Consider the following 144,179-nt stretch of genomic DNA (forward strand, 5'->3'; position numbering starts at 1 on the left):
AAAAACAAATCAGTGACCAATATAGCCACCTTTCTTTGCAAGGACACTCAAAAGCCTGCCATCCATGGATTCTGTCAGTGTTTTGATCTGTTCACCATCAACATTGCGTGCAGCAGCAACCACAGCCTCCCAGACACTGTTCAGAGAGGTGTACTGTTTTCCCTCCTTGTAAATCTCACATTTGATGATGGACCACAGGTTCTCAATGGGGTTCAGATCAGGTGAACAAGGAGGCCATGTCATTAGATTTTCTTCTTTTATACCCTTTCTTGCCAGCCACGCTGTGGAGTACTTGGACGCGTGTGATGGAGCATTGTCCTGCATGAAAATCATGTTTTTCTTGAAGGATGCAGACTTCTTCCTGTACCACTGCTTGAAGAAGGTGTCTTCCAGAAACTGGCAGTAGGACTGGGAGTTGAGCTTGACTCCATCCTCAACCCGAAAAGGCCCCACAAGCTCATCTTTGATGATACCAGCCCAAACCAGTACTCCATCTCCACCTTGCTGGCGTCTGAGTCGGACTGGAGCTCTCTGCCCTTTACCAATCCAGCCACGGGCCCATCCACCTGGCCCATCAAGACTCACTCTCATTTCATCAGTCCATAAAACCTTAGAAAAATCAGTCTTGAGATATTTCTTGGCCCAGTCTTGACGTTTCAGCTTGTGTGTCTTGTTCAGTGGTGGTCGTCTTTCAGCCTTTCTTACCTTGGCCATGTCTCTGAGTATTGCACACCTTGTGCTTTTGGGCACTCCAGTGATGTTGCAGCTCTGAAATATGGCCAAACTGGTGGCAAGTGGCATCTTGGCAGCTGCATGCTTGACTTTTCTCAGTTCATGGGCAGTCATTTTGCGCCTTGGTTTTTCCACACGCTTCTTGCGACCCTGTTGACTATTTTGAATGAAACGCTTGATTGTTCGATGATCACACTTCAGAAGCTTTGCAATTTTAAGAGTGCTGCATCCCTCTGCAAGATATCTCACTATTTTTTACTTTTCTGAGCCTGTCAAGTCCTTCTTTTGACCCATTTTGCCAAAGGAAAGGAAGTTGCCTAATAATTATGCACACTTGATATAGGGTGTTGATGTCATTAGACCACACCCCTTCTCATTACAGAGATGCACATCACCTAATATGCTTAATTGGTAGTAGGCTTTCGAGCCTATACAGCTTGGAGTAAGACAACATGCATAAAGAGGATGATGTGGTCAAAATACTCATTTGCCTAATAATTCTGCACTCCCTGTATAACAAATAATTATATTGTAGCTATTTTAGGATTTAATTTATTTCGTTAGATAAAAATTATATTTAACTTAGGGGGGTGTTAGAGTTAGACTTAGCTTTAGGGGTTAATACATTTATTAGCGGCGATGTCCGGTCGGCAGATTAGGGGTTAATACTTGAAGTTAGGTGTCGGCGATGTTAGGGAGGGCAGATTAGGGGTTAATACTATTTATTATCGGGTTTTTGAGGCGGGAGTGAGGCGGTTTAGGGGTTAATACATTTATTATAGTGGTGGCGAGGTCCGGTCGGCAGATTAGGGGTTAATAAGTGTGGTTAGGTAGCGGCGATGTTGGGGGGGGCAGATTAGGGGTTAATAAATATAATATAGGGGTCGGCGATGTTAGGGGCAGCAGATTAGGGGTACATAGGGATAATGTAGGTTGCGGCGGTGTGCGGTCGGCAGATTAGGGGTTAAAGACATTTTACTTTAGAGCACAGTAGTTAAGAGCTTTATGAACCGGCGTTAGCCCATAAAGCTCTTAACTCCTGACTTTTTTCTGCGGCTGGAGTCCTGTCGTTAGAGTTCTAACGCTCACTTCAGCCAAGACTCTAAATACCAGCGTTAGAAAGATCCCATGGAATAGATAGGATACGCAATTGACGTAAGGAGATCTGCGGTATGGAAAAGTCGCGGCTGGAAAGTGAGCGTTAGACCCTTTCCTGACTGACTCTAAATATCAGCGGGCAGCCAAAACCAGCATTAGGACCCCCTAACGCTGGTTTGGACGGCTAATGCAGAACTCTAAATCTAGGCGCTAGTGATATACAGCGTGTAAATAAAGAAAAAGATAAGGAAAGCAGACTGGAACCCTGGAGAGCTTACATTCTAAGGGGCCGAATTATCAAGTCCGAATGCTTCAGGCTTGCCGGAAACAGAAATTATTAAGCAGTGGTCTAAAGATCGCTGCTCCATAACTTGTCTGCCTGCTCTGATGCGGTAGACAGAAATCAACCCGATCGAATACGGTTGGGTTGATTAACAACCCCTGCTAGCGGCTGATTGGTGAACTGCTTGTGCACTGATAAATGCTTGATAATTGCTTGTGCAATGATAAATGCCGACAGCGTATGCTGTCGGCATTTATCGATGTGCAGCGGATATGATACACTACATCGTATCATGTCCCCTCGCACTTTGATAAATATGCCCCTGAGTGTTATTTGGAGATAAAGTGGGGGAGTGACAGGGTATCAGGACAAGACAGAGATGTGAAATGCTAAATTAATCACACCTTTATTAAAAAATAACAAAATAATAATAAAGAGTCCAAAAGCCAAATGACAAGCCAGGAGTGAAAGTCAGTGCTGGTAGTCAGACGAGCCGGGTCAGGAGCCAAAGTGAGTAGTCAGACGAGCCGGGGTAGGGACACAAAGATCAGCGGAGTCAGGAACATGCCAGGGATCAGGAATCAGAAGGGACATTAAACAAGCCAAATTAAACACAAAATCCTGAACACAGGAACTCACAAAGAAGTCAGAGACAACACAAGGGCAAAGACAGACTGAACGGAGGCACTTTAATTAGTAAGTGATTACATCATAATTCTGGGACTGCAACCTGTCCCTCACTGATGATGTTCTCCAGTTTAGCCATAAAAGGGAGCCTGAGTGTAGTGAGCAGTTTTACACACTCTGCTTCAGACAAGGAGAGAGCACAGGTGAGAGAAATGGCTATAACAAAAAGCTGCAAACAACTAGCAAAATCATGTGAATCTCTGACAGGGAGTAGCTTGTGGTGAGTGTTGAATAAAAGCTAGGGTCAGTTCAGGATAATGAGTTTTAAAAATTGGTCTTGAATAAATAAAACATTTGGGGGTTAGCTGGTATTCTTCTCTGAAAAGATAGATTTTAACTGAAGGATATAAAGCTTTGAATGCTTGACTGGGAACGAGAATTCAACATGATAAACTTGGCCAAAAAGAAGTCCTGAAGAAAGGAGTGCAAAGTGCTGATTAGAGGTACTAAGAGGCATATGTCAGAAACAGAGTGAAGGAGACATCAAGGTGCATATGTATAGATGTTGTTTGGGATATAATGGGGTGTGTTCTTTTAAACAAATTTTTATGTTAGAGTTACAAGTTTAAGTATGACCCTGGAGGATAGTGTAAGCTAGTGTAAGGACTGACATAGAGGAGCAGCAGAAGAGTAATGATAAGTGAGGGGGATAAGCCTGGCTGAAGCATTAAGGTCAGATTAAAGTGGATAGGTAAACAGTAGTGAAGACTCATTATGATGAATGAGTAGACCAGAGGAAATAGCCAAGAAATACACAAAGGTAGAGGTCATGGTTTGAAGATGTAATAGTGGAATTGTCAACAGTTACAGAAATTTCCGGGGTTGAGGGTTCTTAGAACAGGGAATCAGTATAAATTTAGTCTTAGATATATTGATTGTGAGGTGATTTGAGGCCGCCCAGTAAGGGATGTTACTGAGACAGTATAAGACATGAAGGGAAGGGAGGAGGATAAAGTGGGAGAAGATATATAGATTTGTGTGTCATCATAGTGTAAATATTAGACTGTAGATTAGCAAATGAGTTTCCCAAGTGATGAAGAGTATAGTGAAAATAATAAAGGACCCAAAACTGAACCTTGGGCTGCATCAACAGGAAGTGGGAGCAATTATTTATGGAGATTCTGGAAGAGCAGTTAGACAAGTATGTTTGCTTACATGCCTAGAGCATTGTCATGTAGGGCGTTAAGGGAATGTTTGTCGGATCAGATCGTCAACAATATAAAATGCAGCCGAGAGGTAAAAGAGAAGTAGTTAAAATTATCTGGTGGCTTTTCCAATAAGAAAGTCATTTACATCTTTAGTGAGGGCAGTGTCAGTAGAGTTTTGCAGTTGAAAGCCAGATTTTCTAGAGGGTCAATGAATAAATTGGAGGTTTAAAAGTCTGTAAGACAGCTGCAGACTAGTCCTTTAAGTAGTTTAGAGGGAACAGGAAGTAAAAAAAGATTGGGGAACAGAGAACATGGGTCAAGAGAAGGCTTTTTCAAGAATGGAGTTACAAATTAATGTTTGAAATAAATGGCATTCTGACTGTAGTTAAAATATCATGGGACAATCTTCGACATCTCCCGCAGATCTCCCCTCACCAATTCATTCCATTGAAGGGCTCATCCTCACATTACCAGACACCCATCCCAAGTGTTGGACCTCACATGGGATCATGACAATAGGGTTATCTATACAATAATTCCACTCCCTTAACATTCAATGATTTGCATCATAAGTATCAAGTCCCTCCTCTATTATGGTTTGATTATCTGTGACTCCAAAACTTTCTGACCTTGTGGGGCTTTCAATTTGAGACCTCGCGATCCATCACTAAATGGGAGACACATTATATTGCAAGAAGGTTACAGATTAAACCTCTGTCTAAAAAGACCTTAAAATGCATCACTCTTTTTGAAATACATCTAAAAATAATCCTCAGATGGCAATATACCCCATATCGTTTCTCACAAATATCATCATCGCATTCCGGGCTTTGCTGGAGAAAATGTGGTTTGAAAGGCACACACCTTCACGTGTGGTGGGAATGTTCCATTCGCCACAACTTTTGTAAGTTGGTAATGCACTTATTATCAATTAAGGGCATTGACCTTCCCTGGTCTCTTATGACCATCCTGTTCCATGTTGACCTCCCTCATCTATCTTTACCTAAACTCCAGTTTTGTATTATACTCTTGACCAAGTTGGCAATCACTAAAAAATGGCTATCTCACTATCCCCACCCGCATCTCACAAATTGTTGAAACTCTAAATGATTTAAAATCTATGGAGCTGGGAGTGGGGTTTCTTGGACCAGGTGCATCACTACATTCTGAAGTGTGGACCATGTGACCTTAGAAGACTGCTGAGATGGTTAGTGGGATTCACCTACAAGTGAAACATGTTATTCAAATAAAAAAGTCGGGGGAGAAAGATAAAGATATTTTTTTCTTTTTCTTCTCCCTTCCCCCCTTATTCCATCCTCTAATCTTTCCTTCCTTTCCCTCCACCATTTTCTAGCAATTATTGAATCTACATAAATGCTATTGTTGCTTTATCATTATTTTAATATAATGTTCTCTTATTATTAGTGTTCTTTCTTTTCTTTTACCTTAATATATGGGTCTCAAAGCTTCAGATCCCTCAGGAGTGTGTGATAACTCCCAAATGTCTCAATAGTTCTATGAAACCTGAAGCAACACCACCAGGATACTACCTGTGGACTTTATAAATTACAAGGCTTGTGTTTAAGTCTTACTTTGTCACCTTATACACTAAAAGCTTGTTATACTTTGTATTTATTATTTGGATGTTTATGTACTAATTACTACCACAAGAAAATAAAGATTATTTGAAATAAAAAATGGTTGAATAAATGGATAAAAGTTTGAGTTAAGGTGGCAGAGAAGGCCAGAATGATGTGTGATGGAAGATGGGGAAATGTTTGAGAAGATGAGAAAAAGAGTGGACACCCGACCTCACCTACTATTATAACTGTGAAGCAGTTTAGGGTAGGAGGATATACAATGGAGGTATATCTGGAGAGACTGTAGTAAATTGAGAGCACATGTCTTTTGCTGTGGTATTTATTTATTTTTTAAGAGTGACAGCTAAGGCAATTGACTTTGATACCACATGATATGATGAGGAAGGATAAAAAAAAATGACAGTATTAAATGAAAATAACAGGCCTGTTGGTTTTAAATACAAAAATCAAAGAATGTAGAGAAATTACAGAAGTAGCTTCTAGATAATCAGAAGTCAAAACAACTTTCCCTATCCAATGACATTAGATTCCTGCAATTACATGATTGTGGAGTAAAACCTCCTCTGTCATTCAGATCTGTGGACATCTTTCTGCTGATCTTTGTGTAAGAAAAAGTTGCAAAGCTAGTTGTCAGCAACAAAATTATTGCAGACAAACAGATTAGTGTATACAAATAAAAACAGTAAATTATTCATTTATTAAATGATTTCACTTTCAGAATGCAAAATAAAATCTGTTAATAAAAGTTCAGTTAGATCTAATTGAGAATAAAATTATTTTTGTAGAAATACAGTTTATTTTTTTCCTGACAACAAAGACTTATATCAATGATGAATGAAAGTAAATTGTGGGTAAAAAAAAATGTGGCGCATAACCCTGATTCAAGACAGGTAACCAACTGTATTAGTTTTGCACCCAATTACAATAAACAATAGATTTTAAAAATAACAAGCATTAAATTAGAGGCTACAATTTCCAAAGTTCTCATCATAGGTTTTTAGTTGCCACTCTTCTACTGATTTAGCAATACAGATTTGAAGACTTGCTCAACATCAATCCAAAAGGTCTTTATAATGGGTGTAGGGTGGGGGCCCACATTTTCTTGAGTTTCTGCCAGCGCTGGCACAACTTCAGGGGTCTCTCTTCTAATCTGTTCTAGCATGCTGCTATTATAATAGGTTGGTGGTTGGTGCGGTGCTAAGCTGTACCCCTCCTCCCCATGTAGCTAGTAGCTGCCATAAGTTGAGAGGGGGCTGTTGTGGCTGCTAATGTGTATCCCCCACTCTGCCCAGTCATGGTGGTGTTGCCTACAACAATAATATTAAACCATCGGCCTGATTTATTTCAGCTGACACCAGGTCTCTGTAAGCTCAGGAGCAGGGTAATTGAGCATGGTGAGCCACTTCTAAACTATTATTAAAGCACTTCTATCCAGTTTAGGGGTTAGATTGCTGCTGTCAGTCCCTGACTTCTGATGCTGCAACCTGTGCGGGGCTGGTCTTTCCTCTTGCTTCCTGGCCTGCTCACAGCCACTCTCTTTCCCTCACACAAACGCACACCCACTCCATGTGATACTATAGAGAAGCAGCCTATTCTCTAAGAAACCCAGCATCATGCAGGCTCTAACAGGAAGAGAGAGTATATCATCAGCCAGGCAAGTAGTGATGTCCCGAACTGTTCGCCCGCGAACGGTTCACAGCGAACATAGCTTGTTCGCGTTCGCGTTTGTGGGCGAACACATGGCGATGTTCGATCCGCCCCTATGTGTCATCATTGTGGAAACTTTGACCCTTTATGTCACAGCCGCCTGACACATTAGAGTCAATCAACATCAGACACTCCCTCACAGACACTCCCAGCTACTCGGAATCCGCCATTTTAGACTCATAACGACCTTGCTTTTTTAATGAGAGGATGTGTTGTGTTTTTGCTCCTGCCATAAATAGGAAAAACATACCTAGGCTAGTGTATTTACAGTCCAGAAGGACTCCACTCATCTCTGCTGCAAGCACAGCACCCCAAAAAGCCCTATATTTCGTGCCGTTTTTTTTTTTTCCTTTTTTTTTTAATTATTTTTATTAGCATTTGCCTGGCTTTCAGCTGTGTTTAAGGCTCACAGCATATGCTGTGACTACTGCCACCACTGATATCTCCCTAACAACATTAGTTTAAATTTAACTAACCCAAAAATTTAATTATTTTTCTAGTGTAATTTTTTTTTCATTTTCTATCAGGCCAATGTCACACAGCATATACTCTGGTTCATTGCTCTGTGCCAGCCAGCAGCCACCAGTGTTAATATCCATTTATAACATTATTTTAAATTAAAAAATAAAAAAAATAAAAAATATTTTGCTAGTGTAATCTAATTACATTTACTATCATGCCTGTGTCTGTCAGGCTCACTCAGCATTAATATACCTCTTTTTTTTCAGTCTTTTGGTTAATTGGTCTGTGCCAGGCAGCCACCCAGCACTCATATCTATTCTCCTTCACCTTAATTTTAATATATAAAAAAAAAGTTTAAATTTGTTTGCTAGTGTAATCTAATATAATTTTCTATCCGGCCTGTGTGTTTTGCTGACATAGAGAGCCTACTGTGTTTACTTGCTGCCCTCCCTAGTCTATGAGCCTCGACTCATATGTGTTTTTTTAATTCCCCCCCCCAAAAAATAATTTCAATAATTTTTCTAGTGTAATCTAATAGTATTTTCTATCAGGCGTGTGTGTATCCGACTTACAGAGCCTAATGTTTTTAATAGCTGCCCTTCCAAGGCTATCAGCCACGACTCATATGTATGTCCTTAACCTTTTTCTTAAAATTTCCAAAAAAAAGTATTTAAATCATTATGCTAGTGTAATCTAATTGTATTTTCTATCAGGCCTGTGTCTAACTGTCTATTCTATCTGACTTACACAGCATACTGTTGTTATAATTGCTGCCCTACGTAGTAGCCAGCCAGTGTGACCACTCATAGAGTCATATGTGCATTGCACTTCTTAACATAATTTTAATATTAAAATCTAAAATTTTAAAATATTTTGCTAGTGTAATGTAACTTAATTTTCTATCAGTCCTGTGTTTTTGTCACTTACACAGCATACTGTGTTAAATTGCTGCCCTACCTACCATCCACGACTCATATCTGCCAGCCTGTCTGCCAGGCCCAAGTAGCCAATTAGTGGCACCAATCACAATTCTTGTAACAGTAATTAAAAAAAAATCATAATTTTTTGGACTGCAAATATTCAGTCTCCTAGTGCCATTGAATTTCATTTACCCCCTGCCTGCCACTGCCAGCCTTTTGTGCCAGGCCATCTAGCCAACTATTTACACCAATCATAATTGTTGTCACAGACAGTATAGTTATTAATTTAAAGAAAAAATTTTTTTAGTGTTGATCTTAATCCTCAGTTTGCTCGTGCCCTAGAATTGCACTTTTCTACAGCCTTCCAAGCCTGTGTGCCAGGCCTACTTAAAAAATATTTACACCAATAACATTTGTTGTGACAGTATTCTAATAATTAAAAATTAAATTTTTTGGTAATAGTTGCTGTGATTTGAATCCTCAGTTTGCTGGTGCCATTGGATAGCACTTTCCTCCTGCCTTGCAGCCTGCTGTGAGCCAAGCCCACCTAGCCAATTGTTGTCAGCAATCATATTTCTGTTAACAGTATTGCAAAAATTGTCAATCATCACTGTTTAGACTGTTATTAATCAGTCTCCTAGTGTCCTTGAATTGCATCTACCTCCTGCCTGCCATCCTTTTGTGCCAGGCCGTCTTGCCAACTATTTACACCAATCCTAATTTTTTGTCACAGTATAGTTACTAATTAAAATTAAAAAAATCTTGATTGTTGATGATCTTAATCCTCAGTTTGCTCGTGCCCTAGAATTGCACTTTTCTACAGCCTTCCAAGCCTGTGTGCCAGGCCTACTTAAAAAATATTTATACCAATCATATTTGTTGTGACAGTATTCTAATAATTAAAAATTAAATTTTTTGGTAATAGTTGTTGTGATTTGAATCCTCAGTTTGCTGGTGCCATTGAATAGCACTTTCCTCCTGCCTTGCAGCCTGCTGTGAGCCAGGCCCACCTAGCCAATTGTTGTCAGCAATCATATTTCTGTTAACAGTATTGCAAAAATTGTCAATCATCACTGTTTAGACTGTCAGTAATCAGTCTCCTAGTGTCCTTGAATTGCATCTACCTCCTGCCTGCCTGCCTTTTGTGCCAGGCCGTTTTTCCAACTATTTACACCAATCCTAATTTTTTGTCACAGTATAGTTACTAATTAAAATTAAAAAAATCTTGATTGTTGATGATCTTAATCCTCAGTTTGCTCGTGCCCTAGAATTGCACTTTTCTACAGCCTTCCAAGCCTGTGTGCCAGGCCTACTTAAAAAATATTTACACCAATCATATTTGTTGTGACAGTATTCTAATAATTAAAAATTAAAAATTTTGGTAATAGTTGCTGTGATTTGAATCCTCAGTTTGCTGGTGCCATTGAATAGCACTTTCCTCCTGCCTTGCAGCCTGCTGTGATCCAGGCCCACCTAGCCAATTGTTGTCAGCAATCATATTTCTGTTAACAGTATTGCAAAAATTGTCAATCATCACTGTTTAGACTGTCAGTAATCAGTCTCCTAGTGTCCTTGAATTGCATCTACCTCCTGCCTGCCATCCTTTTGTGCCAGGCCGTCTTGCCAACTATTTACACCAATCCTAATTTTTTGTCACAGTATAGTTACTAATTAAAATTAAAAAAATCTTGATTGTTGATGATCTTAATCCTGTTTGCTCGTGCCCTAGAATTGCACTTTTCTACAGCCTTCCAAGCCTGTGTGCCAGGCCTACTTAAAAAATATTTACACCAATCATATTTGTTGTGACAGTATTCTAATAATTAAAAATTAAAATTTTTGGTAATAGTTGCTGTGATTTGAATCCTCAGTTTGCTGGTGCCATTGAATAGCACTTTCCTGCTGCCTTGCAGCCTGCTGTAAGCCAGGCCCACCTAGCCAATTGTTGTCAGCAATCATATTTCTGTTAACAGTATTGCAAAAATTGTCAATCATCACTGTTTTGACTGTCAGTAATCAGTCTCCTAGTGTCCTTGAATTGCATCTACCTCCTGCCTGCCAGCCTTTTGTGCCAGGCCGTTTTTCCAACTATTTACACCAATCCTAATTTTTTGTCACAGTATAGTTACTAATTAAAATTAAAAAAATCTTGATTGTTGATGATCTTAATCCTCAGTTTGCTCGTGCCCTAGAATTGCACTTTTCTACAGCCTTCCAAGCCTGTGTGCCAGGCCTACTTAAAAAATATTTACACCAATCATATTTGTTGTGACAGTATTCTAATAATTAAAAATTAAAATTTTTGGTAATAGTTGCTGTGATTTGAATCCTCAGTTTGCTGGTGCCATTGAATAGCACTTTCCTCCTGCCTTGCAGCCTGCTGTGAGCCAGGCCCACCTAGCCAATTGTTGTCAGCAATCATATTTCTGTTAACAGTATTGCAAAAATTGTCAATCATCACTGTTTAGACTGTCAGTAATCAGTCTCCTAGTGTCCTTGAATTGCATCTACCTCCTGCCTGCCATCCTTTTGTGCCAGGCCGTCTTGCCAACTATTTACACCAATCCTAATTTTTTGTCACAGTATAGTTACTAATTAAAATTAAAAAAATCTTGATTGTTGATGATCTTAATCCTCAGTTTGCTCGTGCCCTAGAATTGCACTTTTCTACAGCCTTCCAAGCCTGTGTGCCAGGCCTACTTAAAAAATATTTATACCAATCATATTTGTTGTGACAGTATTCTAATAATTAAAAATTAAATTTTTTGGTAATAGTTGTTGTGATTTGAATCCTCAGTTTGCTGGTGCCATTGAATAGCACTTTCCTCCTGCCTTGCAGCCTGCTGTGAGCCAGGCCCACCTAGCCAATTGTTGTCAGCAATCATATTTCTGTTAACAGTATTGCAAAAATTGTCAATCATCACTGTTTAGACTGTCAGTAATCAGTCTCCTAGTGTCCTTGAATTGCATCTACCTCCTGCCTGCCATCCTTTTGTGCCAGGCCGTTTTGCCAACTATTTACACCAATCCTAATTTTTTGTCACAGTATAGTTACTAATTAAAATTAAAAAAATCTTGATTGTTGATGATCTTAATCCTGTTTGCTCGTGCCCTAGAATTGCACTTTTCTACAGCCTTCCAAGCCTGTGTGCCAGGCCTACTTAAAAAATATTTACACCAATCATATTTGTTGTGACAGTATTCTAATAATTAAAAATTAAAATTTTTGGTAATAGTTGCTGTGATTTGAATCCTCAGTTTGCTGGTGCCATTGAATAGCACTTTCCTCCTGCCTTGCAGCCTGCTGTGAGCCAGGCCCACCTAGCCAATTGTTGTCAGCAATCATATTTCTGTTAACAGTATTGCAAAAATTGTCAATCATCACTGTTTAGACTGTCAGTAATCAGTCTCCTAGTGTCCTTGAATTGCATCCTCCTCCTGCCTGCCAGCATTTTGTGCCAGGCCGTTTTTCCAACTATTTACACCAATCCTAATTTTTTGTCACAGTATAGTTACTAATTAAAATTAAAAAAATCTTGATTGATGATGATCTTAATCCTCAGTTTGCTCGTGCCCTAGAATTGCACTTTTCTACAGCCTTCCAAGCCTGTGTGCCAGGCCTACTTAAAAAATATTTACACCAATCATATTTGTTGTGACAGTATTCTAATAATTAAAAATTAAAATTTTTGGTAATAGTTGCTGTGATTTGAATCCTCAGTTTGCTGGTGCCATTGAATAGCACTTTCCTCCTGCCTTGCAGCCTGCTGTGAGCCAGGCCCACCTAGCCAATTGTTGTCAGCAATCATATTTCTGTTAACAGTATTGCAAAAATTGTCAATCATCACTGTTTTGACTGTCAGTAATCAGTCTCCTAGTGTCCTTGAATTGCATCTACCTCCTGCCTGCCATCCTTTTGTGCCAGGCCGTCTTGCCAACTATTTACAACAATCCTAATTTTTGGTCACAGTATAGTTACTAATTTCAATTTAAATCATAGTTGTTGTGACAGTATTCTTAATAATTAAAAAATAAAATTGTTGGTAATAGTTGTTGAGAATCCTCAGTTTGCTGGTGCCATTGAATAGCACTTTCCTGCTGCCTTGCAGCCTGTTGTGAGCCAGGCCCACCTAGCCAATTGTTGCCAGCAATCATATTTCTTTTAACAGTATTGCAAAAATTGTCAATCATCACTGTTTTGACTGTCAGTAATCAGTCTCCTAGTGTCCTTGAATTGCATCTACCTCCTGCCTGCCAGCCTTTTGTGCCAGGCCGTCTTGCCAACTATTTACACCAATCATAATTGTTGTCACAGTATAGTTACTAATTAAAATTAAAAAAAATTTGATTGTTGATCTTAATCCTCAGTTTGCTTGTGCCATTGAATTGCACTTTTCTACTGCCTGCGAGCCTGTGTGCCAGGCCCAACTATCCAATTAGTGCCAGCAATCATATTTCTTTTAAAAGTATTGCAAATTTTGTCAATCATCACTGTTTTTACTGTCAATCTGCAGTCTACTAGTGCCCTTGAATTGCATTTTCCTCCTGCCTGCCTGCCTGTGTGCCAGTCCCAACTAGCCAATTAGTGCCACCGCTCATATTTATTGTAACAGAATTGGAATTTTTGTTAATCATAACTCTTTTGACTGTGATTCTTCAGTCTCCTAGTGCCATTGAATTGCAGTTTCCTTTCTCCCAGCGTGTGTGCCAGACAGGCCCATTTGCCAAATAGTGCCAAACAATCATATTTGTTGCCACAGTACTTGTAAGTTGTAATATTTTAAAAAATTAACAATTTGTGATTTTTAAAACATCTGTCTTTTTTGTTGTTGTCAGTCTCACAGCGTATACTGTGCCCACTTTCACAGTGCCACCACTCAATTGGTGTAATAGTATTGTTAGTGTCCATTTAAAAAAAAAATGACAGGCAGAGGCAGGCCACCCCGCAGGTTCCGTGGTCGTGGTCGTGGTGCTGTGATTCCTTTAGACCCTACAAATATGCACATTGTTCAGACGCCGGGTGCCAGGGGGGACGCAAAAACTTCTGAGGAGGACCTAGTTGAATGGCTAACACAGGACACCCAATAGTCCTCCCAACCTTGACGCACCATCTAAGTCCAGCTGTGCTTTGGGCAGGTCTCAAGTGACCAGTGCCACTCCGCCGCCTGTCGCCACCACCAACACTAGCACCACAGCCGCTTCACTTGATCTGTCACAGGAGTTATTGACACATCATTTGGAAGAAATGAGTGATGCGCAACCATCATTGACAGAGGATGTATATAATAGTGATCAGTCTCAGTCAGGCAGCATTACCGACATGGAGGTACGGTGTGATGATGATGATGATGATGTTGTACCCGCTGCTGCTTCCTTTCTTGATGTTTCAGATACAAGTGAAGCGGTTGATGATGATGTGTCGGTGGATGTCACGTGGGTGCCTGCTAGAAGAGAAGAAGAAGAGGGGGAAAGTTCAGATGGGGAGACAGAGAGGAGGAGGAGGAGGAGACTATTTGGAAGCACGGGGAGGTCGTCTCAAGGAGCTAGTGGCACAGTCAGACAGCATGCATCGTCACCAGGGGTCAGCCAGACAGCACGCCGTTGCCCATCAACGCATGCTGTTGCCAGCACCAGAATGCCGTCATCGCAGAGCTCAGCAGTGTGGCATTTTTTGTGTGTGTCTGCCTCTGACAACAGTGATGCCATTTGCAACCTGTGCCAAAAGAAACTGAGTCGTGGGAAGTCCAACAGCCACCTAGGTACAACTGCTTTGCGAAGGCACATGGTCTCCCATCACAAAGGCCGATGGGAAGAACACATGAGTAGAAGCAGCACACAAAGTGAAAGCCACCCTCCTCCTCCTGCTCCAGCATCTTCAGCCACGTCAACCAGTGCTGTCCTCCTTGCCCCCTCTCAACCATCCTCCACTCAATCTCTCTTACGTAGCAGTTCCTGGTCATCTGCCCACAGTCAGGTGTCTGTCAAGGACATGTTTGAGCGTAAGAAGCCAATTTCTCAAAGTCACCCCCTTGCCCGGCGTCTGACAGCTGGCTTGTCTGAACTCTTAGCCCGCCAGCTTTTACCATACAAGCTGGTGGAGTCTGATGCTTTCAAAAAATTTGTATCTATTGGGACACCGCAGTGGAAGGTACCTGGCAGAAATTTCTTTTCACAAAAGGCAATCCCAAACCTGTACTCTGTTGTTCGAAAGGAAGTTATGGCATGTCTGGCACACAGCGTTGGGGCAAGGGTCCATATGACCACGGATAGCTGGTCTGCAAAGCATGGTCAGGGCAGGTATATCACCTACACTGCGCATTGGGTAAACCTGCTGACTTCTGACAAGCATGGAATGCGTGGCTCTGCAGAAGAGTTGGTGACACCGCCACGACTTGCAGGCAGGCCTGCTGCTACCTCCTCTACTCCTCCTACACCATCCTCTTCCATAACCTCTTCCTCGGCTGAGTCCTCTTCAACTTCTGTGTCTTGCTCCACATCTATGGCACCCCCCCAGCTCCCCAGGTACTATGCTACATCCCGGGTACGGCAGTGTCATGCCGTCTTGGGGTTGACTTGCCTGAAAGCGGAGAGTCACACCGCACCAGCACTCCTGAATGCCCTGAACGCACAGGTGAATCAGTGGCTGACTCCGCACCAACTGGAGATTGGCAAGGTTGTTTCTGACAATGGAAGTAATTTGGTGGCGGCATTGAAATTGGGCAAGTTGACACATGTGCCGTGCATGGCACATGTGTGTAATCTAATTGTACAACGATTTGTCCATAAGTACCCAGGCTTACAGGACGTCGTGAAGCAGGCCAGGAAGGTGTGTGGCTATTTCAGGCATTCCTACACGGCCATGGCTCACTTTTCTGATATCCAGCATCGAAACAACCTGCCAGTGAGGCGCTTGATTTGCGACAGCCCGACGCGGTGGAATTCAACACTCCTAATGTTTGACCGCCTGCTCCAACAAGAAAAAGCTGTTAATGAGTATTTGTATGACCGGGGTGCTAGGACAGCCTCTGGGGAGCTGGGGATATTTTTGCCAAATTAATGGACGCTCATGCGCAATGCCTGTAGGCTCATGCGTCCTTTTGAGGAGGTGAAAAACCTTGTCAGTTGCACCGAAGGCACCATCAGCGACATCATACCATTTGTTTTCTTCCTGGAGCGTGCCCTGCGAAGAGTGCTGGATCAGGCAGTAGATGAGCGTGAAGAGGAAGCGGGAGAGTTGTGGTGTCCATCACCCCCGCAAACAGCCGAATCAGCATTGCTTGCGGGACCTGCGGCAATGCAGGAAGAGGATTGTGAGGAAGAGGAGTCAGAGGAGGAATGTGGCTTTGGGGAGGATGAAGAGGAGGAAGACCGAGCACAACAGTCATCCCAGGGTGCTCGTTGTTGTCACCTCTCTGGTACCCGTGGTGTTGTACGTGGCTGGGGGGAAGAAGATACCATCAGTGAGATCAGTGAGGAGGAGGAACGCGACATGATTAGCTCAGCATCCAACCTTGTTCAAATGGGTTCTTTCATGCTGTCGTGCCTGTTGAGGTACCCTCGTATAAAAAAAGCTGAAGGAGAATGACCTGTACTGGATGTCCACGCTCCTCGACCCCAGGTATAAGCATAAAGTGCCTGAAATGTTACCAAATTCCCGCAAGTCGGAAAGGATGGAGCATTTTCATAATAAATTAAAAACTATTCTTTACCCAGCATATAAGGGTGATGTCACAGCACCACGGGAATGTAACAGGGGAAGAGATGAAATTAATCCTCCTCCTCCCACGGCGGCAAGGACCGGGCGCTTTCCTGACGTCTTGTTGATGGAGGACATGCGTACCTTTTTAACTCCCATGCACCATCAGAGCCTTTCGGGATCCAGCCTTAGAGAAAGACTCAACCGACAGGTAGCAGACTACCTAGCTTTAACTGCGGATCTCGACACTCTCAGGAGCGATGGACCCCTTGACTACTGGGTGTGCAGGCTGGACTTGTGGCCTGAGCTATCCCAATTTGCAATGGAACTTCTGGCCTGCCCCACTTCAAGTGTCCTGTCCGAAAGGACTTTTAGTGCAGCAGGAGGTTTTGTCACTGAGAAGAGAAGTCGCCTAGGTCAAAAAAGCCTTGACTATCTCACTTTTATAAAAATGAATGAGGGCTGGATCCCGAAGGGACTGACATTGGGCGATACATTTGAATAAAAAACTACTGATGATGATATGAGCTGGCTTGGGCTACAACTGGTACACAGGCTGGCCTTTTTTTTTGGTTATAAAGCCGGAGGACTTGCTTGACTTATCCGCCAACAACTAGTGTTCAAGCCACAAGCTTTTAGGGCACTTTATAAATGTTGCTACAACAATACCCCAATTTTTCAGTCATTTGTACATTCCTAATTTTTCTGGCCTCTGCTGCAGCTCTGTGGGTACAAAACTCAATTAAAAAAAATAAGGCACATAACACTAGTGATTAAACTGTTACGAATTGTACAACTTAACACACCACTCATATCCGGTGGACCATTAAATTGAACGCAAAATGCCACAAATTTGAAAGAGTAGGACAGACCAAGCATCTTTATCCGTCTCTTGGTTGCTCTAAATTATCTCCGTGTTCCATCTATGCCATACCTGTACTCTATTGTGCAAAAGGGTGGCATATGTGGTGTTTCATGCTGTTGTGCCTGTTGCGGGTCGTGGCCCATGATATAAAAAGGCTGAAGGAGAACGACCTGTAGTAATGGGTGCCCCATCCAGTTTTTAGAAAAATTTTCCTGGTTCCTCTCAATTATCTTTGGGTTTCTAAAATGGATGCCATACCTGTACTCGCTTGTGCAAAAGGATGGCATATGTGGTGGTGTTTCCTGCAGTTGTTTCTGTTGAGGGTGCTGGACCCTCTTATAAAAAAGCTGAAGGAGAACGACCTGGAGTGGGAGTCCAAGCATGGTTTTTGGGGCTATTTCACTTTTACAAACAATTATCTGTGGGTTTCACAAATCAATGCCGTACCAGTACTCTATTGTTCCAAAGTATGCCATATGTTCTCTTTCCTGCTGGTATTTTGTTTGAGGGTCCTGGACCCTCATAAAAATGCCTAAGGAGAAAGAGGTGTACTGGGTGTCCACTCATTTTTCTTTTCTATTTCACATTTGACCAAAATTATCTCTGGTTTTGTAAAATCAATGCTTTACCTGTACTCTATTGTTCAAAAGGATGCCATACGTCCTCTTTCCTGCTGGTGTTTTTTTTGAGGGTCCAGGACCCTCTTATAAAAAGGCCTAAGGAAAAAGAGGTGTACTGGTTGTCCACTCATTTTTATTTTTCTATTTAACAATTGACCAAAATGATCTCTGGGTTTGTAAAATCAATGCTGTACCTGTACTCTATTGTTCAAAAGGATGCCATACGTCCTCTTTCCTGCTGGTGTTTTTTTTGAGGGTCCAGGACCCTCTTATAAAAAGGCCTAAGGAGAAAGAGGTGTACTGGTTGTCCACTCATTTTTATTTTTCTATTTAACAATTGACCAAAATGATCTCTGGGTTTGTAAAATCAATGCTGTACCTGTACTCTATTGTTCAAAAGGATGCCATACGTCCTCTTTCCTGCTGGTGTTTTTTTTGAGGGTCCAGGACCCTCTTATAAAAAGGCCTAAGGAGAAAGAGGTGTACTGGTTGTCCACTCATTTTTATTTTTCTATTTAACAATTGACCAAAATGACCTCTGGGTTTGTAAAATCAATGCTGTACCTGTATTCTATTGTTCAAAAGTATGCCATATGTCACTTTCCTGCTGGTGTTTTTTGTGAGGGTCCAGGACCCTCTTATAAAAAGGCCTAAGGAGAAAGAGGTGTACTGGGTGTCCATCGAATCATTTTTTTGATTCAAATTTCCATTTGCAAAAAATTATCTATGGGTTTCTAAAATCAATGCCTTTCCTGTACTCTATTGTTCAAAAGTATGCCATATGTCATCTTTCCTGCTGGTGTTTTGTTTGAGGGTCCTATACCCTCTTATAAAAAGGCCTAAGGAGAAAGAATTGTACTGGGTGTCCATCCAATCATTTTTTTTATTCAAATTCACGGTTGCAACAAATTATCCCCGGGTTTCTAAAATCAATGCCTTTCCTATAATCTTTTTTTCACAAAGGATGCCATATGTCCTCTTTCCTACTGCTGGTTTTGTTGAGTGTCCTGGAGCCTCTGCTAAAAAGGCCTAAGGATAAAGAAGTGTAATGGGTGTCTATTCAATGTTTTTTTAGATTTCCCGGTTGTAACAAATTTTTTCTGTGTTTCTAAAATCAATGCCTTTCCTGTAATCTATTTTTCAAAAGGATGCCATATGTCCTCTTTCATGCTGTTGTTTCTGTTGAGGCTCCGGGACACTCTTATAAAAAGGCCTAAGGATAAAGAAGTGTACTGGGTGTCCAATCAATGTTTTTTTCTATTTCCCGGGTCATATAACTGATCTCTGTGTTTCTAAAATCAATGCCTTTCCTGTAATCTAATTTTCTAAAGGATGCCATATGTCCTCTTTCCTGCTGGTGTTTTTTTTGAGGGTCCAGGACCCTCTTATAAAAAGGCCTAAGGAGAAAGAGGTGTACTGGGTGTCCATCGAATCATTTTTTTGATTCAAATTTCCATTTGCAAAAAATTATCTATGGGTTTCTAAAATCAATGCCTTTCCTGTACTCTATTGTTCAAAAGTATGCCATATGTCCTCTTTCCTGCTGGTGTTTTGTTTGAGCGTCCTGGACCCTCTTATAAAAAGGCCTAAGGAGAAAGAATTGTACTGGGTGTCCATCCAATCATTTTTTTGATTCAAATTCACGGTTGCAACAAATTATCCCCGGGTTTCTAAAATCAATGCCTTTCCTATAATCTTTTTTTCACAAAGGATGCCATAGGTCCTCTTTCCTACTGCTGGTTTTGTTGAGTGTCCTGAAGCCTCTGCTAAAAAGGCCTAAGGATAAAGAAGTGTAATGGGTGTCTATTCAATGTTTTTTTAGATTTCCCGGTTGTAACAAATTTTTTCTGTGTTTCTAAAATCAATGCCTTTCCTGTAATCTATTTTTCAAAAGGATGCCATATGTCCTCTTTCATGCTGTTGTTTCTGTTGAGGCTCCGGGACACTCTTATAAAAAGGCCTAAGGATAAAGAAGTGTACTGGGTGTCCAATCAATGTTTTTTTCTATTTCCCGGGTCATATAACTGATCTCTGTGTTTCTAAAATCAATGCCTTTCCTGTAATCTAATTTTCTAAAGGATGCCATATGTCCTCTTTCCTGCTGGTGTTTTTTTTGAGGGTCCAGGACCCTCTTATAAAAAGGCCTAAGGAGAAAGAGGTGTACTGGGTGTCCATCAAATCATTTTTTTGATTCAAATTTCCATTTGCAAAAAATTATCTATGGGTTTCTAAAATCAATGCCTTTCCTGTACTCTATTGTTCAAAAGTATGCCATATGTCCTCTTTCCTGCTGGTGTTTTGTTTGAGCGTCCTGGACCCTCTTATAAAAAGGCCTAAGGAGAAAGAATTGTACTGGGTGTCCATCCAATCATTTTTTTTATTCAAATTCACGGTTGCAACAAATTATCCCCGGGTTTCTAAAATCAATGCCTTTCCTATAATCTTTTTTTCACAAAGGATGCCATAGGTCCTCTTTCCTACTGCTGGTTTTGTTGAGTGTCCTGAAGCCTCTGCTAAAAAGGCCGAAGGATAAAGAAGTGTACTGGTTGTCTATTCAATGTTTTTTTAGATTTCCCGGTTGTAACAAATTTTTTCTGTGTTTCTAAAATCAATGCCTTTCCTGTAATCTATTTTTCAAAAGGATGCCATATGTCCTCTTTCATGCTGTTGTTTCTGTTGAGGCTCCGGGACACTCTTATAAAAAGGCCTAAGGATAAAGAAGTGTACTGGGTGTCCAATCAATGTTTTTTTCTATTTCCCGGGTCATATAACTGATCTCTGTTTCTAAAATCAATGCCTTTCCTGTAATCTAATTTTCTAAAGGATGCCATATGTCCTCTTTCATGCTGCTGGTTTTGTGGAGGATCCTGGAGCCTCTGCTAAAAAGGCCTAAGGATAAATAAGTGTACTTGGTGTATAATCATAGTTTTTTGAGATTTCACGGTTGCAACTAATGATCTCTGTGTTTCTAAAATCAATGCCTTTCCAGAAATCTATTTTTCTAAAGGATGCCATATGTCCTCTTTACTGCTGCTGGTTTTGTTGAGGGTCCTGGAGCCTCTGCTAATAAGGCCTAAGGATAAATAAGTGTACTGGGTGTCTAATCCATTTTTTTTTAGATTTCCCGGTTGCAACAAATTATCTCTGGGTTTCTAAAATCAATGCCTTTCCTGTAATCTATTAGTCACAAGGATGCCATATGTCCTCTTTCATGCTGTTGTTTCTGTTGAGGCTCCGGGAGACTCTTCTAAAAAGGCCTAAGGATAAAGAAGTGTACTGGGTGTATAATCTATGTTTTTTGAGATTTCACGGTTGCAACTAATGATCTCTGTGTTTCTAAAATCAATGCCTTTCCTGTAATCTAATTTTCTAAAGGATGCCATATGTCCTCTTTCATGCTACTGGTTTTGTGGAGGGTCCTGGAGCCTCTGCTAAAAAGGCCTAAGGATAAATAAGTGTACTTGGTATATAATCTAAGTTTTTTGAGATTTCACGGTTGCAACTAATGATCTCTGTGTTTCTAAAATCAATGCCTTTCCAGAAATCTATTTTTATAAAGGAAGCCATATGTCCTCTTTACTGCTGCTGGTTTTGTTGAGGGTCCTGGAGCCTCTGCTAATAAGGCCTAAGGATAAATAAGTGTCCTGGGTGTCTAATCCATTTTTTTTTTAGATTTCCCGGTTGCAACAAATTATCTCTGGGTTTCTAAAATCAATGCCTTTCCTGTAATCTAATTTTCTAAAGGATGCCATATGTCCTCTTTCATGCTGCTGGTTTTGTGGAGGGTCCTGGAGCCTCTGCTAAAAAGGCCTAAGGATAAATAAGTGTACTTGGTGTATAATCTAAGTTTTTTGAGATTTCACGGTTGCAACTAATGATCTCTGTGTTTCTAAAATCAATGCCTTAAATGTAATCTATTGTTCAAAGGGATTCCATATGTCCTCTTTCCTTTTTTTTTTTCTCTGTATTTCTGTTTATTTTAGAAAATGTAATGCACTTATAGGTTCACTAAGATTATGACTTTGCACACTGCCATTTTCCATGCAGCATTTTGACATGTCGTGTGATATGACTAGAAGATTGAAGAATGGTATGTTTTGAATCTTCTGAGCATAATAATAAAAAAAAAATTAATTTAACTTGAGTTAATAACTGAAGCATGAATTCAGGAGTCAGGTGTGGTCGTAGGTAGTGGTTGTTGTTAGCTGATTATTTTTATTGCAAATTGCAATTGCCACAGCGTGCATACAATGTGCGTCACTAGTCCAAATCTTACCTTTTTTTTTCATTCAGGATTAGTTTGGGGGCCGGTGCAATATTGGAAATGCAAAAAACAGGTCTCCGTACCCGTTGATATAAGGGGTGACTACTAGTGCTTTTACCAGGCTCCTCTTGGATAGCCCCAGAAAGTGTGACTATGAATCCCAAAAAGAAAATTAAATTAAGGTTGAAAACTAACTCCTAAGTAAATTGTAAGACCTGGAGCTCCTCAAACACACGTCCTACCGCAACAGGTATAGGCTCCGCCCACCCAAATCTTACCTTTTTAATGCAAATTGATATTGCCACAGCTGGAACAACAGTAAATAACATGTGCGTCACCACAGTCTCCGAAGCTGTTGTCGGATGTATACAAAAACACTGATAAAGTATTCCTTTCGGGGCGCAAAAAGATGGCTACCGGAACACTCCAGGAACTTCCCAAGACTAAGAGTGGCTGTCTTGTGTTTCTGGTGATGTTGTAGACATCTGGGTAGTGTACAGGGAGGGCAAAAATCCTCTCTATCTCTGTGCACCACAGGACAGGACGTCCTTGTCATCCATAAGCACATGAAATTGCTGGCATTTTCGTTGCTTCAAGAAGTTCATTTTTTGTGGTGCAAGTACAGAATTAAATAAACTTTGGTTTCCTACCATACTCAAGACAATCTTGTATTTAGAGCTTCATACTTGTGGGAAACAGTGGCCTGTCCATACCAGGAAGATTTAGACAGAAGTAACGAGCTCTGCTTGCAGGTGACACATGTTTATCGTCAATCATCAAAGGGGTTGCGTGCAGAATATGGCTGATGGCCCCTTATTCACATGTTTGTCCAGAGCCACAACATTTGCAAACAGCCACAAGAAAGGTCGGTTCTCACCAGCCTTAAGTTGAGCTTCATTTACCAAATGCTGATATTCAAAAAAAATAGACAAACAGTGGCTTAAATAACACAGTTGTGATATGGATTCACCAGAGCAAGGTCATTGCAAGTACTAAGTTCCCACGATAACAAAATTAAAATGCCACAACTACGCAATCTTCACCTTCAGATTATTATTGTCACACTCCATTGTACTCCTATGCCCAGCTCCCTGCTCTTGTTTTTGTTGAGGGTCCTGGAGCCTCTGCTGAAAAGGCCTATGGATAATAAAGTGTACTGGGTGTCTGTTCAATGTTTTTTTTGATTTCCCGGTTGCAACTAATTATCTCAGTGTTTCTAAAATCAATGCCTTTCCTGTAATCTATTATTCAAAAGGATGACATATCTCCTCTTTCATGCTGTTGTTTCGGTTGAGGCTCCGGGACCCTCGTATTAAAAAGGCCTGAGGATAAATAAGTGTAACGGGTGTCTAAACAATGTTTTTTTCTATTTCACGGTTGCAAATAATGATCTGTGGGTTTCTAAAAGCAATGCCTTTACTGTAATCTTTTATTCAAAAGGATGACATATCTCCTCTTTCATGCTGTTGTTTCGGTTGAGGCTCCGGGACCCTCGTATTAAAAAGGCCTGAGGATAAATAAGTATAACGGGTGTCTAATCAATGTTTTTTTCTATTTCACGGTTGCAAATAATGATCTGTGGGTTTCTAAAATCAATGCCTTTACTGTAATCTTTTATTCAAAAGGATGACATATCTCCTCTTTCATGCTGTTGTTTCGGTTGAGGCTCCGGGACCCTCGTATTAAAATGGCCTGAGGATAAATAAGTGTAACGGGTGTGTAATCAATGTTTTTTTCTATTTCACGGTTGCAAATAATGATCTGTGGGTTTCTAAAAGCAATGCCTTTACTGTAATCTTTTATTCAAAAGGATGACATATCTCCTCTTTCATGCTGTTGTTTCGGTTGAGGCTCCGGGACCCTCGTATTTAAAAGGCCTGAGGATAAATAAGTGTAACGGGTGTGTAATCAATGTTTTTTTCTATTTCATGGTTGCAAATAATGATCTGTGGGTTTCTAAAATCAATGACTTTACTGTAATCTTTTATTCAAAAGGATGCCATATCTCCTCTTTCATGCTGTTGTTTCGGTTGAGGCTCCGGGACCCTCTTATTAAAAATGCCTGAGGATAAATAAGTGTAACGGGTGTCTAATGAATGTTTTTTTCTATTTCCCGGGTCATATAAATGATCCCTGGGATTCTAAAATCAATGCCTTTCCTGTAATCTATTATTCAAAAGGATGACATATCTCCTCTTTCATGCTGTTGTTTCGGTTGAGGCTCCGGGACCCTTGTATTAAAAAGGCCTGAGGATAAATAAGTGTAACGGGTGTCTAATGAATGTTTTTTTCGATTTCCCGGGTCATATAAATGATCTCTGGGATTCTAAAATCAATGCCTTTCCTGTAATCTATTATTCAAAAGGATGACATATCTCCTCTTTCATGCTGTTGTTTTGGTTGAGGCTCCGAGACCCTCGTATTAAAAAGGCCTGAGGATAAATAAGTGTAACGGGTGTCTAATCAATTTTTTTTTCTATTTCACGGGTCATATAAATGATCTGTGGGTTTCTAAAATCAATGCCTTTCCTGTAATCTATTATTCAAAAGGATGACATATCTCCTCTTTCATGCTGTTGTTTCGGTTGAGGCTCCGGGACCCTCTTATTAAAAATGCCTGAGGATAAATAAGTGTAACGGGTGTCTAATGAATGTTTTTTTCTATTTCAAGGGTCATATAAATGATCTCTGGGATTCTAAAATCAATGCCTTTCCTGTAATCTATTATTCAAAAGGACGACATATCTCCTCTTTCATGCTGTTGTTTCGGTTGAGGCTCCGGGACCCTCGTATTAAAAAGGCCTGAGGATAAATAAGTGTAACGGGTGTCTAATCAATGTTTTTTTATATTTCACGGTTGCAAATAATGATCTGTGGGTTTCTAAAATCAATGCCTTTCCTGTAATCTATTATTCAAAAGGATGACATATCTCCTCTTTCATGCTGTTGTTTCGGTTGAGGCTCCGGGACCCTCTTATTAAAAATGCCTGAGGATAAATAAGTGTAACGGGTGTCTAATGAATGTTTTTTTCTATTTCAAGGGTCATATAAATGATCTCTGGGATTCTAAAATCAATGCCTTTCCTTTAATCTATTATTCAAAAGGATGACATATCTCCTCTTTCATGCTGTTGTTTTGGTTGAGGCTCCAGGACCCTCTTATTAAAAAGGCCTGAGTATAAATAAGTGTAACGGGTGTCTAATCAATGTTTTTTTCTATTTCACGGTTGCAAATAATGATCTGTGGGTTTCTAAAATGAATGCCTTTCCTGTAATCTATTATTCAAAAGGATGACATATCTGCTCTTTCATGCTGTTGTTTCGGTTGAGGCTCCGGGACCCTCGTATTAAAAAGGCCTGAGGATATATAAGTGTAACGGGTGTGTAATCAATGTTTTTTTCTATTTCACGGTTGCAAATAATGATCTGTGTGTTTCTAAAATCAATGCCTTTACTGTAATCTTTTATTCAAAAGGATGACATATCTCCTCTTTCATGCTGTTGTTTCGGTTGAGGCTCCGGTACCCTCGTATTAAAAAGGCCTGAGCATAAATAAGTGTAACTGGTGTCTAATCAATGTTTTTTTCTAATTTCACGGTTGCAAATAATGATCTGTGGGTTTATAAAATCAATGCCTTTCCTGCAATCTATTATTCAAAAGGATGACATATCTCCTCTCTCATGCTGTTGTTTCGTTTGAAGCTCCGGGACCCTCGTATTAAAAAGGCCTGAGCATAAATAAGTGTAACGGGTGTCTAATCAATGTTTTTTTCTAATTTCACGGTTGCAAATAATGATCTGTGGGTTTATAAAATCAATGCCTTTCCTTTAATCTATTATTCAAAAGGATGACATATCTCCTCTTTCATGCTGTTGTTTCGTTTGAGGCTCCGGGACCCTCGTATTAAACGGGTATCTAATGAATGTTTTTTTCGATTTCCCGGGTCATATAAATGATCTCTGGGATTCTAAAATCAATGCCTTTCCTGTAATCTATTATTCAAAAGATGACAGTACTACTAAAATACAGCCAATGAAGGGCCTTAGGAAGACTGAGCCAAGGTTGGATTGTAGTATTTGGTTAGGCTAATCATGACGGCCATGTAGACCACCACCACCGAGAGTCATGGAAGTAACAGGGATGAGATGAAAGAGCTAAGAATAGTAGAACTTGAAACAACAGAGTTAGCCATGGGTGTTAGTGCAAAACCGCTTGGCTTTTTTTTGGCTTTTGGTGCGGCTCTTCATGCAGGCCATATAGAGCTGCCACCATTCGGTGTCGTATCAGCTATTAAACTAATAAGAACAGTACTACCAAAATACAGTCAATGAAGGGCCTTAGGAAGACTGAGCCAAGGTTGGATTGTAGTATTTGGTTAGGCTAATAATGATGGCCATGTAGACCACCACCACCGAGAGTCCTGGAAGTAACAGGGATGAGATGAAAGAGCTAAGAATAGTAGAACTTGAAACAACAGAGTTAGCCATGGGTGTTAGTGCAAAACCGCTTGGCTTTTTTTTGGCTTTGGGTGCGGCTATTCATGCAGGCCATATAGAGCTGCCAACATTCTGTGTCGTATCAGCTATTAAACTAATAAGAACAGTACTACCAAAATACAGCCAATGAAGGGCCTTAGGAAGACTGAGCCAAGGTTGGATTGTAGTATTTGGTTAGGCTAATCATGATGGCCATGTAGACCACCACCACCGAGAGTCATGGAAGTAACAGGGATGAGATGAAAGAGCTAAGAATAGTAGAACTTGAAACAACAGAGTTAGCCATGGGTGTTAGTGCAAAACCGCTTGGCTTTTTTTTGGCTTTGGGTGTGGCTATTCATGCAGGCCATATAGAGCTGCCAACATTCGGTGTCGTATCAGCTATTAAACTAATAAGAACAGTACTACCAAAATACAGCCAATGAAGGGCCTTAGGAAGACTGAGCCAAGGTTGTATTGTAGTATTTGGTTAGGCTAATCATGATGGCCATGTAGACCACCACCACCGAGAGTCCTGGAAGTAACAGGGATGATGAGATGAAAGTTCTAAGAATAGTACTACTTGAAACAACAGAGTTAGCCATGGGTGTTAATCCAAGACCGCTTGGATTTATTTTTGTATTGGGTGCGGCTAATCATGCAGGCCATATAGAGCTGCCACCATTCGGTGTTGTATCAGCTATAAAAATAATAAGAACTGTACTATCAAAATACAGACAATGAAGGGCCTATGAAGACTGAGCAAAGGTTGGATTGTAGTATTTTGTTCATGATGGCCATGTAGACCACCCGTAACAGGGATGAAAGTGCTAAGAATAGTACTAATTGAAACAACCGAGTTAGCCATGGGTGTTAGTCTAAGACCACTCTGCTTTTTTTTGGGTTTGGGTGCAGCTAATCATGAAGGCCAGATAGACCTGCCACCATTTGGTGTTGTAACAGGTATGAAACTGCAAAGAACAGTACTACTTAACACAACCTACTTACCATGGGTCCCAGAGCATATGTTTGGTTGTTATATTTTGTAAGGGTAATCATGCAGGCCATATAGACCTCCACCAATAGGGTGAGTATGAGTAACAGCTATTAAAATGCGAAGGACATTACTAATTAACACAACATAGTTACCATGGGTTGCAGACCAAGAGCAGATGTCTTATTATTATATTTTGTATGGGTAATCATCCAGGCCGTATAGACCTCACCAAATAGGGGGAGTTACAGAGATTAAAGTGCTAAGAATGGTAGTACTTAAAACACAACCTAGTTAAAATAGGTAGCAGACCACATGTCTTATTATTATAATTTTTCAGGGTAATCTGGCAGGCCATATAGAACACCCCCGATAGGGGGGGGAACAGGGATTAAAGTGCTAAGAAAAGTACTAATTAACACAAGCTAGTTGGGTCCAAGAACGCATGTTTGATTATTAGAATTTATTAGGGTAATTATATATCTAACAAATCTATCTATTTCTCTTCTATCGATTCTATCTAACTATCAATCTATGTATATCTATCTATCTATCTATCTATCCTATCTATCAATCCATCTTCTGTCCGGGATGTTTTGAGACAGCCACTTTGCGAATGTTAGTTGATTTAGACCCATTGTGGCTTAAAAGCAGACTCTGCATAAACTATGTAATTTTCCATGGGAGTTTTGCCAGGGATCCCCCTCCAGCATGCGACAGTCCAGGTGTTAGTACCCTTGAAACAACTTTTCCATCACTATTGTGGCCAGAAAGAGTCCTTGTAGGTTTTAAAGTTCGCCTGCCTATTGAGTTCGCGAACAATACCGGAAGTTTGAGTCCGCCGTTCGCGAACCGAAAATTTTAGGTTCGCGACATCACTACAGGCAAGTAGCATACTGGAGTACTCAAGGCTGTGCCTTCATGATTATTTATACTTCTTACCCTTTCAGAAGAGGCAGTCTGAATTATAACTATGCTGCCTGCTTTTGATAACAAGGGCACAGTACGTTCTTGATCTTGCTATAAATTATAATTAAATCAGTCATGTGATGCATTTAACAATCTATAGAGCATTGTCATTATATGTTGTTTTAAAAAATATATAAATTTATGTTCTTGTTTCCTGTCTAGAAGTAAAAACCAGTTTGTCTACAAAATGTGCCTCTTTAGGGAATATCTATATAGTAGAAAAGGGTGTAAGTGGAAAAGAGGTATTGAAAGGTAATTTTAAGGGGTTCATAGTTGTTATTGTTGCATGCATAGCCTTCAATCAGAATCTATCAGCTTCAGCTTTTTCTGCTCTTTCTGGCCCCAAAGGCTACTTTTTTAATTTGGCAAGATCACAATAGCGTGATTTTGGGTGTTTTCCACCTTGCAAACAGGTAAATAAAAGCCCTTGATAAAAAGCCCTATCTCTCCTATAGGGCCGAAGAGTTCTCTGCAATCACAATCTAGTGATAGTTTTGTCTTTTTTTAAATTTGACACCTCTAGGCACTTGATAAGTCCTCAAAAGGGCTTTTTGGACATCTTTAACACTAATTCACGGCTATTTGGAAACAGTCTATTTCTTAGTCATGTTCAAAACAATCTGAAATGGCCACAGGAGACATTCTAGAGGTTTGTTAACATATATGGTATCAATTCATCAAGCACCATTTAACCATGTTGGAGGCACAGTGAACAGGGCACGGATTTACATATGTATAGTAGGTAAATTTACATGTATTTGTGTTGAGTACATAATATCCTGTACAGCTAAAGGGATCTGAAGGGAAAGTCATTCCAGGACCCCAACATCTACAAACGGCGTTATACATTTTTAACTTAATATTTGATTGTAAGTCACACTCACACTGTCATGATTGTCATTAAAGGGATACTAAACCCAACATTTTTTCTGATAGAGCATGCAATTTTAAACAACTTTCTAATTTACTCCTAATATTAATTTTTCTTTGTTCACTTATCTTTATTTGAAAATGCAGAAAAGTAAGATTAGGAGCCAGCCCATTTTTGGTTCAGCACCTGGGTAGAGCTTGCTGATTGGTTTGCTACATTTAGCCACCAATCAGCAAGCACTACCCAGGTGCTGAACCAAAAATGGGCCAGCTCTTAAAAGATGCCAAAACATTGATTTTTTGGCCACAACCTGAACATCTATTTCCAATCAATAACGTGTATATTTCATCACTTACCTAATCTTACAGTACAACAATCTTTAGAAACACTATAAAATTAAATTATATTTTTCACAGATGACGTAATTATAGTCAACCCTCTAATATGGGCTGTGCACGAACAAACTCAATTACCAATAGTATTCCTATATCGTGCATATCATTAAGTGACTATGTCGTCACCATGCGCATGGGCATTGCAATGCGTTGACTCGCACATGTGCATATTCTATCCCTGATAAATAAAGAATTAAGACTCGTTATTGTTAGGGAGATTCTCGCAGCGCAGCGCACAGCTCTAACCTTCTCTGTTCAGCGTATTCATCAGCTCTGTCGGATTTCGATACAGTGGGTCTGTCTATTTGCTGTGAGTGACGTAGAGTATGACGTGGCCGGGATATCATGCATGCGCATAGCGTCAGAAAATTGCCATTTTGATAACCTGGGTTATCGTTCAGGATTGGAAGATGTAAAACAATAGCCGTTGGTGGGTTTGGAAATAATTAGATTTTCGATATCGGATTTCTAATAAACGGTAATACTTTGCCAAACAATCACCTTGATTTAGAGTTCTGCGTTAGCCGTCAAAACCAGCGTTAGGGGGTCCTAACGCTGGTTTTGGTCTACCGCTGGTATTTAGAGTCTTGTAGGTAAGAGTCTAACGCTCACTTTCCAGCCGCGACTTTTCCATACCACAGATCCCCTTACGTCAATTGCGTATCCTATCTTTTCAATGGGATCTTTCTAACGCCGGTATTTAGAGTCTTGGCTGAAGTGAGCGTTAGAAATCTATCGACAAGACTCCAGCCGCAGAAAAAATCCAGGAGTTAAGAGCTTTCTGGGCTAACGCCGGTTCATAAAGCTCTTAACTACTGTGCTCTAAAGTACACTAACACCCATAAACTACCTATGTACCCCTAAACCGAGGCCCCCCCACATTGCCACCACTCTATTTAATTTTTTTAACCCCTAATCTGCCGACCGCACACCGCCGCCACTTACATTATCCCTATGTACCCCTAATCTGCTGCCCCTAACATCGCCGACCCCTACATAATATTTATTACCCCCTAATCTGCCCCCCCAATGTCGCTGCTACCTACCTACAATTATTGAACCCTAATCTGCCTCACCGCTACTATAATAAATGTATTAACCCCTAATCCGCCTCACTCCCGCCTCAAAAACCCTATAATAAATAGTATTAACCCCTAATCTGCCCTCCCTAACATCGCCGACACCTAACTTCAAGTATTAACCCCTAATCTGCCGACCGGACCTCACCGCTACTCTAATAAATGTATTAACCCCTAAAGCTAAGTCTAACCCTAACCCTAACACCCCCCTAAATTAAATATAATTTAAATCTAACGAAATAAAATAAATCTTATTAAATAAATTATTCCTATTTAAATCTAAATACTTACCTGTAAAATAAACCCTAATATAGCTACAATATAAATAATAATTATATTGTAGCTATTTTAGGATTAATATTTATTTTACAGGCAACTTTGTATTTATTTTAACCAGGTACAATAGCTATTAAATAGTTAATAACTATTTAATAGTTACCTAGTTAAAATAATTACAAAATTACCAGTAAAATATATCCTAACCTAAGTTGCCATTAAACCTAACACTACACTATCAATAAATTAATTAAATAAACTATTTACAATTATCTACAATTAAATCACCTAAACTAAATTACAAAAAACAAACAAACACTAAATTACAAAAACAAACAAACACTAAATTACAAAAAAATAAAAAAAGATTACAAGAATTTTAAACTAATTACACCAACTCTAAGCCCCCTAAAAAATAACAAAGCCCCCAAAAATAAAAAAATGCCCTACCCTATTCTAAAATAAAAATTTAACAGCTCTTTTACCTTACCAGCCCTTAAAAGGGCCTTTTGCGGGGCATGCCCCAAAGAAAACAGCTCTTTTGCATTTAATTAAACATACAATACCCCCCCCCCAACATTACAACCCACCACCCACATACACCTAATCTAACCCAAACCCCCCTTAAAAAACCTAACACTAAGCCCCTGAAGATCTTCCTACCTTGTCTTCACCACGCCGGGTATCACCGATCCGTCCAGAAGAGGGTCCGAAGTCTTCATCCTATCCGGCAAGAAGAGGAGATCCGGACCGGCAAACATCTTCATCCAAGCGGCATCTTCTATCTTCTTCCATCCGGCGCGGAGCGGGACCATCTTGAAGCAGCCGACGCGGATCCATCCTCTTCTAACGACATCCTAAGTCCGAATGAAGGTTCCTTTAAATGACGTCATCCAAGATGGCGTCCCTCGAATTCTGATTGATTGATAGGATTCTATCAGCCAATCGGAATTAAGGTAGGAAAAATCTGATTGGCTGATTGAATCAGCCAATCAGATTCAAGTTCAATCGGATTGGCTGATCCAATCAGCCAATCAGATTGAGCTCGCATTCTATTGGCTGTTCCGATAGAATGCGAGCTCAATCTGATTGGCTGATTGGATCAGCCAATCCAATTGAACTTGAATCTGATTGGCTGATTCAATCAGCCAATCAGATTTGTCCTACCTTAATTCTGATTGGCTGATAGAATCCTATCAGCCAATCGGAATTCGACGGACGCCATCTTGGATGACGTCATTTAAAGGAACCTTCATTCGGACTTAGGACGTCGTTAGAAGAGGATGGATCCGCGTCGGCTGCTTCAAGATGGTCCCGCTCCGTGCCGGATGGAAGAAGATGCCGCTTGGATGAAGTTGTTTGCCGGTCCGGATCTCCTCTTCTTGCCGTATAGGATGAAGACTTCGGAGCCTCTTCTGGACCTCTTCTGGCCGGATAGGATGAAGACTTCGGACCCTCTTCTGGACGGATCGGTGATACCCGGCGTGGTGAAGACAAGGTAGGAAGATCTTCAGGGGCTTAGTGTTAGGTTTTTTTAAGGGGGGTTTGGGTTAGATTAGGGGTATGTGAGTGGTGGGTTGTAATGTTGGGGGGGGTATTGTATGTTTATTTAAATGCAAAAGAGCTGTTTTCTTTGTGGCATGCCCCGCAAAAGGCCCTTTTAAGGGCTGGTAAGGTAAAAGAGCTGTTAAATTTTTATTTTAGAATAGGGTAGGGCTTTTTTATTTTGGGGGGCTTTGTTATTTTTTTAGGGGGCTTAGAGTAGGTGTAATTAGTTTAAAATTCTTGTAATCTTTTTTTATTTTTTGTAATTTAGTGGGGTTTTTTTTGTAATTTAGTGTTTGTTTTTTTTGTAATTTAGTTTAGTTGATTTAATTGTAGATAATTGTAGGTAGTTTATTTAATTAATTTATTGATAGTGTAGTGTTAGGTTTAATTGTAACTTAGGTTAGGATTTATTTTACAGGTCGTTTTGCAAATATTTTAACTAGGTAGCTATTAAATAGTTAATAACTATTTAATAGCTATTGTACCAGGTTAAAATAAATACAAAGTTGCCTGTAAAATAAATATAAATCCTAAAATAGCTACAATATAATTATTATTTATATTGTAGCTATATTAGGGTTTATTTTACAGGTAAGTATTTAGCTTTAAATAGGATAAATTTATTTAATAAGACTTATTTTATTTCGTTAGAATAAAATTATATTTAACTTAGGGGGGTATTAGGGTTAGGGTTAGACTTAGCTTTAGGGGTTAATACATTTATTATAGTAGCGGTGAGGTCCGGTCGGCAGATTAGGGGTTAATAATTGTAGGTAGGTGGCAGATTAGGGGTTAATAAATATAAAATAGGGGTCGGCGGTGTTAGGGGCAGCAGATTAGGGGTACATAGGGATAACGTAGGTTGCGGTGTTGTACGGAGAGGCAGATTAGGGGTTAAAAATAATATGCAGAGGTCAGCGATAGTGGGGGCGGCAGATTAGGGGTTAATAAGTGTAAGGCTAAGGGTGTTTAGACTCGGGGTACATATTAGGGTGTTAGGTGCAGACTTAGGAAGTGTTTCCCCATAGGAAACAATGGGGCTGCGTTAAGAGCTGAACGCTGCTTTTTTGCAGGTGTTAGGTTTTTTTTAAGCTCAAACTGCCCCATTGTTTCCTATGGGGGAATCGTGCACGAGCACGTTTTTTAAGATGGCCGCGTCCGTAAGCAACGCTGGTATTGAGAGTTGCAGTGGCGGTAAATATGCCTGTATGCTCCCTTTTTGGAGCCTAATTCATCCATTCAGACAACTCTAAATACCAGCGTGGTTTACAAGGTGCGGGGGGAAAAAAACATGCGTAGCTAACGCACCCCATTGGCCGCAAAACTCTAAATCTAGGCGAATGCTAATTACATTTATATTGAAAATATATTGATATTTCGATTGAAGATAAGTTTTTTTCTGGGTTTAGTGTCCCTTTAAGCTTACATTTCTACTTTAAAATAAAGATAGCACGAGAACAAAGAAAAATTTACAATAGGAGTAAATTAGAAAGTTGCTTAATTGCATGCTCTATCTGAATCATGAAAGAAAAAAGTGAGTTTAGTATCCCTTTAACAGTACTGGCGTCTTTTAAAATGGTACATGATACAAACCTATTGTATTCAATTCAATCTGCACCACTGCTAAACCATTTGAATGCATCTTTTATGTTGTCAGGATAGGCAGACTATGCATCATTTTTCTATCTCTATATGGTCGATTTTAAACTTTTTGACATTGTTTACATCTATTGTTTGTGAAAGCACAGTTACCACTTTGGTTTTAACTCAAAACAAGATGGAAACTACAGGTTTCTATGCAAATGACTTATAGGGGCCGATTTATCATGGCCCGAATCGGGATAAATACTACTGTTCCGCGCGAGCCTTCAGGCTCGCCGGAAACAAGAGTTAAGCAGCGGTCTTAAGACCTCTGCTCTTTAACTCGTTTGCTGCCTCTGAGGCTGCGGACATCAATCGGCCCAATCGGGTATGATCTAGTTGATTGAAACCCACTGCTAGTGGCCGATTGTCCCCGAATCTGCAGGGGGCGGCATTGCACAAGCAGTTCTGGTGAACTGCTTGTGCAATGTTAAAAGCCGACAGCGTATGCTTTCACCATTCAGCGATGTCTGTCGGACATGATCTGCTACAGCGGATCATGTCCACCAGACATTGATAAATCGGCCCCATAATATCTTCTTTTACTGGTTTTTATGAAAATTTAAACAGTAAATTGTGAACCTGCTGCCTTGCCTTGGAGCTCCTTAAATGATATAGCGCCTTCATGAACAGGTTTTTATAGGAGACATTCCTCCAGGCACACAAAGTCCAAACACTTTCACAAGAGTGTATTTCAAAGTGCTTGCTCCTACATTATTGAACTTGTAAACTGTAATGAGCATTCAGAAAGGCACAATCTTGTTTATGGGTCTCTGTCATGCCTTGTTCATATTCCTTTAAGAAGAGGAGGGATCTCAATCAAACCTCCCTATAAGTATCTGCTCCATCCGTTATTCTTTGCTTGATATTGTTCAAGCTAAGCTAATATTCTGTCCCTCCTAATGTTTTCCTACCTTGATTATAACATATCTTGTTTTACACTTAGGCTCCTACTCAGGACTGGCTCCTTACGAACTTCGGCTAAGCTGCATTAACCGCGGCCTCCTTCACCTCTACACAGAGCTTTCTGTTTTGTCCTCTCTACAGCTGATCGGCATCGGAACCTGTGACGTCACCCGCTCTCTCTCGATGGAGCTAAGTTCAGCTGCTAGTAACACCTAGCTTTCTTCCTTCCAACTGCTCAAGTTCTAACTGGCTAATAAGGTAAATACCTAGTCCTTTTAGTGCACTAAGTTATGTAACATCTCTGCTATACATTAATGTATATTCAGTCAGTCTGTTTCCTTATTTTAAGCTCCGCTCTGCTCCAACACCTGCTGTAGCTAATAAGGAACTTAATTTATATAAATAGCTGGTTATTATGTAATATCTTTGAGTATTTATCTTATTCACCTTTTATTTATTCCACTGACATGATGTTGCCTTTGGAGTTTATTACAACCAGCTAGACAAAAATCCCTTTCGTAGATATAAAGGGACAGAACACTAAAATCAAATATTAGAATCTTAATTCAATACTTCTTAGTAAAACTACATCTGCAGTTGTGGTTCATCAAAATTCTTGATTTTTAGTTACATAATCTGTCATTTATCACAGAATATCAAGCCCAAAAAATTACAACATGGACCCAGCAGATATTGTAACTCATATGCAGACTCTTATTCAGAAAATGGATCTCCTCACAAAAGGTCTTAAGGAGTTGCAACAAGAAAATCTCAATGCCAGATCCTATATAAAAAACTCCTTAGAACCTAAGTAAGCCCCCCCGGAAACATTTTCAGGAGATACATCCCTCTATAGGAAGTTTAAAAACGCCTGGTTCCTCCTATTTGCATTAAAAAACAAAACTTACCCAAATGAGCGCTCCAAGGTTCTTAACGTCATATCATACCTCAGAGGTGAACCTCGTATATGGGCCATACTTACTTTGAGACCAATGATGCTATATTAAATTCATTAGATTCCTTTTTTGCCGCCATGTCTCAGTTATATGAGAATCCTCATAAACAGATCACAGCAGAGAATGCCATGAGATCTTTGAAACAGAATATAAGACATGTAGAAGACTACATCACTGATTTTAAAAAATGGGCTAAAAATAGCCTTTGGAATGAACTCTCTCTTAGGAACCAATTTAGGTTAGTGTTGTCTGATGCCCTCAATAACGAATGGGCCAGAAGTGACTTACCAGATACATTAGATGCTCTTATTGCTCTAAGCATTATGTTAGACCAACACTTAATGGAAAGGAGACAGGAGAAAAGCAGCTACGACTCTAGTTTAAGGAAATCACCAATACATGCATCATCTTCTTCACCTATTAAGCCACCTGAGGAAGCTATGGAGATAGGAGTTTTATGTGGTCCGCTGAACTCACAAGAAAAGTTAAAAAGGCACCTCAATAACCTTTGCATGTATTGTGCCTCTGATGACCATATTGTAAATAATTGTCCCTCTCTCGCAAAACAGAAGAAGGGTAAGCAACATTCAATTAATGACTGCTTAAGTACTCAACCCTCTAATTGTACTTACTGTTCTTTCCATATATTATTACAGTGGGATACTCTGCGAGTCAACAATGAAGCAAATGTAGACTATGGAGCTTCAGTAAATTACATAGATGTTAGTTTTGTGGAAAAAAATAAAATTCCATTGGTAAAGAGATCCAAACCTGTGAAATTACAAGTGATAGATGGTAAAGAAATTTCTACTGGTCCTGTGACTTTTCAAACCATACCCCTTTTAACCACCACTAGTACATCTCACACTGAATATATTAGTTTTGACATCATTCCTTCCCCCATATTCCCCATCATTCTAGGGTTACATTGGCTCAGATTACAAAACCCCACAATTAACTGGGTAGATTCTAAAATTGACATGGCCTCAGAATATTGTATTTCCCAATACTTCCTATTTTACTAACACCCAAATTCCACACACCCACAGAATATCTTGACTTTAAAGATGTCTTTGAAAAAAAAGTAGCCGAAACATTACCACCTGACCGTAAATATGATTGTCACATAGAACTTATTCCAGGTTCAGATATACCTTGTGGACACATCTTCCTGTTATCCCAACCAGATTTAGAACACCTTAAAGTGAAGGTCAATTTTCAGCAATGAGTGTCTGGTTTTTAAAAATACTTTTAAAAACAGTTGCACTTTCATTGATGAAAATTAACATTGCACTAGATTTGAGGAAATACTTACCTTTTACTCCTGCAAAACCGGATCGACAATCAGGTAGACCACAGCAATGACGAAACTGGCTTCCTCCAATCACAGCCGGGCATCACGAGCTGGACGCTCTGGGGTGCAAGCCATGATTGGAGGAAGCCGGTTTTGTAATTTCTGACGTCAGTACAGAGGAATTGAGGCTGAGATCGGCGATCCGGTTTTGCAGAAGTAAAAGGTAAGTATTTCTTCAAATCCAGTGCAATGTAAATTTTCATCAATGAAAGTGCCCCTGTTTCTAAAAATATTTTTAAAAACCGGGCATTCATTGATGAAAATTGACCTTCACTTTAAAGCCTATTTAGTTGAAAACCTTAAAAAGGATTTATAAGACCATCTATCTCACCAGCTGGTGCAGGCATTTTTTGTAAGAAATAAAGATAACTCTTTAAGACCCATAGTAGACTATAGGCAACTAAACCAAAGAACTATCAAAATAGGTATCCAATTCCCTTGATAACTGAACTAATAGAAAGGCTACAAGGGGCTAACTATTACACTAAACTTGACTTATGTGGCGCTTACAATTTAATTAGGATAACATCTGGAGATGAATGGCTCACAGCATTCTGTACCCGTTACGGCTTATTTGAATATACTGTGATGCCATTCAGGCTCTGTAACGCCCCTGCCACATTTCAATATCTAATAAGTGATATTTTCAAAGACATGTTAGATACTCATTTGGTCATATATCTTGATTACATTCTTGTGTATTCCAAAACCTCGTCAGATCACATCATACATGTTAGATCTGTTCTTTCTAGTTTGCAATCCCATCACCTTTTTGCTAAACCAGAAAAATGTCTCTTTAATTCCCAAAGTATTACATTCTTAGGCTACCAAATTACGCCTCACGGAGTAAACATGCAATCAGCTATTGTGAACTGGCATACTACAAAAAATAAAAAAGACGTTCAAAGGTTTATGGGATTTTTGGACTTTTATAGGAAGTTCATAAAGGTGTTTGCAGCCCTAACAAAACCCTTCACTAATCTCACAAAAGCTAATTCCACCTTTATGTGGACCACACACACTGAACAGGTATTTAACCTATTGAAGGATAGATTCACTTCTGCACCTATTTTACAACTGCCAAATCCTGTATTACAATATGTACTAGAAGTTGACGCCTCCGATTTTGCTATTGGTGCTATACTTTATCAAAGAAAAAGTCTCCAAGATCCTTTACACCCAATCGCTTATTATTCTAGAGTAATGACATCATCAGAAATAAATTATGCAGTAGGTGAAAAGGAACTTCTGGCCATTAAAGGACCAGTCAACACATTAGATTTGCATAATCAACACATGCAAGATAACAAGACAATGCAATAGCACTTAGTCTGAACTTCAAATGAGTAGTAGATTTTTGTATAACAAATTTCAGTTATGTATATTTCCACTCCCCTTGAACCATGTGATAGCAATCAGCCAATCACAAATGCATATACGTATAGTCTGTGAATTCTTGCACATGCTCAATAGGATCTGGTGACTCAAAAAGTGTAAATATAAAAGACTGTGCACATTTTTTTTAATGGAAGTAAATTGGAAAGTTGTTTAAAATTACATGCTATATCTGAATCATGAAAATTTAATTTAACCTGAGTGTCCCTTTAAGTCCTTATTGGAACACTGGCGTCACCTTCTTGAAGGAACTGCCTTGCCTATTACCATTTACACAGATCACAGAAACCTCCAATATCTGAAGAAAACTCATACGCTCTTAGCCAGACAGGTACGCTGGAATCTACAGTATATTTTTCTTGTTTTAACTATTTAATTACTTACAGACCCGCAAATAAGAACAGCAAGGCTGACACATTATCATGAATCTGTCATACACTCCAGAGCAAAATACTGTGATACCCATAAATAAAATTATAGGGTTAACAGCTGATAATACCACTTTAGTTAAGCAACACCAAAGATCTGACCATTCCATGCCAAAATGCAAACTTAGGTTAGAAAGTGATGGTCTTTATTATTACGAAAATAAATTGTACATACCGCCAGATCTACGAGACTCCGTTTTACACAAGGTGCATAAATCTCAGCATCACTGGGCACCCTAGCATCCTTAAAACCCTTGATCTAATTAAACAATCCTTTTGGTGGCCAAAACTCTCTTCAGATGTCACAAATCATCTTTTGCCCTGTAAGATCTGTTCCATTTCAAAACAAGGTAGAAGACATCCTTATGGGTACTCTCACTACCTGTGCCAGACAAACCATGGTCTGAAATTGAATTAGATTTCATTGTCGAACTTCACAAGTCATCCAATCATAATATAATTATGATTGCCATCGACCTCTTTTCTAAAATGACTAATTTTATCCCCTATCACAAAGTCCTGACTGCCCTACAAACTGCTGAATTGATGATATAATATGTATTTAAACTCCATGGATTACCCTCCAGTATTACCTCGGATCTTAGTTTACATCCAGATTTTGGAAACACCTCTGTAAATCATTAAATATCACGCAACGCTTGAGTTCATCATATCACCCGCAATCAAACGGCCAAACCGAGAAAACCAATCAGTGACTCAAGCAATATTTACGTTGCTACAGTACTTTGCAACCAGAAACCTGGTCCTCTTTACTACCTTACGCAGAATTTGCTTACAATAACACCTTCTACTCATCAATCAAGAATAACCCTTTCTATTTAAATTATGGGTTCCACCCAACATTCTATTTTTTGCCACATCGTGACACTACTTGTCCTGCTGTCAATGATTTTGTTAATACTATTGAGGAAAATTTCACCCTCATACATAAAACCCTTTCTCTAGCTACAAAATCTCAGAAGTTCTATTATGACAAAAACAGAAGACCAAGCACTCTTGCACCTATTGAGTGTAAATTGCTGTATACACACAGCATTTAGGCATTGCTAGTCAGTGATAGTGTATGTAAATTTAAAATTAATCTTTATTAAATTGGCAAATAAAAAGGTGATCCGTATCACCTCTATAACCCACACTTATTATTACCCTCAGAGACACCGCTAAGGCTGAAGAGTCTAATGTAGATGATGTACAGGCTACACAAGGAGATATGAATTGGAGAAAAATACTCAAGTCCAAATCACAATTTACACCACCCAGTAACATTTCTCACAATGCGATATCATTTCTGGATCTTGTTTGTAAAGCCATTCTTTGTCTCCCTGACATTAGGGAGTCTAGTGATGATAATTTAACATCTGAAGAGAAACAAGCTTTGAAAGAATTAACACAATGGACAGATATCCAAATCAAGCAAAGTGATAAAGGGGGTAATATAGTCCTGTGGCCTACCAATATGTACATAAACAAAGCCAAAAGACAACTTAATAATAGTAAAAACTACAAAATTCTCTTTGGTAATCCTACAGAGGATTTTCTCAGGCAGTATAACAAACTCATAAGTTCAGCACTATCTGAAGGCACCATTAATAAGAAAGAATTTAGCTTTCTAGAGACTAAGCATCGAGAATAGCAACTCTGTATCTGCTTCCTAAAGTACATTAAGACCTAACATGCCCCCCCGGGAAGACCCATAGTATCCGGCATAGGTTCTTTAACAGAAAAGGCTAGCAGATATATTGATGCCAGAATTCAATACGCAGTAGAGTCCCTCCCGTCTTACACCAGAGACACAATGCACATGCTCAACAAAATAGATCAGATTGCATTAACTCCTAAATCCCTTTTGGTGACTTGTGATGTTGAATCACTATATACTAGTATTGACACTAAATGGGGATACAAAGCTGTATCACATTATTTGTTGAAAGATAAAACTATGCCCAATGAGACAAAGGAATTCTTAATAAAACTATTGGAATTTGTCCTAGGACACAACTATTTTGTGTTTGATGATAAGTTTTATCTGCAAACATGCGGAACAGCGATGGGGAAGTCCTGTGCTCCTACCTATGCAAGCTGGTGGGAGGAAACCGTAGTATTTCATGATACTATGAATCGGCTTACACAATACATCACCCACTGGTCCAGGTATATAGATGACATCTTTTTTGTATGGTAGGGTACAACAGAGCTTTTGTCTGAGTTCATTACCACTCTATAAATATGAATCCTTTAGGTTTATTTCTCACCATAAATAGTGATAAGCACAAAGTGGAATTTTTAGATATTACTATCAGGAAGGGTGAAAATTGTCTGGAAACAGATATATACAGAAAACCCACATCAACCAACAATATATTGTGTGCCGATAGTTATCACCATCCTAACACCATAAAAAGCTTACCGATAGGTGAATACCTTAGGATTCGTAGGAATTGTTCTACAGTAGAGTCTTTTATTAAAGCAGCAAAGGACTTGAGAACAAGATTATTACAAAGAGGGTATACAAAGAAAGCTTTAGCTAAAGCGTACAATAGAGCCTTAGGAAGGGATAGGTCTGAACTTTTGAAACCTAGATACAAAGACTCCACAAACCCCCTCAGGTTTATATCTACGTACACAAATCAGAGCAAATCAATCTCCAGCATTGTTCGAAAACATTGGCATATTCTGAAAGCTGATGAAATATTAGATACTGACATTCCTGAACAACCACTTTTTACATACAGAAGGGTGAATAATCTAAGTGATTGTCTGACAACCAGTCATTTTAACAGAAATGCTAAAAAAATCCCATTATACATAGGGTCTATTGCATGTGGGGGTTGTAGTACATGTCCACACATGATAAAGAATAAATTCATATTTGACAAATTCCATAAAAAATGGATGATCAACAACCATATTAACTGTAAAAGTACTAATGTAATATACTGTGTGTCATGTGAAGTAATATTAGATCTGCCATTAAGACTTTGGAAAGAGGCAAGAAACTTACCAGTGTAGCCAGACACATTTTTACAAAAGCATAATTGTAACACAAAGTCTTTTAAATGCTGGGGATTGGAGAGTATCAAATCTGGGATTAGGGGTGGAGAAACAGAACAGGCTCTACTCAAAAAAGAAGCCAGATGGATTTTTAAATTGAACTCCGTTATGCCATTTGGCATGAATGAAAATAATAATTTCTGGGTTTACTTGTAGAATTGCTAACTTAAAACATGATGTATAGTGGAGGATACTAAATAATATGCCTACTGTTGATAATATCAGAAATTAACTATTATAGTATGGCAATGATAAGTTATGATCACTTAGATGGTCTTAATTTTAGTTACCCACCACTAATTATACATATATTTTTACACAATTGGTATGATCGTGATTGATGATTACTAACGTGGTTAGGACCTATGATGAGTACCAATGTGCACTAATGATTAGCATAAACAAAAACCCATAGATTGGGATGTGCACCCAAAATGGGCTACCATAAATAAGTAATTGTACAAATAGACACAATATTAAAAAGAAGAATTATTCTCTGTATTAATACATTTAACATTTATTGATTTGAATGGTATGAGCCCACCTATCAAACTGGAATTAATAAACATATGTTTTATTAAAATGTCATTGGGGTTTGGTTATGGTCTGTGAGCCTGTGCTACAAAGAAACTTCAAGACGTTTTTTATCAGTTTGAATGGATTAAATTCGATGTGTGCATGTCCCATATATATTATTGTATTTCTCCAATATGCAACCCTGATCGTTGTTTTCATTGCAATGGTATGAATAATCAGAACTACACCCACACCCTTAGAATCTTAATATGACAAAGATCCACTCATGAATGAATCACTAAATATGTAAGGTATTGTAATCTTTCAACATATGTCTTTGACGGAACATTGGGCTCTCCTTATAATACAGACTAATTAGCCTGTGCAGCAGCCTGTCAGACGCTGCTTAACGTTACAATAACAAGCGCAATGTTGAACTCACATTAGATCGCATACAAACAAAGAAAGAAGTAACCTGCCCTCACATTTATCGTGTGGATGCGGCTGAGTACATATGCGTACGACTGTGAGGAGAAGTCAATGTTTGATTGTATTGTATTTGTGAGTATGATATGTCAAATATAAAACAGTTTGATTCCGGACGGACTTCAACATAGGAGAGGTGTATTTGGATTATATGAGGTGATAGGATATGCGTTTTGAAACCATATCCAATCAGATTACAGATATCTTTGTCAATTAGGGCAACACATGAACAATCGTCTTTGATTGGCTATCTGAGAGGTGCGCCTATTTCCGCCTAGATGATTGGTTCTCGGGCCTAACACTAAGGGTTTAAAAGGCTAGGATAACGGGGGTTTGGCTTGTCACTTTTTCAACTCGAATCACATTGAAAAAGGACGTATAGCGGGCGAAACGCGTTTGTGCTGTTCAAGTTTTTTAAAATTATTGGTTATCCTTGTTCACTGTAAGTGCTGCTTGTAGATGTTACTTTATGCTACCTCTGACACCTAATGCCGATGTTTCCAGTTATCGGCCAGGAATATAGGGAGGTAGCACTCTTGTAGCATGCAGCCTTAGCGGTGTCTCTGAGGGTAATAATAAGTGTGGGTTATAGAGGTGATACGGATCACCATTTTTTTTGCCAATTTAATAAAGATTAATTTTAAATTTACATACACTATCACTGACTAGCAATGCCTAAATGCTGTGTGTATACAGCAATTTACACTCAATAGGTGCAAGAGTGCTTGATAATACAAGGGCTGATTTGACGTGCTCATGCACGCTTTCCCCCATAGACATCAATGGAGAGAGTGTTAGAATAAAACCTGAAGTGCGGAATGAAAAATCTGCGTAACGCAACCCCATTGATGTCTATGGGGAAAAAAAAGTTACGTTTAAACCTAACACCCTAACATAAACCTCAAGTCTAAACACCCCTAATCCACCACTCCCTGACATCGCCGCCACTATAATAAAGCTATTAACCCCTAAAACTTTGCCTCCCACACCACCTCCCACACCACCGCCACTAAATAAACCTATTAACCCCTAAACCACCGGCCCCCCACATAGCAAAACACTAAATTAAAATATTAACCCCTAAACCTAACACCCCTCTAACCTTAAATTACATTTACAATATAACTATATTAAAATAAATAAAAACTTACCTGTGAAATAAAAATAAACCTACCATTAAACTATAAATTAACCTAACCTTACTATTCTAATAAAATAAAAAAATACTACCAATTAAAAAAATCTAAATTACAAATTTAAAAAACCTAACACTACGATTTTTTTTTTTTTTAAATTAAAAAACAATTACACCTAATCTAATAGCCCTATAAAAATAAAAAGCCCCCCAAAATAAAAACACCCCATAGTCTACAATAACCTACCAATAGCCCTTAAAAAGGCCTTTTGTAGGGCATTTCCGTAAGTTAAACAGCTCTTTTACCTGTAAAAAAAATACAAAGTCCCCTCAATAGTAAAACACACCAGCCAAAACCTAAGCTACCCATTGCTCCTAAAGGGGCATTTGTATGGGCATTGCCCTTAAAAGGGCATTAAGCTCTTTTTCCATTGCCCTTAAAAGGGCATTTAGCGCTTTTTCAAATTGCCCAAACCCTAATCTGAAAAAAACCCACCCCAGAAAACCCCAAAAAAACCTAACACTAACCCCAGAATATCTACTAACGGTTCCTGAAGTCTGAGCATCCATCTCCATCAAGGCAGCGAGAAGTCTTCATCCAGGCGGCGACATCTTCATCCATCATGGGGGCGTCTTCTATCTTCATCCCGGCGGCACGGAGCGAAGCGGCGAAGACATCCAGCGCGGAGCGTCCTCTTCATACGGTCCCCGCAGTACACTGCATACCTTGCATTCCTATTGGCTGATTTGATTCTTCAAATTCAAATCAGCCAATAGGATGAGAGCTATTGAAATCCTATTGGCTGTTAAAACAGCCAATAGGATAAAACGGCTACCTTGCATTGAAGCTTCAGTGTATGGCGGGACCATATGAAGAGGACGCTCTGCGCTGGATGTCTTCGCTGCTCCATGCCGCCGGGATGAAGATAGAAGATGCCCCCCGTTATGGATGAAGATATCGCCGCCTGGATGTAGACTTCTCGCCGCCTGGATGGAGATGGATGTCAGGACTTCAGGAGCCGTGAGTAGATATTCTGGGTTAGTGTTAGGTATTTTTTTTCAGATTAGGTTTTGGGCAATTTGAAAAAGGAGCTAAATTCCCTTTTAAAGGCAATGAAAAAGAGACTGAATGCCCTTTTAAGGGCAATGCCCATGCAAATGCTCCTTTAGGGGCAATGGGTAGCTTAGTTTTTTTTTAGAGTTAGGTTTTTTATTTAGGGGTGTTAGGTTTAGTGGCTAATAGTTTAATTTAGTGTTTTGCGATGTGGGGGGCCGGCGGTTTAGGGGTTAATAGGTTTATTTAGTTGCAGAGATGTGGGAGGCCGGAGGATTAGGGGTTAATAACTTTATTATAGTGTTGGCGATGTTGGGGAGCGGTGGATTAGGGGTTAATAGCTTTATTATAGTGTCAGCGATGTCAGGGGTGGCAGATAAGGGGTTAATAAGTGTATTTAATAGTTGCATAGTGGGTGGGCGGCGGATTAGGGGTTAATACGTTTAATATAGTGTTTGCGATGCAGGAGAGCGGCGGTTTAGGGGTTAATAGGTAGTTTATGGGTGTTAGTGTACTTTGTAACATTTTAGTTATAAGTTTTGTGAAACATTTTTGTTACACAAAACTCATAACTACTGCTCTCAGATGGCGGTATAGATCATGTCGGTATAGACTGTAATGCAAGCTTTTTAGCCTCAACGCACAACCTGTAATACAGGCGCTATGAAAATCCCACACAAAAACGTAATTTTTTTTGTGCGGAATGGACATTGCGTTACAGGCTAAAATGCTTGCGGTATAGCTATACCGACACAACTCGTAATAGTGCATTACTGCCAATACGCTGAAAATTTTTTCAGCATTAAAAGCCGTAACGCAAAACTCGTAATCTACCGGTAAGTTATTTAACATCTCTGCTATACATTAAAGGGAAAGTCAAGTCCAAAACAACTTTCATGATTCAGATAAAGTATGTAATTTTAAAAAAACTTTCCAATTTACTTTTATCATCAGTTTTGCTTTGTTCTCTTGGTATTCTTAGTTGAAAGCTAAACCTAGGAGGTTCATATGCTAATTTCTTAGACCTTGAAGGCTGCCTTTGCATTTGACAGTTTGAAGAAATCATTCTATTGGCTGTTCCGATCAGCCAATAGAATGCAAGCTCAATCTGATTGGCTGATTGGATCAGCCAATCGGATTGAACTTGATTCTGATTGGCTGATTCCATCAGCCAATCAGAATATTCCTACCTTAATTCCGATTGGCTGATAGAATCCTATCAGCCAATCGGAATTCGAGGGACGCCATCTTGGATGACGTCATTTAAAGGAACCGTCATTCGTCGTTCAGTCGTCGGCCAGGATGGATGTTCCGCGGTGGAGGTCTTCAGGATGCTGCCGCTTCGCTCCGGATGGATGCCGCTTGGATGAAGACTTCAATCGGATGGAAGACCTCTTCTGGCCCGCTTGGATGAAGACTTCAGCCGGATCATGGACCTCTTCAGCCCCCCGCTTGGGCTTGGATCAGGACATCGGAGGAGCTCTTCTGGACCGATCGGTGAACCTGGTATGGTGAAGACAAGGTAGGATGATCTTCAGGGGCTTAGTGTTAGGTTTATTTAAGGGGGGTTTGGGTTAGATTAGGGGTATGTGGGTGGTAGGTTGTAATGTTGGGGGGGGGTATTGTATGTTTTTTTTTACAGGCAAAAGAGCTGTATTTCTTGGGGCATGCCCCGCAAAGGGCCCTGTTCAGGGCTGGTAAGGTAAAAGAGCTTTGAACTTTAGTAATTTAGAATAGGGTAGGGCATTTTTTTATTTTGGGGGGCTTTGTTATTTTATTAGGGGGCTTAGAGTAGGTGTAATTAGTTTAAAATTGTTGTAATATTTTTCTTATGTTTGTAAATATTTTTTTATTTTTTGTAACTTAGTTCTTTTTTATTTTTTGTACTTTAGCTAGTTTATTTAATTGTATTTATTTGTAGCAATTGTATTTAATTAATTTATTGATAGTGTAGTGTTAGGTTAATTGTAGGTAATTGTAGGTAGTTTATTTAATTAATTTATTGATAGTCTAGTGTTAGGTTTAATTGTAACTTAGGTTAGGATTTCTTTTACAGGTAAATTTGTAATTATTTTAACTATTTTAGCTATTAAATAGTTCTTAACTATTTAATAGCTATTGTACCTGGTTAAAATAAATACAAAGTTGCCTGTAAAATAAATATAAATCCTAAAATAGCTATAATATAATTATAATTTATATTGTAGCTATATTAGGATTTATTTTACAGGTAAGTATTTAGCTTTAAATTGGAATAATTTATTTAATAAGACTTAATTAATTTCGTTAGATTTAAATTATATTTAACTTAGGGGGGTGTTAGTATTAGGGTTAGACTTAGCTTTAGGGGTTAATACATTTATTAGAATAGCGGCAAGATTCGGTCGGCAGATTAGGGGTTAATAATTGAAGTTAGGTGTCGGCGATGTTAGGGAGGGCAGATTAGGGGTTAATACTATTTATGATAGGGTTAGTGAGGCGGATTAGGGGTTAATAACTTTATTATAGTAGCGCTCAGGTCCGGTCGGCAGATTAGGGGTTAATAAGTGTAGGCAGGTGGAGGCGACGTTGTGGGGGGCAGATTAGGGGTTAATAAATATAATATAGGGGTTGGCGGTGTTAGGGGCAGCAGATTAGGGGTACATAGGGATAATGTAAGTAGCGGCGGTTTACGGAGCGGCAGATTAGGGGTTAATAATAATATGCAGGGGTCAGCGATAGCGGGGGCGGCAGATTAGGGGTTAATAAGTGTAAGGTTAGGGGTGTTTAGACTCTGGGTACATGTTAGAGTGTTAAGTGCAGACGTAGGAAGGGTTACCGCATAGCAAACAATGGGGCTGCGTTAGGAGCTGAACGCGGCTTTTTTGCAGGTGTTTGGTTTTTTTCAGCTCAAACAGCCCCATTGTTTCCTATGGGGGAATCGTGCACGAGCACGTTTTTGAGGCTGGCCGCGTCCGTAAGCAACTCTGGTATCGAGAGTTGAAGCTGCGTTAAATATGCTCTACGCTCCTTTTTTGGAGCCTAGCGCAGCCTTTATGTGGACTCTCAATACCAGAGTTATTTTTATGGTGCGGCCAGAAAAAAGCCGGTGTTAGTTTTTCGGGTCGTTACCGACAAAACTCCAAATCTAGGCCAGAGTGAGTTTGACTTACAATCAAATATTAAATAAAAATTAAAAGCACGCCATCGGTAGATGTTGGGGTCCTGAAGTGACTATAGAAGTACAGATAAATCTGGCATTTATATGGTTAATGAGTATTGGGGATGGATTCTGATTATAATAGGGGGACAGTTTATCCAAAAACTTTATCTCCTTTAATTTGTTCCCAATAATCCATTTTATCTGCTGCAGTATATTAATTTGTTTACAAATTGCTCTGTAGCCTTTATATTTACATTTTAAATAGCTGATTTAGCCTGTAGTATCCCTACCTATACTGAAAGTTTATATACCTAGGTATAGGCTATTGAGAATGAGTAACTATGTAAACACAGCCAGCAGAATAAATTACACTCACAGTGGGAGGTAAAGGAGATACAGCTCTAAAATTTTCATTTTAAATAGTTCTTTCTAAGTATTATACAGAGACAGATATAAGAAAGGGAAGCATTTGAGTGATAAGATAACAAGATCTGATCGCACTGCAAGCTTAGCCAATTTAATTTTCAAAGAGCTATTTCTTTTGCAAAAAGAAGTATAAATGAGCAATTTCTCATACATTTTATATGCTGCAGCTGGTATAATAAGTCATGGGGAACACATTTAGGGAAAAACTATTTTATAGTGAACTGTCCCTTAATGTCACACATGTTAATGAATATTTTTCTTGCAGAATGAGCAAAGGGGTTGCATGAATAGATCTTTACTGTAACCTTAAGAGGTATGGATGGGCTATTGTTTGAAAAAAGGGACTTAACACACAAGATTTTCTGTTGAAAATTAATTTGAATTGGCAGGTTTTTAACAAACAAAACGATATTGCATTGCGATCACTTAGGAAACTCAAAACTAAAAGACTTATCAGTGTATACATACCGAGCATCATACCAAGCAGAATGATGATTATTATTGCATACAAATTTAGCATTATTATACAGCATAGCAAGGAGGTACATAGATACTACACGTCCAATGATCACAAATTCTTCAGCTTTGAGAGGAGTAATAGTGCAGACTTCACATGGGCTGAACTCACTGAATTCTCTAAGAAAAAGGGCATAAACTGGAATTCCCAGAGAAGTAAGAAATACTTCCTTTAAAAGTAATGAAGCTCTCTGGGATATAGAATCTCACAGGGGAGGGGTGAAGCTAACAGGGGAGCACCTGACACTAAAATAAAGTCTCAAATTTAAATATGTAACTTGCATTTACCTCTAGTTTAGTATATATTACTCTCTTGTCAGTAAAATAAGTGTATTGTGAATGTTCAGTAAACTTCCCCTGCATATAGCTGTAGAGATATATCAGTGAGATCAGCTGGTGTAAAATACCTGAATATGAGAATTATGAGAGAGATTCAGACACACCCTGATAACTCCCCTATTGAGTCGAGGGAACTCCCCTGTCCCACTTTCGGAAACTGTCCATTATATTTTAAATAGTGCAATGTAATTTGTAAAAGATACAACATAAATATAAAAATAATATCTTGTGAAAGATCTTGCAGTTCTGGAGGATCCTCTCATCTGAGCAGAGAGCTTAGGACATCAGTGTCATTATACAGCACAGTGTGCTAGTTATCCATGCCTGTATAGTACATTTACTGTATCTCTATGTGTGTGTTACAGACACACCCATACCCATATATATATATATATATATATATATATATATATATATATATATATGTATATATATATATATATATATATATTATATATATGTGTGTGTGTGTGTGTGTCTGTAACATCATTATAGTACAGCTGGTGTATTATCATAATTAATAAATTATTTGAGATGTTCCTAAAAGCAGGAATGGGTTATTCAAATTACTATTTCAGATTTGAAATTTGACAAACAATACAAGTCAGGCAAGCCCATCATGATGGTTTTTTTATAGAAAGAGTCATTAGCAGCAGTAAACGTGATGTTTATATCGCACTTTATAGTCTCTGTCAGCAAGTGTGATTGACACTAATCTAGCTGTACACTAAAATATATACACGCACACACGTTTGATTTTTGTATTGTTTAGGAAATTCTATTTGTTGCCCCTCTTGGAAAAATTGCTGTTGATGCCAATGGTCTTCATCCCTACTGCAGACCTAAAAGTCTTAGAGATCTCAATGTATTTTGTTTGTCTCAAAGTGTACTTTATCAGGATATTAGGACACTTGGATACAGATATTTTTAATCTGTGTTGCTGTCTTCAGCCTGAGCTGTAGAGGTGAGCTAACCAAAAAGCTGTGGTAATGTGTTCCCTAACTGGCAGGTTACCCATCTTCATTTTGACAACTAGTAAGGGCTAGATTACAAGGGGCACGATAATTAACCAGCCATTACAAGTGGCTGGTTATTGCTAATGCAAGCTTGCGGTAGCAATTAGCGCTCAGAAAATTAATCAGAGATCCGATCTCTAGTTCATTTTCTATAAGTGCCCCAAATGCCCTCAAAATGCACTAGGCAGTGCCTTTACATTGCCATCTATGGGAACTGTGTGTTCTCATAGACCGCAATATAAATATATATGTATATGCTTATATACATATATATTTATGTGTTAATCTGTGTATATACACATATTAACACTTACATATATATGTATATAGTCATATATATATTTAAAAATGCTGCCCATCGCTGTGCTACCCCCTTCGCTACCTGAGGTTCAGAGGTTAAAGACGGCATGAGAACATGCCTCCTATTGGAGCCTATGGCAGCACACTCTCGATTCACATTATCGTTCGCTGGTATTACAAAGTGGAGCGCTAATATCACTTGCATGCAAGCAATATTTAGCGCTCCACTTGTAATCTAGCCTTAAGTGTTTATTTTGCTTGTCAATAAAATGACTTCCCTTGAATCAGGGGTTGTACTCATTAGCTACATTGAGTGCTATCATCTCAGTCTTCTATTTATTGATTTGTACAATGTTCAAAATGTAATGAGCAGATACTGTTTATATCAATACCATTCCTAAATGATAAAGAACATGTATCTAAGTTAAAAAGTTACTATATGTTTTTCTTAATAATATCAAATGCTGTTTAAAGATTTTCTTTATAAAAAGTAAAACTGGTGAGAGCCCTGTTATAACTTTATAGTTTCAAATTCAAGCTGCACATTTTGCTTAATATTTTTAAACATGGCTTAACCCGTAAGCTGGATAAAAGGTGCAGAGCATTGAGAAGCAAAGTGTTGCCGTACTCTCCAGTAGCAAACAGTACAAAACAGCATGAAGTAAAATAGGATATTAAAGGGACAGTAAAGATGATATGAATCTCATCCTGCTCAGTTGTAAAGAAGATGGATCACACATGAGCTATTTTTTATTATGTCTGAGGATTGGTTGAAAACATTTAAAATAGAGCAAACAACCCCTGTTGAATGTCCCTGTGTGCAGTGAATCATTATGGGCCATATTACATGTGGAGCGCTATTTATTGTTCCAGTTTGCATGCTAACTCGCTAGAAGTAAGCTTTTTGCACACGTTGTTTAAAAAGTAAAAAGTTTTCACTTGTGTACTAATCCGACGAGTGGAAAAAGTCTAACTTTGAATATTGAGACTACGTTAACCTATTCCCCCATAGACTTCAATGGAGCAAGAAAAGTGGGAAAAAGACCCAACACCCTACGCATGCATAAAACCTGATCGCATTGGAATGTGAAATATTTAAAGTACAAAAACAGTTAAACACCTTAACCTAGATTACAAGTTTTGCGATATAGAGGATGTGATGAAGATTGAAGACTACGCCGGGATGAAGATAGAATATGCCGCTTGGATAAAGATAGAAGACGCTGCCTGAATGGATGAAGACTTCTCGCCCCCTGGAAGTGCGGACTTCAGAAACTGTAAGTGGATTGTCAGGAATTAGTGTTAGGTTTTTGCTAACTTTTTTGGGTGTTTTTTTTTTTTAGATTAGGTTTTGGGCTTTTTTAAAAAAGAGCTAATTGCCCTTTTAAAGGCAATGCAAAAGAGATAAATGCCCTTTTAAGGGCAATGCCCATACAAATGCCCTTTTCAGGGCAATGGGTAACTTAGGTTTTTGTTAGAGTTAGTTTTTTTATTTTGGGGGGTTGGTTGGGTGGTGGGTTTTACTGTTGGGGGGTCTTTGTATTTTATTACAGGAAAAAGGGCTGATTTCTTTAGGGCAATGCCCTACAAAAGGCCCTTTTAAGGGCTATTGTAGTTTATTGTAGGCTAGGGTTTTTTTTATTTTGGGGGGGGCTTTTTTATTTTTATAGGGCTATTAGATTTGGTTTAATTAGTTTAAAGATCTGTAATAATAAACACTAAATTAAATGTATGCTGGTTATCGTTATTTACCATATTAGAATATGAGTATAAATGGAAATAACAGAAAGAGTACTGCCACCCCAGCCCACTCCCGGAGTTGTACGAAAGTAACAAAATGTTCGGAACAGAATCACTGGCTCGGCATGCCCCCACCCAGCAGGTATCATACTAAATGAAGGCCTAGAGCAATAAAAGCAGGTCAGCGCTAACACTGCACAAAGTGGCACTTCTGATCCTTGTGATGGGCCATGGCTCACTGGCTAGTAGAGAGTGCAGCAAAGAAGAGATTGCAGGGAACCCCTTACAGAAGAGCAGATAGAAAAAGAGGGACAGTGTGGCTGCTGATTCATGCTACTCTGAAAAAAAAAAGCAAAATAACAATACGGAAAGGTAATAGGAAATAAAAGGTATTAGAGTTTTTGAAAAGAATAAGAAGACAATCAGATTCCTGAAGGAAAGAAAAAGGAATGAGTAATCAATATTATAAAGAAATACAACCTGGTGCATAACAATCCGCCACAAATGCCTTTTCGAAAGAAAAGCTCCCCAAAAGACCCTTTTCTTGTGTTAAGTACCTGTTCTGGAGATAGAAACTGGGAAGTTACTCAAAACTGATAGATACCATAGCCCTTTCATACATTTTAACATTACAGAATAGATTTTGAATTAAACCCTTTGTTCACTGTAGAAGGGACATACTCATTTACATGTGTGAGATTAAGTAATTGCAACCTGAATCTTTGCCATTTTATCTTGTCGTGATGGCCAGACAAATATACATCATGAACCCAACATCTACAAATGTCGCGTAGTAATCTCTTTTAATGTTTGATTCTAAGTCACACACTGTCATTGTTTGTCACTAGCAGTTCAGGCATCTTCATAGGTGCGGGGAGGAGCCAACAATGAACTATTGTGATTGCGATGAATTGGGAAGTGGCCTTTTCGGCCAATAAGGCCTTTGCTGATATACTGTGACCGGCCCCTATATTGCATAAATTCAGCTCACTGTTACTACTGCAATAACATATATGAACTAATAAAAGATACACATTTGTATGTGACCTGCTGTCTGAAAATAGTTACTTATTTCTAAAACTGTTTCTTGATTGGTTAATTTTTGTTACTATGTTTCTGTTTATTCTTTGCTGCTGTTTGGAAGACAGTTAACTTAAAGGGATATGAAACCCAAACATTTTCTTTCATGATTTAGATCAATTTCAAACAATTTACTTCCATTATCAAACTTGCTTTATTCTCTTGGTATTCTTTGTAAAAGACCAGCAATGCACTCCTTGGAGCCAACCAAACACATCGCCAATGACAATAGGCATATATGTGCAGCTACCAAACAGCAGCTAGTTCCCATTAATGCATTGCTGCTCCTGAGCCTACCTAGGAATGCTCTTAATTAAGAAATACCCAGAGAATAAAGCTAATTAGATAACAGAAGTACATGGGAACGTTGTTTTAAATTTCATGTTCTATTAAAATTATCAATGAAAACATTTGTATTTTATGTCCCTTTGAAACACAAAATATAAAGCCTCCTTTATAGTCTTGCTAAAACATTTGATTCTTTTGTTTATGGGTTTCTGTTTTTTTTATTATTGAGAAGGATTTCCCTCCTTACCCATGCATTGATTATTCAAACATTAAAAAAAAATAAACAAAATGTTATCTACTTCTTTTAATGTTAAAATGTTTAAAGGGAAATGAAACCCAAAACGATTGTTTCATGATTTAGCTAAAAAATACAATTTTAAAAAAGTTTCCATTTTACTTCTATGATCAAATGTGCTTCATTCTCATGTTATTCTTTGTTGAAGCGATATCTGGATAGGTAGAGTGCACGTCTGGAGCTCTACATGACAAGAAATAATGCTACCATCTAGTGCTCTTGCTAATGTATAACACTGTTGCAAAACTGCTACCTTATAGTGCTGCAGACACGTGCACACTCCTGAACTTACTTTCAAGCTTTGCATCAACATTTGATAATAGAAGTAAATTGGAAAGTTGTTTAAAATAGTTTGTTCTTTCTGAACCCCTAAAGAACATTTTTGGGTTTTATGTCACGTTAACTGCAACCTAATGGTGCAGAATTAAATAACACAGTGGGTGCATTAAAGGACTATCTAGCCATGGAACACCCCTGTTCAATTATTTAATATGATTTAACATATGTTTTCCAGATTTAAAGGCACAAAGAACCAAAACAAGTCTATCATGCATATAAAGGTGTAGTATTTAACAATATGTTGTGCATGATTAAGGGTTAAAATCTAAATTAAAAAAACACACACAAATAAAATGTGTTACATTTTACAATGCCATTTAAGATCACATATATCACAATTGCCTTTAAAACATGACTTTTCTGGCAAATACTGTGCATTCATTTTAACAAGGCAAAAATGCAATTGTGTCGCTGAAGGTGACTGAAGTTTAGGGAGTTAATTTCACAGATAAAATACCATAATTCCATTATTTTTTGACCCCTCTGATAGCTTTCATGAGATCGACCTTTTAAAATGTTCTTCACATCTGCTATAATCATGCAATCTACAATACTCTGTTAAATGCCAATAGTTTATGACATTTCAGCAATACATACATTAATAGTGAAAATCCATCTGCATTAAAACGGTCAGTTCTTTTCATGTGTAAACGATCAGATCTCACGCTCTTGGATTAGACCTGTAGGGTTATTTTTTGTCACATCTGTTAATACTTTTTGAGATTACAATTGGAAAATAAAATGGATAAGGGCCAAAGAAAATAGCTCTGCATGGAATTTGATTTACATCGTACTGTCAAGCACCTGCAACATTGTCTGCTTGTTATCTACTCCTCTTCTACATTGTCTTAAATGAAGTGATCCTTATAAACTTATAGTATGTCAACAATTTCTCAGCATCCACTGATACTTAGCCACATCTGCTGTAGTGTTCCTGGACTGAGCCGAATTCTATTTAGTTAGCTGCTAGATAATGTGCTTGATTTTTAGCTGAATTTGTGGAATGGTTCCAATGCGATCTGAACTGGCGAAACAATAGGATACAAAACTAATGGGAGTCAGATGGCAACAGAGGTGACTTTAAAGGGACATGAAATTCAAGATTTTACTTTCTTGATTCAGATAGAGAATACAATTAAAAAAAACGATCAAAGTACAATGTAAGTTGTTAAAGATGCACATAAATATACAAAGCATGATCCTAAAGTTTCAAAGCATAGTCAGAATTTGTAAACTCACAATGTTAACTACAATGCTGTATACAGAATGTAAATTAATTAAAATACAAAATAAAAAGTGTGAATCTTAAATGCAATAAAACTTAAAGAACGCAATCTAACGTAATATAAAATACAAAGCGCAAAGTGTTAATGTAACAAAATTCTCATTTCATGCAGGGTTATATTTCACTGGGCTTTTCTCTCCTTCACACACAAAAGTGCACGGAACGCCTCTTAGAGAAGTACATTAAAATCGGCCTTTTTCGAAATTTGAGAGGCATTTCACGATATTGGAAGATCATTTTACATAATTTCCTCTAAGAGGCGGGGGAACATCAGGGCCTCTGAATGCATCTCTTGGTAGCTATTAATTATTACCCAATTGATAAATATATATAGATTATCTTTGTTAAAGGGACAGTCTAGACAAAATTAAACTTTCATGATTCAGATAGGGCATGCAAATTTAAACAACTTTCCAATTTACATTTATCATAAAATTGACTTTGTTCCCTTGGTGGTATTTTTGAAAAGCTAAACCTTGCTAGGATTAAACTGATTTCTAAATCGTTGAAAACCGACTCTTAGCTCAGAGCATTTTGATTTTTTTTTTTACAGCTAGACAGAACTAGTTCATATGTGGCATATAGATAACATTGTGCTCATTTCCATGGAGTTATTTAGGAGTTTGCACTGATTGGCTAAACTGCATGTCTGTCAAAAGCACTGAGATAAGAGGCAGTTTGCAGAGGCTTAGATACAAGGTAATCACAGAGGTAAAATGTGTATTATTATAACTGTATTGGTTATGCAAAACTGGGGAATGGGTAATAAAGAGATTATCGTTTTAAATAATAAAAATTCTGGTATAGACTGTCCCTTTAAATAAATATTATAAGTATTTGATAGTATTTTAGTATTATAAGTATTTTTGTCTATAAATTTACTATGCATTAGCAGTTAATAACTACATTGCAAAATATCTGCAAAAAAAAAAAAAATGAAAAGCATTTAAAACTGTCATTCTGTTAGTAAAATAAACTTTGTTTTGCAGTCTTGGAATATACCACTTATCTTATCTGTTTCATTTGGTCCATTGGTCTATATATATAAATGAGCACCTGTTCTAATAAACCAATCACTTTGTGTAATGTTGTGGGGTCTGAATCCTGCTTGATGTACTCCATCCTGAAATTACAAGATTTTTCTGCAGTCTTGTAATGAATTAGCACAATAGCATAGTGAGTGGATTTGAAAATGGTGTTTGTTTGTTTGCTACAATTGTTTTCAACAGCCAAACTACACCCTTTACTTGTCTTATTTTGAAGAACCAATCAGGACTTGATACTGAAGTAAACAGGACAAGATATGGTCATTATGCTAGCCTTGTTTTGTAGTTCCTTATCTAATAATCTCACCTGAAGCCAGTTAGGCAGATATGTGACATGGTTAGGCTTGTGAAGTCTGTCATGTACCCTTTCAGTTGTCAGAATTCTAAAACTTAAAGGGACAGTCTATACTGTCAGAAGATGCTTTCAGCTGTCAGAAGATGCTTAGATACAAGGTAATCACAGAGGTAAAAAGTATATTAATATAACTGTGTTGGTTATGCAAAACTGGGGAATGGGTAATAAAAGGATTATCTATCTTTTAAAACAATAAAAAATATTTTTTATTTAGACTGTCCCTTTAAAGGGATACTAAACCTATTTTTTTTTCTTTAACGATTCAGATAGAGCATGAGATTTTAAGCACCTTTCTAATTTACTCCTATTATCAATTTTTCTTTGTTCTCATGCAATCTTGATTTGAAAAAGCAGTATTGTAAGCTTTAGAGCCGGACCATTTTTTTGTTCAGCACCTGGGTAGCACTTGCTGATTTGTGGCTAAATGTAGCAAACCAATCAGCAAGCTCTACCAAGGTGCAGAACTAAAAATGGGCCGGCTCCTAACCTTTTATTACTGCTTTTTCAAATCAAGATGACATGAGAACAAAGAAAAATTGATAATGGGAGTAAATTAGAAAGTTGCTTAAAATTGCATGCTCTATCTGAATCATGAAAGAAAAAAATGTGGGGTTAGTATCCCTTTAACTACGAGAATTAAATTACAGGAAAAGAAGGCAAAATAAAAAAAATGTACACTGCATATTTCATTTCACACAATTGACCACTTTGATGCACATGACGAACTATGCTCGTGCCCTGTAGGCACATGACGAGCCCTTTTCGTTGTGCAGGGGGATCGCTGTTCAAACGCTGTTTTCGAATTTCCCCCAGACAACAAGCTAGGGATCATTGGTGTCCAGTACACAAAACAGCCGCTACAGTCAGCACGCATACAAAACGCCAGTCGCTCGGCACAGGGAAATGACGTCACACGCCTTCTTTGTACACACTAGACAGTCAGGGTGCAAGTAACAAAACAAGCAGGAACCTTACTGCTTAGTAGACATAATAGGAAAAAAGGAGCAGGACTGCACCGCAGAGTGTAGATAAAAACAGCAAACACTGTGCAGACAGACATGGAGGCTGCAAACAGGCTGATGCGTTTCGCGCCCCTTGTGGCGCCTAATCATAAACTACTCAGATAAGTTACTATTCCCATTAAATAGGACAAAATGCATACACCTGATGTCAATAAGCAGCAAATGTGAACACATTTAAAAACAAAGAAAGATCAACACAGCTTAAATTTTCATATCCCTCCTTCCCCTCTATGATGCATAATAGAAAGGCTTCATGGGAGTGCCAGTGACTTCACAGCATACGCACATGGTGACTTAAAAAAGGGTCTAAACCAGGATGCGCCGGTAGCTGCAAGAGAGCTGAAGGGGGGAGGTTCTTCAAACCCCTCAATCTCAGCTCCCTTAGCTGCTACAAACCTTCAACACCCCTTTTTGCTTCCAAGTACTATGTTTAACCACAGCAATCCCCTTTATGGGGTAGGTGCATGAGAGTTAATAAACTCAAAACAGCTGTTCAGGAGTGGGTTGTCTTTGCTACACCAACCCCACAGTACTTGGAAGCAAAAAGCACAAGATATTGTATATCTAATTTGCATATCTTACCCAGAGTTCCCTGGTGCATTGGTAGCAATGTATACAGAGAACTTCTGGGGGAAAAGCAAGCTGGGATACTTGCTAGATTTGCTAATTTTCTATACAATAATTTTATAGCTCTTACTGTAATGAAATGGAGGATTTTTATCTCATGCTTTTTATCTCCACTATAACTCAAATGAAAAATAAATTAAAAATCACATGTGGATGTTACATTATTATGCACAATAATAAATAAAATAAAAACTTGGAATGTCTAGAGTCCCCTAATAAAGTACATTTTCTAGTATACAAGTCCCTCTCTTAAAAAATAAATTAATTTTGTCTGTATAGTCAGGTGATCACTGTAGTAACAGTGAACACCTTGCAAGACAAAAAGTGCTTTTATTTCAGTACTACATAATGGGCCTCTCTAATCTATATTATAACCCCTAAAAGCCCATATGGGCCCCTATTTCACATGTGGCTACACTTGATGACAATGGAGTAAGGTGAGGTCACTGGGCCATTTTCTATATCATTTTGAAAACAGTTTTTGCTGCAGCTATCTAACATAACAAGAATTATAAATATAATAATGGCATATTTTAAATCTGTTGGACCTGTTGAAAAAAACAATATATAATTTGTGTGTATAATTAGCAGCAAAAAAGTTAAACAACATATTAAAATCTACATTACATAATGCACATATATTTGTCACATTTATTTCACAATTAGTGCATACTTCCGTTCCACCAAATGGAAGACACAATAGGAGGGAATCTGATTACATTAGTAATTGAATACAAATGAGGAAGGAATGCTGTGTATTTTGCATTGTAAGGAGAAAGAATAGCAGAAATAAATGAACAATTAGAAAAAGCAAAACAAAGAAAACAAACAATAAGCAGACTCAAATGCTTCATATTTATTGTGGATTTAGGGTCCAAGCCAGATGCACTATAATAATATGTATTAGCTGAAATTATCTCCTGCTCACGAGTCCCCAATGAAATGATATCTGCCATAAAAATGTCATGTACCATAAGGTAATACCAGCACGCTCTGCCTTGGGACTCGCAAAAAATTATAACACGCAAAAGAAAAAAAGTATTTATTTTTGTTTCATTAACATTCCCTGCTGTCTTTAAATAGGTACTTTTTATATATGGAATAACTAAAAGCTGCAAAAAAAATAAATTAAGAATTTAAAAAAAAATGCTCGTTAGCTAGATAGCTCTCATTTGGGTTTGTAAAAATATATTATTCTTATGAGCTGCAGTAATTGGGACATCCATTCAAAGTCAATGTAACTAATTTTATTGGAAATCCCAGTCTGGTTAGAGTACTTGCTTGATTTGCTACAGAATTAGCGTTATTAAGCTTTTAAAGAATACCTTATATGGCGATCCCTATTATTGAAAAGAAATTACACCAGCTATGGCAAGCTAGTGTACTGCTGAGATAACTCTCACTGTTTGATCAAGGGTTGGCAGGGATTTGCTGCAAAGGAACATAGGCAAGGATGCAACCTGCTATTTTATAACCCAAATCAAATCTACTGTGTCTCATATGGAGACATAAGTTAGAAGGGGAAGAGAAGGACATTAGGAACAGTTGTGTTTAGTGGTTCTAGGTAAAAAAAATAGCATTAGATTTGTACTTGTATACCAGTCCGTTAGCATCCCAGACATTTTATTGGTAAAATATAAATACAATAGATGTGTAGAATTTAAAATGACATTAAAGTCGTGTTTTTTGTTCAATCTAAAAGATGGCATTTTAAAATATCTTAAAATATATTTTTACTTGCTGAAAAATGTACGTTTCCAAAATAAAAGTACATATTTTTCTTGCTGCATGACCCCTGCACACCAATAAAACTTCAACAGTTATCCTTATCAACCAGTTAGCAACCAGTCCTTAGGAATACACAACAATGCTTCTCCTGTTAATTTTGGTATAAATTCAACCAATTTTAATTGAAAATGTGTTCAAAATAGTCTAACTGCTGCTATTTCCTATGCATATTTCTTTAATGGGACACTGAACCCAAATTTTTTCTTTCGTGATTCATATAGAGCATGAAATTTTAAGCAACTTTCTAATTTACTCCTATTATCAAATTTTCTTCATTCTCTTGGTATCTTTATTTGAAATGCAAGAATGTAAGTTTAGATGCTGACCCATTTTTTGTGAACAACCTAGGTTGTCCTTGCTGATTGGTGGATAAATTCATCCACCAATAAAAAATGCTGTCCGGAGTTCTAAACCAAAAAAAAGCTTAGATGCCTTCTTTTTCAAATAAAGATAGCAAGAGAACAAAGAAAAATTGATAATAGGAGGAAATTAGAAAGTTGCTTAAAATTGCATGCTCTATCTGAATCACCAAATAAAAAATGTGGGTTCAGTGTCCCTTTAATTTAAAAGGGCATGTTACTCATATGCTAAATTAGTTGAAAAGTGATGCAGCATATTTCTAAAAATCTAACTAGAAAATATCACATCAATATTTTAATGTAAAAAAGGAAGATATTTTACCTCAAAATTTTCCCATCTCAACAGAGTAAGTGCTGTGTGGAAAGTTATCCCTCACCTATTCAGCCAATCAGCATCATTAGTCCCGAGGTAACCTTTGCTTTACTGTGATCTTGTGAGATTTCACCATAATCTTGTGAATAGACACGAAACGAAATTCGGACGAATTTGACAAAGTTGGAGCTTCGGATCCATTTGAATTTCCGAATTACCCTAGCAACGAAACTAAACTAATCACAATTACACTAGTATTGTACAGTATATTAGGTTATATCATTCTGCTAGCTCTGTGCAGGGCACATTATGTAGCTGGTACCTGTGAGGTTGGTACTTAGGTGGGATGTGCTATGTATTACACTAGTATTATGTACTGTATATTAGGTTATATACCTCTGCTAGCTCTGTGCATATTGTGTAGCTGGTACCTGTGAGGTTGGTACTTAGGTGGGATGTGCTATGTATTACACTAGTATTATGTACTGTATATTAGGTTAGATACCTCTGCTAGCTCTGTGCATATTGTGTAGCTGGTACCTGTGAGGTTGGTGCTTATGTTGATTCAGATGGGTTACACCTAATATATAGTACATAATATTAGTCTAATACAGAGCACATCCCACCTAACACATACCGAACTTCCGAATTTACGAATCGAATCCGAACCCAATACATCCAAATTTATTCAAATTCGAAACAAATACATTTGAATGTATCCGAATTCTAATCAATCCGAAATTGGAAAAAATCAGAATCGGTCCAAAACGAACCGAAACTAATTTTAACGCCGCGAACAAATCTACTTGTGAGATTTATTGTAAACAGTGCCAGCACATGCCAAATTCCCGTGCAAGATAATATTCTAATTGGATGCTTAAAGTGAATTTACAATGGAATGGAGCTACTAAGAAAATGTTGAGGTAAAATATCTTCCCTTTTTACATAAATATGTTCATGTGATTTTTTTTTACAGTATCAAGTGATTCAGCATTTGGGCCACATGTCTAATATACCTGATCCCTTTAATGTTAAATAAAACATAGTTTTAAAACCTTGTTAGGAAATATTAGATGTAAATATCTCAATGTGAATAAAAGAATTTGCTTTGAGATAAAGAAACCATGTGTAGAATAACTGCAGCCTTTTTTTAGAATTTAAACTCTCACAAATGGGCCCCTTTGTATTCATGTCCTAAGATACAAAAAAATGGAATTGGGGAGTTTCTTATTCTGTATAATAACTCCTCTTGGAGGGGCAATCAAGTTGCCAGTGGGTGCAGAGTTATTCATCGTGGGAGGGACACCCCTCTCTGCCACCATGTAAATGACGTACATTCTAATGTGTTTCGCAATCTGGAAAAAAAGAAAAGAGAGAAAGCTCAGTTAAAATGTTTTTATAAAACTGTGCATAGCAATATTATTCCATAATGGTTGGTGAAACATATATGATGATGTACTCACCCATTGCATAGTTCTGTCATTTAGTACAGATGTACCTTGATGTAAAGTAACAAATGACACCAATAACTGTAGTAGACAACATCTATAAAAGGGGATAATAGGGAATGAAAGCCATACGAGGATCTGGGAAAATCAAAAATAATGAGAACCACACGGACATAAATCTCATGCTAGTGAACAAGTGTTCTGGCTCAGCGCTTGTTATTTCACTAGCATATCTCTGCAACAGAGGGTTTTGCATGAGGTGCAACTGCAGTGATGAACATATAGGGCTAACTGTTGTTTTTAACCTCTTCTATTCCTTCATAGTGATGCAAAGCTTTTCTTTTGCACAGCTGATTTGGTTTAAGAGATTTAATACTGTTCAACATACATATTAATTAATTAGTTCAAATTATTTATCTAAATAGATGGACAACACTAATTAATAATTTAATCTAATAATCATTTGCTTGCAGCAAAGCTCTCTCCTACTTTTAATGTTCAATAATATTTTTTTTTTTACAGTGAACTAAGAAAAATATACTGTGGCAGTGACAGTATGTGTTGCTTAAAGGGACAGTAAACGCTTTGAGATTTTAATATAAAATGTTTAATTATGCATAGTAAAACTAATTTGCAATATATTTTCATTATGTTTATGTTATTAAGCTCTGAAATGGTAGATTTTCTAAATCTCACAACTGGAAATGCACACAGCATACATATCAAGGCTAACCATGCTCCATATATATATCTAACTAGCCTTAACAATTTTAAAACAATGTACTGTATACAAACAATATTACCGGGCTAGCCTTGTCATTTGCAGACTCAAACCTTTATTGGCTCCTCCAAATAAGGCACGTGGTAGGTGGAGTTTGGCTGTTTTGAAACAACAGCACCAAACACAATGTTAATTTGTTTTCAGCCATTTTTAGAAGTGGCTGATTTGTTACTTTATAGTAAGACAACAGAAATCTCTTGTATATGTAATGTGTTTACTTTCCCTTTAAATGTTTCTGAACTGGGATTTTCTGCTCAAACAATAATTGAGGAACTTTGAATCTTCTATACCTATAACAATAACGGTGATACACCACAGTCTATATAAAATCCTGACACACTACACATCCCATGTCCGGGGCAGCAATGGGTGCATATCATTTGTCATGGCCAGCATCTCCCAGAGAAGATTAGGTACAGCAAACTCCCATAAGGGATGCACATATATACATACATTTACTAAGGTTAATATCATCTGTGATGCAGGTGTTATTCTATATGGCCTATAAGATGTCATATTTAATTAAAGGAACAGTACAGTCAAAATTAAACTTTCATGATTTGGATAGAGTATACAATTTTAAACAACGTTCCATTTTGCTTCTGTTATTAAATTTGCTTAATTCTCTTGGTATCTTTTATTGACCAGTAAAACTATGTAGGCTCATAAAAGCTCAGGAGTGTGCATGTGTCTTTAGTACTCTATATAGCAGCAGTGTTTTCCAACATTATTTGTAGCGTTGTTATACAATGTTGCAAAAAAACTGCTGCAATAGAATATTAAAGACATGTGCACACTCCTGAGCACTTACAGTATGAGCCTACCTAGTTTTACTCTTCAATAAAAGATACCAAAAAAACAAAGCAGATAAAAGTAGTAAATTGGAAAGTTGTTTAAAATTCCATGCTCTATCCAAATCATGAAAGTTTAATTTTGACTTTACTGTCCCTTTAATATATTTTTATGAATATGCTTTGCCAGGTAATCAAGTAAATTGGTGTTTATTCTGTCTGGACAGATAAATAATTGCAGGACATTTTAAGAAGCTCTTCTGTGCTAAATGTTAGGGGGATATGAAATCCCACATTTTTCTTTTGCGATTCAGACAAAACATTTCATTTTTAAAAAGTTTGCAACTTACTTCTGTCAAGTTGTCTTTGCTCCAATGGTATTCTATGTTGAAGAGATACCTATGTAGGTGTCTGGATCACTATATGGCAGAAAACAGTGCTGCCATCTTGAAAATGGATACCATTCTTGCAAAACTGCTGCCATATAGTGCTCTAGATATGTGCCTGCTTCTAAGCTTACATCCCTGCTTTTCAACAAAAGATACCAAGAGAAAAAAAGAAAAATGATAATAGAAGTAAATTAGAAAGTTGTTTAAAATTGCATGCTCTATCTGTATCATGAAAGAAAATATTTGGGTTTCATGAAAACGAGGCTCACATTGGAACCTATGGAAGCACACTCTCATGACCGCTTGGCTTTCGGCAATGCGAACGTGATGTTGCTTTCGCATTGCGCTGCACTTGTAATATTTATGTGCGATTGTATTACTGAGTGGTGCACAAATATCGCTCTCGTGTAAGCGTAATATTGCGCTCCACTCGTAATCTGGCCCATAATACTTATACACTGAAAGAGTTTCAATTATTTTTGCAATATAATTAGCGTTTTAATTTCCTCACACATTACATCTCATGTAACTGAGAGTCTGGTAGCACTGAATTTACATTTTAATGTCCCAAGCTATTCACAAACATATATTTCCAAGAAGGTAACTTTTCCTCATTCTGTACTATGCATCCTAAATAACTGGCAACCTAAGGTAGTAGGAGACGCTCTTACTGCTGTCTCTTAGTGATACATGTCCTATTTAAAGATGATTCATAATCTTAGCCTAGCTCAATACAGTTTCCCAATCCTTCCCTATAAATATAAAATCTTATGGCCCTAAGAAAAAAGGTATTTTATTGGTTGAAGGGAATTTACATGTTGAGGATCATTGCTTTTTATTTCTATCCCTCTTGATGATAGTTATTTATTGTGTGGTCTTGCGTTTAGCCATCCCCAGTCTGCCTCCTAGAGGTCAAAGGTTGCTATAGCATCTCTACTGCTCGTGGACTGCTGAAAACCTGTACAAGCATAAAGCTCAAAGGTTTGGTACAAAAGCTAATAAACAATCTCTCCTGTTCTTAGAATAGGTGATTTGTCTTAATGATTTATTCTAATAATGTCATAGAAAACATATAACAGCATTGTGAGGGTCTGTTTCTAAGTAGAGTAACCATTATTATCATTGCCATATACCATCTCTAAAATAAAAACCCTTTGTCTCATTCTCAGTAAAACAATTAATATAATTATATTTTACAGTATTTTAGAACATGCTTTTAAACATCTAACATCTTTGCATGCTATGTCTAGCAAAAGTTTTTATTTAATGTTTATTCTTTAATGAATGGATAAAAAACAAAAACATATAAACTATAAATATTTTCGTACACCCTAAGGTTTGATACTAACTCTATAATGCTAAACATTTTCTTGTTTTTCTACATTTGTTTTGTGAAAGTTTTGTACTTTGTTCTAACAACTGGAATTTCAAACATATGTAATTTGCTTTAATGTGATATTTTTCTTCCATAAAAAAAATACTTATTAGGATAAATTTAATAAAATGGAATTAAATGTCCCTTTAACTCTTTATTAAAGGGACAGTCAACACCAGATTTTTTGTTGTTTAAAAAGATAGATAATCCCTTTATTACCCATTCCCCAGTTTTACATAACCAACACAGTTATAATAATACAGGTTTTACCTCTGTAATTACCTTGTATCTATGTCTCTGCAAACTGCCCCCTTATTTCAGTTCTTTTGACAGATTTGCATTTTAGACAATCAGTGCTGACTCCTAGGTAACTTCACATGCGTGAGCTCAATGTTATTTATATGACACACATGAACTAATGCCCTCTAGTGGTAAAAAACTGCCAAAATGCATTCAGATTAAAGCTGGCCTTCAAGGTCTAAGAAATTAGCATATGAGACTACCTAGGTTTAGCTTTCAACTAAGAATACCAAGAGAACAAAGCAAAATTGATGATAAAAGCAAATTGGAAAGTAGTTTAAAATGACATGCCCTATTTGGATTATGAAAGTTTATTTGGGACTTGACTGTCCTCTTAAAAGTTTGTATAGCAGCTGGAGCAGATATTTGATTCTGGTTGTACTTAAAATGTTTTTTTTTTTAAAAGGATGTCATTGGTTTGTTGGTTGGTAAATGTATTCAATTTATTTAAATTTATTTTTTTAAAAAGAAACTTTTTTTCATCTATTCTCATCGATATCTTTAGTTAAGGGACTATTACTATAAAATAATTGGACTGGCTTGTATGCATACTGTTACCCAGAATTCTTATCAGTTACAACTTTTACAATGTTACAACAACATGAATTCTTCAGAAAGGCCTGATAGTGAGATGATTAAAAGCTGTTTGTTTCCAGTCCTGTTTTCCGGTAAGCAGCTATTAGCAGAGGTGTATTTTTTTTCCCATTTGTATGAGGCTGCTCTATGTTTTGTGTGTTTTAGAGACTCCACTGTTCTTGTTGCTGTAACATTCTGTTTGCTGAAAAATCATTATTTTGTGCTGACCTCTTTTATATTTATTTTTTCCTTTTTTGTATTCTGACATTTTGTTTTTATTATTTTATTCACAATTGTTATTACAGTCATTTATATGTGATTATTTATTCTATGTAAATTTTGGAATCTGGGGCGCGATCCGATATAGATCGCAGTTTGCGGCGCAAGCGAGGGAACCGGCGTCGCCCGCAGTTTCAGCTCGCAACTCGAGCTATCCCATATAGGTCGCCGTCAGATGCTAACGTGCCGTAAGTCTGACAAACCAGCGATGTCCAGAAATCTGCGTAAGTACAAATTTCTGGCGTCGCCAGTGACTTGCGCCACGTTAGAAACTGCCGGCGCCTATAAAACCTGACTAAAGTCTAAAACACCCGCACTGTCTAACACGCCTCCCTAACATAGCCCGCACTGTCTAACACGCCTCCCTAACATAGCCCGCACTGTCTAACCCTCTATCCGCTATCCCCCCTCACTAGCCTAACAATAAAAAAGCTATTAACCCCTAAACCGCCGCTCCCGTACCCCGCCGCAACCTAATAAAGTTATTAACCCCTAAACCGCCGCTCCCGTACCCCGCCGCCAGCTATATTATATCTATAACCCCCTAAAGTGAGCCCCTAACACCGCCGCCATCTATATTAAAATTATTAACCCCTAATGTAAGCCCCTTACACCGCCGCCATCTCTATTAAAATGATTAACCCCTAATTGAATCTACCTACCCCGCCGCCAGCTATATTATCTATATTAACCCTAAGTATATTATAGTTAATATAGGTATTACATTATATATATTAACTATATTAACCCTAATTATATTAGGGTTAATATAGTTAATATAGTTACTATAGTATTTATATTAACTATATTAACTCTATCTAACCCTAACACCCCTAACTAAATTTATATTAAATTAATCTAATTCATTTATAAACTAAAATATTCCTATTTAAATCTAAATACTTACCTATAAAATAAACCCTAAGATAGCTACAATATAATTAATAATTACATTGTAGCTATGCTAGGGTTAATATTTATTTTACAGGTAAATTGTTAATTATTTTAACTAGGTATAATAGATATTAAATAGTTATTAACTATTTAATATCTACCTAGTTAAAATAATCACCCAATTACCTGTAAAATAAATCCTAACCTAAGTTACAAATACACCTACACTATCAATAAATTTAATAAACTACAAACATCTATCTAAAAATACAATTAAATTAACTAAACTAAATTAGAAAAACAAACAAACACTAAATTACAAAAAATAAAAAAAAGATTACAAGATATTTAAGCTAATTACACCTATTCTAAGCCCCCTAATAAAATAATAAACCCCCAAAATAAAAAAAAATTCCCTGCCCTATTCTAAATTAAACAAATTTCAAAGCTCTTTACCTTACCAGCCCTTAAAAGGGCCTTTTGTGGGGCATGCCCCAAAGAATTCAGCTCTTTTGCATACAACAAATACAATCCCCCCCCCCCCATTACAACCCACCACCCACATACCCCTATTCTAAAACCACCCAAACCCCCCTTAAAAAAGCCTAACACTACCCCCCTGAAGATCTCCCTACCTTGTCTTCACCACACCGGGCCGAACTCCTGATCCGATCCGGGCGATGTCTTCCTCCAAGCGGCAAAGAAGAATTCTTCCTCCGGCGATGTCTTCCTCCAAGCGGCAAAGAAGAATTCTTCCTCCGGCGACGTCTTCCTCCAAGCGGCAGCAAAGTCTTCATTCTTCCGGTGGCATCTTCAATCTTCTTTCTTCGCTCCGCCGCTGCGGAGCATCCATCCTGGCCGACTGCTGTACTTGGAATGAGGTACCTTTAAATGACGTCATCCAAGATGGCGTCCGCCGAATTCCGATTGGCTGATAGGATTCTATCAGCCAATCGGAATTAAGTTAGAAAAATCTGATTGGCTGATTGAATCAGCCAATCAGATTCAAGTTCAATCCGATTGGCTGATCCAATCAGCCAATCAGATTGAGCTCGCATTCTATTGGCTGTTCCGATCAGCCAATAGAATGCAAGCTCAATCTGATTGGCTGTTCGGATCAGCCAATCGGATTGAACTTGAATCTGATTGGCTGATTCAATCAGCCAATCAGATTTTTCTAACTTAATTCCGATTGGCTGATAGAATCCTATCAGCCAATCGGAATTCGGCGGACGCCATCTTGGATGACGTCATTTAAAGGTACCTCATTCCAAGTACAGCAGTCGGCCAGGATGGATGCTCCGCGGCGGCGGAGCGAAGAAAGAAGATTGAAGATGCCGCCGGAAGAATGAAGACTTTGCTGCCGCTTGGAGGAAGACGTCGCCGGAGGAAGAATTCTTCTTTGCCGCTTGGAGGAAGACATCGCCGGAGGAAGAATTCTTCTTTGCCGCTTGGAGGAAGACATCGCCCGGATCGGATCAGGAGTTCGGCCCGGTGTGGTGAAGACAAGGTAGGGAGATCTTCAGGGGGGTAGTGTTAGGCTTTTTTAAGGGGGGTTTGGGTGGTTTTAGAATAGGGGTATGTGGGTGGTGGGTTGTAATGGGGGGGGGGGATTGTATTTGTTGTATGCAAAAGAGCTGAATTCTTTGGGGCATGCCCCACAAAAGGCCCTTTTAAGGGCTGGTAAGGTAAAGAGCTTTGAAATTTGTTTAATTTAGAATAGGGCAGGGAATTTTTTTTATTTTGGGGGTTTATTATTTTATTAGGGGGCTTAGAATAGGTGTAATTAGCTTAAATATCTTGTAATCTTTTTTTTATTTTTTGTAATTTAGTGTTTGTTTTTTTTTGTAATTTAGTTTAGTTAATTTAATTGTATTTTTAGATAGATGTTTGTAGTTTATTAAATTTATTGATAGTGTAGGTGTATTTGTAACTTAGGTTAGGATTTATTTTACAGGTAATTGGGTGATTATTTTAGCTAGGTAGATATTAAATAGTTAATAACTATTTAATATCTATTATACCTAGTTAAAATAATTAACAATTTACCTGTAAAATAAATATTAACCCTAACATAGCTACAATGTAATTATTAATTATATTGTAGCTATCTTAGGGTTTATTTTATAGGTAAGTATTTAGATTTAAATAGGAATATTTTAGTTTATAAATGAATTAGATTAATTTAATATAAATTTAGTTAGGGTTAGATAGAGTTAATATAGTTAATATCAATACTATAGTAACTATATTAACTATATTAACCCTAATATAATTAGGGTTAATATAGTTAATATATATAATGTAATACCTATATTAACTATAATATACTTAGGGTTAATATAGATAATATAGCTGGCGGCGGGGTAGGTAGATTCAATTAGGGGTTAATCATTTTAATAGAGATGGCGGCGGTGTAAGGGGCTTACATTAGGGGGTAATAATATTAATATAGCTGGCGGCGGTATAGGGGGATTAGATTAGGGGTTAATAATTTTTATATAGGTGGCGGCGGTGTAAGGGGTCAGATTAGGGGATAGATAAGGTAGATGGCGGCGGTTTTAGGGGCTCACAGTAGGGGGTTAGTTTATGTAGATGGCGGCGGGGTCCGGGAGCGGCGGTTTAGGGGTTAATAACTTTATTAGGGATTTCGGGGGGGGGGGGGATCGCGGTTGACAGGTAGATAGACATTGCGCATGCGTTAGGTGTTAGGTTTATTTTAGAAGATCGCGGTTGACAGGGAGATAGACATTGCGCATGCGTTAGGTGTTAGGTTTATTTTCTAGTTAGTTTAGGGAGTTACGGGGCTCCAATAGTCAGCGTAAGGCTTCTTACGGCTGCTTTTTGTGGCGAGGTGAAAATGGAGTAAGTTTTCTCCATTTTCGCCACGTAAGTCCTTACGCTGCATATTGGATACCAAACTGCGCTGGTTTGGTATACCTGCCTATGGCCCAAAAAACTACGGGCGACGGCAGAAATATACGCGCGTAACTTCTAGGTTACGCCGTATATAGGATACCAAATCAGCGTAAATATTGGCGTCGCCGGCTTTTGCGGGCGACGATTTATATCGGATCGACCCCCTGAATTCAATATAGGAATTTGTAGAATATTGATAAATTGTAATTAACTGTGTATTACTAATGTGATTGTTTGAATTATTACTATATCACTTAATACCATTTAGTTTCTTCTGTTACTTGTTTGAGACTGTGAGTTAGAAGTCTTTTTATTTTATTTTACAATCGAGTTTTTGAAGTGTGTCCTTAGTCTTACCTTCTAATGCCATATCACTATGAGCCTGTGCATCTCCAAGGCTGCTCACTTGGAACCCAACAATCATGGAGAGAAATCATGTCAAATAGTTTGGATTTTTTTAGACCTTATATTGAAATGTCTCTTTCACATCCAGAACCCTGAATAGCAAGATCTCACCTGAGTGAAGAGCTTTGGATCTGGTTGCTGACCAGCTAGATAAGGAAATGCTGACTTCCCATTGGTAGCTATGTGATACCCCTAACCATATGCTTTTAACCCTAAACACTATCCAAACTGGAATGTATTTGATCCACTGAGTGATCTCTCACTAAAGTATCTAACTGAGGGACCTCCCTAAACAAACCCACCACCATTTGTAAATCTTAGTCAATTAATATAGCCCCACACATGATCCCCTGATCACAAATACCCCCTTAAGTCTTTAACCAATTAAGGGCTAGAATACGAGTGGAGCACTAACAGTTGCACCCAAGCGAAAAGGGGTTTATTGCAGGTGTTTGAGCGCATCAGGTTTTGCGCTCGCATTACAAGTTGAAAGTAAACGTGATAGATTTAATGCAATTGAAGTTAACGCGCATTGGGTTAGTGCAACCTCAAAGCTCTAGTGAACTGTTTTGTGAAACAAAAAAAGTGTCACAAAACACATCAAAAATACAAAGTACAGTTACACACATAATAACATTATCTAATAAAAAATATTCAAAACAATATTGCACAAAAAAGTTATAAGGGCTCAAAGATATGAGGTCTCAGGTGAAATAAAAAAAAAGGTCAGCCAAATGGCTTTAACTTAGTGATACATACATGTCTAAAGATGTATATATATATATAGTTAAGTCTATGGGGCATATTTATCAAGCTCCGAATGGAGCTTGATGCCCCATGTTTCTAACATAACAGCAGTTATAACAGCAGTTATGAAGCAGCGGTCACAAAGACCGCTGCTCCATAACCTGTCGGCCTGCTCTAAGCAGGCGGACAGACATCACCGGAAATCAACCCAATCAAGTACGTTCGGGTTGATTGACACCCCCTGCTGGCGGCCGATTGTGAGCTGCTGGTGCAATGCTGAATACGGCGAGCGTATTGCTCGCCGTATTCAGCGACGTCTGGCGGACCTGATCCGCAGTGTCGGATCAGGTCCGCCAGACCTTGATAAATAGAGCCCTATATGTGTGTACATATGTATTTATATGTGTATATATGTATTTACAGACATATATACACACATAAATACATAAATACATATGTACACACATATGTAAGTGCATTGGAGTCATTTGCAGTTAAGTATATGAAAATATGAAAAAACACATTTATGCAATATTCATATTTAATAAAGGTTACTATGTATTTACTGTAAATATTTCACGTTCCAATGTTCTTCACATAGGGGAATATGTTTTAAGTATTTTCAAATAGATATTCCTATATATATATATCTATACCGTTTTATAATCAAGTATGTATATATATATATATATGCAAAATAGAAATGGCTGCAGCACACCAAGTTGGATTTATAACATTTTTATTACAAGCAGTGAAATACAGGCGACGTTTCGGGCTTCTGTCCTTTCTCAAGCCAAGTGCTTGGGCACTTGGCTTGAGAAAGGGCAGAAGCCCGAAACGTCGCCTGTATTTCACTGCTTGTAATAAAAATGTTATAAATCCAACTTGGTGTGCTGCAGCCATTTCTATTTTGCATATTAATACCTGTCAAGGTGAGACAGAGGCTGCTTGCACCCTTACCTAGAAGTGAATTGGTGCTGGACTTTAACTTATTTTTATATATATATATATATATATATATATATATATATATATAGAGAGAGAGAGAGAGATAAATAGATAGATAGATAGATAGATAGATATAAATATTTATTGTACCAAAATACCATCAGATATATAGAAATATGTATTTAGGAATAAATATAACGTATTCTGCTATGTGAAGAACATTGGAATGTGAAATATTAATATATTCATGTCGAGTTAGCGCACTTGAGAATATGCGATCGGGTTTGCGCACATGTAGGGTGTTTTTTTCTACTTTTTTTGCTCTGTTGACTTCTATGAGGGAAAAGGTTATCGTGTGCGTGATATCCTAAGTTCGCTTTTTACGTGCATCGGGTTACTGCGCAATCAAAAACAGTTTACTTAAAGGGACACTGAACTCAAAAAATTTATTTTGTGATTCAGATAGAACGTGCAATTTTAAGCAACTTTCTAATTTACTCCTATTATCAATTTTTCTTTGTTCACTTGCTATCTTTATTTGAAGAAGAAGGCATCTAAGCTTCTTTTTTGGTTCAGACTCTGGGCAGCACTTTTTTATTGGTGGATGAATTTATCCACCAATCAGCAAGAATAACCCAGGTTATTCACCAAAATTGGGCTGGCATCTAAACATTAAAACAAATAAATATACCAAGAGAATAAAGAATATTTGATAATAGGAGTAAATTAGAAAGTTGCTTAAAATTGCATGCTCTATCTGAATCACAAAAGAAAAAAATTTGGGTTCGGTGTCCCTTTAATATGAGTGCTACCCGTCGCGCGCAAAAAGCTTACTTCTAGCGCAGTTAACGCTCGAGTGGGAATGTTAAATATCACTCCAATTGTAATCTGGCCCTAAGAGGGTAGTAGCTAAATTTTAACTTGCTGTCCTGCCTGCCACAATTCTTATTGTTTTTGATTGGTTTATTTCATATAGTTGTGAAGGCTTATTTTTCAATGGAGGATCATATAAGTGAAATATTAAGTGTAAATGGAGGCTTTTTCTTTTGGGTTAATTCCATGTGGTGGGCATAATAATTGATTGGAGGTTATTGTGGTGGTGGGGTTGTGTGATGTGGTCTTCTGAGTGTTTTGGAATGTTAGGGTGTAGGTGATTGTTTACTGGGTTGGGAGAACAGTTAGTTTTAATAGCATTCTAGGGGTTGGGTCTGCTGAAGTTATGATTCATATAAGCAATGACACCATAATATGGAAGTTCATTTATTTTTGATCATCCCATTTCCTTTTTTTTTTTGTGGGGGGGGGGAGGTACAAACTATTGTTAAATTATTTACTTCTGGTTTCACTAGTAAAATAAAAATAGCTTAGTGACCGGTGTGTAGTTGTCTTTATTGTGTAGCAACAGGATTTTGCTATGTATCTTAACTGTATTTAATAGCTGTGTTTACTTGTGAGCACATTGCAACCCATATTGTTCTGTGTTCATCAGCTCCTTTATGCAAAATACCTGGTTAGAAAAACAAGAAGCTTTTTTATGTCTGACAGTTGCTGACAATAGATAGTCTTTTGGATAAGAGAAACCACACTTTTTTTCTTATTTCATTACTGCACAGCACACGTGTGAGTTAGTATTTTAATATGATGTATAAAACCACAAAAAACTATTAATCATCTATCAATGATTAAGTGATTGTAAGTACATCCTCTTTGTACTCTTAATTATTCCTCAGGTTTGTAGAAAATAAAATAATTATCATCAACAGCAATAAATAAAAATACGGACACAGTGGAAAAAAAATAAAGAACAGTCAAAAAACATCTATGTGAGTTTGGAACTGACCTTGGTGTCATTTTAAGGGAGAATTCTATATAATTAGATAATATCAAAATGTATAACTGGTTTCCAGAGTACCATGGTTATAAGAAGCAAATTATTATCATCATGACTAATGGGGATAATTACATATATTTAGTTATCTGTAATAATTATAGTCTAGGGCAAATTATGCCATTTTGCAGGCACTTTGTTGATACTTGGCAGTGAAATAAACCTTTTGATTGTCAGTGATATCCTTACAGACTTTCACAAAACATTACCCCATGTAGTTCAACTCAAAGTTGATACAGGAAGCAGATGTTACACGTGCATAAGTGTTCAGCATGTGATGTTCCATCACCCCCTTAATATCAGAACATATGGAGGTTATACACAGCTGCATGATTTTAGTGCAATACACATATTAGGCATCACAAATGGTGCATGATATTCATCAGATATAACTAAATAATAAGACAATAAATAATAGACAATAATGACAAAATAATGACAATTTCATATATCCTAAAAGTTTCAAAGTTCATGGGAAAGATAGGAAGTATTTAAAGATGGAATATTTCCAGGAGCACACAATGTAATAGTATTGCATTTATTAAAGGGACAGTCTACACCAGAATTTTTATTTTTTTTAAAGATAGATAATCCCTTTATTACCCATTCCCCAGTTCTGCATAACCAACACAGTTATAATAATATACTTTTAACCTCTGTGATTATCTTGTATCTAAGCATCTGCAAACTGCCCCTTTATTTCAGTTCTTTTGACAGACTTGCAGTTTAGCCAATCAGTGCTTGCTCCCAGATAACTTCACGTGCACAAGCACAGTGCTATCTATATGAAATACGTGAACTAACACCCTCTAGTGGTGAAAAACTGTTAAAATGCATTCTGAAAAGAGGTGGCCTTCAAGGTCTAAGAAATTAGCATATGAACCTCCTAGGTTAAGCTTTCAACTAAGAATACCAAGAGAACAAAGCAAAATTGGTGATAAAAATGAATTGGAAAATTGTTTAAAATTACATGCTCTATGTGAATCATGAAAGTTTATTTTGGCCTAGACTGTCCCTTTAATAAGAGAATGAACAGTGTGTGAAAACTGTAATTTTCCTACCAAGCTTTTAGAGGTGTGTCCCTATCAACCAATAACCATAAATTTCCTGCTAGCCTCAGTAACATTTTAAAAAGCTTTTACTAGTGTTTTGTGATATACAAACAAATATTTGCTGGTTGATGTATCATATGCATGACAGATTTTTTGCAAACAATGCTGATTTAGGGCTAGATTACGAGTGTTGCGCTACCTGTATTGTATTTCTCCGCTTTTTGCACACAACGGAAAAAGCGCACAGATTACGAGTTCAAAGTAAACATGATTGCTTGAGCGAAATCAAATTTAACGTGAGTTGGGTGATTGGGACTTCAGAGCTCTGGGTAACTGTTACGCGAAACAAAAAAGTTGCAAAAAAACAAATCAGAAATACATTTAACAGTACAGTTACACTTATATTAACACAGTCTGATAAAATTATTTTTAAAAAATTGCATTAAAAAGTTATAAGATATGAGGTCTCAGGTGTTAGAAAAAGAGTATGCACAGGGCTTTACCTTATAGATACATACATACTCATGTCTAAATATGTATATGTATGTATATATGTGTGTACATATGTATTTATATGTGTATATATGTATTTACAGATATATATATATATATATATATATATATATATATATACACATATTAATACATATATACACACATATATACATATAATATAACAACATATCCATTCAGGCTATAGCATATACTGATGCCATGGATAGGTCAGAATGAATCCGCACCACTGTGTTTCCGGGCTAACTTAGGCCTAGATTTAGAGTTCGGCGGTAGCCGTCAAAACCAGCGTTAGAGGCTCCTAACGCTGGTTTTGGGCGCCCGCTGGTATTTGGAGTCAGTGATTAAAGGGTCTAACGCTCACTTTTCAGCCGCGACTTTTCCATACCGCAGATCCCCCTACGCCATTTGCGTAGCCTATCTTTTCAATGGGATCTTCCTAACGCCGGTATTTAGAGTCGTTTCTGCAGTGAGCGTTAGAGCTCTAACGACAAAACTCCAGCCGCCTGAAAATAGCAGGAGTTAAGAGCTTTCTGGCTAACGCCGGTTCATAAAGCTCTTAACTACTGTACCCTAAAGTACACTAACACCCATAAACTACCTATGTACCCCTAAACCGAGGTCCCCCCACACCGCCGCCACTCGATTAAAATTTTTAACCCCTAATCTGCCGACCGCCACCTACGTTATACTTATGTACCCCTAATCTGCTGCCCCTAACCCCGCCGACCCCTGTATTATATTTCTTAACCCCTAACTTGCCCCCCACAACGTCGCCGCAAGCTACTTAAAATAATTAACCCCTAATCTTCCGACCGCAAATCGCCGCCACCTACGTTATCCCTATGTACCCCTAATCTGCTACCCCTAACACCGCCGACCCCTATATTATATTTATTAACCCCTAATCTGCCCCCCTCAACGTCGCCGACACCTGCCTACACTTATTAACTCCTAATCTGCCGAGCGGACCTGAGCGCTACTATAATAAAGTTATTAGCCCCTAATCCGCCTCACTATCCCTATCATAAATAGTATTAACCCCTAATCTGCCCTCCCTAACATCGCCGACACCTACCTTCAATTATTAACCCCTAATCTGCCGAGCGGAGCTCACCGCTATTCTAATAAATGTATTAACCCCTAAAGCTAAGTCTAACCCTAACACTAACACCCCCCTAAGTTAAATATAATTTTTATCTAACGAAATAAATTAACTCTTATTAAATAACTTATTACTATTTAAAGCTAAATACTTACCTGTAAAATAAATCCTAATATAGCTACAATATAAATTATAATTATATTATAGCTATTTTAGGATTAATATTTATTTTACAGGCAACTTTGTAATTATTTTAACCAGGTACAATAGCTATTAAATAGTTAAGAACTATTTAATAGTTACCTAGTTAAAATAATTACAAATTTACCTGTAAAATAAATCCTAACCTAAGATATAATTAAACCTAACACTACCCTATCAATAAAATAATTAAATAAACTACCTACAATTACCTACAATTAACCTAACACTACACTGTTCCGATCAGCCAATAGAATGCGATCTCAATCTGATTGGCTGATTGGATCGGCCAATCGGATTGAACTAGATTCTGATTGGCTGATTCCATCAGCCAATCAGAAAATTCCTACCTTAATTCCGATTGGCTGATAGAATCCTATCAGCCAATCGGAATTCGAGGGACGCCATCTTGGATGACGTCCCTTAAAGGAACCGTCATTAGTCGGGAGACATCGGAAGAAGAGGATGGATCCGCGTCGCCTGCTTCAAGATGGACCCGCTCCGCACCGGATGGAAGAAGATCGAAGATGCCGCTTGGAGAAGATGTTTGCCGGTCCGGATGTCCTCTTCTTGCCGGATAGGAGGAAGACTTTGGAGCCTCTTCTGGACCTCTTCAGCACCGGATTATGGATCGCCAACCCCCCCTTGGGTTGGATGAAGATCTTGGAGCCAGGACGGATCGGTGATACCTGGATGGTGAAGACAAGGTAGGAAGATCTTCAGGGGCTTAGTGTTAGGTTTATTTAAGGGGGGTTTGGGTTAGATTAGGGGTATGTGGGTGGTGGGTTTTAATGTTGGGGGGGGGGGTATTGTATGTTTTTTTTTACAGGCAAAAGAGCTGAAATTCTTGGGGCATGCCCCGCAAAGGGCCCTGTTCAGGACTGGTAAGGTAAAAGAGCTTGTAACTTTTTTAATTTAGAATAGGGTAGGGAATTTTTTATTTTGGGGGGCTTTGTTATTTTATTAGGGGGCTTAGAGTAGGTGTAATTAGTTTAAAATTGTTGTAATATTTTTCTTATGTTTGTAAATATTTTTTTATTTTCTGTAACTTAGTTCTTTTTTATTTTTTGTACTTTAGATAGTTTATTTAATTGTATTTATTTGTAGCAATTGTGTTTAATTAATTTATTGATAGTGTAGTGTTAGGTTAATTGTAGGTAATTGTAGGTAGTTTATTTAATTATTTTATTGATAGGGTAGTGTTAGGTTTAATTATATCTTAGGTTAGGATTTATTTTACAGGTAAATTTGTAATTATTTTAACTAGGTAACTATTAAATAGTTCTTAACTATTTAATAGCTATTGTACCTGGTTAAAATAAATACAAAGTTGCCTGTAAAATAAATATTAATCCTAAAATAGCTATAATATAATTATAATTTATATTGTAGCTATATTAGGATTTATTTTACAGGTAAGTATTTAGCTTTAAATAGTAATAAGTTATTTAATAAGAGTTAATTTATTTCGTTAGATAAAAATTATATTTAACTTAGGGGGGTTTTAGTGTTAGGGTTAGACTTAGCTTTAGGGGTTAATACATTTATTAGAATAGCGGTGAGCTCCGGTCGGCAGATTAGGGGTTAATAATTGAAGGTAGGTGTCGGCGATGTTAGGGAGGGCAGATTAGGGGTTAATACTATTTATGATAGGGTTAGTGAGGCGGATTAGGGCTTAATAACTTTATTATAGTAGCGCTCAGGTCCGCTCGGCAGATTAGGGGTTAATAAGTGTAGGTAGGTGTCGGCGACGTTGTGGGGGGCAGATTAGGGGTTAATAAATATAACATAGGGGTCGGCGATGTTAGGGCAGCAGATTAGGGGTACATAGGGATAACGTAGGTGGCGGCGTTTTACGGAGCGGCAGATTAGGGGTTAAAAGTGTAATGCAGGGGTCAGCGATAGCGTGGGCGGCAGATTAGGGGTTAATAAGTGTAAGGTTAGGGGTGTTTAGACTCGGGGTACATGTTAGAGTGTTAGGTGCAGACGTAGGAAGTGTTTCCCCATAGGAAACAATGGGGCTGCGTTAGGAGCTGAACGCTGCTTTTTTGCAGGTGTTAGGTTTTTTTTCAGCTCAAACAGCCCCATTGTTTCCTATGGGAGAATCGTGCACGAGCACGTTTTTGATGCCGGCCGCGTCCGTAAGCAGCTCTGGTATCGAGAGTTGCATTTGCGGTAAAAATGCTCTACGCTCCTTTTTTGGAGCCTAACGCAGCATTTGTTTTAACTCTCGATACCAGAGTTAAATTTATGGTGCGGCCAGAAAAAAGCCCGCGGAGCGTTAACAGCCCTTTTACCGCCGAACTCTAAATCTAGGCCTAAGGAAGTACAGGTATACCTCACTTTACAGCGCTTCACTTTACAGCGTTTCGCTAATACAGCGCTTTCTGGAGCTGAAGTTCAACCTCCAAGGATTTTAAAACAGTGCTGTAATCTTTGTGAGATTGCAAGAAAAGTGACTGGCACCATTTTATTATGCTTAGTTCACTCTCTTTACAGCACTACAGTGCAATCTGTGTCTCAGTGCTATACTCTGGCAAATTGTACTACAGTGATTGTCACTATTTTACAGGTACAGTATTTATTGAATACTGTGCTGTGCTAGTGTTAAACTAAACTTAGCGCTATTGTACACCTAATATAAGTTAGTTAAAACATGTTTTTAAGTATTTAAACACACTGGCAAGTGAAAAGAAAGCTAAAACTGTCTTGTTTCACTTTAAGGCGGTTTTCACTTTACAGCGGGGCTCCGGTCCCTAACCCGCTGTATGAGCGGGGTATATCTGTATATCACATTCAAAAATTTCATTAATGACTTTCCTGTCGTACATGAACAGATTAGAGTCACATCCATGCCTTAGAGCGCACATAACTATGTGATTGAAGGAAGCCGATCCCTAGGCAATAATATAGACAGAAAATAATGGTGTATACATGTTTACATTATGGTAGCACTCAGCAACATATATACTAGCTTATATTTAAACTAAAAAGTTACACCTCTAAATCCACAATGTATCCTTAAGATTATTTATGTTATAAGGGGAAGTTTGCGGGTACGCAATAAGGTGAAGTCTGTGAATATGTAATAAGTCGAAGTGACTATATATACAGTATATCTAACGTCTCATAAGCTGGTTGTTTCCATAGAATTAATCACACATGTAAGATGAAAATATAGTGCACATTTAAGATGTAAACACAATTGATGTTGATTGATATTGGAAGGTTTTTTGTTTGTGCAAAACAACTATTGATTGTGTCAAGTGTACCACGGTAACGGTTTGGGACCATTTTTGCCTACTAGTATTTTTTAGTAAGTATTTTTAAACCGATATTACTATATATGTCTGTATATACCTATATATAATATTATATATTATAGTATTATTATATATATATATATTATATTACCTATATATAGGTATAGATATATATTTTACCAAAAAAATGTCATATATATATATATATATATATATATATATATATACATATACATATTTATTTAAGAATAAATAGAACATATTCTTCTACGTGAATAATATTGTAATGCCAATTATTCATCATTCATGTCAGGTTTAGTGCACTTAAATAAATGCAATTGGGTTAGCGTGCAAGTGTTACTTTCAACTCATAATATGAGCTCAAGTCAACATGTACAAAAAGCCTCCGTCTAGCAAAGTTAATGCACGAGTGGGAGTGCTAAATAGCGCTCCTCTTGTAATCTAGCCCATAATGCCTTAAGAGTGCAAGTCAGAAAACTCCAGCAAAAACAAAATATAGATTTTTTCAAGTTGAAAAAATGGTCTGATCATACAAAAAGGGAAATTAAGCAAAATAGTCTTATTATTCTGCTCTTGAGTTTTTTTCATGAAGCTAAAATATTACTTTAAAATGAAATTCCATTCCCTCATAAATTAGACCTATACTATAAAACAAATGGATGGCAAAACCTATTTTTGATTGAAAAATCCTACTCACACACACACGTGCAGTAATTCATGCTTTGTCATTTTTTTGCCTCAAAGTAAAATGATATTGCTCTAAAACAATCATATTTTAGCATTTTTAATTTGAATTCTATTTTTTGTCCTTTACAAGATCCATCTCTCTAACTATCAAGGAGTAAATCGCTGATAGAATTAGGTAAAGTGAATCTCTCTTTACATACAGGTATATTACTAGTCAGGGGTAAAAAAGCTACTAGCCCAGGAAGACAATGTTACTAGGAAAAAGTCAAATTTTGTACTCATCCTTTGCAATTTCTTACTCGTCCGTGACTAATGGACCAATCTAAATATAGGGAGAGAGAGAGAGAGAGAGAGAGAGAGAGGGGCAAAGAATAAGAGAGGGAGGGAGGAAGAGAGATAGAGAAAGAGGTAGAGAAGATATTTTTTAATTAAAGGGACAGTCTAGGCCAAAATAAACTTTCATGATTCAGATAGAGCATGTCATTTTAAACAATTTTCCAATTTACTTTTATCACCAATTTTGCTTTGTTCTCTTGGTATTCTTAGTTGAAACCTTAACCTACTAGGTTCATATGCTAATTTCTTAGACCTTGAAGCCCACCTCTTTCAGATTGTATTTTAACAGTTTTTCACCACTAGAGGGTGTTAGTTCACATATTTCATATAGATAACACTGTGCTCGTGCACTAGAAGTTATCTGGGAGCAGGCACTGATTGGCTAGACTGCAAGTCTGTCAAACGATCTGAAAAAGGGGCAGTTTGCAGAGGCTTAGATACAAGATAATCACAGAGGTTAAAAGTATATTATTATAACTGTGTTAGTTATGCAAAACTGGGAAATGGGTAATAAAGGGATTATCTATCTTTTAAAACAATAAAAATTCTGGTGTAGACTGTCCCTTTAACAGTGATAGTAAATCCAAGTGTTTGTGAAACGCTAGGATTTACCAGTGCTACAAATAAAGGGGACTTCAGTCATGAAGTATAAAATACTTCATGCTGAAAATTACTTTATTTGACTGCAGTGTTCGCCATGCTGAGCGCCAAAGGCCACCCACGGCAGAATGCTATTTTGCAGTGAGGTGATCTTAGCCAATAGCGTGCTAGCTATCCGGCATAATGCCAGCTAGCCCACAGGAAACGTCACCTCATTGAAAAATAAAGTTCTGCTGAGGTGCTCAGCGCAGCGAACGCTGCAGACAAATAAAGGAACTTTCAGCATGAAGTATTTTATACTTGATGACCAAAAGTCTCCTTTATTTGTTGTACTGGTAAATCCTAGCATTTAAGAAATGCTAGGATTCACTATCACTTTAATTTTTTTTCCCTAAAAATCATGAAACAATTTACATGAAAGTCATACAATAGAAACTTTTTTTTTTTGCATGTGGGAGACGGGGTTAAAGCCTGTTCATTATTACACAGTTTACCCTGAGAGAAGATAAAGTTCACTGCATGCAGGCTGTGTCAGCCTTTTCCTCAGGATGTCCTGAAACTGGGATCTGACTGTGTCCAGGGACATCTCAGTGTATATTTTAGTGAAAGTTGCCTGTTATTTTTCTGTTCCTGCTTATTTGACTTCCTGGCTTCCTGCGGCCGTATTAACAATGTTCAGTGCAGCTCTCTATATCCATAGCAGCACTATTCTGAACATATTCATTCACATAAAAATTCCTCAGGTAACTTTCCTTCCTAGTGGGGTGGAGAGAGGAAGCAGTCTGCTTGTTGCCCTGGTACTTTATGAGACCCCAGAGATCAGAGGATCACAGGAAAAGAGATGATTTTTTTGACATTTCAGAGAAACATTTCAACACCTTGTTGCTTGCTCTGGGATAATACATATATTAATAGCATTTGTATTTCCTACTCAAACTAGTGACAGTATGGCTGTAGTACTGATAGGATTCAAATTAAAGTGTGTTTGTGAACAAATATTACTGCAAAAAATATGGGACATAAAAGTAAATTGTCTATTTCTGCTTAGTATACATCAGCAGGAAAAGGACAATTAAATACAGTAGAACTGCATAATCAGCAAATGCATAATAAAAAGACAATGCCACTTACTCTAAACATTAAAGGGACACTAAACCCAAATTTTTTCTTTCATGATTCAGGTAGAGAATACAATTTTAAACAACATTCCAATTTACTTCTATTATCTAATTTTCTTCATTTTTTAGATATCCTTTGTTGAACAAGGGTGAGCCAATCACACCAGGCATCTATGTGCAACCACCAATCAGCAGCTACTGAGCCTATCTAGATATACTTTTTTTAGCCAAGAATATCAAGAGAATAAAGCAAATTAGATACTAGAAGTAAATTGGAAAGCTGTTTAAAATTGCATGCTCGTTCTAAATCATGAAAGAAAAAAATTTGGGTTTCATGTCCCTTTAAGGGCCAGATTACGAGTAGATCGCAGTTCAATGCTCCCGCTCGAGCATTGACTCTGCTAGAAGTAAGCTGAAGTTAGAATATCGTGTGCTTGTTCAAGTATTCCCCCATTGAAGTCAACGGAGCAAAAAAAGTGGAAAAAAAACTGACATCCTGCTTGTGCGCAAACTGGATTGCATATTCTCATGTGCGCTAATCCGACATGAATATATGAATATTTACCATTCCAATGTTCTTCACATACAAGGTTCTGTTTATTCATAAATACATATTTCTACATATATCTGATTTTATTTTTGCATAACTAACAATATATAAATAAATAAAACAAAGAAGAGTGCCTCATTGTGCACCAAAATGGTGAGAATTCTTAAGTATGGTGAAAAGGTACTCTCCAAGGTGAAGCACTATATGTAAGTGTTAATATGGCAGGCTGGGCCTCCCAGTCTCCAGCTGACTGTCTGACACGTCTCATAGTAGTGATGGGTTTCTTGTTAAAAGACCAAACACAAAACAAGACCGCCCAATGGTGCAGATCAATGGTGTTACCAGCAATGAATTTAAAATAAGGTCAAATACTCACAATTTGGTAAGCACTATCAGGAAGTGCAAATTCTGGCAGGCTGGGTGTTGTAGGTAGTGGGCACCAGCTGACTAATCTCCTGCGGTCTCCCAGTGGGAAATATTGGGTCTTCCAAATATTTCAGGGTTTCCAGAAAAGAAAAATGAGTAGTACAAGGCGGATACTACTGGAAATGTTTTAATGTTTAACATTTGCAAGGCTTTTTTCAGCTATAGGTGGCTGATGGGATCTGGGAAACACATTGCAAATTTTACTGTTTTTATCAGATAAGCATAAATTGTTTTTAAATGATTTTAAATTATTTATTTTTGCAATGGAGTGCTTAGTTGCTGATAAACACTATGTACATATAAAAATATTAATGTCCCTTTAACTTGACACACTATTAAACTGCTTTCGAAACTTCAGATTTTTAAAAAAATATTATTTAGTTGGATGTATTTTATTTATTTATAAATCCAACTGTAACCTTGTTGTAGCCATGATAAGCCTATAAATTCCTCATTGTAGTAGATAACTGCCAAAGAAAGGGATTTACTTTCTGATAAATAAGTCAGGCTAAGCCAAGACATTCCTGATGTATTCTGTGCTGTTACATAGTTCATAAAGGATTTATTCTCTTTCCCTTCTATCAAATGGTCCGATGTGGGTGGCCTGAATATAGATAATTACTCTGACACTTTAAATAAATGTGATGATACAGACTCTTATTTTCTCTAATTAGTTATCTTTTTCATAGATTTTGAGTTTGACACATAGTAAAATGTTTTAGTTGCATGAAAATATGTACTTTATAGTTCAGACTCTTTCATTTACAGCTCCAACAGTGGCTCATGTAGGTTTTATGCTGCTCTAGGCAAACAAAAATATGCTCCCCTTCAAGTCCTGCATTTTCACTTATGTTTCTCACATTTGAACTGCAGATATTAAAGGGACATTCCGGTCAAAATTTAAATGCACATAGATGAATAACATGTTTGAATAGAAACATCTTTGCAATATAAATGTATTGGCAAAAATGTTTCTAGTAAAAGTTATCACTATTTTAGTATTAACATTTTTCTCTGCACGTGCATGTGAAGAATAGCAATATTTTCTCAGTGCGGCAGCATTTTAAATATTGCAGCTGCTCAGAGTGCCAGTGGTGATTGTATCCTGTCATCAATTAACAAATTGAGTCTTTAACAGATGGTACAAGCACCTTAGACTCTGAGCAAGTGCTGTGTTTAAAATGCTGGGGCACGGTGCATACTTAAATACACTTTTGAAACAGCTTTTATTAGAAGTATTTTTGCTAATTCATGTATATTACAAAAATGCTTCTGTTCAATACCGAAATGCATCCATGTGGAATAAAATTTTTGCTGGAATGTCCCTTTAACTCTTTTTTTCAGGTATGTATGGTCAGTGCAGAATATTTAACCCCATTTCAAAAGTATCACAAACAAAGGAAGTAATAGAAACTTCCAAACAAATAAATAGTGCAGGGTTGTAACCACTCATTGGCTCAGACCTTAATATTCCAAGGACAAAAATCAAAAAGTCCAAAATGACATAACTTGTATACCAGCTCCTTATCACATCTTTCAATTGGGATTCATTCTCTATGACTGTTTATTTATCAAGCAGGGGAGGCTGCAATCTACCCCCGAAGTTTCCGGTCTGCCTGAAACTCAAGTTAAGAAGCAGCGGTCTTAAGATTGCTGCTCCTTAGCTCATCTGCCACCTCTTAGGTGGCGGGCAGCAATCATCCCGATCGGATACGATCGGGATGATTGACACCCCCTGCTAGCGGCTGATTGGCTGATAATATGCAGGGGGCGGCATTGCACAAGCATTTCACTAGAAATGCTTGTGCAATGATAAATGCCGACAGCATTTATCGATGTCGGGCGGACATGATCCACTATAGCTGATCATGTCCGCCCGAAATTTGATAAATCTACCCCATAGAACAAGTTCGACAATGAAGGATGCTGGGATCACAAAAACACCTTAAAAACTGCACAGAACAAACTATACAAATGTTGGAGGATATTCTTCACAAGGGCAAAAGAGTCTTTATGAATTCCACAAGATTGGCCTAGGTATAGGTGACAAGCCCTCGCCACCCCCAAGAACACCTGCGAATGCCCACGGTAGCCTAAGAAGACACCTTTTGTTCTATCCAGCAACACTACTTTACCATAACAAAACAGTGAGTATTTTACGATTACAAACACTTACATAAGCTGTTTTCAAAGCACTGAGATTGCAATTTTTGATGTTTTTGCTTCTTCTGAAGCAGCCTATGGTAGTAAGGTTCTTCAGTCAGTTGTCTCAGTTTAATTTCTTCGCCTGTTTACTTATTTTAAGTGCATTTAATGTTATTACTCGTGGACTCCACAGCTCGTGTCTTCCTTCATTGCTAGCAATTCATGTTTGATGTCCAAAATGTCACGTATTAGCACACTACAAACATCTATAGATGTTAATGGAACAAATGGCAACTAATAAAACTGTGGAAAATATAGATAAATTATGAATTTGATCTCACCTTTACAATGAGGGCCCTCTGCAACACACAAGTATTTCTGAATCTAGCCCATTGCCAGCAGCATACACCTTTTCAGATGACCAGTTTAATGTAACCCTGGTCATCTGAAGTTCCTCTCAATATCCTTGAGGCCTAGAAAGAGAGCACATAATTCTTTCATGTACCTCACAACGTAGACGTGGCGCATGACATTTTCAATAAAATCTATGTTGCACGTCTGCCCAAGGAAACAACTTTGTATGCCTAGGCATAATTATACCCATGAGTTCGTCCGTTCATAAGTTCATAAAATAGCTGCAATTTGTCCAGTCAAATAGTGTATTACCTTTAATAGTGAGTGATGCAACTAAGTAACCAAATTGAAATTGGAGGATGCTGGAGAAAGTGAGACTTGAAGGATTAAATACATTTAATTTTCAAGGAATAATAAACTTTTTTTTATATTTTTAACCAACATTTTCTTACATGCATGAAACAAAATTCAGTGTCATTTTTGTGAAATTCACGTAAAAATTGTGTATGATTCTTGAAACATTTGTAAGAATGTAACCACTACACAAATGCAAGTATGGAAACTATGAATTTAGACGTATATTTTGCTCTCATTGTATAAGTATTAACCTGATGAAATGGCCATGATGTGAGATAGCTGTGAAACATTGTTAAAGTGAATGTCAACTTGAGCATAGTCGCTCAAGTCATAGGAAAGAATTTTAAAAATGAATGAGAGTTTCATTCATCAGTTGTGTAGTATATACTTATCTTCTGCGATTTGTACCTTGTAATGATAGAAGGATAAGCGCCGTTTCTCCGCCTGCCATATTTATCAATTGATTGACCAATTTGCAATCAACTTATCGTTGTTTCCCCCCCTCCCCCCGGGAGAAACAATGATTGGTGGATCAACTGTCAATCAATCGATGAATATGGCCGGCGGAGGAACGGCACTTATCCTTCTATAATTACAAGGTACAACTCACAGAAGATAATTATATACTACACATTTGATGAATGAAAGTCTCATTCATTTTCAAAATTCTTTCCTATGACTTGAGTAACTATGCTCAAGTTGACATTCACTTTAAGAAGCATTTTAAGATTCTATCGCCTAGATTACAAGTTCTGCGTTAGCTTTAAAAAGCAGCGTTAGGGGGTCCTAACGCTGCTTTTTATCTAACGCTGGTATTACAAGTCAGGCAGGAAAGGGTCTACCGCTCACTTTTTTCCGCGACTCGAGGCTACCACAAATCCCCTTACGTCAATTGCGTATCCTATCTTTTCTATGGGATTTGCCTAATGCTGGTATTATGAGTCTTGGAGAAAGTGAGTGGTAGAGCCTCTACCTCCAAGACTCCAACCGCAAAAAAAAGTCATTAGTTAAGAGTTTTATGGGCTAACGCCAGAACATAAAGCTCTTAACTACAGTGCTACAAAGTACACTAACACCCATAAACTACATATTAACCCCTAAACTGAGGCCCCCCCACATCGCAAACCCTATAATAAAAATATTTAACCCCTAATCTTCCGACCGGACACCGCCGCCACCTACATTATACCTATGAACCCCTAATCTGCTGTCCTTAACATTGCCGACACCTACATTATATTTATTAACCCCTAATCTGCCCCCCAATGCGTATTAACCCCTAATCTGCCGTCCGGACATCGCCGCCAATATAATAAAAATATTAACCCCTAAACTGCCGCACTCCTGCCTTGCAAACACTATAATACATTTTATTAACCCCTAATCTGCCCTCCCTAACATCGTCGCCACCTACCTACAATTATTAACCCCTAATCTGCCGCCCCCAACGTCGCCGCTACTATAATAAAGTTATTAACCCCTAAACCTAAGTCTAACCCTAACCCTAACACCCCCTAATTTAAATATAATTTAAATAAAACGAACTAAAATTACTATCATTAAATAAATTATTCCTATTTAAAACTAAATACTTACCTGTAAAATAAACCCTAATATAGCTACAATATAACTAATAGTTACATTGTAGCTATTTTAGGATTTATATTTATTTTACAGGCCACTTTGTATTTATTTTAACTAGGTACAATAGCTATTAAATAGTTAATAACTATTTAATAGCTACCTAGTTAAAATAAATACACATTTACCTGCAAAATAAATCCTAACCTAAGTTACAATTACCTAACACTACACTATCAATAAATAAATTAAATAAATTAACTACAATGATCTAAACTAAAATACAATTCAATAAACTAATATATTATACAAAACCCCCCCCACTAAATTACAAAAAATAAAATAATATTACAAGAATTTTAAACTATTTACACCTAATCTAAGCCCCCTAATAAAATAAAAAAGCCCCCCAAAATAATAAAATTCCCTACCCTAAAGTAAATTACAAAGTAATCAGCTCTTTTACCAGCCCTTAAAAGGGCTTTTTGCGCGGCATTGCCCCAAAGTAATCAGCTCTTTTACCTGTAAAAAAAATACAATCCCCCCCAACATTACAACCCACCACCCACACACCCCTACTCTAAAACCACCCGATCCCCCCTTAAATAAACCTAACACTACCCCCCTGAAGATCACCCTACCTTGAGCCGTCTTCAGCCAGCCGGCCACCGATGGGCCAGAAGTGGACATCCGGAGCGGCAGAAGTCTTCATTCGATAGGGGCAGAAGAGGTCCTCCAAGCGGCAGATGTCTTCATCCAAGCGGCATCTTCTATCTTCAATCAACCGGAGCGGAGCGGAGCCATCTTGAATCCAGCCGACACTGAGCCATCCTATTCTTCCGATGTCCTAAGTCCGAATGAAGGTTCCTTTAAATGACGTCATCCAAGATGGCGTCCCTAAAATTCCGATTGGCTGATAGGATTCTATCAGCCAATCGGAATTAAGGTAGGAAAAACTTCAATCCGATTGGCTGATTGGATGAACCAATAGAATTGACCTCGCATTTTTTTGTTTTTTTTGTATTATATTTTAGTTTACTGAATTGTATTTTAGTTTAGATCATTGTAGTTAATTTATTTAATTAATTTATTGATAGTTGTTAACTATTTAATAGCTATTGTACCTAGTTAAAATAAATACAAAGTTGCCTGTAAAATAAATATAAATCCTAAAATAGCTACATTGTAACTATTAGTTATATTGTAGCTATATTAGGGTTTATTTTACAGGTAAGTATTTAGTTTTAAATAGGAATAATGTATTTAATGATAGTAATTTTAGTTCGTTTAATTTAAATTATATTTAAGTTAGGGGGGTGTTAAGGTTAGGGTTAGACTTAAGTTTAGGGGTTAATAACTTTATTATAGTAGCGGCGACGTTGGGGGCAGCAGATTAGGGGATAATAATTGTAGGTAGGTGGCGACGATGTTAGGTAGGGCAGATTAGGGGTTAATAAAATGTATTATAGTGTTTGCAAGGCGGGAGTGCAGCGATTTAGGGGTTAATACTTTTATTATAGTGGCGGCGATGTTCGGTCAGCAGATTAGGGGTTAATAAATGTAGGTAGGTGGCGGCAACATTGGGGGGGCAGATTAGGGGTTAATAAATATGATATAGGTGTCGGCGATGTTAGGGACACCAGATTAGGGGTTCATAGCTATAATGCAGATTGCGGCGGTGTCCGGAGCGGCAGATAAGGGGTTAATAAGTGTAAGATTAGGCGTGTTTAGGCTCGGGTTCATGTTAGGGTGTTAGGTGCAGACATAAAATTAATTTCCCCATAGGAAACAATGGGGCTGCATTAGGAGCTGAACACTGCTTTTTTGCAGGTGTTATTTTTTTTCAGCCAGCTCAGCCCCATTGATTCCTATGGGAAAATCGTGCACGAGCACGTTTAGCCAGTTTACCGCTACGTAGGCAACGCTGGTATTGCGGGTTGAAGTTGAGCTAAATTTGGCTCCACGCTCACTTATCTGAGGCTAACGCAGCCATTCAGACAACTCGTAATACCAACGTTGTCTTAAGGGTGCACTGGAAAAAAAGGCCCATTAGCACTGCGGGTCTTTACCGACAAAACTCGTAATCTAGGCGTATATTTTTTAATTTAAACAAGTGGATTGAGCAGTCTGTTTTTATCAACAACAACATTATACATTTTATTCTTGTTCCTCCTCCAATGGGTTGGTTGGAATCCGTCCTGTCTCTACATGAGCCTGTGAGTTAGCTGGGAGGCTTGTAAAGAATCCCCAGCACGTGGTACTTAGCCCCTCTCAAGTAGGTGCTTCATTCTTCTGAGTGTATTTAATCTATTTCTTCTTAATACTGGAATAATTATGGAAGTTAAGGCACAATTTTGGTGTCCTTCCATTAACACTGTGAGTGAGGAGGAGCTGCCAGCACTATTGGTATTTTAGGACTTCCAATAAATTATTATTACTGGATGGACAAAAACCATAAATATAGTTTTTGTACTTATACTGGTGTGAACATTAATCTAAGTTATTCTTAGGGCTCAGTAAAGAGTGGCTTTAACCCTACACTGTCAGAAAAAAGGGTACGGTTGGGGTCCGTTTGTGAACACTTAGGGTACAACTGCTGTGGTTGTACCCTCAATGGATCATAATTACACCTTAAGGAACTAATATGTACCATTTAGCGGTAACTAAGGTACAAATATGTTTCCAACTGTCAAAGGGTCCATGTCTGTATTATTTAATTCCCCCAAAGAAGTACAATCACTTGTGTGACTAAAAGGTTGAGGGGGATGGGTGGTTCAAGGCTGCCAAACCCTGCAAGTCCATATAATTTGTACAGCTCAATTATTCATATTCACATAACTGTCAATCACCCAAAATGAATGCAACATACATGTTGTACAGCAAAATAATTATATTCAGTCGTTGTTGGTGATATGCAAGAAGTGGGCAAAGCAAAAAAAAAATACTTAAAGGGACAGTTAACACCAGAATTGTTATTGTTTAAAAAGATGGATAATCCCTTTATTACCCATTCCCCAGTTTTGCATAACCAACACAGTTATATTCATATATGTTTTACCTCTGTGATAACCTTGTTTCTAAGCCTCTGCAGACTGCCCCCTTACCTCAGTGCTTTTGTGAAAAACGTTCAAAATGCTCTGAACTAAGAGGCGGTTTTCAACGGTTTAGAAATCAGTTTGAGCCTATACCTAGGTTTAGCTTTTGAAAAATACCACCAAGGGAACAAAGCAAATTTAGTGATAAAAGTCAATTGGTAAGTTGTTTAAATTTTCATGCCCTATCTGAATCATGAAAATGTAATTTTGACTAGACTGTCCCTTTAATAATGATACTGTGTTGCTGGTTCTAAATAGAAAACAAGCACTTAAAGGTAAGGTAAAGTTTAGTAGTATTGAAAGCATATAATCATTGTAATAATTAACCTGAACGTAGTCGCTATGTTTATTTTTTTTTATTATGTATTTTAGTTGCAATGGTATGTTTATATTTCCTACCGTTTTATCGAATACTCCTCCCCCATGCCACTTCCTTCCGTGTTTCTATCTCTAATTTCAGCGAGCGGTCTCACCTCTCTCCTTACGTCAATGCGCGCTCACAGAGTCGATTTCGTCGGCGCATGCGCCACTTCCCCCACTGCCTGATACAAAGTTTGCATTGTTACAATTTATTCATTTAGCCTCAGAGTCCCGTCGATCGCAGGCAGAAGGATAATTACAGTTAGCGGAACCCCTTTTTTTAAATTGTTATTCTGAATCAAAACAGCGCAATAGCAACACAGCAAGCACAGAGCATGCGCGACTCACGAATGAGCACGGATGGAAGTAGGTTGAGTGTAGTCAGACCCATGCGCTCAGTTATCGAGTGACGTAGGAATAGATGGGCTAAACCCCTGAAGGAGAAAAAGCTGATAGGACTGTAATATCGCTCGCAACTGTCAATCAAAGTTTCAAAAATGTCGGGCGGACGAAAGATTGGTGTCAGAACGATACTTGTAAGGTAAAAAAATATGTAATTATGAAAAATGTAATTATCTTGATGAATGAAACTTATGCTAATTTTTAAATCTATGAAAGATAGCTTTAAATAGTGTGCTCAACTTTACCTTACCTTTAACATTTTAATGTTTATATTTAGAGCATCAAGATGTTAACTCTTAAACATAAAGCAAATGTATAAACTAAAATTACAAAGAAAAAAAATTTGTTGTAAACTCTATAAAATAAACAAGAGCTGTTTAACCCCTTAATGACCACAGCACTTTTTCATTTTCTGTCCGTTTGAGACCAAGGCTATGTTTACATTTTTGCGGTGTTTGTGTTTAGCTGTAATTTTCCTCTTACTCATTTACTGTACCCACACATATTATATACCGTTTTTCTCGCCATTAAATGGACTTTCAAAAGATACCATTATTTTAATCATATCTTATAATTTGCTATAAAAAAAATACAAAATATGAGGAAAAAATGGAAAACCCCCCACACTTTTTCTTACTTTGACCCCCAAAATCTGTTACACATCTACAACCACCAAAAAACACCCATGCTAAATAGTTTCTAAATTTTGTCCTGAGTTTAGAAATACCCAATGTTTACATGTTCTTTGCTTTTTTTGCAAGTTATAGGGCAATAAATACTTTGCTATTTCCAAACCACTTTTTTTCAAAATTAGCGCTAGTTACATTGGAACACTGATATCTTTCAGGAATCCCTGAATATCCTTGACATGTATATATTTTTTTTTTAGAAAACATCGCAAAGTATTGATCTAGGCCCATTTTGGTATATTTCATGCCACCATTTCACCGCCAAATGCGATCAAATAAAAAAAATTGTTAACTTTTTCACAAATTGTTTCACAAACTTTAGGTTTCTCACTGAATTTATTTGCAAACAACTTATGCAATTATGGCATAAATGGTTGTAAATGCTTCTCTGGGATCCCCATTGTTCATAAATAGGAGACATATATGGCTTTGGCTTTGCTTTTTGGTAATTAGAAGGCCTCTAAATGCCACTGCGCACTACGGGGGTGATTACATATACGGCGCAGGTTGGATTGTTCACTGAGCTACAACACACTACAGTGGAGTGGAGGATTAGTGAGAGTAGAGAGAGAGATGTGCAAACAGAGGAGTTAGTTAGGTTGCGTTGTTGTTTGATTAAGCTTGTACACTTACACATATTTTTACATATTGCACACATATTTTGCATACATACATATACAAAATACACCACACTTTTTTTTTCTAACACCTCACACATTTTATTTGTTTTTTACAGTGTGATAGGCTGAGTGTTTGGTTGTGATTGTGTGATTGAACTGGGAGTGAGTGTGTGTAGTGTGATTTAGTGTGAGGATGGCAGGGAGAGGTAGGGAGGAGAGGAGTGGCAGGGAAAGGAGCATTGGAGAGGACAGGAGGAGCAGTGGGCCCCCTGTCAGGGAGTAAGGGGAGTGGGGAGAGGGAGAGCTAGAAGGGATGATGGGAGGGGAGATGCCCGAGAGCCCCAGAGAGCAGGCACATCTATGAGAGGGACAGAGGGTGCACATGGGGACAGAAGGGGTGAGGAGGGAGAGGATAGGGAGGAACCCACACCAGGGACATCACAGGGAGGAAGCCAAGTGTCCATGGAGGATGAGAGGCTGAGATGTCCAAACTTCTCATTTGATGAAAATGTTGCAGGAGAAGGGAAAAGGCATTGTAAAAAAGAGAAAAACGGCATGGTTGGCGGTAGAGGATGCCGTCAACAGTGTGGCCCCGTAGAGGAGGACTGTCGAGGGCCTGAAAAAGCGGAATGACTGCAAGAGGCGGGTCAAAGAAAAGATGGGGCAGGAAGCTATGCACCAGAGGGGAACAGGCGGTGGTCCATCCCTGGATATTGAGTATAACACCTGGCAGGAGATGATACGCAGGTCCCTGAGTATTACAGCAGATGTATTGTTGAGAATACAACAACGTAGCATAGAGCTACAGAGGGACATGGCAGCATCGTTAAGTGCAAGTGTTCATAACCAGTCCCAGATGATGCGAATTCTGTCTGATATGCAGATGCAAATGGACAATAGATGGAGAGAACAAAATCAACTCTGGGGTGTGTGGTTGAGTACTTTACACACCAGCAGGACGCTGCCTCCAGCCTATCATCTGTGGCTAGCACACCAGCAGAAACACCAGAATCTTCTCAAACCAGGAGAACAAGGCAATCCACTTCAGTCACCTCAGCTCCCTCATCCACGAAGCCAAAATAAAATAAATATTCTTAAAGTTCACCATAAATCTTGTCCTCTGTTATTTACCATGTTATTGTCATACACATGCATGTAAGGTGTGTTTTATTACACTAATATTGTTAAAACATATAATATGACCTGTGTGGAAATGGCAATAAATACAGGTAATATTATAATGTTTATGACATATTCTTGTACTATAACTCACATCCACAATAGTTGTTTATGAAGGGTACATATAGTAATATTCACTTCTAAGATGTAAATCAATGTATCTCACATCCAATATAAATTGACAAATGGGTATATATAATACTGATGTTACTGATAGGTGTGCATTACCAGGTGTTTTAATGATGAAGGTGAGAGGTTGTGTTGTCTGTGATTGGTTTGACACAATTGCAAAGAGGCGGCCTTCAAGAAGGTCTTAGAAATTATCCTATGAGCCATCCTAGGTTTAGCTTTCAACTAAGAATACCAAGAGAACAAAGCAAGTGTTAGAATTAAATTTGAAAGTTGTTTGAAATAACATGCCCTATTTGAAACAAGAAGGTTTTCTTTGGACTTGACTGTCCCTTTATATATTTTGGAATCAATGCCAAGCTGTGTTAACATTAGAATAAATTACACTCCAGTGGGTTCTAAAGAGATGAAGGTAATACAATTATGATTTCCCATTGTTCTCTCCTCCATGTATTGTTGTTTGTTTTAAGAACAAATATAAAGTAAATAGGCAAGTATATGTCCACAATGTGATAAAGTGATGAGATCTGATTCTACCTACATGCTTAATCCATTTGATTAGGTTGTGGCTTCAAACAACAAAATCAGCTATTTCAAATACACAAATAAACCTTAGAAAACCAATATCATAGTATACTGTCCCTTTAACCTTGAGATGCTGCTTAAATGTATGTATTTGTTAAGGCTTCCAGGGAGTTACGTTGGTTTTTTAGTCAGTGCAAGGGTTGCTGCGCCTGCAATATGTGGCGAGATGAGAATGGAGTAGATTTTCTGAATTCTGCACGCGTAAGTCCTTACGCTGCATATTGGATACCGAATTGCGCGGCTGTTCTATTTTAGTCTATGGGGATAAAAAATACGGCCGAAGGGTGAAATATACACGCGTAACTTGTATGCTACGCCGTATTTGTAATACCAAAATCGCGTAAAATCCAGCGGCTGAGGATTTTGCGGGCGACACTGCATATGTAATGGAGCCCCACACATGTATTATGCCCAGTAGTGAAGGGGTTAATTAGGGAGCATGTAGGGAGCTTCTAGGGTTAATTTTAGCTTTAGTGTAGTGTAGTAGACAACCCCAAGTATTGATCTAGGCCCATTTTGGTATATTTAATGCCACCATTTCACCGCCAAATGCGATCAAATTAAAAAAAAGTAAAATTTTTCACAATTTTAGGTTTCTCACTGAAATAATTTACAATCAACTTGTGCAATTATGGCACGAATGGTTGTAATTGCTTCTCTGGGATCTCCTTTATTCAGAAATAGCAGACATATATGGCTTTGGCGTTGCTTTTTGGTAATTAGAAGGCCGCTAAATGCCGCTGCGCATCACACGTGTATTATGGCTAGCAGTGAAGGGGTTAATTAGGTAGTTTGTAGGGAGCTTGCAGGGTTAATTTTAGCTATAGTGTAGAGATCAGCCTCCCACCTGACACATTACCCCCCTGATCCCTCCCAAACAGCTCCCTTCCCTCCCCCACCCCACAATTGTCCCCGCCATCTTAAGTACTGGCAGAAAGTCTGCCAGTACTAAAATAAAAGGTATCTTTGAATCTTTTTAAGCATATTTACATATGCTGCAGTGCAGGATCCCCCCTTAGCCCCCAACCTCCCTGATCCCCCCCCAAAACAGCTCTCTAACCCTCCCCCTCTGCATTATTGGGAGCCATCTTGGGTACGGGCAGCTGTCTGCCAGTACCCAGTTTGCAAAAAACAATGTGTTTTATTTATTTTTTTAGTTTTTTTTCTGTAGTGTAGCTTCCACCCCCCACAGACCAACCCCCCGCCCCCTGCCTGATCATTTTTAATAAAATCTATTCCCCCCCTTTTTCCCACTTTTAATCCAAGTATTTCTGTAGTGTAGCGGACACACGCCAGCCCTCGCCTCCCCGTGCATGCGCGCATCCGTGCGTGCCCCTGGCTATCCCCGCCCACGATCCCACCCCCCTCCACATCACAAGGACCATCGATGGCCGTCACCCGCCTACCACACTGGCTCCCACCCACCAACAATACTGGCCATCGATCTCCGGTGCAGAGAGGGCCACAGAGTGGCTCTCTCTGCATCGGATGGCTTAAAAGGGTTATTGCAGGATGCCTCGATATCGAGGCATCACTGCAGTAACCGGAAAGCAGCTGGAAGCGAGCAGGATCGCTTCCAGCTGCTTTCCAGACCGAGGACGTGCAGGGTACTGTCTTTTTTTTTTAGGACATACCCTGCACGACCTCGGTCATTAAGGGGTTAAGAACCAGTTTAAAAAAAAAATAAAATAAAATTGTAACCGTTACCCAGTCACATACATGGACCTTGTGTGACACGCCATAGCGCCATCTGTTGGTTGAAAGTTCCTTGACATGTGTAACACAGCTCCATTTATTGGTAGAAGGTTCATCACTAAAATGTGTACTGAGGAAATAGACTCATTTGCATATATTTTGCATAGAGTGACAATTCAATGTATGGTTGGGAGTTTTATCGTTTATCCCTCCCCCGAATCCCCCTTCTTTTCCTTAGAGGTATATTTTATTATTATGTTGTTTTCTATATATTTATGTTTTATATGGCATGTCACCCTAAATTAAATGGGATATTTTTAGAGTCTAGTACAGAGTGATATAAAACACGAGTAGCTCTTTTTTTTTTTTGGAACTGGTTGTTTAGCCTGCCTCAATCAGGTGGTTCTGCATCAGTCTTTGGAATTGCTACATGGCTAGATTTAAGTATACAAGCTTTTATTTTTAAAGCTGCAGTGTGGCTATTATAATAGTGCCTGAAAAAGTGCACATTAAATGAATGCATATTTGAATGTTATATAAAAAAATGAATGGAACAGCATTTGTAATATGCTGTGTTGAGTACAAATTTGCCATCATGAGGTACAAAGGGCTTGTCACTGGGGCAGTACTCTTAAAATGCCAAATTTGCACCATTTCTTAAGGGTACAATATGGTACCATAGGACTGAGGTCCAATCTAGTCACCAAAGGTACATATTTGCCTTTGAAAGGTACAATCTGCAAGAGTACCAATTTGTACCCATTTTAAAGGGTACAGCAGGTTTACCTCTGAGGGTACTGCCCGAGTGACAAGCTGTTGTACCACTAAAGGTACAATTTTTGCACATTTTTTCTGACAGTGTATAGGTAGCTTTCTTGGGCCTGGCTCAGGTTGTTTCTTTCTCAGATTATGGTTTAGTTTATTCAATATTAATTTTGGGGAAATCACAGTACAAGGATCTTCACTAGGACGGGGACTACATCCCAACTGATAACAAACTGTCTCATTACCAGATAAAGAGTTAAAGGGATATGAAACTGGAAAAAAATATTTTGTGGTCCAGACAGAGCACACAATTTAAAAAAAAGTTTCCATTTTGCTTCTATTATAATATGCATTGTTCCCATGGTATTCTTTGTTGAAGAGATACCTAAGTGTCTGGAGCACTATGAGGTAGAAAATAATGCTGCCATCAAGTGCTCTTGCAAATGGATAACATTCTTAAAAAAAACTGCTGCAATATAGTGCTCCTGAGGTTTTTCAACAAAAGATACCAAGATAAAGAAGAAAATGTGATAATATAAGGAAATTAGAAAATTGCTTAACATTGCATACTCTATTTAAATCATGAAATAAAAAAATTGGGTTTCATGTCCCTTTAATGCCAATATCCCAGAGAGGATTATCCCTTTTTCACCGTCTTATGAACAATCTTATTTTACAAATATACACATTTCTTTTAACAATGCTCCATAATATCAGTGACACTCATACACAGTGCTGTCATAAAGAAATCACTGAAGCAGTATTTTTAGATAAAGCAAACCAAAGAAAGGAGTAAAGGAGGGAACTGAACAACTATCACGAGTCACACAAAAATTCAAACCCAGCACACATATACACACAACACGTGAGTGCACATGCACAGACATACAACATGTAAAGGCACATACATGAATGCACACCCACAAGAATTTATTCTATTATAATTCAAAGCAATTATGTCATTTTCTGTGCTTTTATGAACTCGCAATGTCCCTTTAAATAAGCACATTTTTAAAAATAGGTTTTTATTTTATGGAAAAACTGAGAACTAACTAGTTTAATAATAATCTTCATTGTGACCTAAATCACCTCTTGGAATGAACAATTCCACCCACTTAGCAACTGCATACGAAAATTGGATCAAATTCTCTTAACGAGGCGTATGGCCAGATTCTAGATTATTTATTAGTTGTTGTGAACACCTGTGATCCTGATTTCTATCTGTGATAAAATTATTTCAGTCTGTCTAATAATGCAACTTATGGTACAATGGTTACCCAAAATCAAAATTATATTTAAAGAAACATGACGTCCTATATATGTTTAGCATGTGATTAAAAATTAATGTTTCAGTATTACACATATCTTTTTATATTTATATTTTATTTGCAAAGCACACAGTCCACCCTCAGTATCCCTCAATTAGACAAATTATTTTGTAAAAATGTCTTTTTAACAGCCAGACTGCACAGAAATGTTAAGTTCATTAGTACTAATGCCATAATGATTGAGAAGAAAAATCAAAATGTAAATGGTTTGTTTTAATGGAAAAGGAAATCAAAACCTACTCAAATGCTCCACAGACACCATGCATGTTCTACAGGAAAACATACATTTGGTAGACAAGAATCCCGTCAAGATTCGTACCGCATTCTTCAAATTCAAATCAGCCAATAGGATTAAAGCTACTGAAATCCTATTGGCTGTTTAAATCTCATCCTATTGGCTGATTTGAATTTGAAGAATCAAATCAGCCAATAGGAATTCAAGGGACGCCATCTTTAATCGCGTACCTTGAATTCACTTTTCAGTGTACGGCGGAGATCATACGAAGAGGATCCTCCATACTCCATGGCTCTGCGGTTGCCGGTCTTCAGTTCCAGGGTCGCCGGTCTTCAGCTCTACGGTTATCGGTCTTCAGCTCTGCCCTCTGTTCTGCGACGGCTTGTTCCTGGAAGAAGAAAGAAGAGGTTGCCGCTTGGAAGACTTCACGCCTGGAACAGGACCTTCTCCTCCGGACTTAAGGAACTGTGAGTACCAACCTGGGGGTTAGACTTAGGGGATTTTTTAATTTGGGGGGGGGGGTTTAATTTAGATTAGGGATGGGCAATTCTTAAAATAACTGAATGCCCTTTTAACGAGCTAAATACCCTTTAAAGGTCAATGCTCATACAAATGCCCTTTTCAGGCCAATGGATAGTTTAGGTTTTTAGTGTTAGGTTTATTTATTTTAGGGGGTTTGGTGGGTGGTGGGTTTTACTGTTAGGGGTAACTTAAAATTTTTTGTAACTGTAAAAGAGTTGTTTAATTAGGGCAATGGTAGTTTAGCATTAGATTAGGGGGTGTTTTTATTTTGGGGGGGATTTTTTTATTTTCATACGGCTAGATTTAGAGTTCTGTGTTAGGGTTAAAAATCAGCGTTAAGGGGTCCTAACGCTGCTTTTTAACGCCCGCTGCTATTTAGAGTCAGGCAGGAAAGGGTCTACCGCTCACTTTCTTTCCGCGACTCAAGGCTACCTCAAATCCCCTTATGTCAATTGCGTATCCTATCTTTTCTATGGGATTTGCCTAACGCTGGTATTACGAGTCTTGGAAAAAGTGAGCGGTACAGCCTCTACCGACAAGACTAAACCGAGGCCCCCCCACATCGCAAACCCTATAATTAAATTTTTTAACCCCTAATCTTCCGACCGGACATTGCCGCCACCTAGATTATCCCTATGAACCCCTAATCTGCTGCCCCTAACATTGCCGAAACCTACATTATATTTATTACCCCCTAATCTGCCCCCCCCCTATGTCGCCGCCACCTACCTACACTTATTAACCCCTAGTCTGCTGACCGGACATCACCGCCACTATAATAAATGTATTAACCCCTAAACCGCTGCACTCCCGCCTCGCAAACACTATAATACATTTTATTAACCTCTAATCTGCCCTCCCTAACATCGCCGCCACCTACCTACAATTATTAACCCCTAATCTCCCGCCCCCAACGTCGCCGCTACTATAATAAAGTTATTAACCCCTAAACCTAAGTCTAACCCTAACACCCCAGTAAGTTAAATATAATTTAAATAAAACGAAATAAATTTACTATTATTAAATAAATTATTCCTATTTAAAACTAAATACTTACCTATAAAATAAACCCTAATATAGCTACAATATAACTAATAGTTACATTGTAGCTATTTTAGGATTTCAATTTATTTTACAGGCAACTTTGCATTTATTTTTACTAGGTACAATAGCTATTAAATAGATAATAACTATTTAATAGCTACCTAGTTAAAACAATTACAAAATTACCTGTAAAATAAATCCTAACTTAAGTTACAAATACACCTAACACTACACTATCATTAAACTAATTAAATAAATTACCTACAATTATGTAAACTAAAATACCATTAAATAAACTAAACTATAATACAAAAAACAAACAAACACTAAATTACAGAAAATAAAAAAAATTACAATAAGTTTAAACTAATTACACCTAATCTAAGCCCCCTAATAAAATAAAAAAGCCCCCCAAAATAATAAAATGCCCTACCCTATCCTAAATTACAAAGTTATCAGCTCTTTTACCAGCCCTTAAAAGGGCTTTTTGCGGGGCATTGCCCCAAAGTAATCAGCTCTTTTACCTGTAAATAAAAATACAATACCCCCCCACATTACAACCCACCATCCACATACCCCTACTCTAAAACCCACCCAAACCCCACTTAAAAAAACCTAACACTAACCCCCTGAAGATCTCCCTACCTTGAGTCGTCTTCACTCAGCCGAGCCGAATTCTTCATCCAAGCGGGGCAGAAGAGGTCCTCCATCCGATTGAAGTCTTCATCCAAGCGGGGCAGAAGAGGTCTTCCATCCGATTGAAGTCTTCATCCAAGCGGAATCTTCTATCTTCATCCATCTGGAGTGGAGTGGCGAGGATTCTATCAGCCAATCGGAATTAAGGTAGGAAAAATCTGATTTGCTGATGCAATCAGCCAATCAGATTGAAGTTCAATCTGATTGGCTGATCCAATCAGCCAATCGGATTGACCTTGCATTCTATTGGCTATTCCGATCAGCCAATAGAATGCAAGGTCAATCCAATTGGCTGATTGGATCAGCCAATCGGATTGAACTTCAATCTGATTGGATGATTGCATCAACCAATCCGATTTTCCTACCTTAATTCCGATTGGCTGATAGAATCCTATCAGCCAATCGGAATTCGAGGGACACCATCTTGGATGACGTCATTTAAAGGAACCGTCATTCGTCGTTAGTCCATCGTGCTGGAAGGATGCTCCGCGCCGAAGGTCTTCAGGATGCTGCCGCTCCGCTCCAGATGGATGAAGACTTCAATCGGATGGAAGACCTCTTCTGCCCTGCTAGGATGAAGACTTCAATCGGATGGAAGACCTCTTCTGCCCCGCTTGGATGAAGAATTCGGCTCGGCTGAGTGAAGACGACTCAAGGTAGGGAGATCTTCAGGGGGTTAGTGTTAGGTTTTTTTAAGGGGGGTTTGGGTGGGTTTTAGAGTAGAGGTATGTGGGTGGTGGGTTGTAATGTGGGGGATATTGTATTTTTATTTACAGGTAAAGGAGCTGATTACTTTGGGGCAATGCCCCGCAAAAAGCCCTTTTAAGGGCTGGTAAAAGAGCTGATTACTTTGTAATTTAGGATAGGGTAGGGCATTTTATTATTTTGGGGGGCTTTTTTATTTTATTAGGGGGCTTAGATTAGGTGTAATTAGTTTAAACTTATTGTAATTTTTTTTTATTTTCTGTAATTTAGTGTTTGTTTGTTTTTTGTATTATAGTTTAGTTTATTTAATGGTATTTTAGTTTACATAATTGTAGGTAATTTATTTAATTAGTTAAATGATAGTGTAGTGTTAGGTGTATTTGTAACTTAGGTTAGGATTTATTTTACAGGTAATTTTGTAATTATTTTAACTAGCTAGCTATTAACTAGTAATTAACTACTTAATAGCTATTGTACCTAGTTAAAATAAATACAAAGTTGCCTGTAAAATAAATTTAAATCCTAAAATAGCTACAATGTAACTATTATTTATATTGTAGCTATATTAGGGTTTATTTTATAGGTAAGTATTTAGTTTTAAATAGGAATAATTTATTTAATAATAGTAAAATTGTTTCGTTTTATTTAAATTATATTTAACTTAGGGGGGTGCTAGGGTTAGGGTTAGACTTAGGTTTAGGGGTTAATAACTTTATTATAGTAGCGGCGACGTTGGGGGCGGGAGATTAGGGGTTAATAATTGTAGGTAGGTGGAGGCGATGTTAGGGAGGGCAGATTAGGGGTTAATAAAATTTATTATAATGTTTGCGAGGCGGGAGTGCGGCGGTTTAGGGGTTAATACATTTATTATAAATAGCGGCGATGTCCGATCGGCCGATTAGGGGTTAATAAGTGTAGGTAGGTGGCAGCGACATGGGGGGGCAGATTAGGGGGTAATAAATATAATATAGGTGTCGGCGATGTTAGGGGCAGCAGATTAGGGATTCATAGGTATAATGTAGGTTGCGGCGGTGTCCGGAGCGGCAGATTAGGGGTTAATAATAAAATGCAGGTGTCAGAGAAGATTAGGGGTTAATAAGTGTAAGGTTAGGGGTGTTTAGACTCGGGGTTCATGTTAGGGTGTTAGGTGTAGACTTAGAGAGTGTTTCCCCATAGGAAACAATGGGGCTGCGTTAGGAGCTGAACGCTGCTTTTTTGCAGGTGTTAGGTTTTTTTTCAGCCAGCTCAGCTCCATTGTTTCCTATGGGGATATCGTGCACAAGCACGTTTTTCCAGCTTACCGCTACCGTAAGCAACGCTGGTATTGAGGGTTGAAGTGGAGCTAAATTATGCTCAACGCTCCCTTTTCTGAGGCTAACGCAGCCATTCAGACAACTCGAAATACCAGCGTTGTCTTAAGGGTGCGCTGGAAAAAAAAGGCTTGTTAGCACCGCGGTTCTTTACTGACAAAACTCTAAATCTAGACGATTGGGATTAGGTTTAATTGTTTGTTTTTTTCTGTAATGTTAGACTTTTTTATTATTTGTAATTTTAGTTTAATTTAAACTTATTATTTTTTTTTTTTTAAAGTAATGTTAGGTTTTTAATTTTAATTGTAATTTTGTATTTTTAATTTAGGTAATTAAGTTTAATTTAGGGGGTGTTATGGTAGGGGGTGTTAGGTTAGGGGGCTTAGTAATTTAATAGGGTAATTAGGTTTATTGTGATGTGGGGGTTTTGCGGTTTAGGGGTTAATAGGGTAATAAGGTTTATTGCAATGTGGGAGTTTTGCAGTTTAGGGGTTAATAGGGTAATAAGATTTATTGCGATGCAAAGGTTTTGCGGTTTAGGGGTTAATACTTTGTGTGTGAGGTTAGTTTTTTTTTGTTATGCTTCGTGTGGGCGGTGTTTTTTTTTTTTTTTTTTTGTAATGCTCTGTTTTCCTTTGCTGCATCACAGTGGATTCCGAAAATGGCAGGGTGGCACTGCATCCAGGTGTTTTCTTTTGGCTGCAAGCGCAGTCAACATTCCTTTGAGGATGCGTGCGCAACTGCCAACGGCGATGGACATTACAAACTTAATAATAGTATAGATGTATATATATAAAATGATTTTCCAGCACTGAAGCATTTTCAGAAGTGGAACGATAATTATGTAATAAGCAAATCTTTAAAGTATGACTTTTAAGTTTTGGTAAACTTGAACGTTTGTGTTTACAATATTTGTAATCGTAAAGTAAAAGATGGGACTTTAATTCATGAAAGGCTTTGCAAACACTTAATTTGTTTAATAATTACACTTTCCTGTCTTCATATATTTCGCTGTTCCTCTGCACGTAACAGATACTCTATTTCTTACTTCAGTGATGATTCAGACTGTAGCCAATCGTATCGTGCCACATTTGGCGTCCAAAACCAGGGGCGTTATTATTTACTTCCTGGAGGCCAAAGGGGGTGTGATATGATTAGCTACAGCCTGAATCATCACTGAAGTAAGAAATAGAGTATCAGTTACGGGCATAGGAACGGCGGAATATATGAAGACATGAAAGCGTAATTATTAAAAAAATTAAGCATTTACAAGCCTTTCATGAATTAAAGTACCCATCTTTTACTTTATGATTACAAATATTGTAAATACGAATGTTAAAGTTTACCATCACTTTAAGTAACACTATCATACACATGATATCATTCTTTGAGGTTTAATATATTTTTGTTGAACCATAAAACGTTGTTAATCGTTACACATAAGCAGCACTATCCCTGAACACTCATTAATATTTCATCTCCTCCTAGCCGATCAACAAATAACAATTTTACATTAATATTAACAGTTATTATACATTTATATCCTTTTAAATCCTTAAACAATTGTTGATAATTACTGCTATACATACAGACATCATGTGTATTAATTAAACTGTTTCCAGAAAATACGACAGCTACAAATGCACCTTTATGAATGCTGTTTATACTGTACGATATGCTGACATGCTAAAAAAAATATAAAAAAATATAAAAGAGGTGCTTTAAGTAATACAGTTTGATTAATGAAAGGTCATGATATCTCACATTACATCAAATATAAATGCAAACTAATCTGCATTTCCCATGCATTTAAATCTAAAACTAATTTACTTTTCATTTTCTATTCATTTGATAAAGATGTGAGTCAGCGAATGGTATTGCAACCCATCACAGAGACTTAAATATGCTGAAAAATAAAATGTATTGCAGATTACAAACTGATTACTGCTGGTTTATAAAGAGCTGGGTTTTACATTACACATTATAAACTAATAAAGCTAGAATAAAGGATACTATTTTATTGGACATCCGCAATTAAAGATACAGTATCTGGTGAAAATGAACACATTCCATATGCTTTGTATTACTGCAGATTTTTAAGCAACCTATTTTTTCTTAGACAAAATAATATAGTTTTTACATAATATACTTTTCATGAAGCATATCATAAGACCATGTTGGGCTAGTCTGTTGTTATCTGTTTAGTACAAAAATAAGCTAAAAACTACTGGACAGAACATTATGTTGTTGCTAGACCAAAGTAAATTAGTTGCATGATAGCTTTAAAGGGACATTAAAAACTTTGAGATGCCAATGATAAATTGTATATCTATAAAAAAAACTCTGCAATATACTTTCATTATTATTTTGTCCTCCTGTCATCTAATTCCATTCTGAAATTGTGAGCTTTTCAGTTCCTGTTAGAAATGGAAGTACAGAACACTGTTATAATCCATACAGCCATTGGCTGCAGATTCTAGTGACCTATTTCTAACTGTCCCTAATTGGCCACAGCAGAGAAGGTCACCTACGTTACAACATGGCAGCTCCCATTATTTAAAACTTTCCACTTATTTTGTCAATACTTAAACAGCCAATGAAACGTTAAAAAAATACATCTACATGTTATTCTCAGACTATTCTTTTCTTTTAATGCATCATTCTATCTAGCATTTATTTGGAGTTAAATGTCCCTTTAAGGAGTGCAAAATAATGTTCTCAGAAAGGGCCTGATAATCTAATGTTCTCCACTCTGGTGAGATTATCTAAAAAGTATTGTTAGTACAGAAAGACATTTCAAAGAACCTTGAAAAGGCAAATTTTAGCTTAGAATCAGTTTATGTTGCTATGGGCGAGATTACAAATGAGGCGTAATGGATTTTGCGTTAGCGCAATAGACTTTCCCGTTTCAATCCTTACCGCGATCTAAGAGCTCTGGTAAACTGTTTTCCTAAACTAAAAAGCTACACAAAACACAAAAAAATATCTTACAAAGTACATTTATTATACCCATAAACTACACTATTGACCCCCCACATCGCAAACCATAAATAATACTATTAACGCCTAATCCGCCATTAAACCACATCGCCAGCCATAAATAAAACTATTAACCCTTACACTGCCACCCCCCCACTAAATACAAGTATTAACCCCTAAGCCACCACCCCCCACAACACAAACTATCTAAATAAACTGTTAACCCCTAAACCAACATCCCCCCACATCTCAAACACTAAAAAAGTTTTAACCCATAAACCACCATCCCCAATGCGCAGTAATAAACTAACAACTAAACTCCCTAACCTAACACCCACTAACGTAACCCCAAATAAAAAACCCATAAATTAAATGAAAACTTTACTACCTTAAAATAAATAAAAATTACCTGTAAAACTAAATAAAAACCTAAGCTTATCCTAAAAAAACAACAACCTTACATTACTTTAAAAGAAAATCTTCCATCACCAAAAATAAGAAACCTTCATTACAAAAAAAAACACCTAACATTTACCATTGCATGAAAAAACATATTTTTTTCAACTTGTAAAATGAGTGGTTCCTGAGAAGCGCAAAAAGCATTTCACTTGCGGTGTCTTCGCTAGTGAAAAATGTAAATTTGCTGCGCCACTTGTAATCTTGCCCTATGCAGGGTGCTTTATGTGAAGGAGAGAAACATAATGCTCCAAAAAATCCTTCAAAGATTTTTCATCATTTCTCTTTATGGCCTCGATCCGATATAAATCGTCGCCCGCAAAAGCCGGCCAATATTTGCGCAGGTTTGGTATCCTATATACGGCGTAACTTAGAAGTTACGTGCGTATATTTCTGCCTTCGCCCGTTGTTTTTTGGCCCATAGACTAACATACAAAACACGCGCAGTTTGGTATCCAATATACGGCGTAAGTATTTACACGCGCAGATTTCAGAAAATCTACTCCATTCTCATCTCGCCACAAATTGAAGGCGCAGCAACCCTTGCACTGACTTAGAAACCAACGTAACTATCTGAAGGCCTAACAAGTGCATGCTTAACAACATACATATCAGCAGGTTGATCACAAATAGTTAACCTCTTCAAAGCATTTATTATTCCTGCCCCTGCAAGTTTGTCAAACCAATCACAAAGGGGTGCATCATGGGGCACAAGGGGTCAACATGGGGCACAAGGGGTCATCATGGGGCACAAGGGGTCAACATGGGGCAAACATGGGGCACAAGGGGTCAACATGGGGCACAAGGGGTCAACATGTGGCAAACATGGGGCACAAGGGGTCAACATGGGGCACAAGGGGTCAACATGGGGCACAAGGGGTCAACATGGGGCACAAGGGGTCATCATGGGGCACAAGGGGTCAACATGAGGCACAAGGGGTCAACATGTGGAAAACATGGGGCACAAGGGGTCAATATGGGGCACAAGGGGTCAACATGGGGCACAAGGGGTCATCATGGGGCACAAGGGGTCAACATGGGGCAAACATGGGGCACAAGGGGTCAACATGGGGCACAAGGGGTCAACATGGGGCACAAGGGGTGCTTGAAGCCCTACAATCCCCTGTTGTTCCGTCTACACATGCTGATTCTATAGTTGCTGCTGAGGTCCATGGTGATGGTGCTGCCCCTGCTGCAGCTGGTCATCGAATTACATACTGCGGATTTCCACTGCATGTAAGTGAAACTACTACATCCCACCCCCATTCCCTTAACCACCCTAATTACTGAAAATATATCATTAGTTCAATTCATGTTTTGGTCACTATGATTTATTGACTATCATTTTGAGGAATGAAAATGGATGTTTATACCTTATGTTCACACCTTCTGTAAATACATTATTATTTAGATATATATACCCATATGCAGGGATAGGCAAGGTGTCCTTCACTAAAGGTCTTTACCTTAGAAAATGTCCGCCACAGCCTTGGCTCGTGCCTATCCCTGCACATGTGTAAATTTCTATTGGATGTGTGAAACCTTGATTTACATCTTAAAAGTGAATATCACTATATGTACCCTTCATACACAACTATGTGATGTGGTTTAGCGAACATGAATATGTCATAAACATGATGATATTACCTTTTTTGGGCCATTTCCACACAGGCCTTATTATATTTTTCAAAAATATTACGGCTAGATTTAGAGTTCTGCGGCCAAAGGTGTGCGTTAGCTACGCATGCTTTTTTCCCCCGCACCTTTTAAATACCGCTGGTATTTAGAGTTCACAGAATGGCTGCGTTAGGCTCCAAAAAAGGAGCGTAGAGCATAATTTACCGCCACTGCAACTCTCGATACCAGTGGTGCTTACGGACGCGGCCAGCTTCAAAAACGTGCTCATACACGATATCCCCATAGGAAACAATGGGGCATTTTGAGCTAAAAAAAAACCTAACACCTGCAAAAAAGCAGCGTTCAGCTCTTAACGCAGCCCCATTGTTTCCTATGGGGAAACAGTTTCTATGTCTGCACCTAACACCCTAACATGTACCCCAAGTCTAAACACCCCTAACCTTACACTTATTAACCCCTAATCTGCCGCCCCCGCTATCGCTGACCCCTGCATATTATTATTAACCCCTAATCTGCCGCTCCGTACACCGCCGCAACCTACATTATACCTATGTACCCCTAATCTGCTGCCCCTAACACCGCCGACCCCTATATTATATTTATTAACCCCTAATCTGCTGCCCCCGCTATCGCTGACCCCTGCATATTATTATTAACCCCTAATCTGCCGCCCCCGCTATCGCTGACCCCTGCATATTATTATTAACCCCTAATCTGCCGCTTCGTACACCTCTGCAACCTACATTATAGCTATGTACCCCTAATCTGCTGCCCCTAACACCGCCGACCCCTATATTATATTTATTAACCCCTAATCTGCTGCCCCCGCTATCGCTGACCCCTGCATATTATTATTAACCCCTAATCTGCCGCTCCGTACACCGCCGCCACCTACGTTATCCCTATGTACCCCTAATCTGCTGCCCCTAACACCGCCGACCCCTATATTATATTTATTAACCCCTAATCTGCCGCCCCCAACGTCGCCTCCACCTACCTACAATAATTAACCCCTAATCTGCCGACCAGACCTCACCGCTACTATAATAAATGTATTAACCCCTAAAGCTAAGTCTAACCCTAACACTAACACCCCCCTAAGTTAAATATAATTTAAATCTAACGAAATAAATTAACTCTTAAATAAATTATTCCTATTTAAAGCTAAATACTTACCTGTAAAATAAACCCTAATATAGCTCCAATATAAATTATAATTATATTGTAGCTATTTTAGGATTAATATTTATTTTACAGGCAACTTTGTAATTATTTTAACCAGGTACAATAGCTATTAAATAGTTAATAACTATTTAATAGTTACCTAGTTAAAATAATTACAAAATTACCTGTAAAATAAATCCTAACCTAAGTTACAATTAAACCTAACACTACACTATCAATAAATTAATTAAATAAAATACCTACAATTATCTACAATTAAACCTAACACTACACTATCAATAAATAAATTAAATACAATACCTACAAATAAATACAATGAAATAAACTAACTAAAGTACAAAAAATAAAAAAGAACTAAGTTACAAAAAATAAAAAAATATTTACAAACATTAGAAAAATATTACAACAATTTTAAACTAATTACACATACTCTAAGACCCCTAATAAAATAACAAAGACCCCCAAAATAAAAAAAATGCCCTACCCTATTCTAAAATTAAAATAGAAAAGCTCTTTTACCTTACCAACCCTGAAATACCCCTAATCTAACCCAAACCCCCTTAAATAAACCTAACACTAAGCCCCTGAGGATCTCCCTACCTTGTCTTCACCACACCGGGTCCCGATCTGTCCAGAAGAGCCTCCGAAATCTTCATCCAAGCCCAAGCGGGGGCTGAAGAGTGACGTCCATCCTCCGGCTGAAGTCTGGATCCAAGCAGCGGCTAAAGAATTCCATCTTCGGGCAGAAGTCTTCATCCTATCCGGGCAGAAGAGTCGATCCGGACCGGCAAACATCTTCATCCAAGCCGCATCTTCTATGTTTTTCCATTCGATGACGACCAGCTCCATCTTGAAGACCTCCGGCACGGATCCATCCTCTTCTTGCGACGTTCTAAGTCCGAAGTTCCTTTAAATGACGTCATCCAAGATGGCGTCCCTCGAATTCCGATTGGCTGATAGGATTCTATCAGCCAATCGGAAATTAAGGTAGGAAAATTCTGATTGGCTGATGGAATCAGCCAATCAGATTCAAGTTCAATCCGATTGGCTGATCCGATCAGCCAATCAGATTGAGCTCGCATTCTATTGGCTGTTACGATCAGCCAATAGAATGCGAGCTCAATCTGATTGGCTGATTGGATCAGCCAATTGGATTGAACTTGAATCTGATTGGCTGATTCCATAAGCCAATCAGAATTTTCCTACCTTAATTCCGATTGGCTGATAGAATCCTATCAGCCAATCAGAATTCGAGGGACGCCATCTTGGATGACGTCCCTTAAAGGAACCGTCATTCGTCGGGAAGTGGTCGGTGAAGATGGATGTTCCGCGTCGGCGGGATGAACTACATGGATCCGGAAGAAAGAAGATTGAAGATGCCGCTTGATAGAAGACTTCAGTCGGATCATGGACCTCTTCAGCTCCCGCTTGGATGAAGACTTCAGCCCCCCGCTTGGGCTTGGATCAAGACATCGGAGGCTCTTCTGGATCGATCGGTGAACCCGGCATGGTGAAGACAAGGTAGGGAGATCTTCAGGGGCGTAGTGTTAGGTTTATTTAAGGGGGGGTTTGGGTTAGATTAGGGGTATGTGGGTGGTGGGTTTGAATGTTGGGGGGGTATTGTATGTTTTTTTTTACAGGCAAAAGAGCTGAATTCTTTGGGGCATGCCCCGCAAAGGGCCCTTTTCAGGGCTGGTAAGGTAAAAGAGCTTTTCTATTTTAATTTTAGAATAGGGTAGGGCATTTTTTTATTTTGGGGGGCTTTGTTATTTTATTAGGGGGCTTAGAGTAGGTGTAATTAGTTTAAAATTGTTGTAATATTTTTCTAATGTTTGTAAATATTTTTTTATTTTTTGTAACTTAGTTCTTTTTTATTTTTTGTACTTTAGTTAGTTTATTTCATTGTATTTATTTGTAGGTATTGTATTTAATTAATTTATTGATAGTGTAGTATTAGGTTTGATTGTAGATAATTGTAGGTAGTTTATTTAATTTATTTATTGATAGTGTAGTGTTAGGTTTAATTGTAACTTAGGTTAGGATTTATTTTACAGGTAATTTTGTAATTATTTTAACTAGGTAACTATTAAATAGTTATTAACTATTTAATAGCTATTGTACCTGGTTAAAATAATTACAAAGTTGCCTGAAAATAAATATAAATCCTAAAATAGCTACAATATAATTATAATTTATATTGTAGCTATATTAGGATTTATTTTACAGGTAAGTATTTAGCTTTAAATAGGAATAATTTATTTAATAAGAGTTAATTTATTTAGTTAGATTTAAATTATATTTAACTTAGGGGGGTGTTAGTGTTAGGGTTAGACTTAGCTTTAGGGGTTAATACATTTATTATAGTAGCGATGAAGTCCGGTCGGCAGATTAGGGGTTAAAAAGTGTAGGTAGGTGGAGGCGACGTTGGGGGCGGCAGATTAGGGGTTAATAAATATTACAAGATATTGTGTTTGACTAGTACAGTGTAATAGTAGTATCCATATAACTCTTGTGAACTACCCCTCATTAGAGGCCCCAACAAGTGCGGAAATCACAGAGTTTACAGGTAAAAGAACCGTTCCTATAATATGCACTTCAGACTTATATAATGCATAAACAGCGTGCTTACCACTCCGGTGTCAATCGATAGCTGTATGTATCAGACAGTTTCAGCTTAGTAGCGGATACAAGTGACTCAGATATGCTTGTTAGTAAACCGTCTGCCCTCCGGCATGAACGCTGTGTATACTTCACTGTTAATTCGACAGGTAAGTGCCTGTGACGTATGCTGTCCTATGCTGGAACTGTTAGAGCTCTCCTGAACTCGTATTAAACATCAACAAATATGCAACAAGGTTTCACAGTTCAGTCAATAGGATTTTAGAGAGAGAGAGAGAGATGATTGTATAAATTAAAATATAATTTTATTGAGTTCGTTAAAACAGACCTGGCACAGCACATAGAAATCCCCACTGCTGACGCGTTTCCTGCCTCACGGGCAGTTCATCAGAGCATACAGAGATCATCTGAAGCTGCTGTTTTAAACACACAGGTACACCAAAAAAGTCCAATCACATAGAAGCTAGGTAAGTGCAAAAAACACCCACCCTTTAACTCATTCAATTCCATTAGCATATTATACATTGTTTAAATGTGACTGAACCAATTGGGTTCCTAAGAGGTAACAGCACAAAAATAAAAATACAAAATAAAGAACAAAATATAATTCAAAATATAAAATTTGAATGTTTGGAATAAACTCTTATTTGGGAACATTTTAAATCGTAACAATTCATCCAAAAAAGTTACGCCTATAATCTGATGTTAATTTAAAAATTGCTAAAGTTTGATAATAATAGTAAAATAGAGGTGAGTTAACCCATAGCCGTTAGGGTATATAAGATAAATGCAAAATGTAATCTAAGGGTCATCACCAAGACTGTATCAGTCAAAATGAAAAAAAGAAAAAAATAACTTTAAGCAAGTAATTGAGCCAACAATTCAGTCTTTGGTTACATATTCCTGAAAAGGCACATACGAAAGATACATTAATTCTGAATTAGAAAGACACTAAATCTGAAATTGCATAAATTGTAAAATGTTTACCAAAGGTCAGACTGGCCAATATAACACCTATCTTTCTGCAGTATGTAATTATTGGATACAAAGATTTATATATATAAATCAGCTCCTATCTATGAAAAGTTTGACATCGCTAATTTTATTTATTCCTAGTGGATGACCCGTTTTTAAAGTGTGAATCCAAAAAATTTCTCTTTTTGATAAGGCCTGATATCTATCTCCTCCTCTGGCTCCCAATGTGACTTGCTCAATCCCTTGATCCCTTTACACATACCAATAGACTGGCTCACTTCCTTTTTCAAGGGATTTTCAAGGGAGCTAAGCCAAAAAACGGGGAGAATCCAGTGATCAACAACAAAAAAGAAAAACAAAAAGAAAAACCAGAGGAGAATCCAGTACCGGGACTAATGATACCCAGGTATCTGAGTCGACGCACACAGTGGAAGAAGAAAAACAACAAAAACGACAAATAATCAACTTATCATCAACTACACTGGATCCTAATGAAATCTCTGTATTAAGTAAAGGACTGGGTTTCTCACCAACTAGGGACTTCAACTTATTTGAAACGATGTTGGACATTAATAAATTTGTCCGTAAAATTACCCTAACTAAACATTTTAAAAATCTAGGCACTGATGATCAGCCCGGTGGCACACAGAAAGACGCAGTTACAGTTAATGATACATGTAATTTCAAAGATCTTTGTGACATAGTGTCTTTGTGTGAGCTACAAGATGCTGATCTAGAGATTGGTAGTTATACAAAACAATGTTTGATTAAAGAGTCGAAACCTAGTGTTTTTTATCCAGTGAATGCTAGAAATGATGTCATTGAGCTTTTCCATTCTATTTTGGAACAAGATCTTATCTCTCTGTCAGAGAAAGTAATTGATAATGAAAAGTCAGGCAAACACACTTATAAAAATATAAGTAATAAAGAGACACAGGCATTAATGAAATTAAAAAATAATCAAGATATAGTGATTGTTGACTCGGATAAAGGAGGCTCCATTGTAGTCTTAAATAAAACTGATTATCTAAAAGAAGCCTATAGGCAATTGGATGACATTGACACTTATAAAAAAATGACATTTAATCCTACAAACAAATTCCAGAAAGAACTAAGACATCTTTTGGATTTGGGGCTGGAGAACTCCATACTCACAACCAAAACATGTGATTTCGTCTTTGTTGAGAACCCAAGAGTACCGGTTTTCAAATTTTTACCAAAGATACACAAATCTTTGGTGAATCCCCCAGGGAGACCAATCATTTCTGCGATTGGCTCCCTGGGGGAGAAGTTAGGCCAATGGGTAGATGCCCAGTTGCAACCAATTGTGCAATCGCTACCTGGGTTTCTAAGAGATACCAAGCATCTGATCAGGTTGATTCAAAATTTTGAATGGAAAAAGAGCTTTCTTTTTGTCACCATAGATGTAATCTCTTTATACTCATGTATCCCGCATAATCTGGGGCTAAATGCCATGAAAAAAATGCTGGAGAGATATTCTGGATATGATGCTGATTTGATAGAATTTATTTTAATGGCTACATCTTTTCTATTGAACAGAAACTTTTTCATTTTCAATGGAGAATTTTTTATTCAACTTAGGGGTACTGCGATGGGGGCAAAATTTGCCCCCTCGTATGCAAATCTCTATTTGGCAAATTTTGAAATTCTAAAGATTTTCAGTGAGAGTAACATCTTTCATAACAATATTAAGATGTATACCAGGTATATAGACGATATTTTGCTAGTGTGGGATGGCACTGAGGGAGAATTAAATCATTTCATAGACTATCTCAATTGTAATGATAGTAATCTTAGGTTCACCTTCAGTGCATCCCACAACAGCATTCCTTACCTCGATATATATCTAAGGAATGATGGTCAAACAATATTTACAGAATCATATAGGAAAGAAATAAGTGGCAACACTATCCTTAGGGCAGACTCCTCCCATCCCAAACATTTAAAAAAGGGGATACCAAAGGGCCAATACATCAGACTTAGACGCAAATGTACTAATCTAAGTGATTATTGGAAACATGCCAATGATTTGACAGAGCGCTTGGTAGCCAGAGGTTATGATTTAGAGGATTTAAAAAAACTGTCTAACTTAGTGTCAAGCTTTGATAGAAATAATTTACTAAAAGATCGCATTATTTCAAATTCTGATCAGGGATTGAAACAAAAAAAAGGTATTAATTTTGTCACCAAATTCAGTAGACAGTTTGGAGATATCTGCAATATAATCAAAACGAGATTGCCATTGCTGGAGAGGGATGCTGATCTTAGGTTGATCTCTGGTAATTGTAATTTTGTTGCTAGCAGATCTGATACTATAGGTGACAAAATAAGAAATAATTTCTCTTCCAAAATCAAAACCAGGGAGAACACAAAAAATAACTGGCTACCAACTAATATTGGCTTTCATAAATGTGGTACTAAACCTTGTAAATGCTGTGACTATGCACTTGTAGGCAATAGCTTTAAATCTATGCAGACTGGGATTTCCTATAAAATAAGAGAATCCATTAACTGTAATTCTGTGTATGTAATTTATCTTATAACTTGCTCATTCTGCAATTTTCAATACATTGGCCTCACTTCAAGGAATCTCAAAGATCGAATAAGAGATCATCTGTTGTCATTGGAAGCAGAGGTTCCAAAGACTCCAGTTGCAAAACATTTCTTTACACATACCAATAGACTGGCTCACTTCCTTTTTCAAGGGATTGAGCAAGTCACATTGGGAGCCAGAGGAGGAGATAGATATCAGGCCTTATCAAAAAGAGAAATTTTTTGGATTCACACTTTAAAAACGGGTCATCCACTAGGAATAAATAAAATTAGCGATGTCAAACTTTTCATAGATAGGAGCTGATTTATATATATAAATCTTTGTATCCAATAATTACATACTGCAGAAAGATAGGTGTTATATTGGCCAGTCTGACCTTTTGTAAACATTTTACAATTTATGCAATTTCAGATTTAGTGTCTTTCTAATTCAGAATTAATGTATCTTTCGTATGTGCCTTTTCAGGAATATGTAACCAAAGATTGAATTGTTGGCTCAATTACTTGCTTAAAGTTATTTTTTTCTTTTTTTCATTTTGACTGATACAGTCTTGGTGATGACCCTTAGATTACATTTTGCATTTATCTTATATACCCTAATGGCTATGGGTTAACTCACCTCTATTTTACTATTATTATCAAACTTTAGCAATTTTTAAATTAACATCAGATTATAGGCGTAACTTTTTTGGATGAATTGTTACGATTTAAAATGTTCCCAAATAAGAGTTTATTCCAAACATTCAAATTTTATATTTTGAATTATATTTTGTTCTTTATTTTGTATTTTTATTTTTGTGCTGTTACCTCTTAGGAACCCAATTGGTTCAGTCACATTTAAACAATGTATAATATGCTAATGGAACTGAATGAGTTAAAGGGTGGGTGTTTTTTGCACTTACCTAGCTTCTATGTGATTGGACTTTTTTGGTGTACCTGTGTGTTTAAAACAGCAGCTTCAGGTGATCTCTGTATGCTCTGATGAACTGCCCGTGAGGCAGGAAACGCGTCAGCAGTGGGGATTTTTATGTGCTGTGCCAGGTCTGTTTTAACAAACTCAATAAAATGATATTTTAATTTATACAATCATCTCTCTCTCTCTCTCTAAAATCCTATTGACTGAACTGTGAAACCTTGTTGCATATTTGTTAATAAATATTATGTAGGTGTTGGCGGTGTTAGGGGCAGCAGATTAGGGGTACATAGGGATAACGTAGGTGGCGGCGGTGTGCGGTCAGCAGGTTAGGGGTTAAAAAGTGTAGGTAGGTAGCAGCGACGTTGGGGGGGGGGGCAGATTAGGGGGTAATAAATATTATGTAGGTGTCGGCGATGTTAGGGGCAGCAGATTAGGGGTACATAGGGATAATGTAGGTTGCGGCGGTGTGCGGTCGGCAGATTAGGGGATAAAAATTTTTTAATAGAGTGGCAGCGATGTGGGGGGGGCCTCGGTTTAGGGGTGCATAGGTAGTTTATGGGTGTTAGTGTACTTTAGAGCACAGTAGTTAAGAGCTTTATGAACCGGCGTTAGCCCAGAAAGCTCTTAACTCCTGACTTTTTTCTGCGGCTGGAGTTTTGTCGTTAGATTTCTAACGCTCACTTCAGCCACGACTCTAAATACCAGCGTTAGAAAGATCCCATTGAAAAGATAGGATACGCAATTGACGTAAGGGGATCTGTGGTATGGAAAAGTCGCGGCTGCAAAGTGAGCGTTAGACCCTTTCCTGACTGACTCTAAATACCAGCGGGCGGTAAAAACCAGTGTTAGGAGCCTCTAACGCTGGTTTTGACGGCTACCACCAAACTCTAAATCTAGCCGTTTGTGTACTAAAACACCCCTCACATGGATGTGGATGACAATTATATGGTAAATAACAGAGGACAAGATTTAGGATGAAATATAACAATATTTTTATTTTTTTTAGGCTTCTTAGATGAGGGGGCTGAGGGGCCTGGAGTGGGTCTCCTGCCTCTCCTGGGTTGTGTGGATTCAGAGGATTCTGCAGGAGTGCTGGCCACAGATGAGAGGCTGGAGGCAGTGTCCTGCTGGTGTGTGAAATGCTCCACCAACACACCCAACAGTTGGTTTTATTCCCGCCATCTATTGTCACTCTGCATCTGCATGTCCGAAATAACTCTCATCATCTGAGATTGGTTCTGGACTATACCACTTAAAGATGCTGCCATGTCCCATTGCAGCTCATTGGAACGCTGGAGTAAAGTCTGTTGGCTCCTGTAAAACCTGCGTTGGTCTCTCTGCATTCTCTCGCAGGTTGTTGTGAGCCTCTCGCAGGCTGATGTTTGCCTCCTCTGGAGGGCAATGTATTCGTCGCCCAGGGCAGAAGTCAGAGGATCTAAAGGCTGTTCACCAGCAGGGATTATAGGCGCAGGTTCACCTCTAGCTGCTGTTGCATCTGGAACAATGACAGCTGGTGCCTCAGGATGAACAACCCCAGCTGGTGCCTCAGGATGAACAACCCCAGCTGGTGCCTCAGGATGAACAACCCCAGCTGGTGCCTCAGGATCAACAACCCCAGCTGGTGCCTCGGGATCAACAACCCCAGCTGGTGCCTCAGGATGAACAACCCCAGCTGGTGCCTCAGGTGGAACTACAAAAGATGGTGCCTCAGGAGGAACTACCACAGCTATATGCTCCTCTTCATATGCTGGAGCTCTTCCAAGGGAAGCGGATGGTGGAGCTCTCCGGGTGGACTGGTAGTCCCATTGACGACTGGTGTGCGACCACTCAGCCTGACCTGTTTGTATGTCCTGGTGGTAAAAGTCCTGACTGGCCTGATATTGGGAGAGGGGGGGGGGGGGTAAAGACATCTACCCTTTGGGGATGTCTTGGCTGCCCCTCATAACCAAAAGAATAGACCTCTGGCCAGGGCTCCTGCCAGGTCTCCTCTTCAAATCTTGGTGGCATGACATATGGGTCCTCAACAGAGGCAATCCAACCCACCTCATGCCTGGGAGCATACTGTTGAGGGATTCTCTGGCCTGGTGGTAGTGGTGGAGCCATCCTCTGGCCTGCTGGTCGTGGGGGAGCCATCTTCTGGCCTGCTGGTTGTGGTGGAGCCATCCTCTGGCCTGGTGGTTGCGGTGGATGCATGGCCGTTTGCACCCTGGTGACAGGAGGTTCCGTGGAGGAGTCAAATGATGAGAGGTATTAGTACAATCATATATATATCCATGTGGGCATACAATGTACATTGATACATGCTAGGGCCTATACTCATTTTCATGTCAAACTCTATAACATGCATGTGCACATTGTGATTTGTGATAAGAGGGATTTAAATATGCAAAGTATACATGTATGTGTTTCATACAATAGTTCTGTGTACATGTCAGTGATGGAGAAAATGTGTTCTTTAAGTGACACTATGGTCACACAATTTCCTTTAGCCTGATGTAGGCACATAACATGCTTTCTTGAGCTAAAAGTATTGTGATGGCTATAGTGTCCATTTACTGAAAACTCTACATGTGGCTTGTGACCTGTGTTACTCCGAGACATGTTAGTATTTCACTATTCCACCTCATATCATGAATTTCAATGTGTTAAGTAGCATTAAATGGACATTAAACCCATTTTTATTCTTTCATGATTCAGCTAGAGCATGCAATTTTAAACAACTTAGTAATTTACTTCCATTACCTAATTTGCTTCATTCTCTTGATATTATTAGCTGAAAGGCATATCTAGATAGGCTCAGAAGCTGCTGATTGGTGGCTGCACATCAATGCCTCATGTGATTGGCTCACCCATGTGCATTGATATTTAATAAACAAAGAATAACAAAATAATGAAGCAAATTACATAATAGAAGTAAATTGGGATGTTGTTTAAAACTGTATTCTCTATCTGAATAATGACATAAAAAGCTTTGGTTTAATGTCCCTTTAATGTGAATTATAATTGTAGATGTTTTTGTTAGTAGGCCAAATACCATGCTCCTCATTGTGTACATGAATGTGTGACATTAAAGGATGTTATATCTCAAATACATATAATACTGGTGTGTGGGATGTTACTCACCAGCATGCTGTGCTGATGTTGCAGTCCCTGAGTCACAAGCCCCTGGAAGTCCACGGACTGCTGTGACACTCAGGCACCTGCGAATGAGCTCCTGCCACTCATTATATTCCGCCTCCTGGTGAGGACCACCGCCTGTTCCCCTCTGCTGCATGGCTTCTTGGCCCATTTTCTCCTTGACCTGCCTCTTGCAGTCATTCCACCTTTTCTTGAGCCCATCCACATTCCTCCTCTGCTGGGCCACGCCGTTGACTGCCTCCTCGACCTTCAGCCATGCATCTTTCCGCCTTCGGGCAACTCCTTTGCCCTTCTCTTGGCCAAAGAGGGCGGTGTGGTTCTCCAGGACGGCCTGGACTAGAGCGAGGTTTTCTGCAAAAGAGAAGTTGGGGCACCTCATGCGCTCCTCATCCTGGGCCGCCTGGCTCCCTCCCTGGGATGTCCCTGGTGTGGCTTTCTCCCTATCCTCTCCCTCCTCCCCCTTCTATCCCCATGTGCACCCTCTATCCCTCTTCTGAGTGTGCCTGGCCTTGGGGCAGCCCCACTCCCATCCTCCCTTCTAGCTCTCCCTCTCCCCACTCCACTCACTCCCTGACGGGGACCCTGCTCCTCCTCCTGTCCATAATCCTCTCCCTGCAACTCCCCTTCCCTCCTCCCCCCGCCCTAGCTCTCCCTGTCACCCTCAAACTACACACACTCACTCCCACTTCAGTCACACACAATCACAACCAAACACTCAGCCTATCACACTGTAAAAGATAAATAAAATGTGTGAGGTGTTAGAAAAAAAAAAAGTGTTGTGTATTTTGTATATGTGTGTATGCAAAATGTGTGCAATATGTAAAAAAAGTGTAAGTAAATGTACAGGCTTACCAATCCAACAATCCGACCTTACTAACTTAATGAAAAGCTCCTCTCTCACTACTCTTACCACTAATCTCTCTACTCACTGTAGTGTGCTGTAGCTCCAAGAACCAACCAAACACACTAAAGAAAATGGTCGCTGCGCATGGGTTTATGTATGAATTTTGAATGGCGTAATTACGTGGCGCATCTTTTAGAACTGGCCGTTGTTTTTTTACGATTCGTAGCCTAATTTGCATAAAATTACACTTTATTGAGACTTTACGTGAACAAAATCCTGGCGTAAGTACTTGCGGCAACTAAAATGTGTATTTGCGCACATTTTAGTTGATAACAGGTTTTTCCTACTTACGCCAGTTTAGCATCTGACGGCGCAGTATATTGGATAGGTCGAGTTGCGAGGTGAAATTAGGGGCGGTGCGGGTTCCTTTGCTTGCGCCGAAAACTACGCCGTATATCGGATCGCGCCCTATGTCGGCAAGTTTTTGATCAACACACAGGCCTTTTAACTCTAAGTTTGATTAGAAGTTTTTTTATGTACTTATTAATAAAAAAAAAGTCACTGTTTTTATTAATAGATTTTACTGTGCATATGATCTTGGACAAAGTCACAGGGGTAAGGGAGCTCCTGTCTTGCTTCCTAACGTACAAATATATATATATATATATATATATAAATATATATATATATATATATATAGGTAGATAGAGAGCACTCTCACTTACAAATCTTGATGCCAGGGTGCCAGCAGTTAAATATACACGATGAAGGAAGGCACTCACTGGTCTTTAATTCAAAAGAAAACTTTTAATAAGCGTAACGTTTCGGGGACACACGCTGTTCCGATCAGCCAATAGAATGCGAGCTCAATCTGATTGGCTGATTGGATCAGCCAATCGGATTGAACTTGATTCTGATTGGCTGATTCCATCAGCCAATCAGAATATTCCTACCTTAATTCCGATTGGCTGATAGAATCCTATCAGCCAATCGGAATTTGAGGGACGCCATCTTGGATGACGTCCCTTAAAGGAACTGTCATTCGGCTAGTAGGCGTCGGGAGAAGAGGATGTTCCGCGTCGGAGGTCTGCAAGATGGATCCGGAAGAAAGAGGATTGAAGATGCCGTTGATAGAAGACTTCAGCCGGATCATGGACCTCTTCAGCTCCCGCTTGGATGAAGACTTCATCCGGATCATGGACCTCTTCAGCTCCCGCTTGGATGAAAACTTCAGCCGGATCATGGACCTCTTCAGCCCCCCGCTTGGGCTTGGATCAGGACATCGGAGGAGCTCTTCAGGACGGATCGGTGAACCTGGCAGGGTGAAGATAAGGTAGGAAGATCTTCAGGGGCTTAGTGTTAGGTTTATTTAAGGGGGGTTTGGGTTAGATTAGGGGTATGTGGGTGGTGGGTTGTAATGTTGGGGGGGATTGTATGTTTTTTTTTTTACAGGCAAAAGAGCTGAATTCTTTGGGGCATGCCCCGCAAAGGGCCCTGTTCAGGGCTGGTAAGGTAAAAGAGCTTTGAACTTTTGTAATTTAGAATAGGGTAGGGCATTTTTTTATTTTGGGGGTCTTTGTTATTTTATTAGGGGGCTTAGAGTAGGTGTAATTAGTTTAAAATTGTTGTAATATTTTTCTTATGTTTGTAAATATTTTTTTATTTTTTGTAAATTAGTTCTTTTTTATTTTTTGTACTTTAGCTAGTTTATTTAATTGTATTTATTTGTAGGAATTGTATTTAATTAATTTATTGATAGTGTAGTGTTAGGTTAATTGTAGGTAATTGTAGGTAGTTTATTTAATTAATTTATTGATAGTGTAGTGTTAGGTTTAATTGTAACTTAGGTTAGGATTTATTTTACAGGTAAATTTGTAATTATTTTAACTATTTTAGCTATTAAATAGTTCTTAACTATTTAATAGCTATTGTACCTGGTTAAAATAAATACAAAGTTACCTGTAAAATAAATATAAATCCTAAAATAGCTATAATATATTTATAATTTATATTGAAGCTATATTAGGATTTATTTTACAGGTAAGTATTTATCTTTAAATAGGAATAATTTATTTAATAAGAGTTAATTAATTTCGTTAGATGTAAATTATATTTAACTTAGGGGAGTGTTAGGATTAGACTTAGCTTTAGGGGTTAATACATTTATTAGAATAGCGGTGAGCTCCGGTCGGCAGATTAGGGGTTAATAAGTGTAGGCAGGTGGAGGCGACGTTGTGGGTGGCAGATTAGGGGTTAATAAATATAATATAGGGGTCGGCGGTGTTAGGGGCAACAGATTAGGGGTACATAAGGATAACGTAGGTGGCGGCGCTTTGCGGTCGGCAGATTAGGGGTTAATAAGTGTAGGTAGGTGGAGGCGACGTTGTGGGGGCCAGGTTAGGGGTTAATAAATATAATACAGGGGTCGGCGGTGTTAGGGGCAGCAGATTAGGGGTACATAAGGATAACGTAGGTGGCGGTCGGCAGATTAAGGGTTAAAAAAAATTATTAGAGTGTCGGCGATGTGGGGGGACCTCGGTTTAGGGGTACATAGGTAGTTTATGGGTGTTAGTGTACTTTAGAGTACAGTAGTTAAGAGCTTTATAAACCGGCGTTAGCCCAGAAAGCTCTTAACTACTGACTTTTTTCCTGCGGCTGGAGTTTTGTCGTTAGATGTCTAACGCTCACTTCAGAAACGACTCTAAATACCGGAGTTAGAAAGATCCCATTGAAAAGATAGGATACGCAATTGACGTAAGGGGATCTGCGGTATGGAAAAGTTGCGGCTGAAAAGTGAGCGTTAGACCCTTTTTTGAGTGACTACAAATACCGGCGGTAGCCTAAAACCAGCGTTAGGAGCCTCTAACGCTGGTTTTCACGGCTAACGCCAAACTCCAAATCTAGGCCTTAGTTTCCCTTTAAGCATTGCATTTCCAAATATCTACATGAAAAATGTTTTATAAAAAACATTACAAACTACCGTTTACAAAATTTGAAGACTTTCTAAATCCTGAGGAGCCCATAGATAAACCTAGGGAATTGTTCGGCACTAGGGATGGGCGAATGTTTCTAAAAATTTGAAATTTAAAACGAATTTTGATACATTCGTTCGTTCAAATCGAATTTCGAATGTTTATATAACATTCTAACATTATATTTTCGAATTTTCATTTTTCGAATTTTTCAATAAAATTCGAAAATATTCGTTTGAGTAATAGAATGTTTAGTTATGTATTTATTCAATTTCGAAATGTAATATTCGAATTTGAAAGTAACATTTGAATTCGAATGTGACATTCGAATTTGAAATAGTATTTCTAGTCTAATAGTGTGTTTTAAATGTGATATTCGATTCGAATGTGATATTCGATTCGAATGTGACATTCAAATTCGAAATAGTATTTCTTGTCTAATACTTCTGTGTTTAATAAATGTAATATTCGAATTTGAATGCTACATTCGAATTTGAAATAGTATTTCTAGTCTAATACTGTGTTTTAAATGTGATATTCAATTCGAATGTGATATTTGATTCGAATGTGGCATTCGAAATAGTATTTCTAGTCTACAATTGTGTTTTATAAATGTAATATTCGAATTCGAATGTGACATTCGAATGTAACATTCGAATTCGAATGTGACATTCGAATGTAACATTCGATTTTGAATGTGACATTCGAATGTGACATTCGAAAACTGTAAACAACATTCGAAAATCGAATTTTTAAGAATATTCGTTCTTATCAACATTCTATTATGCAAATCGAATTTCTACAATAACATTCGTTCTAACATTCGAATTCAGATATAAACACATTCGCCCATCCCTATTCGGCACGTTAATTAAAAATAATAAAATGTTAGTGACCCACACACTCGGCACATTCCGTTCACTCAATAATTGACACAACTACAGAGCATGGGATGAAAAGGCCACAGCCCGCATTTATTTACGTATAACTTATGGTTAACAACCATCAAACCTTGAGGTTGAACTCACCTCATAAGGCCTGCACCCACCACAGCACGACCTACAGTTGAGCGCCACCCACACGGGCTAAAGCCTTTTGCACCCCTTGCTTCAGATTAAAATTGAACAAGTGTAAGACAACTTCACTGAGATGCACTACATCTTTCAGAAAGAGACATCTCCCCGACTCCCCCTCAAACTCCACATGGTGAATGCCAAAGCCCCCCAACTGTGCTACAAAACCCAAAATTGATCTAGTCACCTTTCTTCTTGATGTATCAAGCCTCCTGACTTCCCAAATTGATCTCCAAACCAATCTTGTCTCAATTTCAGACCAAACAATGATCAATTGCGGGAACAACTCTTTTAATCTCCTCATTCCCCACCTAAACTGCTCATTGTACCGCCACCAGGCTAAGCCCCCATACGTCCGATGAGCTCCTGAAAATTCATCAAAATAACAGAATTTCTCTCCAATCACACTGGCCAATATACAAAAGGCCTTAAACCAGTTGGTAAACGTTTTTGGCAACTTTTTCCACCTCTTCTTTCTCTCCTCCTCCTCCTTCTTCCCCCGTTCCACTTTAGGATTCTCCTTAACCCCAATAATATGATCTAACGGGAGAAAAGAGAATAATTCTACAAACTCCCTCTTCCATATCTTACCTTTTACCTCCTTGCTCAAATGAATCCCTAATGGACCCACTGAGCATAAGCATGTCCTCCTCAAGGCCTGATCTACCAGTTTCAATACCTCCCCAGCCGCAGCCGGGGCTACAGCCCAATTTGCTGCCGATATGTGGGCCACTGCCCAGTCCTGACACCTCAGCCCACTCCATGCCAGCAGAAACCCATGCCCCTGCCGTTCCAGCAATCCCGCTCCTTGTCACTGCCCCTCCTTTCCCTTTCTCCTCCAACTGAGAAACTAGCTCCTTCAATCCTTTCAGCACCGACTCATGCACACCCCTCTCACTCTCCATGTCACCCCCTACCTTTCTAGCCGGCCCTGCTGTCTCACCTGTCGGCCTTCTAGCTGAATCCTTCTCTGTTGTGCCAGAACTCCTGACTCTCTCTTCCCTTCTGCCTTCCATGTCTCCACACGGTCCCCTCCTGCCAGTAGAATTAAATCTCTCCCTTCTTCTGTTTTCTTCCATTGCCTCAAGCCTACCCCATGTAGGTGATGTGTGCCCCTCCCTCTCTCTGTAGGGCCTCTGAGGCATTCAGGATCTATCCCTTTGCCATTCATCCCATCCACTGTTCCTGTCCTCCCTTACTCACCTATGTAAGGCAGGGGCCAATCTCTGGGAAGGGGGAGAAGCAGTAAACCTTACTCTCCCTGACCCTATCCCCCCATGACCTACTCCCCCTATTCCCCCCCATTCTGAATCTCTCCCATTATCCCCCGTCCCAGGCACCAGTGAACGTAGCAGCTGCATCAAGGCAGCCAGGTCTCTATACTGTGCCGACAGCTCTGGTGTTGGTGGCTGCTCCACTGCATTGTTATCCCCTGCGAAGTCACTGTAGGATTCATTCCCCCACAGCACATCCTCCTCCAGGTCCTGAAATGTTGACTGTGCCAAGGGCAACCTCTGCTGTACCTCAGGGATGCTGTCCAACTTATCCCGATCTGTGGGCGAATAATCAAATACATTAATACCCCATGCCTGTTCATACGCACCTCCGATACTGATCACCTCCCCCTCCACATACAGATGCATACCCCAGCACTTGGGTCCCTTAACCAGGCCTCTGCTTACCCCCCTACCCCTATCAGATGCACTACCTCTCCTCCACTTACTTCCTCTCATTTCCTGCACCAATACTTCCACTGTGTTACCCATCCTGTCCTGCCTTTCAACCACCCCATCCTGCTCCCCACTCTGCTCCACGCTTACTTCCTGTGTCACCAACACCTTGTCCCTCTGCACACTCCTACTCACAACAGGCCTCACACTACTGCCTACCCTCAACCCTTGTCCCCTTAACTGCTGCCTATCACTCCCCTCCTGATTTCCATGCCCCTCATTTGTCCTTCTCACGCCCCTCCTATGGACCATCCCTCCCCCCTCCATCTCCACTGCCCTGTCCCTCTCACCACCACATGAGCTACCGCCTGAACTTCAATCCTATTGGCTGATCCAATCATTCTATTGGCTGATTGGAACAGCCAATATAATGCCAGCTCAATCCTATTGGCTGATTGCATCAGCCAATAGGATTTTTTCTACCTTAATTCCGATTGGCTGATAGAATTCTATCAGCCAATCGGAATCTAAGGGATGCTATCTTGGATGATGTCACTTTAAGAGATATTCATTCCGAAGAAGACGTCGATTGAAGAGGATGCTCCGCGCCGGATGATGTGAAGATGTCACCCGGAAGGATGAAGATAGAAGATTCCGTCTGGATGAAGACTTCTGCCCATCTGGAGGACCACTTCTGCCCGTCTGGAGGACCACTTCTGCCGGCTTCGTTGAGGACATCTTGCCGCTTGGATGAAGACTTCTCCCGGTAAGTGATCTTCGGGGGTTAGTGTTAGGATTTTTTAAGGGTGTATTGGGTGGGTTTATTTTTTAGGTTAGGGCTTTTAAGGGCAATGCCCATCCAAATGCCCTTTTCAGGGCAATGGGGAGCTTAGTTTTTTTAGTTAGGCCTTTATTTGGGGGGTTGGTTGTGTGGGTGGTGGGTTTTACTGTTGGGGGGTGTTTGTATTTTTTTACAGGTAAAAGAGCTTATTTCTTTAGGGCAATGCCCCGCAAAAGGCCCTTTTAAGGGCTATTGGTAGTTTAGTTTAGGCTAGGGTTTTTTTTTATTTTAGGGGGGGCTTTTTTTATTTTGATAGGGCTATTAGATTAGGTGTAATTAGTTTGAAGATCTGTAATTTGTTTTTTATTTTTTGTAATTTAGTGTTTTTTTTGAGATTTTATTTTAATTTATTGTATTTAATGTAGGGAATTGATTTAATTGTAGTGTAGTGTTAGGTGTTATTGTATCTTAGGTTAGGTTTTATTTTACAGGTAAATTTGTATTTATTTTAGCTAGGCAGTTATTAAATAGTTAATAACTATTCTACCTAGTTAAAATAAATACAAACTTGCCTGTAAAATAAAAATAAACCCTTAGCTAGCTACAATGTAACTATTAGTTATATTGTAGCTAGTTTGGGGTTTATTTTATAGGTATTTAGTTTTAAATAGGAATAATTCAGTTAATGATAGTAATTTTATTTAGATTTATTTAAATTATATTTAAGTTAGGGGGTGTTAGGGTTAGACTTAGATTTAGGGGTTAATACATTTAATATAGTGGCGGCGACGTTGGGGGTTGCAGATTAGGGGTTAATAAGTGTAGGTAGGTTGCGGCGACATTGGGGGCGGGAGATTAGGGGTTAATAAATATAATGTCGGTGTCAACGATGTTGGGGCAGCAGATTAGGGGTTAATAAGTATAATGTAGGTGGCGGCGATGTCTGGAGCGGCAGATTAGGGGTTAATAAGTATAATGTAGGTGTCGGCGATGTCAGGGGCGGCAGATTAGGGGTTAATAAGTGTAAGATTAGGGGTGTTTAGACTCGGGGTTCATGTTAGGGAGTTAGGTGTCAACATAACTTTAGTTTCCCCATAGGAATCAATGGGGCTGTGTTACTGAGTTTTACGCTGCTTTTTGGCAGGTGTTAGACTTTTTCTCAGCCAGCTCTCCCCATTGATGTTTATGGGGAAATCGTGCACGAGCACGTACAACCAGCTCACCGCTAACTTAAGCAGCGCTGGTATTGGAGTGCGGTATGGAGCACAATTTTGCTCTACGCTCACTTCTTGCCTGTTAACGCCAGGTTTGTAAAAACTCATAATACCAGCGCTGTAGGTAAGTGAGCGGTGAGAGAAAACTGCACGGTAGCACCGCATAGCTCATAACGCAAGATTCATAATCTACCCGTTTGATTTTAATATTTGATGATTAAATCTATTGTTCAAATTGATATTCAAATGTATGTTTGATATTCAAATGTACACATTCAATAATTTGATATTAGCATTTATTGTACAATTTGAGTGTTGAAATTCCAGTCTTTGCCTATCCCTGGATAAACCTTTGAAAATCCCTTAGAATATGCATAGTTGGTCTCCTTATTTGCTGCTAATCGGATACTACATGTAAATAAGCATATTCTCTGCTCTAAGCCTGTTTTTGCCAATCACTGCAGCATATGCTAATTTATGAGGAGATGCATTTTAGATCAGAAGCACAGATACTGAGGTAAATTACAGAAAAGACAGGCAATACAAATAAATAATGCGCAAACCAGACTATCTGCAACAGACCATGAAAAGCTAAAATCTAGATGGGTAGGCCAGGTCCTTTATACACCAACAGAGGGCAGAAAATGTGGGGTGGCCATATTGGTCAGGAAAGGACTCTCAGTATATTTCACAGACACAGTGATGGATGGTGGAGGTAGATATATAATTACGTTAATGCACGCTCACAATCTCACTTATGTGGTGTGCAATGTATATGGCCCCAATGCCTACTGCCCTAGTTTTTGGTCCGAATTGTTGGCAAAGCTGGCCACCTATGACAATCCACTACTAATTGTTGGTGGCGACTTCAACCTAGCACAAACTATGCCAGTAGACAGATTCAAAGAACTCATGACATCTAACACACCTATAAGAGACACTTCACGACATAAGATGGAAACACAACTAATGAATACATTTAAGGAGAATCTGGACCTGGTAGATACGTGGAGGGCACAACACCCAGACCAGAGAGATTACACTTGTGTCTCCAAGTCACACAATACACTATTGCGTATTGACTTTTTGCTGACCTCTAGAGCCCTGACACCCCAGATTCATTCACCCAAGATTGGACAAATCACGATTTTGGACCATGCCCCGATTCATATGAGTCTCCAACCGATAGTGCGGGAACATGCAAATAGATCCTGGAGGTTTCCTGTATACTTATATGATACCGTAGAATTCAGACAAAGTCTTAGGCAAGCGTGGACGCAGTACACAGCGGACAATAATCAACACATGGCAGAGCTGGATTTGTTCTTGCATGCTTCCAAAGCAGTTATGAGAGGCCACATTACTTCCTACACCGCTCATCATAATAAGTTATCCAAGAAAATAGACGGGCAATTTTTGTCGCGACTAACATAGGCATATAATAATTACCTTTTAAATCCCTCTCATATCACGAAACAAACCTACTATGACCTTAAGAAAACCAGGGACACCTATTTGATCCAACAAGATAACAGATATAATATCCATAGACAGGGCCGATTCTATAGGCACGGAAACAAAGCAGGCAAACTGATGGCTAGATTAGTAAAGGCACACAACCCTAGATCGTATGTAGCATCAATTCAAACACAGTCCAATACAATGACACACACAAAGGAAATTATGGTGGAATTTGTTAAATACTACCAATTGCTATACTCCCAACAACACATAGATGTAGAAAATAAAAACAAATTCTGGGAAGGAATTATAACTCCTGCTCTAACTGAGACACAGAGGGATGTCTTAAATGCACCAATAGGTACATGAGAATTATCTATAGCGATTAAACAGCTTAAACTAGGTAAGGCGGCGAGCCCTGATGGGCTTCCCGCTGAACACTATAAACTTCTAAGTGAAGAGGTTAGCCCCGTACTCAGACTATCTAATGAGCAACGCCCAGCCCGATATGCTCTTCACAGAAGCGAATATCTGCATCTTACCAAAACCTGACAGAAATCCTACACTCACATCCTCCTATAGACCAATTTCACTGCTCGACAGTGATTATAAATTATTGGCAAAGGTAATGGAAGATAGACTGGCACTGGTCCTCCCCTTCCTGGTTCATCCCGACCAAACCGGATTCGTCACAGGACGTTCCTCCGTGTTGAATATAAGGAAAACCCTGGCCATATCCTCTTACTATTGGTATAACACCCACTCAAGAAAGCAGTCTGTTCTACAAGATGCTTGTCTTTTGGCATTAGACGCCAAGAAAGCTTTTGATAGGATTAAGTGGGACCATCTCTAAACCACCATGACACACTTCGGAGTAACGGGCGCATTTTTTAACCTTATCCAGACTTTATATACTGCTCCTACGGCCTAGATAATAATAAATGGTGGATTATACACCCCTTTTAGCCTGCAAAGAGGGACCCAACAGGGATGCCCCCTCTCCCCACTACTTTTTGACTTGGCCATAGAACCTTTGGCCTGTTATATCCGGCAGCATAGTGAGGGAATTGACCACAAACAACATTTATCATTGTACGCCAACGACCTCCTTTTGTTTATCAGTAATCCAGAATTAAATGTACCCAAACTCTTAGATATTATCGACACTTTTGGAACTTTTTTGGGTTACAAAATCAACAAGTATAAGTCAGAAGTCACCTGGCTCAAGAATGTGAAGCGAAATACACTTAGTAATACTGGCCTTCAAATAACAGACGGTGCGTTCAAATATCTGGGCATTCATATACACGTAGACCCAAATAAACTATACCCATTAAATATAAGCAAATATCTTTCAAATATATACGGAATATGTTGCTCGGATGGGATATACTTCCCTTGTCCTTGATGGGTAGGATACACCTCTTTAAAATGATAGCCCTACCCAAAATACTTTACCCTTTACAGATGCTTCCATTAATGCTAACGCAACAAGACACCAAGACAATACAATCTGCCTTAGGTCAATTTATATGGAAAGGAAAGAAACAGAGGATAGGCAGGCTTAGCCTGGTTATACCATTTACTAAGGGGGGGCTTCGCCTCCCAAACATCCTTTGGTATAATTGGGCAACTTTAACCAAGATTGTGCTAGACTGGTTAGTTGGGAACGTAAAATTTACAATCTCCACACTAGAATCAGGTCTTACATACCCGATACATCTAGCCTTTTTACCTCACACAAAATTGAACTCTCTGCCACCTGAAATCCAACAAAATGTCCTATTTAGAGATCCTCTAAGAGCATGGGCAAAATTGTGTAAGTTGTGGGGAATAAAATTTACTAGTAGCAAATTTCTCCCTATCCAGGGTAATCTATCCTTTTTACCAGGATACACCACAGAAGTGTTTAAAACATGGAAAGAGAAACACCTCACAACAATTGGAGAACTATTTAATCCACTGACACTAGATATTCACCCTTTTCAAGATTTACAAAATACCTATCGCATACCGAATACACATAGGGGGGTAGTTATCAAGCCGTCTACTTTTCTGACTTCGCCGGCCCAATACGCCCGCCTAAGCTCGCCTACCTTCGCCGCCGTGGACCTTGAATATGTTCGCCTAAGTTATCAAAAAAAGCTGTCAAAAAGCCGCGGGACGATGAGCAGCGGACTGTGAGAGTTATCACTCATCCGATCTCGCTGCCCTTCGGCTTTTTCCCAGCTTTATTGCTAGCCTGTCACTAAGCACCCACACTAAACTACACTGTTCTATCCCTATACCGGCGCCCCCGGAGCCCCCCGCAACTCAATAAAGTTACTAACCCCTAAACCGCCACTCCTAGACCCTGCTGCAACTCTGATAAATGTATTAACCCCTAAACCGCCGCTCCTAGACCCTGCTGCAACTCTTATAAATGTATTAACCCCTAAACCTCCGCTCCCGGACACCGCTGCCACCTACAGTATAGTAACCCCTATCCTGCCCCCCCTACACCGTCGCCCTCTATAATAAAGTTATTAACCCCTATCCTGCTGATCCCGCACCTCTCCGCAACTAAATAAATAGTTTAACCCCTAAACCGCCGCTCCCTGAACCCGCCGCAACCTATATTAAACCTATTAACCCCTATCCTGCCCCCCCTACACCGTCGTCACCTATAATAAATTTATTAACCCCTATCCTGCCCCCCACTACACACTACTACTAACGCACCCCTAACTTAAATATTAATTAAATAAATCTAAATAATATTTCTATTATTAACTAAATTAATCCTATTTAAAACTAAATACTTACCTTTAAAATAAACCCTAATATAGCTACAATATAAATAATAATTATATTCTAGCTATCTTTTTATAATTTATTTTTATTTTACAGGCATCTTTCAATTTATTTTAACTAGGTACAATAGCTATTAAATAGTTATTAACTATTTAATAGCTTACCTAGCTAAAATAAACTGAAATTTACCTGTAAAATAAATCCTAACCTAAGTTATAATTACACCTAACACTACACTATACTTTAATAAATTATTCCTATTTAAAACTAAATACTTACCTGTAAAATAAACCCTAATATAGCTACAATATAAATAATAATTATATTGTAGCTATCTTAGGATTTATATTTATTTTACAGGTAACTTTGTATTTATTTTAGCTAGTTAGAATAGTTATTAAATAGTTATTAACTATTTAATAACTACCTAGCTAAAAGAAATACAAAATTACCTGTAAAATAAATCCTAACCTAAGTTACAATTAAACCTAATACTACACTATCATTAAATTAATTAAATAAACTACCTACAAATAACTACAATTAAATACAATTACATAAACTAACTAAAGTACAAAAAATAAAAAAATAAGTTACAAACATTTTAAAAATATTACAACAATTTTAAGCTACTTACACCTAATCTAAGCCCCCTAATAAAATAACAAACCCCCCCAAAATAAAAAAATGCCCTACCCTATTGTAAATTAAATAAAGTTCAAAGCTCTTTTACCTTACCAGCCCTTAAAAGGGCCATTTGTGAGGGCATGCCCCAAAAAGTTCAGCTCTTTTGCCTGTAAAAGAAAAATACAACCCCCCCAACATTAAAACCCACCACCCACATACCCCTAATCTAACCCAAACCCCCCTTACAAAAACCTAACACTAATCCCCTGAAGATCATCCTACCTTGAGTCGTCTTCACTCAGCCGAGGAGCGATGGAACCGAAGTGGACATCCGGAGCGGAAGAAGTTAATCCTCCAAGCGGCGCTGAAGAAATCTTCCATCCGATGAAGTCATCATCAGCCAATAGAATGCGAGCTCAATCTGATTGGCTGATTCCATCAGCCAATCAGATTTTTCCTACCTTAATTCCGATTGGCTGATAGAATCCTATCAGCCAATCGAAATTGAGGGGACGCCATCTTGGATGACGTCCCTTAAAGGAGCCTTCATTCGTCGTAGTCCGTCGGTGAAGAAGGAGGGTCCGCGTCTGCGGAAGGAAGATTCAAGACCCGGCTTGGAAGATGACATCGCCTGGATAGAAGACCTCTTCAGCGCCTCTTGGAAGATGACATCGCCCGGATGGAAGATTTCTTCAGCGCCGCCTGGATGATGACTTCATCGGATGGAAGATTTCTTCAGCGCCGCTTGGAGGATTAACTTCTTCCGCTCCGGATGTCCACTTCGGTTCCATCGTTGCTCGGCTGAGTGAAGACGACTAAAGGTAGGATGATCTTCAGGGGATTAGTGTTAGGTTTTTGTAAGGGGGGTTTGGGTTAGATTAGGGGTATGTGGGTGGTGGGTTTTAATGTTGGGGGGTTGTATTTTTCTTTTACAGGCAAAAGAGCTGAACTTTTTGGGGCATGCCCCCACAAATGGCCCTTTTAAGGGCTGGTAAGGTAAAAGAGCTTTGAACTTTATTTAATTTACAATAGGGTAGGGCATTTTTTTTATTTTGGGGGGGTTTGTTATTTTATTAGGGGGCTTAGATTAGGTGTAAGTAGCTTAAAATTGTTGTAATATTTTTAAAATGTTTGTAACTTATTTTTTTATTTTTTGTAATTTAGCTTTTTTTATTTTTTGTACTTTAGTTAGTTTATGTAATTGTATTTAATTGTAGTTATTTGTAGGTAGTTTATTTAATTAATTTAATGAGAGTGTAGTATTCGGTTTAATTGTAACTTAGGTTAGGATTCATTTTACAGGTAATTTTGTATTTCTTTTAGCTAGGTAGTTATTAAATAGTTAATAACTATTTAATAACTATTCTAACTAGCTAAAATAAATACAAAGTTACCTGTAAAATAAATATAAATCCTAAGATAGCTACAATATAATTATTATTTATATTGTAGCTATATTAGGGTTTATTTTACAGGTAAGTATTTAGTTTTAAATAGGAATAATTTATTAAAGTATAGTGTAGTGTTTGGTGTAATTATAACTTAGGTTAGGATTTATTTTACAGGTAAATTTCAGTTTATTTTAGCTAGGTAAGCTATTAAATAGTTAATAACTATTTAATAGCTATTGTACCTAGTTAAAATAAATTGAAAGGTACCTGTAAAATAAAAATAAATCCTAAAATAGCTAGAATATAATTATTATTTATATTGTAGCTATATTAGGGTTTATTTTAAAGGTAAGTATTTAGTTTTAAATAGGATTAATTTAGTTCATAATAAAAATATTATTTAGATTTATTTAATTAATATTTAAGTTAGGGGGGCGTTAGGGTTAGGGTTAGACTTAGGTTTAGGGGTTAATAATTTGATTACAGTGGCGGCGGCGTAGTGGGGGGCAGGATAGGGGTTAATACATTTATTATAGGTGGCGACGGTGTAGGGGGGGCATATTAGGGGTTAATACATTTATTATAGGTGGCGACGGTGTAGGGGGGGCAGATTAGGGGTTAATAAATTTATTATAGGTGGCGACGGTGTAGGGGGGGCAGATTAGGGGTTAATACATTTAATATAGGTGGCGACGGTGTAGGGGGGGCAGATTAGGGGTTAATACATTTATTATAGGTGGCGACGGTGTAGGGGGGCAGATTAGGGGTTAATACATTTAATATAGGTTGCGGCGGGTTAAGGGAGCGGCGGTTTAGGGGTTAATACATTTATTATAGTTGCGGTGGGCTCCGGGAGCGGCGGTTTAGGGGTTAATATGTATAGAGTAGCTTGCGGTGGGCTCCGGGAGCGGCGGTTTAGGGGGTAATAACTTTATTTAGTTGCGGCGGTGTAGGGGGGGACAGATTAGTGGTGTTTAGACTCGGGGTACATGTTAGGGTGTTAGGTGCAGACATCTCCCATAGAAATCAATGGGATGTCTGTCAGCAGCGAACTTGTACTTTCGCTATGGTCAGACTCCCATTGATTCCTATGGGATCCGCCGCCTCCAGGGGTGGCGGTTTGAAAACCAGGTACGCTGGGCCGTAAAAGTGCCGAGCGTACATGCTAGTCATTTGATAACTAGCAAAAGTAGTGAGAATGTGCCGCACTTGTGTGCGGAACATCTGGAGTGACGTAAGAATCGATCTGTGTCGGACTGAGTCGCCCGGATCGGATCAGGAGTTCGGCCCGGTGTGGTGAAGACAAGGTAGGGAGATCTTCAGGGGGGTAGTGTTAGGCTTTTTTAAGGGGGGTTTGGGTGGTTTTAGAATAGGGGTATGTGGGTGGTGGGTTGTAATGGGGGGGGGTATTGTATCTGTATGCAAAAGAGCTGAATTCTTTGGGGGCATGCCCCACAAAAGGCCCTTTTAAGGGCTGGTAAGGTAAAGAGCTTTGAAATTTTTTGAATTTAGAATAGAGCAGGGAATTTTTTTTTATTTTGGGGGTTTATTATTTTATTAGGGGGCTTAGAATAGGTGTAATTAGGTTAAAAATCTTGTAATCTTTTTTTTTTTTTTGTAATTTAGTGTTTGTTTTTTTTGTAATTTAGTTTAGTTAATTTAATTGTATTTTTAGATAGATGTTTGTAGTTTATTTAATTTATTGATAGTGTAGGTGTATTTGTAACTTAGGTTAGGATTTATTTTACAGGTAATTGGGTAATTATTTTAACTAGGTAGATATTAAATAGTTAATAACTATTTAATAGCTATTATACCTAGTTAAAATAATTAACAATTTACCTGTAAAATAAATATTAACCCTAACATAGCTACAATGTAATTATTAATTATATTGTAGCTATCTTAGGGTTTATTTTATAGGTAAGTATTTAGATTTAAATAGGAATATTTTAGTTTATAAATGAATTAGATTAATTTAATATAAATTTAGTTAGGGGTGTTAGGGTTAGATAGAGTTAATATAGTTAATATAAATACTATAGTAACTATATTAACTATATTAACCCTAATATAATTAGGGTTAATATAGTTAATATATATAATGTAATACCTATATTAACTATAATATACTTAGGGTTAATATAGATAATATAGCTGGCGGCGGGGTAGGTAGATTAAATTAGGGGTTAATCATTTTAATAGAGATGGCGGCGGTGTAAGGGGCTTACATTAGGGGTTAATAATATTAATATAGCTGGCGGCGGTATAGCGGGATTAGATTAGGGGTTAATAATTTTTATATAGGTGGCGGCGGTGTAAGGGGTCAGATTAGGGGATAGATAAGGTAGATGACAGCGGTGTAAGGGGTTCTAATTAGGGGATAGATAAGGTAGATGGCGGCGGTTTTAAGGGCTCACAGTAGGGGGTTAGTTTATGTAGATGGCGGCGGGGTCCGGGAGCGGAGGTTTACGGGTTAATAACTTTATTAGGGATTTCGGGGGGGGGGATCGCGGTTGACAGGTAGATAGACATTGCGCATGCGTTAGGTGTTAGGTTTATTTTAGAAGATCGCGGTTGACAGGGAGATAGACATTGCGCATGCTTTAGTTGTTAGGTTTATTTTAGAAGATCGCGGTTGACAGGGAGATAGACATTGCGCATGCGTTAGGTGTTAGGTTTATTTTAGAAGATCGCGGTTGACAGGGAGATAGACATTGCGCATGCGTTAGGTTTATTTTAGCAGCCAGTTTAGGGAGTTACGGGGCTTCAATAGTCAGCGTAAGGCTTCTTACGGCTGCTTTTTGTGGCGAGGTGAAAATGGAGTAAGTTTTCTCCATTTTCGCCACGTAAGTCCTTACGCTGCATATTGGATACCAAACTGCGCTGGTTTGGTATACCTGCCTATAGCCCAAAAAACTACGGGCGACGGCAGAAATATACGCGCGTAACTTCTAGGTTACGCCGTATATGTGATACCAAACCCGCGCAAATATTGGCGTCGCCGGCTTTTGCGGCCGATGATTTTTATCGGATGGACCCCCTGATGTATAAATAAAGTTTAAAAAACAAAAACAAATAAATAATGCGCATATCATTACTGTTTTAACCTTTCTTAATTAAATCATTTATGGTAGCTTTAATTTGATAAGTAATGCCTCTGTAATAGGGTAATATAATAGAATACTTTTAAAGGAAGCTGTGATAGAACTGAAGCTTTTTCTTTTTTCCAACTGATATTTCCTTGTCAGTATAAATGGGGTAACTTCTTTGTGCCATTATTATTGAACAAACTGATTATAAGAGGCTCTCACTGTTCACGTTTGTGTCATATCCACTGGAACAATAGCATTTCATTCAGCCAGTTAAGCAGGCAAAATAATAAATTCCTAGCATTAGCGATAATGAGCATGAAGGACTTTTGTTAGTTCTGAGGTGGGCATAGAAGTAAGGCAGAAGTGTTACTGGCTAATTGTACTCTCAGAAAGAGAATGTTATGTTATTGTTGTTACTTAAGATTCTTATTCTTTTAAGATTCTTAAGATTGACACATGACCTCAAATGTTCTTTTGAGTATTAAATAACAGAAAAAAATATTTTTCTTATTCTTAAATATAATGGACAGAAACTTTACATTATTGACAGCAATTACTGTAATGACATAGATTTTATGTTTGAACCACATAACTTTATCCTGCATTATTAAAATAATATTGAAATGTTAAAACATCAAACAATATGGAAAACTGTATATCAAGTATAATGAAGCTGCTTTAATAAGCAAGATTTTAAAATAATATTTTAGCCTCCTTTAGCTTGATAACTAACAGAAACATTAACTGCATACATAGGCAGTTGTTGGATTTAAGTTCCAGGTGTGGGCCTTCCATACATAGGTATATTCATTGTCCATTCCCCCAAGCTATACCCATTGCTCTTCTCTAATCATGCCCCTGGCACTCAGTCTTCAAATTTAAATATTTTTTCACAACTGCGCAGGTTTGGAACACCTTTTGGGTGCCAGTGATATACAAAGATCAGTGATTTTACACCCCTTGAATGCTAGCAAACAAAATAATTAGAGAATGTATCCCCTTGGCTGCTATGAACACACACAGCAGTAATTTATCTAATTTGTGCAAGGAACACACATAGGGCCCCATATACGAAGAAGTGAGTGAACAAGCTTCTTAACTCACAAAGTTGTCCGCTCGCTTTAGCAACATACGGACAGCAGACTAAAAGGATCCGCTGCCTGTATGTATCATTAACCGCCCCTTCTCTCGCACAACTAATCTCATGAGAGAAGGGATTGTCAATCACCGAGAGTGAGCGAGCTCTCAGTGATTTTCTCTCACCACCTCAGAGGTGGCGTAGAGTGTAAGAAGCTGAGGTCTAATGACCGCTGCTTCTTACATTGCTGGAAGCAGGCTCACATATGCAAGGACTCCGGAGCAGCTTTCACTGCTTAGTACATGGAGCCCATAGAGTTAGAGGTATATCTTCCTTCAGTGAGATAAATATGTAAAGCAGTGGCTATATCTGCCTGCAAGTAGCATCATTCTTAGCTGTAAGGTGCACACCCAGAGCAATGATCTAGTCATTTTGTGCCAGTAACAAACACAGGTCAGTAATTAAAACCCACTTAGCTTACAATAACACACATAGGGCATTTTTTAACCCCCTTTTACTAGTAATACATAATGATCAGTGTTTTAGCCTCCTTAGGTGTTAGTAATATACTGAGATCTATGGTATCACTTGTGCTATCTATAGACGTAGACTATTGATATATATATACAGTGGGGCAAAAAAGTATTTAGTCAGCCACCAATCGTGCAAGTTCTCCCACTTAAGAAGATGAGAGAGGCCTGTAATTTTCATCATAGGTATACCTCAGCTATGAGAGACAAAATGTGGAAACAAATCCAGACAATCACATTGTCTGATTTGGAAATAATTTATTTGCATATTATGGTGGAAAATAAGTATTTGGTCACCTACAAACAAGCAAGATTTCTGGCTCTCACAGACCTGTATCTTCTTCTTTAAGAGGCTCCTCTGTCCTCCACTCATTACCTGTATTAATGGCACCTGTTTGAACTTGTTATCAGTATAAAAGACACCTGTCCACAACCTCAAACAGTCACACTCCAAACTCCACTATGTTGAAGACCAAAGAGCTGTCGAAGGACACAGAAACCTGCACCAGGCTGGGAAGACTGAATCTGCAATAGGCAAGCAGCTTGGTGTGAAGAAATCAACTGTGGGAGCAATAATTAAAAAATGGAAGACATAAAAGACCACTGATAATCTCCCTCGATCTGGGGCTCCATGCAAGATCTCACCCCGTGGGGTCAAAATGATCACAAGAACGGTGAGCAAACATCCCAGAACCACACGGGGGGACCTAGTGAATGACCTGCAGAGAGCTGGGACCAACGTAAGAAAGGCTACCATCAGTAACACACTACGCCGCCAGGGACTCAGATCCTGCAGTGCCAGACGTGTCCCCCTGCTTAAGCCAGTACATGTCCAGGCCCGTCAGAAGTATGCTAGAGAGCATTTGGATGATCCAGAAGCGGATTGGGAGAATGTCATATGGTCAGATGAAACCAAAGTAGAACTGTTTGGTAGAAACACAACCCGTCTTGTTTTTGGAGGAGAGAGAATGCTGAGTTGCAACCAAAGAACATCATACCTACTGTGAAGCATGGGGGTGGCAACATCATGCTTTGGGGTTGTTTCTATGCAAAGGGAACAGGACGACTGATCCATGTACATGAAAGAATGAATGGGGCCATGTATCGTGAGATTTTGAGTGCAAACCTCTTTCCATCAGCAAGGGCATTGAAGATGAAACGTGGCTGGGTCTTTCAGCATGACAATGATCCCAAACACACCACCCGGGCAACGAAGTAGTGCCTTCGTAAGAAACATTTCAAGGTCCTGGAGTGGCCTAGCCAGTCTCCAGATCTCAACCCCATAGAAAACCTTTGGAGGGAGTCGAAAGTCTGTGTTGCCCAGCGACAGCCCCAAAACATCACTGCTCTAGAGGAGATCTGCATGCAGGGATGGGCCAACATACCAGCAACAGTGTGTGACAACCTTGTGAAGACTTACCGAAAACATTTGACCTCTGTCATTGCCAACAAAGGATATATAACAAAGTATTGAGATGAACTTTTGATATTGACCAAATAATTATTTTCCACCATAATTTGCAAATAAATTATTTCCAAATCAGACAATGTGATTGTCTGGATTTGTTTCCACATTTTGTCTCTCATAGTTGAGGTATACCTATGATGAAAATTACAGGCCTCTCTCATCTTCTTAAGTGGGAGAACTTGCACAATTGGTGGCTGACTAAATACTTTTTTGCCCCACTGTAAATTGTTAGTAAAATACAAGTGTTAACTTTATTCCAGTAAGAAAGCAGTGATTTTCTGTAGACCATAATAGTTACCCATTCTTCCCATTTGCCTTGATTCTTCTTGCTGTCTTATGTGACCCAACGCCAGTCTTCTTTCCTTTACAAATATGTCAGCAGTCTTTTCAAGATGGCTGCTGTGAGAAAGAAGGGACATTTCACATCCACAATATTAAGGACCATTAAACTCTGCATTTCAATAACATATAAAATGTTTCATTATTGAAAATTAAACATTATTGCAATATGCAAATATCATTTATTTTGCTTCTTTTTGCTGTATAATACTCCTGAAAATTGTACTTGTTCCACTTTCTCACAGGAAGGCTTGAATTAATACTTTTAGCTACTAAACAAGTGCAGGGATTTCTTTTTTATAATTTCCATTTCCATTTTTGTTACAAATATTTGAGGAAATTTGTTTCCCTGCACTACTAAGGTTTTTGTTTAGTTTACAATGTATTTTCATTAAACATTTACATTTGTTTTCGTTAAAATTAATGTAATGTTTTAAAGCTACAGGTAAAAAAATGTTCTTCTGTAGCTACAAACTTACCCTAACGTACTCGCTAACAAGAGGCTTAGCCCTTCAGCTCCCAGGACCTGCACTAAAGTTAGTGCAGGTCCTGGGTTCCAAGCGCGCTAAACCTTCTGTTAGCACAGCCAGGCACCTGCCAAGAAAAGGATTAGGTTAATGCGCTCTCCAGAGCATGCGTAGGTAAAAATAAAGCCTTAAAAATTAATTTAAAGGAAACAAATAAATGCTGACAAATTTTGTTGGTATTTTCTTGTTTTCTTTACATTTTGTTGGTGCAATTATTTGGATATTCCTTTTTGTAAATAAAAACTAATTTCTGATTTTCGGTATGAATGTACATACGTCCGAAAACAAATGCACATCCCTATTAGCTACTACCTCATATTTTCTGTAGTCATTTGCTTTTTTTTTAGTGGATTATCAGTTTTGCATCAACAATCATGGAAGGAAAAGTATTAGTTGTAAAAGCAGTATTTAAGGTGTTAATATTATTGTATATACTGTATATAAATATATATAAGATAAAGATTAAATAGAAATATTTATCTGTTTATTTAAATACCTGTAAGTAACTGAGCTGAATC

Source organism: Bombina bombina, chromosome 1 (genome assembly GCF_027579735.1).
Source record: "Bombina bombina isolate aBomBom1 chromosome 1, aBomBom1.pri, whole genome shotgun sequence".
Classification (NCBI taxonomy): domain Eukaryota; kingdom Metazoa; phylum Chordata; class Amphibia; order Anura; family Bombinatoridae; genus Bombina; species Bombina bombina.